The sequence below is a fragment of the Dicentrarchus labrax genome, unplaced genomic scaffold (genome assembly GCF_905237075.1).
Source record: "Dicentrarchus labrax unplaced genomic scaffold, dlabrax2021, whole genome shotgun sequence".
Lineage (NCBI taxonomy): Eukaryota > Metazoa > Chordata > Actinopteri > Moronidae > Dicentrarchus > Dicentrarchus labrax.
This window is the reverse complement of record NW_026136715.1, coordinates 14,848,416-14,970,311: the sequence shown is the minus strand read 5'-3', so window position 1 is coordinate 14,970,311 and position 121,896 is coordinate 14,848,416. Positions and strand designations below refer to the sequence as shown.

The 121,896-nt window shown below is 40.9% G+C and overlaps 10 protein-coding genes and 1 long non-coding RNA gene across 13 annotated transcripts; 10 read left to right on the top strand and 1 right to left on the bottom strand.

The window, feature by feature from the left end:
• The first annotated feature begins 502 nt into the window (after positions 1 to 502).
• Positions 503 to 4,495, top strand: hoxc12a (homeobox C12a). The gene is made up of 2 exons (XM_051425814.1): positions 503 to 1,176; positions 2,324 to 4,495. Exons 1-2 carry the CDS (start codon positions 588 to 590, stop codon positions 2,560 to 2,562), a joined length of 828 nt encoding a protein of 275 aa, XP_051281774.1. The 5' UTR covers positions 503 to 587; the 3' UTR covers positions 2,563 to 4,495.
• Positions 4,496 to 14,010: 9,515 nt separating this feature from the next.
• hoxc11a (homeobox C11a) lies at positions 14,011 to 17,266 on the top strand. The gene is made up of 2 exons (XM_051425811.1): positions 14,011 to 14,841; positions 16,232 to 17,266. Exons 1-2 carry the CDS (start codon positions 14,121 to 14,123, stop codon positions 16,462 to 16,464), a joined length of 954 nt encoding a protein of 317 aa, XP_051281771.1. The 5' UTR covers positions 14,011 to 14,120; the 3' UTR covers positions 16,465 to 17,266.
• Positions 17,267 to 25,538: 8,272 nt separating this feature from the next.
• LOC127377700 (homeobox protein Hox-C10a-like) lies at positions 25,539 to 82,082 on the top strand. The gene is made up of 6 exons (XM_051425810.1): positions 25,539 to 26,353; positions 28,514 to 29,872; positions 50,253 to 50,548; positions 66,241 to 66,283; positions 81,478 to 81,625; positions 81,960 to 82,082. Exons 1-2 carry the CDS (start codon positions 25,627 to 25,629, stop codon positions 28,789 to 28,791), a joined length of 1,005 nt encoding a protein of 334 aa, XP_051281770.1. The 5' UTR covers positions 25,539 to 25,626; the 3' UTR covers positions 28,792 to 29,872; positions 50,253 to 50,548; positions 66,241 to 66,283; positions 81,478 to 81,625; positions 81,960 to 82,082.
• On the top strand, positions 34,179 to 39,506 carry hoxc9a (homeobox C9a). Its single transcript, XM_051425816.1, has 2 exons — positions 34,179 to 37,550; positions 38,666 to 39,506. The coding sequence occupies exons 1-2, from the start codon at positions 37,007 to 37,009 to the stop codon at positions 38,908 to 38,910; spliced, it is 789 nt and encodes a 262-aa protein (XP_051281776.1). The 5' UTR covers positions 34,179 to 37,006; the 3' UTR covers positions 38,911 to 39,506.
• hoxc8a (homeobox C8a) lies at positions 42,877 to 46,676 on the top strand. The gene is made up of 2 exons (XM_051425817.1): positions 42,877 to 43,650; positions 45,080 to 46,676. The coding sequence occupies exons 1-2, from the start codon at positions 43,215 to 43,217 to the stop codon at positions 45,394 to 45,396; spliced, it is 753 nt and encodes a 250-aa protein (XP_051281777.1). The 5' UTR covers positions 42,877 to 43,214; the 3' UTR covers positions 45,397 to 46,676.
• hoxc6a (homeobox C6a) lies at positions 50,571 to 58,569 on the top strand. Of its 3 annotated transcripts, XM_051425820.1 has the most exons (3): positions 50,571 to 51,329; positions 56,791 to 56,990; positions 57,455 to 58,569. In XM_051425820.1, the coding sequence occupies exons 1-3, from the start codon at positions 51,262 to 51,264 to the stop codon at positions 57,769 to 57,771; spliced, it is 585 nt and encodes a 194-aa protein (XP_051281780.1). In that variant the 5' UTR covers positions 50,571 to 51,261; the 3' UTR covers positions 57,772 to 58,569. The 3 variants fall into 3 exon arrangements, with proteins under 3 accessions (XP_051281780.1, XP_051281779.1, XP_051281778.1); XM_051425819.1 differs by lacking the exon at positions 50,571 to 51,329 and having other exon boundaries at positions 56,231 to 56,990; positions 57,458 to 58,569; XM_051425818.1 differs by lacking the exon at positions 50,571 to 51,329 and having other exon boundaries at positions 56,232 to 56,990.
• On the top strand, positions 59,105 to 62,268 carry hoxc5a (homeobox C5a). The gene is made up of 2 exons (XM_051425822.1): positions 59,105 to 60,007; positions 61,198 to 62,268. The coding sequence occupies exons 1-2, from the start codon at positions 59,530 to 59,532 to the stop codon at positions 61,404 to 61,406; spliced, it is 687 nt and encodes a 228-aa protein (XP_051281782.1). The 5' UTR covers positions 59,105 to 59,529; the 3' UTR covers positions 61,407 to 62,268.
• hoxc4a (homeobox C4a) lies at positions 67,988 to 73,213 on the top strand. The gene is made up of 2 exons (XM_051425815.1): positions 67,988 to 71,727; positions 72,237 to 73,213. Exons 1-2 carry the CDS (start codon positions 71,292 to 71,294, stop codon positions 72,596 to 72,598), a joined length of 798 nt encoding a protein of 265 aa, XP_051281775.1. The 5' UTR covers positions 67,988 to 71,291; the 3' UTR covers positions 72,599 to 73,213.
• Positions 81,642 to 84,624, top strand: LOC127377703 (homeobox protein HOX3-like). The gene is made up of 2 exons (XM_051425813.1): positions 81,642 to 82,132; positions 83,436 to 84,624. The coding sequence occupies exons 1-2, from the start codon at positions 81,793 to 81,795 to the stop codon at positions 83,975 to 83,977; spliced, it is 882 nt and encodes a 293-aa protein (XP_051281773.1). The 5' UTR covers positions 81,642 to 81,792; the 3' UTR covers positions 83,978 to 84,624.
• Positions 84,625 to 89,237: 4,613 nt separating this feature from the next.
• On the bottom strand, positions 89,238 to 91,569 carry LOC127377685 (uncharacterized). Its single transcript, XR_007887737.1, has 2 exons — positions 91,486 to 91,569; positions 89,238 to 90,848 (listed from the first exon to the last, which is right to left on the bottom strand). It is a non-coding gene; the product is annotated as an uncharacterized LOC127377685 (long non-coding RNA).
• A 1,970-nt stretch (positions 91,570 to 93,539) lies between these two features.
• On the top strand, positions 93,540 to 103,186 carry hoxc1a (homeobox C1a). Its single transcript, XM_051425793.1, has 2 exons — positions 93,540 to 94,204; positions 97,866 to 103,186. Exons 1-2 carry the CDS (start codon positions 93,640 to 93,642, stop codon positions 98,270 to 98,272), a joined length of 972 nt encoding a protein of 323 aa, XP_051281753.1. The 5' UTR covers positions 93,540 to 93,639; the 3' UTR covers positions 98,273 to 103,186.
• The last annotated feature ends 18,710 nt before the right edge of the window (positions 103,187 to 121,896 follow it).

Below are 121,896 nucleotides of genomic sequence, written 5' to 3'. Positions count from 1 at the left end.
TTGTAGAATATCGTCCTCTTTTACAGAGCCAGTGGCTTCAACCTGCTGACCCCGTTACTGTAAATATGAGTAGAGTGCGGCAATGAGCATCAGTCTTTTCTTAAAACAAGCTTGTAAAATTGGGACATCACAGCTTTATATGACATGGAATTCAACCATAATTTGCTAGAAAACAAGATGTCATATGCACCCTCTCCTTCAAGAAAAATAGTTTTCATAAGAAATAGCATTTAAAAAAACTTTTGCCAGCTTATAAATATATTAAACGAGGCCATGGACAGTTCCACGAGTGTAAAAGGAGAAGCAGCCTGGGCTCCTTTTGGACTCAGCATGTCTCAAGTGAAGAAAAACAGGATTCTACATTTTTAATAAAAGGTTTATAGTATTTTTAAAAAGCATATAAACCTCTGTAATACAGAAGTTAATGTTTTGTTTTGTCTGAGATGGACCGAGTGGGTGGTACCATGTGTATCAGAAGTTAGCCTGGACACGTGGTTTGGGGATGACCAATCAGGCGCCCCTCCAGGTTTAACTATGTTAAATGTCAGATTGCAATAAACTAGAAGCTGTTGGTCGGGCCCGCGGAAATGGGCGAGCATAATCTCCTTAATCCAGGGTTTGTGGGACCTTTGGTAAACATCCACACTGGAGACACATTTTACTTTCCGAATTTTAGAGCCTCAGGGGGACAACTGGCGGGGCTACCGTCTCTCTCCTACCCGAGAAGGGACAATGTTTGCTCCCTCCCGTGGAATCCTTCGGAGCCGTGCAATGGATACTCTCAATCCTACTTTAGCAGCCCCGTGTCTATTAACCCTTCTTTCAATCGGTCGTGTGAGATTACCAGACCAGAAGAGGGTAAATGTTATTATAATAACGGCAACGGGAACAGGGAGACCTGTTCAGGTGGCAGCAGCCTCAAAAGAGAGGATAGGGCGAGAGACACATCATCATTAACATCTGACCACGGGATGCACAGTGGAATAGGCAGCACTGTCGCCTTTTCCAAATATGATTATGGGACCGAGCAGCTAACGCAAGACCCGCCGTCCTGTCAGTCAATGGAGTCCGACTCCAGCTCCTCTCTGCTCAACGAGGGCAGCAAGCCTTCATCCAGCGACACACAGACCCTGGTGTCACCGGGAAGCCATTCAAGCAACATAGCTGCAGGCGGAGGTGGGTGCTATTATTTTACAAAAAACACAATTGTTATAAATGCACGTTCACATTATTAATAAGAAGGTTGCACGTAGTGTACACTTGTGGTATTACACTGTCATTAGAGCTCGTTATCTTGATGCACAACGTGCAGCCTGCATTAGCCTGCAGGGTACTTGCGTGGTGTGCAAACGCCGCTAGGGGTTGCCCTAAAATACCTCACGCGCCATGTGGTTGTGTACAGTTACAGATAACCCCACTAAACCATATTGTCAGGCAGCTTTTGAATAGAAGTTAAGCCCTGTCATTGATTTTTCCATACACTAAACTAGAAAGTGCGATTTAGGCACACCAGTGGTTGATTTTGGTGTATTGTTGCACTTTGTGCCACAAATTAGCGCAGTGATTTAAAGAGGTGAGGCGCTTTGGTTGACTGCATCGAATAGAGTGAGTTTTCTTTTTAATGACTCGTAAACAGAATTAATATCTGTCGCTGTGTACTCAAGAGTCATTTAATATGCTCTGAAACTCGCAAATAAGTAGGGGTATTTGCAAGCATGGCTTAATTATCACGTTAATGCTACTTTAACTGCAACAATAAAACTTCCTGTGTCACAAACCGCTGTATACTGGTGGTCTTTATAGGGCCGTTGAAAAATAGAAAATATGATTAAAAATTGCGCAAAATTTGACAAGTTATTGTGCTTCTGAAATTGGATTTGAGATGAGATATGCCCATGCAGTCCAGGCAGAGACCAAAACAAATCCAGTTTTGCTGTGTGTGTGTGTGTCTCTGTGTGTGTGAAGTGACAGCTTCCAGGGGCGTCAGTTCTCTTAATTCTAATATAAAGCAGAATCACTACATCTTGGATCTTTTGCAAAACATAGAAACATCCTCTAGATTTGCAGAGCGGCTACCATATTTTGGAAAACTAAGTGCCTTATCATTGTAATGTAATTTCACTTCTGGTTCCTCTCCGGAATAAAGCTTAAATGTATGTCAAATCAACTTAGAGTACAGTAGGGCAATTACCCAAGCTTGCCTTGGACAACTGATGCCCCTATAGGCTCCTCATAACCTTGGAGGTGACCGTGATTTTGCAACTGTGGTGACTAATCCGTTGTATGCCCCCTCCTCCTCCTCCTCCTCCCCCCTCTCCTCCAGCTGCCCCGTGGTACCCGATGCACACTCGGACCAGAAAGAAGCGTAAACCGTATTCCAAACTTCAGCTGGCTGAGCTAGAAGGTGAATTCATGATGAATGAGTTCATCACCAGGCAGCGGCGGAGGGAGCTCTCCGACCGCCTGAACCTCAGCGACCAACAAGTCAAGATCTGGTTCCAGAACCGCAGGATGAAGAAGAAGAGACTCATGCTGAGGGAGCAAGCTTTGGCCTACTTTTAAAGATGCGGCAGAAGGTGAATCGATAGGCAGTAAAAGCCAAGCCTTCTACGTTCCCCTTGGTCTTCTTTTCAATGCATGCACTCATCTGTCCATCTTTTACACTGCAGGCGATTATTACAACATTTTCTGATATTTTTATTTCTCAAAGGTGCAGGCTAAACGAGCCCAAAAACAAGCCACTACCTGGCATACAAAGCTATATTCTACATGTCAATAAGACTGTCTTCATGTTTGGTGTTGTCGCACAAAAAAGCTGTGAGGATATGTTTTTCTGTGTAGGCTGCATCTCTTGTTTTTCCTGATTTGTCAGGAGATCAGTCTACGCCCTAAATGTCAGCCACGCGAAGGGTGTCGTCAGGGCAATAGCTCAGTTTTGGGATGACACATAATAACATCCTTTTTGTTCCATTTTTAGTCAGAGAGAACGAGGAGTGATCGGGGTCACTTGGTAAAATCTCAAAAAATAGGCCTAAAAATAACAGTGGAGTCAGGAAGGACAGCAAAGACTGACTGGCAGGCTTCATACGCGCAATAATTTCTCTGAGGTTATGAACTGATAAAGAAGCATCTCCCTCCCGGTTGCTCAAAAACTTCCAACAGCCATAATGTGTGGGTAAGAGGAACATCACCTTATCTTCCTTTCTTTTAGTTTTTTCACCAGGCGTTTGTGGGCACGTTCACGGTCACGGGCAGGAAGTCTGGAAGTCTGCATGAGGAGAGGGGGGACTAAAACCGCAATGTAATCCATATCGATATCCCTATCTTTGTTCATGTGCTAACGAGTTTCTAAAGGTTTTTTTTTTTTAAATTACTTTTCTTACCTTTCAACTTGTCTTAACAACAACCACAGGATCCTGCATGGGTTGCAATTCTTTAGTTGAGTGAGATCACCGTTTGAATACGGGTTTGAGCTGCTATTAAAAGTCCACGTCCAGATAGTGCCAGTTTTAAAGAAAATTAATTTAAAAAAAATCGTGTATTCTACAATAAACTCGCTTGGATCTGTAGTGGAACATTTAAACCAGTACAAGTAGATTTTTTTTAGGCCAACTTGGTTAAACAAGGGAGCCGCCTAAAGTTGCAACTGGGGGGGGATAAGTTTTTAGGCCTACACGAGCATTTCTGAAACTTGGTGCTCATAATGAAAATAAATATGTAGAAATTTAGATAAGTTAATCATAGGCCTACGTGTGTGCTCCCTTAATTCGAGGGGGGAGTGCAGTGCATCATCTGTCATGTATAACGAGTAAGCTATAGCAGTGAAATGTATTTGCAGCATGTTATTGATGTGAAATAGCTATAAGTCATGTTTTGCGGGCCACTTTTTATGTAAGTGACTTTTTTATACATTGTTTTTCCTGAATAAATCAAAAGGAATCTCCACCTAAACATTTTTGACACAAACGTCTACAAAGAATGTATTATTATTATTATTATTATTATTATTATTATTATTATTATTTTATTATTATTAGGATTGACGGACGAAGGGCCTACTTAATGTACTTGCTAATTGCAATGTGCTCAGTGTTGTCCCTTTCCTTACCTTGTACTCGTGTATAACTTTGTAAAATGAAATTACATATGTTACTATTTGAGGATCCCTTATCGCTATGTAATAGTGCTTTATGTTATTGATCGTCTTGTACAATATCGCATTCCATATAGCCTATTTGTGGTTGTGAGGGTTGGAAATGTAGGCCTATTATACTGCCAAGAATGGATATAAGAAATGATATGCAAGAAATTTTTACCATACATGACGTTTAAAGAAACCCTGTTTCAGTGTAATAGTTGTTTGTTATCGTCCTTTTTTTCCCCTCATTGCATTCCCTTCTTTGCGCTTGTAAGGATTGCTACGTTGTCTTGTAAAAGTAATAATGATATGAATGTATATGCGTAAGGTCTTCAATAAACAGAATATTGAAACGTTTATGGGTGTTACCTCAGTCTGTCATTAGGTTGGCTCTCTGAATGTTCTGCTTTAAAATCAGGTTTTCTCAGTGCTGACTGGTTGGGATTATTTTATTAGACGTGACCTGTAACACAGTTTAAAAATACATGTGTCCACCACCGCAGTGAAATAAAGATCTGAACATTAATGGGACATTTGGAAGCATTTGAGAGGGTGTTTTGTTGGCGCATAATTGTACATGCTGTGAACTATAATCAATAGGAGCCCACACAGGATGGCCTATGTTTTATTATGGCCGCTCAGATACAAAGGTATGGCTATAGGTAGGTATGATAGCATTCTATGCAAAATGGCGGCCAGATTATACTCTAAACTCCATTTTACATAGAATATTATACCTATTTTGTAGTAGCATGGTACACTACAAATGCTATACAACTATATTAGTTCAAGGCACAAAAAATAAATAACCCTTTCACATTTTTTCTGGAGCTTTGTGGTTTCCCTTGAAGTTCGACCTAATCAATGTCACTGCTATGCTACAAGCCTATAAGGGCGCAGCTAAACACGCAATAGCTCTGTAAAGCAGTAATAGGGTTACACCCCAGTGCTCCATATAGTCAAGCCTCTTGGCCAGTCCTTTTCCCTGTGCGCATCCCATCTTCTGGTTTGCATTATGGATTTAAATGCTCGATAATTACATATCAAAACATGGTTTTTGGAGAGCTACATGCACTCAGATCAGAAAAAAAATCTTTCTCAAATGGGATACAAACGACAGTGACGGTTGTATCATAAACCCATATCTAAAAATCCACAAGGCTCTCCCTACTGGCAAGGAAGTGTAAAGCAATGCAGGACTGTGCAGTGTTTTCTAACTAACCAAGCATTAATGCTTCTGTCCTCAACAGCTTCCAGTCTCAGCTGGGTGAAGTAGGTCCAATGGAAACTGTTTCTGTTGTGCTGTCTCAGTGTTGAGATCAGATGTTGCCATTTCGGTGAACTGTGAACGGACGCTGGTTGCAGGAGCGGCCTTCCTGTGTTAGTCTGTCCATGATCACAACACAAATACACACGTGTAAGATGACGTGGGCTCATTAATAAACGCAATCCTCTTGGTGCTGGTACTAACTGCAAGCTTGAACATTTATAAATTAAGATTTAGTGTAATTATAACAAGACATATGTAGCTTTGAGCTGATAAAAGCCTCGCTGCAGTACTAAACTCTTCTATTGCATTGTAGCTATACTGTAATGATTCCTCAGCAGCTCACAAAGCCTCTGATATTTGTCCCTGTTCACCTCACTACAAACTTCCAATTTCCACAGTTAAGCTACAAATACCCATGTTATGTATTCATCAACATTAATGCATAATATATATTTTTATGTATTGTATGCATACATACATGTAAAGAGAGAAAAGGGCCGTCTGGACGCGCTATGACACAATGCGTCAGTTTGCAGATATTAAGAAGAATAATTATGAAAATGCTGGTTTCCAAAATTACCCCTGTAAATATTTTAAGTTAATCATTTAATTAACTAAAATGGTAATGTTTGAATATATAATGAGACTAGATATAATTATATGGAATCCGCTGGTTTTATGTTTTGGAAAAATGCTCTCCATGTACATTTGCGCTTCCGATTAAAGGTGGTTTTACGAATAATTTCAATTAAATGACTTCCTAGAATTTGAACATGGAGTTTGTAAGACTGACTGGTATCTAAATTTGAATTGTTTTCTCCGTGTAATAAGAGAGATACAGGCGTACTGTTTTGATATGCACTCTTTTACGCACTGACATCATCCATATGTCCATGTATGTTTTAAGAAATGAGTATTAGTTTTGAAGTGGCGCCAGTCTAATGCAAAACATAATCAGTAAGTGTACCAAGTGTTTGCTGCAATGTGATAATAACTAAGACCACGAAATAATACTGGGCAGATCTGCAATAGCGTGTATTGAATTTGATAACCCAGAGGACATCATTCATAACAGCTCCAATCTTTTTAGCCTATCAAACGCGCCGTTGACCATGAAAGGAGATTAGACTAGACTAGTGTCTTATGTTTGTGTGTTGCCTTGTTAAATGGGTTAGAGGAGAATAATAGATGCAAAATGCACCATGACGCCCCTGACAGTCCTGTAGTACCTCAGCCATTATTTGTTAAAAAAAAAATCTTCAAGGTCAATTATGTTACAAATATTGTCTATATCCCTTAAAAGGCTCCAGGAAACCATGTCCATGTACGCTCTGTTGAAATTTAAACATCAACAATTGTAAGAAGTTAATTGGGTTCCATTATTTATATTTCTGGTTTTATATGCCTTTGAGCTTGTAAAAATACGCAAAACAATCTGGTGATATGGAAAAGAGAGCAGGAGAAAATAGATCTTAACCAGGATCGGTGATTTGTAACAAAAAGAAATGCAGTAGATTGGTGTTCAGTTAACTGAGGAAAATGCAAAACTGAAAATTACAGCAGTGACATTTTGCATAATATGTTAATACAAATGCATTTTGTCAAAGAGAACATTGGTGTAAACATCAAAATGACTCTCAACACTGAGCACAGCGCGAATCCTGTTTGTTTCTTACCAAGATTAAATGATGTAAACAGTGGTTTGTGTTTCCTGTGTAAAACGTTGGGATTATTTGGACTGAATAGCAGAGAGCAGTCAGCTCCTTAAACGGATATCTGAACATGTAGTTTTAACTTGAACTTCAAACCAGACGTATCTGTTGCTGTTATGTGTCTGTTGTCTGTGTAGCCTATTTATTCAGGTGTTTCTACCCTTAATTTAGCTTTTCCTTGTGACAAATAAAATTGTCCTAGAAACCTTTTTAAGAGCTTTCCACGTCCAACAAAACACCAAACATTGCACTTCGTCCTTTACCTGCCATCCATTCTCCTCAAAACCTAAAAATGATCACTGCATAGCAGCTAATATTAGTTTGCACTTATTTGCCTTGGCTTCATTCTAATTTAGTATAATTCCATCTCTGCAGGATATAATTAGGAATCAAAAAGAAAAGAAAGAAAACGTCGCCATTGCGGAGAACCTCAAGATATTTGCATTGTAAAACAGGATGAAATCTCAGTTGGCTTTGCAGGTCTTTACAATAGGTCTTTCACTGCTCTTGAGCACGTTTGACTTTGAGACTGGCTAAATCTGTTTATGGCGGCCTGTCTCCGCGTCCCAAAGGTCAGTGAGCTTCACAGTGCCCTTCGCAGAGAACTTGTATGGCATGTGGTCTGCGTCCCCCGCCACCCCTCTGCCGTTTATGGTACGAAGCTGGCTGGAGAAATAGAAAGCAATGTTATTCCTACTGAAGTGTATGTGGGGGAGTGTAGAGTGTGTGTGAGTGTGTGAGTGTGTTTTCAAGGAGAGTGTTAATGTGATAGAGAAAAGAGAGGATAGATAGAATGCTTAACATAAAAGATCCATATCGTTTTCACTCCTTTCAGAACTGTTATATATTGATTTTGACATGATCTGAAATGAGTTCTTTATGAGCTCAATTTTTCTGGAATGTACTGTCTTATCAATTTGTTTTTCAATAGCATCGCGTGTCCAACAACCCTTAATGCGGGGTGTGAAGGTTTCATTGCTGCCTTGAAGAGTCGGAATCCTCTTAGACCAGTTGTCTCTGATGGAAAGAAAGGAGAAACATCTTAGAATTTCAAAATTGATAGAGGTCGAGATTGGAAGTCAGTAGGCAATTGTTTTCATTTTGTTGTTCTTGTTTAGGTTACCATCATTGGTTTTTCATCTTATATTTTCGAAATCGCGCGATAACATAGAAGCAATGTAAAGAATATGTACATCTGTCAGCGCCTGACCTGATATTTTGCTCAGTAATAGTTGCACACTATTATTTAATCTCACTTTCCCATTCGCATTTTTCAATGTTTGGCTGGGTTGATTCATCTCTCTTTTTTTTTTTTGCTTCCTACCTCATATAGTGTATTCTTCTTAAATGTTTAGTATTTTGGAGATGGACTATCCTTTCGAGGCCGACGCTTGGGCCCTAATGCATTCACTGAAGGTCAAGTATGTAGCATAGAGCTGCACATCCTGCGATGTCTGCTTAAGGCACTTACAATTATATACAAGATGGGAAAATGATATGTCACCTGTTCAGGTTAGTCCAGTATCGGTTCAGAGCACTTGGAGTATACCCTGGGCTATACTTGTTTTTCTATATGGATATCAATATTTTTCTGTGCAGTTTTTGATGTATTTAAAGGTCTGGTTCTGAAGAAAAGCATGGAAAACTCTGCAGCTCAGACGGCAAAGTAAACATTAGTCCTAAGTGTTTGAGCAGGCTTTTCAACGATATCTGACTCTATAGCGTAAAGCTCAGAGCTTCTATTTTGGGTCCACATACCGAACCACTCCTGTGCAAGGCCAGCGCAAACTAAAATAATGCATTTTGACCCCCCGCTGCGAGAAGAACCAGCTAGTGCGCGCTTCGTCTCAGTTGAAATAAATGTTTTAAATACACGCTGAATTCGGACTTATCGTAGTTATAACCACAAATCAATTTTAATATTTTTTTTAGAAACTTAAGGACGATTACGTCCGTCACCTGATTGTCCCCCGGCATGCACATAGCCTAACACTTTTTCCGACAAGACTAGAGTTACAGCAGACAAGATTTGACCAAATAAGGAAAAAATACCATCAAAGGGAAACGCTTGCGTATAACGTCTGACAAAATATCGAATTACTCCACATAAGAAATTCAGATTGTGTTATCATTTATCATGTTATGGTCATCAGAGTACGTATATTATCTGTATGTCAACAAATTACAAAACAAACCATTCCATATTGGTTTGCAAGTCGTGCGTAATTTTGTGCATTCTTGTGCGTAATTTCCGAAACCTGACAAAAAACAGTTTATTTAAGATAGTTAATCAGCCCTGAATTGTTTTCCAAACACTGGGCGTATTATCCTCGCTGATTTTTAAAGGTGATAAGCAGATTTTAGAAGATTAACTGTGCAGTTAATAGAGGACCAATACAGGCCGTGCCTAAAAATATCTTTTTAAATATACCGGCATGTGACAGGCCATAGCCTCAAGTACCTTCTGCACATAAAATGCTCTTTATTTTGACTTTTGTAGAATTGTATTAACCGTGAAGCTAAGAACCCCTCCAGCAAAATATCAAACACAAGCTTACTTTTAGCTTATCTGGAATTTGTTCAAAGATAGATACACTTCAGTGTTTACTGTTTCTCTGCTCAGAGGACTTCCAGGTTTTTCCAGGACATCTAAATAACACATGGGAGCTGGAGCCAGCAGTCACTATTGGGCGATTTCTTGAGATGTGAAATCATTTAATACTTCTAATAAAAAAAAGTTAACACATTGTTGTGAAAGCTTTATATCCTAGTGGTTGAAAGAGAAATACACTCTGGAGATTGCTCTAAATGTAACAGCAACACACATCCTTATCTTGTAAGCTATTGTTGCCACCACAAACGCTTCACGCTAGGTGCATTCACTGAGACCTCAGTAAAAAAAAAACAAGGCTCTTTAGTGTTGCTTGAAACTGTTCGCAGCTCATACAGCCAAGTTTAACTGCCCGACTTACATCCAATTAAACTTATCTAGGCCATGAGGGGACAGTAATATGATTACACAGGCTTCCCACATTTAGCCTTGACTTCAGCTAACTGTGCAGCAGTGTCTTGGTGAACTGCACCCATTGTGTGTGTTTCTGTGTTTGTGTGTGTCGTGAGTGTTGTATCATTTGGCACAGGATTTATCGACGCAGAGGCAAAACCCTCGGCAATATTTAGGAGCGCCATTTTTTGAACTGAGAGTTCTTCTAAACAAGAGGGTTACACCTAGGTTAACCATTATAATTATAGTGCGAGGTAGCAATACATAACTTAAATTCCACAGACACAGTCGTAAAGTTAGTGCTCCGAGAGTGATATTTAAGCGAAGAATGGCAAATGTTTACAACACCTTCTCTGTGCAACACTCCACTCAATATTTTGACTGTTGCTTCGAATAGTTGGGACACGCTTTTACAATATTGTTTACCATTGTATGAGTCCTTATAAGATAGAATAAGCAGCGGGCTGATAACTCAGATACAGACCCTTTGCGTGCAAACTCTGCATATACTATACTCATTTGGTGCAACCAAATCAAACTTTCCTGGGTCCTACTGCTAGTGGAATATCAGCTGCTGTGAGTCGTCCATCCAGGGGAATAAACACATGGTAAACCTTATTCTTTGACTGATGGCCTGAGCGCACCAAGGCGAGAATAGCCGGTGTTTAAACCCTCAGAAGGCGGATATTGCCATGTGATGGACGGTGAATGGTCATATTTTGCCACATTATGACAAATACTGCGACTTAAACACAGCCAGGAGTACTATTCCCCATTCGTTTAAACGCCTTAATTCCTCTTGTGTACTATGTAGTCTTTTAAACTCCTCTTTCACATTCTTCCGATGTCTCGATCAGAAGCCCTAACTTTTGAATTTTATTAGTGCATCACTTATTCATACATTCACATTACTTATTTATACCGCGCTAATACGCATCATTGAAATGATTATGATGAGGACATGATTTGACAATGTTGTTTTGGACTGTCTGCTTTGGTTCTGTTATTGCCTGCTGAAAGAAAAGTTTGTAGTTTTTATTTATTGCCATTGAACATTTTTTTTAAATTCTACAGATGATATTATAATCAGAGTAATGTTGACATACGGGTTCATTTTAAATGTCGTATTTCAGAACCTTTATTATAGACCAATTAGTATGGCAGATTTTCAGTTTCTAGAATTTCAACTTCAGTTTTAAGCCATGCGTTTTATCTTTTTAATTATACAATGTACCATATATTTCACACTCTTAAAATAGGCAATGACATTTTGATGTGCGAATTATTATTGTTATGCAACTGCACAACACTGATGCTGCAGCATGTGTCGAGCATGTGTCCATACAGGCCACAGGCCAATATGTTTACACAAATATTTCCATAGCTGCCGTTGTACCAAAAATCACATCACATCGTAGCTGTGCTTCACGGGGCACAGATTAACTTCTATATTCTTGTTTCTCCTATTGTTTGTCACTTTCACAATCTCTGTTATTAATTTGACTGAAATATTTAGCTTTACAAAAATTTCCAAACACAGAACTTGAAGCTTTAATTTCATTATTAGTGGCCTATGTTGATACATAAATGCACACTCAAAACCATGTTGCGGAAAATGCGTTATTGTGTTCGGTGTGAAAATTCAGCGCATTGGTGTTTTTTTTTCCAGAAGTTGCAGAATATCTAGTTGCTGAAATCCAAATTCCTCTCATTCTCAACGTTTATGGTTTTCTATAGAACAAAGGGATTTAGCGTTACTACAGCCATTCGGACTTTTATGGTGGACGTAGAGAGGATTTTAGTGGTCAAATTCAAGTGCTGTGTCTGGACAGCTGTCTGCTTTCTTTGTACTTGGATGCAGGATGCATCATGTGAGACAACCTTTTGTCTGTAAGGGTAGTAAACAAGCTAATGCCAATGCCACCTTTTTCACAAATACGCCTGCACTGGACTCTCTTTTCCAATGCTGAGGTCTGATGATGTTGCTTGTTCTTTCCCTTGCTGCTGGAAATCAACAAAGACACTAACTTTGTTTTCAATTATTTTTAAACAACACAGGTGTCTCATAAGTGATTGTAATAGTGTTATTGGAATATTGGATAATAATTCAAGAGTCTTTTGCAACATTTAGGAAGTAGCCCATAATCATAAACAATGGGCCATCATATTAATTTCACCTTGTGATAGTATCAGTTAGTCTATAAAGATTCGGAGATGGCCCTCAACAGTACAATTAAAAGTTTTACAATGACGCAGGAAAGAACACGCAGGCGCATCTTTTCTCCAAACCATTCATTTATTACAATTTATTAAGAAAAAAAAAAAAGTCCGCAGGACATGTCTATCTCTTTAACAGTCACACACAGATAAATGTCGACATTCCGGTAGGAAAAAAAAACGATCACAGCAGCTTGCAATATCAGCTGGGACTTATTTAATTTTAGAGGGAAATGTCGGAAACATTCATAGTGCTTGGTCAATTGGCCCCTTTCTGAGTGGCCTATAAGTAGCCGTTTACAGTAGGACTAATTGTTTATATGCTTTGAAGCTTATAGACAAAAGCTGCAATCCAAAACGTTTGATTTGATCGACCAGTGAGTCCAAGGAGGACATTATATCCCAAAATATCAATTTGAGTATTTTCAGAGTAAGAGGCTCACACATTGCGGTGATATTCTGGGCGGTGTTGTCAATAACCACTCCAACGTGGAATAATGCTGAATCCAGCAATTTGAGGGGAGTAATTGCTTTTTTTCTGTGAGTTTGTGTTTATGTCATCAGGGCACGTTTTCCCACTGGGAGGGAGATGCAAGGTCCCAGGGCTTCACTGGTAGTACTCCTGCAGGAGCTCCAGGACCTTGGGTCTTGAATTGCGAAGTTGTCCTCCATGGACTCTGTCATGATCCAAAGTTAAAGGGAATAATAAGTGTGAGCCGATTACTTCAGCTTGCACTGTCAACATGCATGCTGTGTATTCTGCACCGCTGGTTCAACTTCATTTTACAGCATAATTGTAGTAGTCCACCACTGGTCCAGTGTAGGTTTTCTTCATTTGGTGAAAGAGAGAAAAAACTAAATAAAGTGGTTCATTAATATGTTGCGTAATTTTAAATGGATGTACCCGGCTCATCCACAACTCTTGTTTAACAGTCATGTGTGCAACCGACTCGTGCAGCCACTATGAAAGAATAAAAAGGGATCAAAACAAATAATATGACCCTTATGAAAAGATCTCTTGCTTATTCACAGACCACAGTGTAAATGTCCTGGGGAGTGTCAGAGGTTTGTAGGAGAACGCGAGTCATTCACTGTTTGTTTAACTTTTTGTAAATAGTGAAACGACTAGGCTCATGGAATAGTTTTTTAACGGGTTTACTGGCGTATAGTACTTTCTCAATGCAGACTTGGTGCTGTGTGTAATGTTGTCATTGATAGTAATTCCTGCTCATATGATCAAAATATTAAAATCACCGGCCGTCCAATAGCGTTCGTGGTAGGGACAGTAATTCTCTTATAATAGTAATAGTAAAATAATAATAAATATTATTCTGATAAAAAATAATATTAATCATATTCTTACCTGTAAAATTCCATAACACTATGAAAAGCATGTCATTGAGTGTAGTTTGTGCTATGCCTGTTTAAGGAGCTGTAGCTGTTTAGCTAGCCTACCACCAGCCCATAAACATAAACACACACAGCACATATCTCTCTAATTGTCATAAGCCTACAAACAGGAATCTGTTACTGGTTTTCTCAGTGCGCCTGTGGTGTTTGAAAATTATTCGTTTGAACCACGGAGATCTTACCTAAAGCCAACCACTCCTACACAACCAACTCTTCCAAATTGATATATGACAATATCTACTTTCGATCACGTGTCTGCGGGGCGACTTAGACGGATTGCGCGTCATCTCGCCTTCCCAAATTTTTCCCTTCTGCTGCAGCTCGTATCCAAAACATCTATCTATAGTACGGAGTACGAGAGAGAGAAAGATGTTTAACTCGGTGAATCTGGGCAACTTCTGCTCCCAGACGCGCAAAGACCGGACATCCGAGTTTGGGGACAGGACGGGCTGCGCGTCCAACATCTACCTCCCCAGCTGCACCTACTACGTCCCCGAGTTTTCTGCCGTCTCCTCGTTTCTTCCACAGGCCCCGTCCCGGCAAATCAGCTACCCTTATTCCACAAATCTGTCTCAGCCGGTACGGGAAGTTTCATACGGCTTGGACCCTGCTAGTAAATGGCACCACAGAGGCAATTATGCATCGTGCTACTCGGGAGAGGATCTGGTGCATAGGGACTGTCTTCCACCATCCACCATGACAGAAATGCTTATGAAGAACGACAGTGTGTACAGCCACCACCATCACCATCACACCCATCCGGGCTCCAATCACCCCTCCACAGGTTTTTACTCCGGCGTGGGGAAAAACAACGTCCTCCCCCAAGGTTTCGACCGCTTTTTTGAGACCGCATACTGCAGCAGCACGGACAATCAGTCAGACAATTGTTTACAAAAGGGCGAGGGGGGAAAGCTGGAAAGCGACTCCCAGCAGCAGCAGCAACAACAGCAGCAACCCACAGCCTCTGTACCCGGAGCCCCGGAGCAGGAAAAAGACCCAGAAGATGAGGAGGAACATACAAATTCAGGCTCATGTACTTCTTCCTCCGCAACAACCAAGGACGGCAACGCCAGCAAGAGCAGCCACTCGAGTAGGTATACCGAAGCTGTAAAATGGGGGAAGGTTAAGGGGACTAGCCCGGTGTTTTGTCGGTCAGATTTTATGTGGAGTTTTATAAGCATTCAAAGGATTTTATTATAACCCTACAAAGCTCTTTCTTGCAACGAGAAGAATTTTTACGATGGGAAAGCGCTTTGAAAAAAGGGGGATGTTATACACAGACGCCTCTATGGTGAGAGTCTGTGAAATTTTTAAGAGAGAGCTATTGTGACAAATGTTAACTTTGATCATGAACTTGCGTTGGGCATTTTAAGGGATTTTCTCGTTGGGCTGTCGAGAGTAAAAACCAATTGGGCAGAACATTGCTTTTGGCGTCTTGTGAATTTTCTTTTAGCACTGGGTTTGCCCGCAAAAAGACATGCTGCACAGAGTATTACACAGTTTACGGTTAAACGCGTTCTTATCTATCTGTATCTGTCTATCTAATGACAGATTAGAACCGTTTCCTCCATTTATGAGCAGCCAGTAAATGAATCAGTGGTAGAGAATCGAGTGTTTTGCCTCGTCCAAATATGAGAGGAATGCATAGGTCTGCAAATTATGCTATTGCCCCAGTAGCCGCTGGAAGAAAGTCCAGATCCTTTTAGGTTTTTTCTTTTGCATTTCACCTCTCTGCTAGTGATCTGAACGCATGCTGGCATTACTGATAACTTGCATGATTAGCATGAAGTAAAATTACTCTTGGTTATGATTTTAAGTGCCGAAATTATTGCTATTGCTATTATTGCTTTTCCTATTGGTGTTTAGCCTCATGTATTAGCCCCAGTCAGGCTGCAGGACACAAGCTAACTGAGGCTGGAGGTTTGCCCCCTCTTCCACACAAAAAAACTATAAAAAAAATTCTATTTCCCAAGTCACCTGTTTGATAAGAAGTTATAGGGCCACAGAGGTTTGCACAGGCCATTGCAAACATGGGCAATGCATTTCCACTCACTGCCAAAAGATTGTGTAAATTGTTAGTTTAGCTCCAGAGGAATGTGACGCACATAATGCGCTGAAATACTTTTGTTGTTATATATTTATAACAGATAAACACGTACTTAGAGGCTGTAAGTTGATATTATTTCATCCAAACGATTCGGATATTTAACACTCTTTATGGCTGGTTTATCTGATAGCCTCAGCTACTTTGCTTGATGAATGTTGACTGAAATGTTATCATTACTAAAGCCACTGAAACGGAATTCTTAGCATCTTGCAAGTCCATAGTCACCTCAGCACTAAAGCCTATTTCCCTCCCTTTTTTGTATATATTATAATAATAATAATTATTATTGTTTTTTTAATATGAAGTTGTAGCTGTTTCCCGTGATTCTCTAATTTTTTTTTTTTAATTGATTTTATTTTTTTCTTCCATCCAGGCGCTCCTCGTACAAGGAAGAAGAGGTGTCCATATTCCAAGTTTCAGATTCGAGAGCTGGAGCGGGAATTCTTCTTTAACGTTTACATCAACAAAGAGAAAAGGCTTCAGCTATCCCGAATGTTAAACCTCACCGACCGCCAGGTTAAAATTTGGTTTCAGAATAGAAGAATGAAAGAGAAGAAGCTGAGCAGAGATCGCCTCCAGTACTTCTCTGGAAACCCCCTATTGTGAGCACTAGCAGAAAGTGTCACAGTCTTGGTCAGTGACATTAAGGCCTACTCTTATCTCATTGAATTGTAACCGTGGGCATAACCATTTTCTAAAGGAGCCCATATCACCAACAGTGCAATGTTTAAAGTGGACAGTGGGAGTAATGGGCCTGCATGGGATAAAGTCGCCATTTTCTTATTGCCCCACGGGCGGCAGTGAATTTCTAGCTGGTGCCCAGAAAAGGCCTACATGGTTAGAATAATCATTTATACCTATGCTGTTCTTGAATATGTCCCTCTATTTATCACGATTCTCCATTGTGTTTATTCTATTGTTCATATAGACATATTTGTTGTTAAAATATCAAATGTAACAGACAATTTGAATCCTTATTGCGCAGACAACTTTTAGCTCTTTCCCCTTCCGTCTGGTCTATGTATATAGCATATCCATATCTAATTATTTCTCGACCAGAGTATGAACAAGTTATAGCAAATCTCCAGGCTGCATTTTTTTCGCCATTGAGAACTGTGACGTCCAATCTGTGAAAGTATATCCCCCCCCCCCCCTGTACAGAGTAGCCTATGCAATGTGCATTCGTGACTGTAAATAGGCGTATGTTGAATTTCCTTTCCCCTTATCCCAGCTGCTATTTTTCAGTACACTGCCCATACAACTTTAACAGCTTTAACGCCAACACTCGTTAAATTATTTGCTTAAAACATCGGTGCTTTGGATTCCAGGGAGGAGTAACAGATTGTTGGCCTGTGTATCATTAATATAATACCTATGAAATAAACAGAAACGTATAGGAAAAACTCAACGACTTTGTGCTTTTTGTGCTATCATTATCACAATTACCATTACAGATATGACTATGCATTTATTCCTGACAGCCGCAATGTTTGCTTGGTCGTGATTTAGAGCCATTTTGGAAATAGCAAATGCTCATAACTGTGTGTAAAACCTAAAACTGCTGCCCTATATGCATAAAATTAGCCCACGTTTAACTTGTGTCATTGGCCAGTTCATGGTGATACACACTTTTGCTGTGGTAGATTTGGTGTCGGCGGGCCTACACTTGTCAGATTTTTAAGGCTATTTTAAGGTTACACCACTTTTGAAAGATCATGTTTGAATTTTAGCAAGCGTGTCAAACGAAGATAGAGTCCAGATCTTAGAAATGTAGAGAAAGAGAGTGGAATGATAACCTCTTTTAGTGCCCACTAAATGGAATCGCCACTCTTGTAGTCTAGACACTGCCATAAAGACAGAGGCACTAAATGGCTATTTTTTTCCTCTTAATTGCACCGTCTGTTCGGGGGAATGGCGTTCACTTCCGCAGTAAATAGTAAACAAGCAAGACTGGATGTCCGAAAGGGGAAAACAACTTGCTAGAGGTTTCGACATGAACTCGGCATGTGTAGTCTGCAACGTCAAAGCAAACCCCAACCCCCCTTCAGCACACAACCATCATGTCCACCATTCTTCTCATCTGAAGATTGGGAACCCGCTGCAAACCCAGTATTTCTACAGTGCAGAATTTTACGCCATGTAAGTTTAATTTTAATATATTTTTTCCTTTAAAAGATTCGGCCTATGAAAGACCCAGGGGAAATTCTAATGTGTTGCTTGCAGATATCGCCAGCATTTAAAATAATAGTCTATTTGTCTGAGTTGACCCCAAACCTCGGCCTATTTCAACACATCAGTTATGAATAAATAATTGCTGACTAATTGGCCCATGTGTTTGGAGTTATAACAAGAGATAGCTAGGGGAAAGGAAATCATAATTGGCATGTTATTTTTTAAGTGTGTGTATGTGTGTGTGTGTGTGTGTGTGTGTGTGTGTGTGTGTGTGTGTGTGTGTGTGTGTGTGTGTGTGTGTGTGTGCGCCTTATGTGAGCGCATGTGTATTTCGAATGTGCGTTCTCGTGCACCCAACATATGTGCATGATGATTGCACGTGTGCATTAACTACAATTTATAATTAAATGTAGTCTTTGAACTTCAATAATGTCAAGGCCTTCACCTTTAACCCTCTGCAATAAAGTGGAATCAAGGAGCCCCTTTAGCCCGGAAATGTGTGCAGCGGCGGAGTGAGCCAATGAGAGTGAGTGGGAACAGAAAATGGAATGTGTACAGGGACCAACTTTGACCCCTCGCATTAAACTACAGCAGGTAACTTTGCCAGCTTTAGCACGCCCAGTAAATACACTTTATTGTCCTTGTAAAATGTATACGTTTTCACGCATGAGACGTTTTAAACCATGTTGGTATAAACTGTAGGCCTATATTTGTATTCTCAAAAAAAAAAAAAAAAAAGAACTTGTTGGTGTGTGGCTGTCGCAGTGTGCTTGTCATAATGGGTGGTTCTTTAAAGTGCAAACATGACGGTTTGGGCGTGCGTGGGTGTGAGTCAGTGCATCCTTTTTGATTTCTCACTTTATATGTGACTCCTGCTCCGGCGGCTGTGCGTGGATCAAAGACATTTTTTTTACACTGCAGACTCTTGCATGGTTATGCATTTACTTCAGAGTGTTTAGTTTAGGCTGGGGTTTATTTTGGGTTGAACTGATAAAGGTTAAGCTTGTAGTCAGGGTATGTATTATTTCCAGGAACAGAAAGAAAAAAAGAAAGAAAGAGAAAGACAGGGAGGAAAACTCGCCACGGTTGCATCCACGTGATACACTGTGGTGCATATATTAACGGAAGCAAAAAGGGTTTTCTCCACACGATTTGAGACCATGGTGAAATCTGCATATGTCAGTGTAATATCAGGAAGGACAGGGGTCGTACTGACAAAAGAAAAGGCGATGCACACTAGCGGAGATCAAGGCTATAGGAGCCCCTCTCTTGCCACACCCACCAACCTTGGCCCTGGGACGGTGACGTGGGTAATTTGTAGGTTTCTCCAACACACAACGTCACTAACGGAGAGCGCTGCAGAGGCTTCTGCAAATGTTGTCTATCAACCACACGGGGGCCATGAGCCTCCCGGCCTCTGCACTGTTTTGTTTCCTCGTCGGGATCTTGAAAACTTTTCCTTAGACGGATGCCTCGGTGACATCAGAGTATATTATTAGTTGTAGAGACAAGCTCTGATGTGTTGTGTGACAGAAGGACAGGCCAGTCTGTTGGAATGCGGGCTACTGCCATGTCTCAGTCTGGATTGTGCACTTGGGTGTTGTGGTGAAGGAAAATGGCGGTGTGTTTTATGTAGATGAGGCGAACAAGGAGGGAGAGGATATAGTCTGCTGCCATTAAAATGTAAAAGGCAAATTAATTAATTTGGCTGCATAAAATCTAAGGAATTATTTTAATCCTTATTTATAATTCTCAGTCTTTCGATCTGAGGCTGTAAACTATCATTAAGACTTTATTTTACTTATATTTTGGCAATATATCCTAAAAATAAATAATATTTGCTTCTTAAATTCAGGGAAGAGTGTGTATTTATGTTGATTCTTTTGTACGATTATTCCCGCAGGTCCATAACCTAAACTAAAATGGCAACATAAGGAATTACAGCGTACTTGTACTTACTAAATAAAACGCAATACACCTTTTTTCTTGCCAAAAATTAACAGCTATATGTTTAAATAAAATCTAATAAAACATACAAAACGTAGGGGGAAAAAATCCGCTTCAGGTTTAGTGCTCCCATCAATGGAGTTTTTTTTCCGTTATTGTGTTTGTAACATTTCAAATATTTTGCTGCTAATTTAATGCAACTATTCGTCAGTTATAATTTAATTGTCATTGTTTTCAATTGTGAAGTCAATGTAGGGGTTTTCCTGTTTTTTCTCTGCAAATACTAATCAAGTGGTTATAGGCTATTGAATGGTTTTATACTACAGTGTACTACTCACATCTCAGCACCTATCCTATTCTATAGGGCCATAAAACAGTTCGACGCTGTAAAACGAGCTCCTGCTATTGCTGCAACAAAATAACTCTCAAAACGTTTGAATTTACATTAGTGCATTTGTACGGTGCTATTTATTTATTGTTGCCACCAAGCTTAGTCTGACTGTAATTTATTGCAAGTTTTTAAGTCAGATATGGCGGCTGGTGTGCGTATTTGGTGTGGTCGTCAGTGGTAATAATATAACGCTGCTGTACTTTGATGGCGGTTACCACTCTGGTTTTTAATTAAAAACTTACATGATTCTGACACCACAAATTTACAGTTGTGCATTGAGTGGACAGCAGCATGAAAGAGGACACAAAGCAGAACCTCCTCACATCCAACTGGAAAGATATTTCAAAGTGGCTGCCAGGAGCAAATTAGCTGTGTCGCCCCAGTGGCTCCTGATTAGTACAATAAGGAAACCCGCTACCATGCCTTCTGTCCCGCAGCATTCAACACTCATACCTGTTTGCAATATAATAACAGCCTCCAGGTTTGCAATCAATTGGACGACAATTTAGTGGCGAAAGTGCTGGCTGTAGTTTAGACAAGTGTAAAGACCGTGGTAAAATACAGTCGCAGTCAAATCCTTGTGTGTGTGTGTGTGTGTGTGTGTGTGTGTGTGTGTGTGTGTGTGTGTGTGTGTGTGTGTGTGTGTGTGTGTGTGTGTGTGTGTGTGTGTGTGTGTGTGGTAGCCCAGTGTAGGGTACACATTAGCGAGCAGTGTTTGAGTGTGTGTGAGGAAATTCTTGAAGGTTTAATGCACAGAAAAATACTGCGAGCACACACTGAAAACATTATTTTTATTTTTTATTTTTTGCATGAAAACTATCCTCATTGTAATTTTAATAATTAATTACGTTTTTTTTCTTGAAATTGTTTGGTTAAATGACAATGTAGGCTGTGAACATCAACAGAAGGAAAATCCCAGAATTCCTAGAAATGTCTTATTGAAAACAACAATGTTGCGTTCGTGTTTCCATGAGCGGAACAGTAAACAGCATCAAAGTGCGCATTTGGTTATGAAAGCAGAAAGGTATGCATGCCTAATGAAGGCTTTCTTACATTATTGAATAGCCCTTTTGTTCTTAATACTCATGATATACAAATGTAGGCCTAATGATACCATGTATTTATTTTATTTCAAATGTCATTAACCAGGAAACGGCCTCAGTGAGATTAAAAATCTCCTTTATTAGAGTGTCCTGACCAATACAGACAGCAGCGCATTAAACAAAGTTTCAGACATACAACATATAACAGTTACAGACAATAGGATTTCAGATCACAGCATGAGTACAAAAGGAGCAAATAACTCAGTCAAAGCATCTACAGCCGGATGTGTCTACCACTAACTGCTTCAATATGTTTTTGAAAACACCAGAAGTTATTTAGCTCCTGCAGAAACGCCATTACATATTCTGTAATTGTGTAAAGTGAGTTAATGTTCAGCTACCTTTTGCTACTTTCGCTTCTTTGTCATAATCCTGTATGTACTATACAGTTGCGTGGGATGGATACAGGCTCAGATCAGTGAACAATGGTAATGCCCTTTATAATACTGGCAGAGGTGTCAAATTCAAAATCTCATGTTACTTAAATCTCTGTCATCGAGATACACATTTTTCCATCATGTGGCATCACAATAGTCTGTCTATGGCGCTTCCAGGTCCGTAATAACACAATACTGACGGTCACATCTGTAACATCACAAAAGGCATTCCAGCTGACACTGTTCCCATTATCATTTCAGGTCTATGACATCATAACACACATTTTGCTGCCCTGCCAGGTCTATGAGATCATAATACCGGTTCTAAGGTATCACAATGTGATAATGCTTAAATGTGTGCATTATTTAGAGTCTCAGCGCTTCTTGCAAAGTTGTACACATATAATTTGTTTTTATGTGCAAGACGTTTTTTGAGTTGGAGGTAGCCTGCAGGCTAGGTGTGAATGTGTCATAAAGCTGTGTCTGTGTGTGTGTGTGTGTGTGTGTGTGTGTGTGTGTGTGTGTGTGTGTGTGTGTGTGTGTGTGTGTGTGTGTGTCTATGTCTGTAGTTTGAGTTTGTGAAGTTAGCTGTACGTTAGGTGTGGTTATTAATGTGTCCCTACATGAAGCAGAATGTGTGTGTAGATTAAAGAAAGATGGAGTGTGAATAAAATATCTGCAATTATCCTTAATTCTTGGGTGAAAAACGCAATTCTTCAAAATGTAACATTTTCAGGAAACTACATTTAACATTTAACTCACTGGCGTAAAACTCATAATATAAACCTATTATGAGGGTTCTATAGATGTTCTACACACGCAAGGTATTGCGTGTATCCTCAATTAAAATGAAAGTCACAAAACCTGAAGAGGCGAGTTTCTTTCAGCCAACATCAAGGATCTCTAGCTATGACTGGTCACATTTCCTGCATAAATGTGGGGAATGAATGACCACAAAGACTTTGGTTACTGGTTATTTAGAATATTTATTTCACTCAGATTGAGTCAAGCAATGATTCTGTCTCATTCTGAAACATCACTGTACATATGCAAACTCAGGCAAATATCCAAAAGACATGCATTGATAATATATCTTGCCCTTGCATTTGAAAATGAGTCTGAACTGAACACACAGACACACACAGACACAGACAGACAGACAGACAGACAGACAAACATACGGACAGACATACGGACAGACGGACGCGAGATGCGCGTGCACGTCTCGCTCAAACCAAGCTAGAGGACTCAAGCACACACGCATAGTTGTGGTTAACGATTTTAACGAATATTTTGAACATGGCTGAAGGTATGCCATCACAATCTGTGGTAGGAGTTTAGAAATGTTTGCTAGAGATCTGTTGGTGAGTTGCTAAACTAATAACACAACTAATTCATTTTCTGTTCAAGATAATCCAATTATTTAAAGAGCAAAATGCTGATGGCAGATAGCCGGGGCAGTCCTAAAACGTTAAACGCATTTGGTATCTTGCATTACTGTAGCCTCAGTGAATTTGTTGCTTTGAGAAATTATAGAAATAGCGCGTCTAGAAAATATGACATTTGCTGTATTGTGCCTTACGTACGAAAATAAACCCAGCAGTGTTAAGGTTGTGTGCAGTTAATTTAGTATTAAACCTCATGCGGTTGATTCTATACAGCATGTTGAGTTAGAACTATTGCGAGGGTCAGGAGCTTGTGGAGTGTCTGCAGTACTGTTTTAGTATTTGTGTTATTTTGTGTAACTGTGGCTTTGTTGGCCTGGATGAATGTCCTAAAGCGCCCTGACTGCAGCACAGAAAACACAAGGCGTATAACACAACACATGACACGAAAGGGGATTTTTTAACTGAACACAACCTAAGTAGTGAGAAAATAAATGTAGCCTATCATGTGGGGTAGAAACTAACGTCACTGTATTAATAAAAACAAATCTCGAAAACAGATTAACAAGTCACACTGGGCTATTCAATTCACAACAATATTATATATCTGTCCAGTACGAGATATCACAATAACGTTAGTGTTCCTATGTGTTTTTAAATGTAGTTATTTTAAATCACGTCTATTCGAAAACAGTTTGAGTTACTATTAGGAACACATCCTGCTCATTTATTCATATTCACTGTATCCATGTTTAATAGTAGCCTTTCTTTTAAATAGCCTATTATTGGATGGTTTCGGCTGCAGCGCACTACGTGTTTACGCTGTTTGCTACTGAGTTATAATTCAGGTGAAGAAAGTTTTCACTTGAACGTGGCAAATTTAAATTCTTATTATAATGTTAAAAACATCACAACACTTTTGAGGAAAGAAGAATTAAGACTATACAACCTTTTCATTTTTTTGGTTAAACAAAGTCTAAATACGCACACAACCCACATCCATTTGGACGAGGGAGCCTTAATTCACATACCAGCTCTTCTGGCCCACACCTAGTCTGAGAATTAAAACATTAACAAAAAGAAAAACGCCAGTAAGACTGTTCATTGCAGATTTATAACAAATTGAACCCAAATTTGAAGATGTGAAGCCACCAGAAACATCCTGAAAATAATATAGGAGTGTGTGTAATAATAGTTCAGGTAGTGAATTATATTTTATTAGGCTGTAAGATTTTTTTGTGTACAAAAAAAAAGAAGAGACATTAAGCTTGACGTTATTTTGTATTGCTTTTCTTTTTCACCACAATAATTAATTACAGGCCCACCATCCACTAGCGTACAAATTCCACCGTCTAGTTAATATTTTGTAGCGCATTAACAGAACCAGTTAAGGCTTTCATGAGTTTGTCCAATCTAGTTAAAGGTAACTAACTGGTCTAATAAGCTCTAATAGGTTCGCTTTTTAACGAGTTCTGGTGTTATTCTGTTAGAGTAGTAGTCATATGAAAAAATAAATAATCTGGGGGTCAAAATAAAAGACCAGGCCGAGATATGAGGTTTTCGTAATTAATGCATGAAATGTGTCATTATAAATCTACGAAAGGATGTCAGTAAAGCGCATTTTGAAATATATCAGTCTTAAATTTAGCAGGACAAATGCAAAAGCAGAATGTTTAATTCTTAGGCTACTTCACAACGTAAAGGGTTAAACCCCTAGTCTGCAGTTAGACGATTTCATTTTAAATTCAAAATTCATAAATAAATGAGCATTTCTGTTTGGGTTCCCTTTTACATAACACATCTGCATCCGTCTTACCTTGCTAAATCGGTGGCAACAACAGAGCAAAATCGATGAAAACAAACAAAAACAACTGACACAAAATGCACTCATGTGACAAATCCTCGATGGTTTCATCCCCACAGCACTCTCTCCAGGACGAAAAGGGAAAAATCACACGTTGATTAATTCAATTTTCTGTAAAGTTCTCAACTTAAATAGATCTTAAAATACTCGAAAGCCACGTAAGTGCCTTCAAAAAAAAAAAAAAATCCCTGCTGCAGAAGCCGTCCTTTGTTCCCCCTCTGCTGTGGGCCTGCTGTCCTGACCAGCGGATGGTCGCTAGGTGGCGCTCTTGCTCCACCAAAAAGCCTCCAGGTTTCCCAACTTGACCGAGCTGACGTCACGTCAGTCTGGAGCATCAAGGCCACTTCCACTCCGCGATTGGTCTGAAAATCACATGACATGTCTCCCAGCATCCATAATTGTGTTACTGATATTTTTGCACCCCCTCCAAAAGATGTCAGCATCATACTGTCCTTATTCTCCTGGAGAAATCCCGTAGTTCAGAGCAGTGGAACACACCAAGCGATTAACCGTGTTGCCAAATGCAAAAATGTCATGTCCGAATAACATAGCGCCCGGTAACTTCCTGATGGATTCCTTAATGGGAGGATCATCTTCCTTCAGGGGTGAGGGTTATTCCAGCAACCCCGGAATGTACATCCACACAGCTGCAGAGTACGGATATTCAGTGATGAGAAACATTGGGAAGGTTGGACCATCTTCACTCTCCAAAAGAGACGATGTTCCTCCGGGCGGTCTGCCGCTCACCGGCTTCCAGGATGCGCCCTACCTGTCAACACAGCTGGCCACATGGACCCCAGGCTCCAAAACCAGTGGGGACGAACAACCTGTTGCCCAGTGTTTACAACCCTGCTCGTTTCCAGCGGGCAACGTCAAAGAGGAGGCGTTTTGTTGCCTCTATCAGGATGACAGCAATAAGGGGAAACAGACAACAGAGTCGGCCACTTACATCCGGCTTGGGGACAATAGCTGCCGGCCTGAGCAAACCGCCGCTTCGTCCAGCGGCTGTTTCCAGGTGTACAACGGAGAGAGGCCCCAGCAGGACGAGCAGCAGCAGCAGCAGCAGTTCCCCTCCGGCTTCTCTCTGACCCACTTGGCGACATCTGTTGAGTCAGCATCAGAATCGACAATAAGTTGCAGCAAATCGGCGCAAGAGACAGCGAGAGAGGTTTCAAAGACAGAAGAGAGTCAGAGCAGGAAGGAAGAGAAGGCCAAGAGTGACAGCTGTTCAGATAACTCGGACGGGGAATTAAAAGGTAGATTACCACTATACCCACCCCTCCCTCCCCCTCCTCCTCCTCCTCCTCCTCCTCCTCCTCCTCCTCCTTCTCCTCCACTACCACCACCTCCCTGACACATGTACACACACACACACTTAAAAACACACACAGAGAGATAATCTGTAGAAAATTTTACTAGATTATTCCACACGTGCATTAATTCTGTTGGCTGTGTGTGTGTGTGTGTGTGTGTGTGTGTGTGTGTGTGTGTGTGTGTGTGTGTGTGTGTGTGTGTGTGTGTGTGTGTGTGTGTGTGTGTGTGTGTGTGTGTGTGTGTCTCTGTGTGTGCACGTTGTGTTGCGTCATGGCCCAGCATAGTGCAGACTTGTGTTTGATAGCAGTCATATGTAGGGCTGTATGGGCATTTGACAGCCTCGCCTAGCAGGGGTTATGGTGCCCGTGGCATTTAACACCTTGCCATTAATGTGAGAATGTGAGATGGGCAGTTATCATTGAAATAAACACGCTCTCTCTCTCTCTCTCTCTCTCTCTCTCTCTCTCTCTCTCTCTCTCTCACACACACACACACGCACGCACGCACGCACACACACACACACACACACACACACACACACACACACACACACACACACACACAGCACTCTCTCACTCTCACTTTCCTCTTTCTCTCTTTTACATGGGTCATTTACATTGTGAGACGTAACCGTTTTAACTGCACCATTTTACGCCTCAAAATTGGTGTATTGAGCCAACATCAAAATTCTACGGTTTTGCTCCACAGTTGAAAACCTTTTGTCATAGTGCCCTGGCTTATTAAAAAGCCTCAGGGAACGATTGTCAGTGTTGCATTTGAGAAACATTTATCATAAATACATTTGCACTTTTCTGCATCGATGCAATGATAATTCAGGATAGTCCAGTCCGGTTTTTACTACATAATTATTTAAACTGAAGGTCCACGTCTCAGCGCTATTTTTCCAGTTTTTCCTTCATGCTAACAGTGATAGCTTCATGGGAATGAACAGAATTATTTTTTTCCCCCGTTTAACAAAACCACAATAGGCTAAATTAATGTTTAAACAGTTGTTTTTATTAAACGGTAACGATCGGTTGATACTATTTTAAACACACACACATACAGGCTATTATTATTATAATTATTATTATTATTATGGCCCTAATAAAATGATGCTAGTTAACTGATGTCATTTAACATCCCTCTGCTATTTTCCGTAGTAAGCTTATTTATAATATTATAATTGGTTTCAGTTTGTTGTGTTATTTATGGATTTAGCTAACAGCTTCATTTATGACGACCAACACGCTCCTTTCATTTTATTTTAATTTAATTGAAGGATATAACCAGGCAATAGGACGGGTGAGTGTGTGTGTGTGTGTGTGTGTGTGTGTGTGTGTGTGTGTGTGTGTGTGTGTGTGTGTGTGTGTGTGTGTCCTGTTAATCCCACATTACTGAATTAAATGTTTTTGTAATGATTAAATGTGGGCCACACACTGAGTGTTCACATTAGGGTAATTATTACTGTAACCTGCGTGGTGTGTGTGTGTGTGTGTGTGTGTGTGTGTGTGTGTGTGTGTGTGTGTGTGTGTGTGTGAATGAGAGGCGTTATTCCCTGGAGTCCCCAACCTAATCAAGGAATTAACTGGATGTGCAGCAGTGCTATCTGACATGCCTTGTTTCTTTGTCTTTATTTTTTCTAATTCTGCTATGATGCTACCGAGACTTCATTTTGTTTTGGGATGAACCTCCGAAAAATTTCATTTGGCTCCGGTGTGCAAAGGTAATAAAATTTTATGAGAGTCTGAGGTCCCAACATAGACAAAAGAAGTGCTTACACACCCCAGTTTTATTTGATCTAATTATAGCTGTACATCACACACAAAAGCAATTTGCAAGCAGTAGGAGTTGAAGCAAAAAGTAGGATGTTCATTTGTTCAAGCGAGAGTCACGGAGAGTGCACAGCCAGGTAAAGCTGCTCTTATAAACTACTCATTTTGATCCAGATGAACGATATTGAATGTGCCTTTGAGATATGGGCGTGTACGTAGCATCCAGTGTATTGATGGAGGTTATAAAGCTGCATATGATCTCTGCACAAAATTACTGCCCGGATTTGGCCACAGTTGCTCATTGTTGTATTTCTCTTGCTCCGGTAGATGATTTATCAGCGGAAAAGACAACGGGAAGCTGGTTGAAAGCCAAAAGTGGAAGGAAGAAGCGGTGTCCCTACACAAAGCACCAGACGCTGGAGCTGGAGAAGGAGTTCTTGTTCAACATGTATCTGTCTCGGGAGCGCCGCCTGGAGATCAGCCGGAGTATCAACCTGACCGACAGACAGGTCAAGATCTGGTTCCAAAACAGACGCATGAAGCTCAAGAAGCTCAACAGGGAGAGCCGAGAAAGGGAGCACGGTGCAGTTTACAACTACTCCTGAAAATAATATTACCTGAGCATACATTTACACTCACACATACACTCATACACACACACACACACACACACACACACACACACACACACACACACACAGACATGACAGGCACAGATATAGACAGACCATGCATGTGTCATCTTATAATGCATTCAATTATCATTAATCAAATTTCCTCTTTATGTGCACACACACACACACACACACACACACACACACACACACACCGCCGTGCCTTCCTATATGAACTATAAAACGCTGCGACCTGCAGACTAGACTTTCCAGGTGAACACTTGCAGCAGCATTGGAACAGTGAGGTGTTATTACCTTGCGATGATAATTTTAATATAACCTGAACCAAACGAAAGGAGGAACAGTCTATAAATAACTCGTGGCATGTAAGCAGTTTCACTTTGCTGAGCTATAATGACTGTTAAGCCACTTGTGCATCTTCTTCGTTGGTGTCTGTTGCTGGTGGCATATCCGTGCAGTGTAATGTGCATGCACAAGACGATATTAAGCTATGTCATGGCAAACGATTCCAAAACAATCAAAGGAGGGGGAAACGGAAAGGTATTACCAACTTTGTCCTTCCCCTGGTATAGTGGTGCAAATGAGAGGGAGGGAGAGACACTGCGGATGAGAGAAGGAGATTATGGCACTTTTAATAGAAGTGAGAGACCATAACGTTGATTTAAATATTATCCAGGTGACCACAGTAAGTCAAGGTCATAAAATTCTAATGTCAGGTTCGCCCTGGAAAGCGTTGGGGGTGGATTTTATGATCTGCAAATATAATGTGCTGCAGCAGTAAAAGATGCGTTTAAAGGTGTGTGTGGAGGAGGGCTAATCCACACAGCAGAGACTGCAATGTGCAGGATCCAGCCGAGGCGCTGGGCTGGAGGGAGCAGCCGCCTCCACCCGGGGATAATGGGAGCTTCATGCGAGCAGGAGATAAGAAAGATGGTGGATAAAAGGGACAGCGACCGCGACGGCTGCGGGAACAATAATAACAACACGCCTCAAGGCAAACACGTGGATAACTAAACGCACCGGGGAAGGCGTCCGCAGCAGGCAAGAGAAGGTAGGACTTCAATTTTACGTAATATTTTTATTTCCTGTTGTGGAAAGTATGCCACATCTGTCAGTGGAGCTGGGTTGACAGCTCTCGTGGCACGCATGGTGCACGCCTGCACACGTCGATAGTTTATATGAAGCTGTTGATATTAATCAGCCTGCTGCTGATTTCTGCTGAATATTTTGCATTACTGTGATTGATTTTTACTTATTTAAGTTGTCTTATTTGGAACAGCTGAATAAATGTCTGTGCTGCTGCAGTGTTATTTGTGGAATTATAAAAATAGCAATTTGAGACTGTCGCGGTTTTTTATGAGTAAACAAGTTAAGACATGCGTTGCTATAGGCCTGTGTGAGTGTTAACAAAGTAGTTTTAAGGCAGTGTTAAGAAAGTAGTTTGATTGCAGCTTCAGTAGACCATAGTGTGTTTTATTGTGTCGGTACTCGCCTTTTCTCTTTGTGCTGGATAGTGTTAATCCTCACTTGGCTTTTGCATGCATTGTTCTTTCCATGGATTTTAACCCCGTTTGCGCGAAGCTGAAGCGTGGTTTAGGTAGTTTCATGTTGTTGGGGTTGGCTTCCTGGCTCGGCAACAAGAAACTGCCTTGATTACGTCAGTTCGTCTTCATCAAGGGCACAATTTCCGCTGAATTACCCCCTATAGTCACCCAGGTCCCCGCAAATGGCATTGTAAATGAACTGAGCTGCAATACCTTGGACAGAGACGTTTTCTTTCTTTGCTGTTATTTTGTGGTGGGCTGTAAAACCTTCTGAGGCTCTCAGAAGGAGAATAGGTTGTAAACAACATGGGGTAAAGTTTTAGACTGCGTTGTATTGCATCTGTCAGCTGCTTTATGATGATCTGAATAGATAGATGGAGAGATAGACGGATGGAGAGATCTCACATAATTTGACTCATTAATGTATCTGAGGAATGAATCTAGGTCTACAACAGTAAAAGGATGCGTGTTGACATTTCCATGATATTATGTGGGCATGCTAATGCTCGGCTGCTTGAAATGTTTTATTCCAAAATGTGCAATTCCAATTTGTAATTTTGCAGTTGTATACTGGGAAGTATGTGAAAACATATTTGACTCTATAAGATCTGAAATAATTCTTACTTTGAAGGTAAATGTTATCCACAAACTTCCACACATAAGAACATCGACACTACTTTCAACAATCTTAAACTCACATTAGCTAATTGCCTATTAATATTTTTTTTTCACTGAAATTACTGCAAACATAGTTGTTTTGCATTAACTTAATTTTATACATTCATCTTATACATCGATTGTTTCTTAATCTTGTATTACTGCCAAGTTTGAAGTTACATTTCCCGGCCCGTTAACGAGCTGAAGGTATTTGCGTATCTTAGGCCACTATGTAAACATCTTATATTGCTCTAATTTGATTAAGACCCAGTTTTTAAGACCTGGACCTTGTTTACAGATAAGAATACTTTTCTCTTCTTTAGATTCAGCCAACAATAGCCTCACTATTTAATGATATTTGATAGTGAGGCTAATAGAACGGAATTATTTTACTAATTGCTGCACATATGTGCTAATTTATTGATGTCGGAAACTATTACAGCATTGACCATCCTACTATAGACCTAACTTTATTTAAGTTTCGTCATTCATTTATACATTTTATTACTAACATTACTGGTTAATTATAACGATTTTAAATTAAATTAAATCAACAAATTGTGATTCAGCAAAATAAAAGTCTTCAGGAAAGTGATGAGCTTATCTGAAAGAAATACAAACACTTATTTATAGAACAGTCTGTTCTTGTGACGCAGTCAGCATCTTCCCTGCAAGAGTGTCCAGTGTTTATACTGGTCACTATTTCCCCTTGTTTTCTCAGCCCCCCTCCCTTTGGCGGTAGTGCAACTGGAAGAGACAGTCTGGAATCCAAAGTCACTTTCATTCAGCTCAGTGAATGAGTGTCTCCCTTGGAATGCATCACTGACAAAGACTTTACAGCGGTGGAAACAGCCCCGAGAGCTGCACAGATTCACCCTAAAACCATATACACATAAAGCAATTTATTTTACTTTGTAGTGGCGCACAGGAACTGAAGGCTTTAGACAGCCACTTCCTTGGGACAGCTCAAAATGTGTTACTGCCACTGGCATGATCAGACATGAACCAAATATGCTAACGGTTTTTCTTCTTCTTTTGACACACATCAAGTTTTTGTGAAATATTAGCGCCTCGTACTTTATTTGTGATTTTCTTTTTAAAGATAAAGTTAGTGGATGATTACATTCAGAAGAGGAAGGATATTAACTTACTTTCTTTCCCCGGAAGTGTTTTATTATTATTTCAAACAGTGTTGGCGAAATGAAACTCAAAAAGTGGCTTTTTATTTTTATTTTTTAATGTGAATTAATAATTGTGAATGGTTTCTATCCTCTTTGCATGGTTTGGAGCTGGCGATCAACTAAGATGTGTAAACGGAAACAACATTGAGGCTACAGAAATGTCCCATTTTTAAATGCAAGATATATTATCATTATCCCACACCACTCGCCTGTTTTAAAACCTGCTCTGTAGGGCGAGAATGCAAATGTCACTGCGGCAGGCCTAGTCACCATGTGAAAGTCAATATTGATCAGCAATTGGCGTCAGAACTTGTTATGCTGAGTGTTTTGATAAAGGCAAATGCTTTTGAAACAGTCTTAAAGGAGAACTTATAATTAATTGTTTTGATTTTCTGAAACAGTAATATGCGGCGGTCTGTCCTGGATGGAGAACTCTGTACTACAGTTTGGGTAATACGGATCATTTTGTGGCCTTTCAGCTGATCTCATACACAATAACTCTTGCATGTGGGGTGTTTTCTGTTCAGCACATGGGACGTTATATATAACCTGATATCCACTTGGATTTTTCCATCTGCAGAGTTTAAGCACGGATGCTATGGTCCAAATGTTGCCTATAGATAAACCACCAGTTTGGTTAAACTGCACTGTGTGTGAGAGAAAATTAAGTATTATCTGGAGGCTCGTGGGTTGATTTAATCTGCTTATTTGTTGTGACTATTTTTCGGAGAAAATTCCACTTATTTACCGCCATTACTGAAAGAATATTTGATGTGCCTTCACTCTGACATTACACAGAAGCCGGCAAATGTTACCGTTGATGTCTCATAAAAGAAAGTCATGTTACAACGTATAGTTTAAATCGTTCGTTCATTATTCATCCCCCCCAGCAATGACACAGTCTGGATGTGCAAATGGAAATAAAAACAAACAAAGGTTAGACTCCCTTGACAATGAAGATGAATCATCTTTACCTTATCATACACAGGATATTATGTGAGCTTGATAATACGTCTGCCGAGCTCTTTCTTTCTATTTGCTTTACGGTTATAAGGATGCAAGTAAATAGGCATCTGCAGTCTGGTATAATCTACCATTCATAAATATTTACTGTGCTTTTTGCCAGCCTGAAGGTTTAGCTCTTTTGTTTAACCGGCGGACAAATTCATGATCATTCATGATGTTACTTTCTTTGCATTTTTACCCTTAAAATTGCATTAAGGCGAAGCAGACACTTAAACAAAAGTGATCTGTAGGTATAGGTTTAAAAGCGTGGGCCCATAAACAATTGTTTTGGCCAATAATTTCTAATTAACATGAAGCGTCGGTGCACTGCGGCGGCGAGAATACACCCTGTGACTCAGTGTAATGTTTTTGTCTGTTAGCTTTAATCTGAAATGTAACTGCTCAAGGCTGTATAGCCTACATAAAATGCCTTATAACACTGTCCTCTACAATTAAGCTGTGGCCATGTGAATATTAGCCTACAGGCCGATGTTTTGCGTCATGCTGCACAAGTGTAGCTGTCTAATGAGCATTTGTTCATTTTTTATGAATGGAAAACTTAATTGTGTAATTGAGAAATGTCAGCCGGGCTTGTACTGTGGCCAAATGATTGCATCAGTTTAAAGTATTGTCATAACCATCATTGATTAGGGAAGTTGTTATAAATGGCTTCGCATTTTAGGACAAATCCAAATGTTCTCTGAATGTACTCAGATGAAAACACAGAATAGACTCCATATAGTCTTAGATAGTGTAATGATGGAGGGTGTCTATGTTGTACCCGCTGTAACGACTTCAGAAGCAAATTTGTGATTTTGGACTATAATTGACTTAAATATAGACGAACAAAGAGCCCACCAGTTTTTGTATCATTTGTCTCCTTCTAAACTTTTAAGCCTGTACTACTTGCTTTAATTATCAATTTAAGTCTTTATTTTCATATAGACCTATTGTTGATCCATATAGCCTAATGTTGTATCATCTAAACAAAATTGACAAATCTCTACTTTCTCGTTTTGTTTAGCATAGCAATGATGTGTTTCTATGTTAAATGTTAAAAGAGAAGAGCAAACATGAAATACGAAAAGGTTTAGCGGTGCAACAAAGAGCCATTACTTCGGTAGTATAATCTTAAATGGTTTAGTTGCAACTGCAGCTGTGTCAAGTAAAAGACAAATGACAGAAATAAGAAACAACAACAACAAAGCAATATGTAATGATGTCATCTTTATTATTATTATTATTAAAGTACAACAAACATGGTCAAACAAGTGGAATAGATAATAAAAAATAAATCCTCTCTTCTCATTTATGGAATCACATACACATACACACACCCACCCACCCACACACACACACACACACACACACACACACAAACTAGCACACGCACACATGTACACACAACACGCGCACATCCAAAACAGTAAAAAGGATTATTCACTAGATTACCTTTAGACATAGATACAAGCTATATAATGTATTTATATGGCCATATGTTAAGGTAATAAATGCTCATTGAGCACTTTTTCATTCTGCTTTAATGGCAGCAGTAGAATAAACGGACTTAGACCTTTAACCTGTATAAAACACACAACTTTCAAAAGATCTAATTCAAGATCTGGGAAATTTAGCTAATGGCTTTATTTATGTAAACATGTGGGGGAATATTTGACTGGCCACAGACTTGCGCATTCATCAGCACACTCCGGGATGCCGTTTGGCGTTATCCGGGTTAAGGTCTGGCGTCTGGCCTTTTAAATTTCATGGTTGAATCTGAACTCAGCAGCCATGACAAACATCGCACTTCCTAATGCGTATACCGGTTACATTTAGTTTTACGTCATACAGTCCAAACATTGAGTATTATATAATTTAATTCCCACGTGTGGGAATTTATTTAAACCAAAGTTCAGGTCAGTCTAAGCTTATTAGTGACGTCATTTGGCGATGACAAAGGCGAGATTTGTTTTAAAATCTCAACACTTTTACAGTTTTTATGGTGCAGACGCACATTGCACGCATACTTATCACTTGGGATTTATTTTGAAATGTGTCTTTGTAGTCTCTCTGGTTAAACTGTCATTTCGTATTTGGCAATTTATGGAAGACAGTGCACGCAGTTTGGGTTAATTTCAGCAAAAGTGTGGTTTGTTGGGCTGCACTACTATAATTTTACTTTTGCACACAACGACTGTCAAGTCTACACAACCTCATATTTAGCCCCCTAAAGAATTCATTTAAATTAGCCTTTTTTCTTTTTCAAACCACTGCTTCAAAATAAAAGGGGGAAAAAAATAAATTTCAAACATCCAATTACGCACATCATCATACATATCACACAAAACAAATTGCACTACAACGCACCAAAAACAGAAACATGCATACACATACGATTAAAACTCATCCCAATAACACTCCTCAGCCTCACCGTTTTTCAAAATGTACAAATATACTCCTGCACCAAAGTCACCACATGATAGAAAGCTATAGGATTTACTAATGCACCAGATATGTTGTTCTCTACCTCAATCAGTCTGCAAATATGCATTAAACATTCAGTATTTATGACACAATTAGTCTAATTTGTGTTCCCTGTGACATTGCTGACTTCTTCGGTTACTCTTTCTCCATCGTATATTAATATTGCATTATTTTCTGTGTCGCTGCAACCCTGCAGGGGAGTTAGGGGTTGTTTCACAGCCTACTAACTGACAAGCTACATTAGTATATTGCAGGGCAAACTCCTGCCATTAGATACAACAGTAACATTATCCCTGTTATTAAAGCTTGCATCTAGTTAGCCCTTTAACGAACCTTTTTACCTCCTCTGCAGTCTCCTCTTTCCTGTCTTCGGCCTCTCTGTTTGATATGAATTGTTTCACATGCATACATACAGTGGTGGTGGTTTTATGTTGGGCGAGGAACTCGGATGCAGTCTTATTAACGACACGTTTATGAACAATCAAATGGTCCTCGTTAAAATTTATTGATGGGCATAAAATCATGAACGGTCACTAGCCGAATATAGCCCGCTGTAGTGGGCTGCTTGTCAAGAATCCGAATCCCCTCCTCTCCTATCTCCACAGATCCCATTTAGGAAATGTTTGGTTTGTTGCGCCCTCGTTAAAACAGTGCAAACTTTATTGTTGGTGTATCCTGCGTCCCGTATTTTGATCCCCCCCCCCCCCCTCTGTCTAGTCTGTGTGTAGCTACTGAAGGCTTCTCTGTGTGTTGAAATGAAAAGCATTGCACAGGAAGTTATAAACCTTTCACTTTATCAAATGTGCCGTTGGTTTGTTAAAGCTAAAAGGCGTCAACGATCCAATAAACACTTTAATGAAGTAATACTATCCATTGCAATAACACGGGACTACGGTATTCGCCAGACAGAGATTGATTACACCATCAAATAGTGCCTTGCTCGGTTTTAGACGTGCGCAGGTCTGTACTGCGACTAGAGAAAGATCCACCCTGAGCACTACAAATGCATATTTCCTTTATAAAAAAAAACATGGTTGTTGACGTTACCTCTAATACGTCCAAGAAAGAGAGCAAAGGAGCACATTCTTTAATCCCATTTATGTGCATTGGTATCCCAGGATAAGTGGCGCATTGATCCACTGTACAATTTTTGTGGGGGTAAATATAATCACGTGTCGGCGAGGCAGCCAATAGCAGCAAGGGAAGCGTTGAGAAATAATTACCTGCCTTGATTGTTCTATGGCTAGATAAAAAAGTACACATACACTCCATATAATAATCGGATGCATGTAAAAGAGTCGGGGAAGCTTCGACATGTCGACCACGGGTCCCATAAGTAATTATTATGTGGACTCCTTGATCAACCATGAAAACGAGGATGTCCTTGCTGCAACTCGGTTTTCCGCTCCCGGTTCGCACCCAGCCGGCCCTCGTCCGACGTCCCTAGTACCGGAGTGTGCTGACTATCCTTCCTGCAGCTTCGCACCCAAGCCACCCGTCTTCTCCACCTCCTGGGCCCCCGTACACTCCCAGTCATCAGTGGTTTACCATCCATACAGTCACCAACCTCACTTAGGCACAGACTCGAGGTATATGCGGTCATGGCTGGAGCCGATATCAGGCGCCGTGCCTTTCCATGGCTATCCGGGGAACAGCAGGCACTATGGGCTGAAGCCCGACGCCTTTCAGGAGCACAGAGCCGGCGAGTGTCTCGGCTCCAGCGGACGGACCTACACGGATTATCTGTACTGCTCATCCACTGACATCCGAGACAAGACGCAGCAGAATATCCCCTCTCCCGAGTCGGAGATCCTGGCTTCAGGGAAACATAAAGACGAGAAGCCGGAGCTAGATCCTAGTAAGTTCAAGCTCCTACAGTCTTTTACAACCTGGTGGGAGTTTTGCTTTTGGGGATTGTGTAAAACTGCGTTTGCTTAAAGGCATTTTAACGTCCTCCTTAAAATGAAATTATAAGCTGTTTCATCCTCCCTTTTCAGCTAAGCTCTGAATCGCCTCTGCTAGGGGGGAAAGCTTTAGGAACTATAAAAGACAAACGCTACTAGGCTAATATTGGGGCTATAAAACCAGACGGGGTTGTAAACATGGACTCAAACCTACAGGAAGACGTTGAATTTGGAAGGGAGTCGCATAATGTGAAAAACATGCAAGGTGTTCTTTTTAAGTGAAGAACCTAAACCGATATATGGATCAATATTCATCAGTAAATGTCTCATGATGCATTTTTACGACCATGTTTTCAACCCGTGGCTGTGCTTGCGGCACATGAAGCACTATAAGCCGACTTTCAGTCCTACAGTTTTTTTCTTCTTCTTCTTCTTCTTCTTTTTTTTTTTGCTTTAATGTAAGCCCATGTTGGGAGTAAAATCCACATTTTGTGTTCTCTTTTTGATCCCCAGTGACAAAACTATATTATCCACCCACATAATAATGAGAGCATGATATGCATATTGTTACATATGAGAATTTGCACTCCTCTCTGGGTCCAAAACAAATTCACATGACTCTTGCAGCCAACTTGAGGAATGTAGGGACATACTGGAGGACTTTCACCACGGACCTGTAAAGGCTTGAACCACGGGCCATTTTATGGGCCAATAAAGTGAATAAGCGCATTGAGTATTTTACGACGGTGTTACTCACAAGTTAAAGGGACAAGGAAGCAAATCAGTGTAGGGTTGGATAGTCTGAGGCCGAGAATCTTCCCTCAAAATGTTTACTATCAGCATTGCTTTAATGGTAAACACCAAACATGTGTGTGATTTGACATAGCTTTCAATTGTAGTTCTTTCTGATGAGCCCACAGAATTGCTGTGAACCCAGAAGCACATTTTCTAAATGCTTAACACGTATGTAGTAGTCATGTGTCATCGTTTCTGTTTTAAAAATGTCTGTGGTGATCCAATATATTCTGTTATATTCTGTATTCACTATAATTGTGTTTTTTATTTACAGATAACCCAGTGGCAAATTGGATACATGCCCGCTCCACAAGGAAGAAGCGATGCCCTTACACAAAGTACCAGACTCTCGAACTGGAAAAGGAGTTTTTGTTCAATATGTACCTTACTAGAGACCGCCGATTCGAGGTCGCTAGGGTCCTGAATCTGACCGAGAGGCAGGTCAAAATCTGGTTTCAGAACCGACGAATGAAGATGAAGAAAATGAACAAAGAAAAGACCGACAGCAAAGAACAATAAAGTGGACTGCAGTCAGAAAACAACCATAATAACCACTAGTCACATGGACAGCACAGATGTACCAAAACACACAATGAAACCCCCTCTCCTTCTCTTCATATTTATCACTTTGTTGGATTTTGTATTAACCTTAACTTCGAGACTGTTTGATGCTGATTATGTTATTTTCCAGTGCACATTTATGTGTCAAGCGTTAAAGAAAAGAAGAAAAAAAAAATAAACTTTTAAGGAGATAATTACAATCTGCTTTCACTCCGAAATACCTTTATGTTTTTTTGTAAGAGAAATTATTACAAGTGCAGTTTGGACACGTTAAAACTGTACGGAGAAAGAGAATACTTGAATTCTTTTGAATTTCACAAACCCATAATTTATGATGTGAATGTTATTTCTTTCATGTTTATTTCCTTTGTACGTTTTTGTGCAGGTGTAGTATTTTGTACAGAAACCGAAACATCTGCGATCGGACTTGTCTGTCTTGTATTTTTGTGATAGTTGTTGCTGTATTTGACTGTGTTTTTCTTTTTGACTGTAGCCTACGAGTTTAACTATAGAGTGTAGATATAGATCTCTGCAAATATAAACATAATCACTAAGTGCTTGTATTCTGTATTCATTGTGGCTCGGTGTGGATATCGTATTTGCGACCAAACGCATTTAGACTGCAGACAGGGCCTAACAAACAGAATCAGTCAATATCAGCCAAACTAATTTTGTTGATTTAAAAACCGCACGAAAATGGAGTTACCTAATCACAATTGGCAGAGCTGTGTTGCAAACAGATGAGGGCTTTCTAAATAATTATGCCTCCACAATTGTTTGTCTAATATGTTTTGGCCGACGAGCATTCCTCCAAGTACAGCTAAGGCCTAAATGAGCTCTGCCACTGCAAATAATGGCGAGGTCACAAAAATCAACGCTGTCGGCGCAGTTTGCCAAGACAACGTTCGTTTTAATTTAGTTTTGCATTGCTTTCAAATTTGAGCCTTCCTTATGTCTCAGCTGCCTTCATTTGCAGTTATGTATTTAAGGATACCTGCAGACACAATCTAAGAAACACACAAACTGCCTCGTTTGGTCTATAAGGGGAAAGAGAGGACATTTCTGAAAAAGCAATAAGCACCGGTTTTGCAGCTAATATTTAATTCCTCTGTTGTGTTGACTGTTTAATATGGGTGAGCTATAGAAGGATACTCCATTTAAATTGTACACAAAGCATTTTTTTAAAAGAGCAAAAATAAATGCACAATGAATGTGCGATATTTTTTTTGGGTGAGTGTCCTTTATGCAGAAAGTACCCCCCAAAAATATACGTGCAGTTGTCACATTTCCAAGAACCTATTCGTTTGTCCGTATTAACCACCGCTACTATTTATTTATTTTCTAAATGAACTAAAACCTCCTAAATAAACTTATAGATTGCTAGTTTTATACAGGCCCAGAGGCGGTCAGAAAACCTGACACTAAATTTAAACATTTGAGTTTTAAGTGAGAGACGATTTCCCATGTCTCGCGTTTGTTTCCTGGGATAGGCCTAAATTGCCTTTTTGTGGTGGCAAACAATACGGACAGGATGCTGTAATTTAAAAGCTCAATCCCGTGCATTTCCGCTCTGCTCGGACAAAAATGCCAGTTTTACAGCCCCTGTTGGAGCTCGGCTGTTTGTCTCAAATGCAGACGAACAAAGCAAACTCGACTAACTGGCTAGACGTCTGGGCTAAATTACTTTATGGTTTTAATGGACGCTGGTGGTGGACGCGTTCAAAGGAGAGTCATGCGCACCGTTCAGGGGACTTTTGCCTGATGGGCCAGCCGCAACCCCCCCCCGCACTTCATCACATGAGTGGTCTATTAGCCTACAATTAGATCGGGGGGAAAGTCAATAGTTATTGTGCATAAATATGAGTGCTGCAGAACACTGATATCTCTTATATAATAGCAGGTAGAGGCAACGACATAAAATGGCACAGTACAACAACTGGTTCAAGCTTTCGAGGATAAACGGTTATAGATAATGGATGGATGGATGTAAAACAGAGGGGACTGGAGCCATGTAGTTACAGATTTTGTGGTGTAAGGATTCTTTAACTCTGGTTTATTTAAGGAACAGGTCGGGATACATAGGCCTACAAGGTTTTGGGCAAATGGGGAGAACCTTTTCTGTCCACATCACAGTTGTTTCTGATTGGTGGATTCATTCAGGTTGAGGGACACATCTCAACACTAGATGACGCTGTCGGTTCATGTTTTGAGCAGAGTCCGTGTGTTCAATGGGTCTTTTACAGCTCTGTGGCTTGGCTGAAAAATGAAGAGTAACCTATCGATGACAAAATGACAGATATGGTCACCCACCGCATTTTGTGTAATAGGCCACAGAGCAGCACTCCGGTATGCAGCGAGCTGGTTGTTGTGTTGGCCAGAGAATGTGTGCATAAATAGGATTTTTTATTTGATATTTTATTTTATTAGTAGTATTATTTATTTACTTCTGTCTTGTGAGGAATATTGTATTTTAGTTTTTGTCACTTTTTCGGTTTAAAAATCCCCTCAAATGTCCATGAATTTAGGAGTTAATTGTGATTTTTAATTGCAACCCATTGTGTGTGCATTAAAAATAGTATAATTCTGTTCGGACAGACTTTAGTTTTTAACAAAGTCTGCATTTCAATGGGGTAAATGGCCATTATGCGTTTGTATTCTGTGTCTGGATAAAAAAAAAAATGTTTTTATTTTTCATTATGTAAATTAAAAATCATAACTCTTAAAATACTTGGGGAAAATAAAAGAACAACAAATAATTAACAAACAGCCAGAAACAATATTTATATATAAAAATCAGACTTTAATACCAGTTCGTAAACAATTGCATCAGTAAAATCAATACCATAAATAGCAACACTGACAGCAGAAATAACAGCAACAATAACAAAACCTGGCCCAATAATAATCATCACCATCATAATAATTTTATTGACACCGTACACTTGATTAAAAAACAGCTACCTGGTCATTTAAATCCTTAAATATTTGACGTCTGTAGCAGCATTTCAAAGTCCCCAAGAACTGTGCAACAATGATTGGCAATCTGCATATTTATAGAGTGTGAAAGGTCTATAAATTCGCCCAGTGCGCCTTTCATATTTTACGATGATGTGTATAAAACGTCAGTAGCCTCACAAAAACCACACTGGCATATTTGGAGAGGGAGCCCATACAACTATTGAGCTGGGAATTGTGCGCACGCTCATTGTAGCTAAACATCCAATGTAAAATTTTATGAACTCCTCCACGAGGGAGATTTACTGCTTATCCTCGTCGGTTTTACGGGGTCAGTAAGTGGCACCTAGTATTCACAGGTCGTGTTTATATTTGCGTGTGTCGTGTTTTACTGCGCACGGTGCAAGTGTGTTGCCCTGGCCTTTACTCGATTATTACACGATGAGGATGTTTTGTCTTATTTTACCTCTGCGTGTCATAGCTTCATTTTTGTCTTGCTTTTATGTAACATTTTGGTTTTCATGAACTTCTGAAATGCTGTGTTGACCTCCTGGAGCCCATAAAAGGTCAACTATTTTCCAGAAATTAGTGTATAACCTTCAGTAGAGCCTCTTTATACAGAGGAAACCTCCTCTGCTTTATACACCCCATAACCTCCATGCAAAGACAACAAGTTAAACTATAAATTCAGATTACAGTGGAAATGTTCCATGTGTCATAGTCTTTATATTTTAACCGTTCCTTATCTCCACTGATCAGCTTATAACAAAGCTTTTGTGATAAGCATAACATTGATCATATTTAAAGCCTCTTTGGTTGTTGGTTATGATTAGTGCAGCTCCTCTCAAGGTGGATATACGTAGGGCCCATGTCTGACCGGTCGTAGAAAGATGAAGGGGTGGGGGGTGGAGGAGGGTTGGGGGGGGGCGCTTGTGGTGGGGGTGGTTGGGTGGGAAGCTTAAAAAAAAGGAAAAAGAAAGAAAAGAGCAGCGTCTGTGACTGTGCCGGTCGAGCCAGCCCAGCTTTAACCTTAGCTAACGCACATCCAAAGCACATGCCATGAGCCGGGTTTGAGCCTGCAAAAAGCTGGGGGAAAAAACACTCACGACTGCGAGAGAAATCCGATGAGAGGAACGGCTCAGAGAGAGTGAGCTGCCGTAGATTGTCCAAAGGGGCAGCGTTTCTCCTAGTTCCGGTTTGTCTGCCTGTGTGCGCTGTGCGAGTTGGGACCCTAAACAAAAGGCTGCCATCATCCTAAAGGAGATATTCTACAGCGAGAGATTCCGTCTGCTTGATGCTAACTAAACATGAGCTCCTATTTTGTTAACCCTCTTTTTTCTAAGTACAAAGGCGGCGAGTCACTGGAGCCAACTTACTACGACTGCAGGTTTCCACAAAGCGTTGCCCGCAGCCACACGCTGGTTTACGGACCCGGAGCAGCCGCACCGGGCTTTCAGCACCCGTCCCATCATGTGCAGGACTTTTTCCACCACGGGACCACGGGGATCTCCAACCCCGGATACCAGCAAAACCCTTGCGCTTTGGCTTGCCACGGAGACGCAACGAAATTTTATGGATATGAAGCCCTTCCGAGGCAAACGCTTTATGGTACCCAGCAAGACGCAAGCCTAGCGCAATACCCAGACTGTAAATCGTCGAGCAGCTCTAACCCCGGAGAAGGACAAGGCCACTTAAATCAAAACTCCTCTCCCAGTCTTATGTTTCCTTGGATGAGACCCCACGGTCAGAATCATACAATTATTTCCTATTCTTTCTATGTTACTCTGTGTGTGTGCGCGCGCGTGTGTGCGTGTGTGTGTGTGTGCGTCAGCGCGTGTTTCTGTCTGTGTGTATGTGTTTGCGTGCATGTGTGCTAAATATGCTTGAGTATACATGAGTGTGACTCTTAACTATAAAACGAAATAAGTCAGGGAACATGATGGGGCACATACAACCTGTACTGCAGGCTGCTGTAACTCTGCAGCACATGTCCATACAGGGCTGAATTGTTGTTTTCAAAAGTACCTTTTAACACAGAATTGCATATCACATCTAATGACACCAGCTCTTCTGAAGTCAATTATCGTTGACATAAGATATTTCACAATTTCAAGTCTAAACGCACAAAGAGGGGGAAGGATGAGTAAGTCCTAGTTTTTTAAAATATTGTGGTGCCACACACACACACCAGTAGCATGCAGAGTGACAGGAGGGTTAGCTGAAACACAACATGCACCGATTATCCAGAATCGGGGGTTTTAGGGGGTAATTTGACCCACAGGCCCAATGTGGCTCAGACACATACTGCCATAATCATAAGGGCTTTGTGGATATTACCTCTTCCATCCATGGATCATTCTGTTCAGGCTATCAGCCTACATTAACTCCACACAGGTGTAAGCTTCATTTTTATCTGTCATTTATCATTAGCTTGTCCCCATCTGCTGTTACAGTGCAGCTTTATCTCATCTCTCTTTTCTCATACTTTTCCATCTCTGTTTTTCCTACGTGTGTGTCACTAATGTGTGTGTGACTGAAAATCTCCACCAGGCGTGCACAGGCCCTGTTGCTAGTGAGGAAAACCATACTAATTACATGTAGTTTAGATATGGATTTTTGTTTGTGGGCATCAATAAACTGGTGGGAATTTGTCTAGATTTATAGATGTATGAATTAGAAATAGCTAACATTACTATTTATGTATACATATAAATACAGTATATTCTCAGTACAGTCCATACCAGTGACTCTCTAGTGAAGTAGGTGTAAAAGTCAGACAGCTGATCACTCCAGCAGACAAAATTGTAAATGGTACAAACATAAGTGGAAAATGTAATTACTTAGAAGGCTGTTGTTTATAAATTCCACTCTTTATATGAACCCTATTTGTTATACGTGTAGACCAATAGATATTACTGTTAATAGAAAACCCAATGTAGCCATCTTACTCTTTAAATAAGGGCTCTCCCCGCTCTTTATGAGTGAATGTGAATTGAATGGGGTGAATGTTGAATTAGGGAGCTGAACGATGAGTTTTCATGCTGAATGGGGGAAAAGTAAAAATGCAGAATTAATTATAAGTCATCTGAATGTTTTTTTTTTTTTTTTTTTTTTTTTTTTAATGGGGGGACCGTGGTGAGTCCAGCTAACCTCTGGCTTTATTTCATTCAAGCCCCAGGAAGACGGAATGGGAGGCAAACCTACAGTCGCTACCAAACTCTTGAACTGGAGAAGGAGTTTCTCTTCAACCCTTACCTGACCCGCAAGAGAAGAATCGAGGTGTCCCACGCCCTGAGCCTCACCGAGCGGCAGGTGAAGATATGGTTTCAGAACAGGAGGATGAAGTGGAAAAAAGAGAACAACAAAGACAAGTTTCCGGGTCAGAGAGGAGAGGCTGAAGCCGAGGCCGAAGAAGAGGGCAACGAGGACGGTGAAGGGGAAGAGGCAGAAGAGAAAGAAGCGGAAGAGAAAGAAGAGACCAAGGAGTGATTTTATGGTCGTTTTTATGGTTATATGGCTGAAAAAGAGAAAAAAAGAGAGGTCCCATAAACAGACGAAGAGTCACAAGGAGGCAGAGAGCGTCAACTTTATGACCACCCTTTCATTTTGTCAAGAGGGAACAGGAATCCCTCCAATGTTGCTGTCATAAATAGACAAAATTCTCCCTTCTCACGATTATCCTAACATGATTCGCATTTGGATTTTTTTCTGTAGAAGCTACACACGCTTGTAGCACATTTTACTTTGATAGAACTGTCGCCCTTGCGGAGAAAAAAAAGGGGGAGTTAAATTAAAACGCATGTTAGATGGAAAATGGCTTAGCTATTTTTTACAAATTTGCTTTTAATAATAACTGTATCAAAAGCATAGCCAAATAAGATCAAAAACATGACCAACGCCGACTTGTGTTGTAAATAGATTATAGCCTACATTTAAAAAGAACATCATTTCAGAGTATCCTTTCCGAACTTGTAAGCGAAATGTAGGCCTATAACTTAGTAGTGAGTGTTCAGACATCATCGCAGCAGTTACATTGGCTAACGGCCCATGTATAAACCACAAGTTTTATTATTCTAATTGTTACTGTTACTGTTTTACTCGTTTTCATGTGAATGGCCTAGACAAAGATAGCCATTAGCTCCTCAGACATCTTTTTCTAGGATTACCAGGGAAATGCAATCGTTTGAAATCCTTTGATGCTACCTAAACCTGGGGAAATTGCAATAGAGATTTCTGAATATAGAGATTTCATATGGTTTTAATTTTTAAAGTGTTCTATATCATCCTTATATTATTAAGTTATGTATGTAGCATTTACCCAATATACAATATACACTTGTTGAAGACAATTTGTGAGTCTTGGGAAGACAATTAGCTCAAAGCCAAGCAAACAATTTTGAGATTGTACCACGGCACTACCTAAACTCAGAGCCTTGCCTTTGCTGAATTTATATTCCTCACTTGTGGCATCGCTCTGATTTGATTGCAAGCTATTTCCCCAACAACTAAAACTGCCTATAACGCACATTTACTGTGTATGATAATACCTGCTACAATTACAACGATTTTAAAGTAAAGGGAGTTTTTATTTTAATGTGCTGGTGATATAGCGTAGTTGTTTTGCACTGAATATAATCTTTATGTACGTCTTGTTATATTGATGTTAACAATATGCTCGTTTCCTGGTGTTTTCTCCTGTGAAAGACGGAATTGTGTGTCCCCGCCATTGTTGATGTAAAATCACAAATAAACAAGATGGCTCACAATCATTTCTGTTTTTTTATTGATGTTACAGCCTCGGTTGCTAAAATGACTCCCTCTTCACCCCCCCAACCCAAACACACACACACACACACACACACACACACACACACACACACACACACACACACACACACACACACACATACAGATACAGAAGAATGAGGCGCACATACAGACAAGTGTAACAGATTCATCTTACTATTACCTTTTTGCCACTTGCCACTGCTTTTCTCTGTAACGAGTTTTACACTTTGGGATGCTGTGGTAGCGTTCAGAGCTCACCCTTCAGTTTTCATATCGGAACGCCTCCAGAAGTAATTTCATACAAATAACCAAAACAATTCAATGAGGAAATGGATAAACAAGCATCCATGTTGATGTTTTGATGATGCTTTGATTTTCAGCCCATATGCCCAAAAATATTTCCTGGCAGCGGCAGGAGGGGAGAGGAGGAGGAGGAGGAGGAGGAGGAGGAGGAGGAGGAGGCGTAAAAGCATATTGAATAGCCTCTTGACTAAACTTTGCCTAATTTAAACTTTCCAACTTGTTCGATTAACATAAAAACGCCAGCCACGCGTTTGCAGACGTATCCTTTTACCTTTTAAGGAAAGGTTGCGCATCCCTTTCACAGCGTGCGTACTCTCCAAAGCCTGAGTCGTATTTGATTCATCCTCTTAATAAGAAACTTCCTCTCTTCAGGGAGGACGCGAAGCTTTTCTTAATGAATCTTGGGATGAATAATGGCTGTTTGAGATGAGATGAACAAACATCTGGCGTGATGTTAATAATCAGACGAAATAATGCCAAAGCATGAGGGAGGCGTTTGTCTGTCTATACCATGCAAGGTGATGTGTGAAACCTGGTGTCCAGACAAACCTCCGGAAACCAGCAGAGCGTTGAAATCAAAGCGAATAAGAGGCCAAGTGCAGGTAACACCTTGTGTCTCCTCTTCCCCGTGTCCTGCTGCTGTTTTTATGATGATGGTTTGGAATAAATGGAGGGTATAAGCAGTCCGCATCTGAGTATCACTGAAGTAGCACAAACACTACAATATTACTCAAACGACATGGCAGTGTAAGTCAATTGAAGTGCTGCTACAATTTATAAAAACACCAGTTCTCGTTCGATTATAAGAACAGAACAGAAATCTGATCCTTCTTTTCCAACACATGTAATTTGACCTGCTCCTTTTCCACCTACTGTTTACAACAGAATTTCACCCGCATTTCTACTGAAAGACTCTCTGTGTTTTTAATTTGAAGGCCAATAACAGACTGCGTTTCCGGTGTTTCTTTAACATTTTATTATATTTTTTACAACTCATTGGAAGCACACAGATAGTTAACAGTGCCGTGTAGTTGTTTCATTGTCATGCAGCTAAATTATTCAAAACTCCTGGTGCGTCTAGCCTGTCTGCTTTTTATCCGCTCAGTTATAGACTATTTGAATAAGCTGAAGGGATCTCTATTCGATGTGTATATGAGACACTGTTGATGCAAATACTTTACCGTGGAGGCTACTGTAAGGTGTGAGTGTTAGGAGACTATTCATTCTCAAAGGATTTGTTGTTGTTGTTGTTTGTTTGTTATTGGGCTTGTCTTGAATTTTTTTTTTGTAGCTTTAAGGGAGATTGTGGGATTTGGTAAATAAAGGCCTAAATGTAATCATGCATTTTCTGGGACACAGGAAAAAAAATAAAGTCGCACGACTTTCTCCAATTGATAGCTGTTTCTTAATATACATTTTTTATTTTATTCAATAAAACAAACTTGTGAAGATAAACAATAACAGTGCAGCATGTATTCAGTGTGACTGGGGAAGTTGTATAGTGGAGCCTAACGAATGAAACTGATCGAAAGCACAGTGTTAAATTTTATCTTTGTAACAAAAAGGTGGATTTGTCTGCATTGCTTTTTAAATTCACTGTATATTTTTAAAATCCAAGTCCAGGCTGATTCCACAAAACCAAATTAGTGTCAACTTTTGCAATAGTGCCTTATATTTTTCTGAATGAAACAATGTTGCGTCAGAGCGCAGCCCTTTCATCCAGGGTGTTTATTTCTCTCTTTGCGTGCGTGTAGTCTTTAGAAAATTCCGGATGTGTCTCCAAGTCACAGCTATTGTGCACCACGAATGGGTCAATTGTGTGTGTGTGTGTGTACTTTTAGCAGAGGGTTGACATTACCAATAAAGTTTAGTGTACCTGCTGTAAACTTTATTGGCGGTGTAAAGGCACGGCTGGGATGGGTCTGCATCTTTTGTGTCTGTGTGCCGAGGCTCAGTGTGGAGATCACGGCCTGCAAGAACAAGATGCACCTCTCATCCAAGTATGTAGCACAAAATTCTTTAATTATTTGGTTGTGAGGGAATTTATTTTATTTGTACCCGAGACTGCATGCGATAATTCCTTATTTATTTATTTTTTTTAAAGCGAGAGCTCTTGCTTTAGTGGGATTTACGAGAAAAAAAACATGCGTGTTGGGCTCAAATTCACTGATTTCTCTTCTATTGTATTGTTACATCTAAATTTATATATTAGCTGTAATTCGATGCAATACATTTGTTGAAGGTGAAGCAACAACCCAGTGGTTGCAGCATGTTTTTTCTATAGATGTACAGATACATTTATGTCCGTATTTTCCAACGCGCCATCTTTTCCTTCTCTGTGTCATAGATCCTAGTTGAAAGTTTGAACCAGATTTACAGTGTATGTTGGTGCCTTGTCATAAGGTTGTTGGATAGCTGCTGTGGTGTGTATGTTCTCTGTGTTCTCAAACCCCACCTTCCCTGCTTTTCAAGTTTAAAAAAAAACAAACAAACGAAGATACCCTGAAGCCAGTTAGTTAATTTTGACATCATATTCGTATTATACATGCACCTGGAACATCTAGTTGTGGTTGGGTGTGAACAGTGAAACCTGACAAGTGCTTACTGCCATGTAATCCTGAGAATTAGCCAGTGAGACAGGCCCTGATATCAAAGTGTAGTTTGGCCTAATTGAAGTTTATTAGACGTCTCTCCCTCTCTCTCGCACCATGTCTCTCCTATTCTCCTCTCTCCCTGTCTCTTTTCCTGTCTACCCTCCCTCTCTTTTTTCACTCACACTTTTTTTATTTCCCATTTCCCGTTGGCTCTGAGTACATCATGGCATACAGCTTGTCCACCAGGGGAAGTGTCATATTTTTTTTGACGCACGTCTAATTTGTGACATATGGGGAAATTTCAGCATCGCTCTCCACGTCGTGTGGCCATTTTTAGTTTTGTGCAATCGAAAAAAAGAAAGGGAAAAGATGGGTGCAAACATTCCTGGTTGTTAAAGGGAGAAATTTACAGCTGAGTAATAAAAGTTTACGACTGAATCCTTTCTGCGATTGGCTGCAGCGAGCCACGTGGCACACGCTCTATGAACATGAACTTTATGCTGTTGTCTATTCTCTGGTCCTTCCCTTGTATCAGCAGCAGACTACGCTGGGGCGTAGAAACGTCTTTTTTACCATTTTTTTCCCTAATATAAAAAACACTGCACAGTCGTGTTGGCGCTGCTTTGTGTGATATTCATCCGATCTCCGACTTCCTGACAGAGGGATCTTCGGGACAGTCGCCGCCTCTACCAGCCGCTGCCTGCGTTTATCCCTACCGGAGGCAATAAAGCCGCGTCTGGATAGGGGGGGGAAAGGGAGCAAGCAAGCCTGCTTAGAAAAGACTTCTCCCGGCAAACATACAAGCCTCTGCTTCCACAAGCTACTTGTCGACAGGATGTGAAGACAGCCAGCAGTAAACGGGAGAGACGTGCGCTGTGTTGATATTTCCCACTCGTGACCCCTCAGCTGCTGTGTTGGACCACAGTGAAGCTACAAACTACGGAGAGCCCGCTGGGGTAAGATTACATACATCTCAATCCCTCTTTCTCTGTGTTTTTTTGTTGTGTTTGGCCATCAGCCGGTGGTTGCTGGATTGAAATGATGAATGATGCAGAGGAGTGTGTGTGTGTGTGTGTGTGTGTATGTGTGTGTGAGTGAGATCATGAGAAGGTTGATGCGTGTATTCTCTGTAGTTGTGACCTGACCTGTAGCCTGGGAAGCTGCTGATGCCCAGAGCGACATTCATTACATAGCCATTATACCTTCCTGGCTGGTGTAGCAGCACCTGTGTGCACACTGGCCGCTTTAGCCGACATTAGCTGAGCATTTCAGAGCTGCTGTGCCAGTCTGTTGCAATAAATTGCCCACTGATAGTAAACTTTGTCATCACTCATAGGCCCTTCTGACCAGGCAGTGACAAATTGCATTCAAAGCTGGTTGATGTGCTCTAATTATTTCTTGTTTCCATACTTGTTGTCACTTGTTATATTCAGTCTGTGCCAAGAGCTTGAATAACATAAGCAGTTTCAACACACGCGCACGCACAAACACACACACACACACACACACACACACACACACACACACACACACACACACACACACACACACACACAGACGACATACGAAACACAGGCTTCAGTATGTACACATTGTGGATCCCGGCACTGCCCCCTAGCGATCAGAAGGGTTGCATGTGGAAGTGGGCGGGTGTTGAGGCTGGTTGTTTATGGCTGCTGGTTTGTCGGCGGCGGTTCACTGCGGATGTCAGCTGACCCAGCTGATACACTGCTGCCAGTGAGTAACCGCACGAGCTGACACCGAGGAGTGTTTCTGAGTGTCTGATGTGTTGTTGTCACCCTCTCGGAGAATGAGGCATTTGTCTGTGTCATTGTTGTTTCCAGTTTTTTTTTTTTCTTTTTCTTCCAGATATAATGAGATGCAGTGATTTGTTATGAGATGTTGCTCTGTGACATAATCACTGACGACACTGTGAGAAGTGGCATTAGATTTTATTTACACCATGAGCAAAACAAATCATTACAGACCTCATTATCATCGAATCCAGCAGCAATAACAGTGTTAATTTTGACATTATGAACAGGATGTTGTGAATTGGGCAGCACAAGTGAACTGCGTATAGTGAATCATACATGAATGGTAACAATGTGTGAGCAAATACACTCCAGTTCAATTTCATTCAAAAAAAAGAGTGGGAAAAATCCATGTAATCCATATTAATATCGAAATATTTGCAGGATTTTGAACATTTCATAGATGGGCTGAAAACCAGCTTTATACGTCTGTGTGGCTCTCTCTCTCTCTCTCTCCCTCTCTCTCTCTCTCTCTCTCTCTCTCTCTGTGTGTGTGTGTGTGTGTGTGTGTGTGTGTGTCTGTGTGTGTCTGTGTTTGTGAGAGAGAGAAACCAAAAATGAAATCTAAATTGAAAGCTAAATTGGTAACTAAACTGGCTTTTGCACTCCAAAACGAAGTAGTTTACCTATTCAAAGGCATTTTAAGTAGTGTTTATGTGTGTGTGTGTGTGTGTGTGTGTGTGTGTGTGTGTGTGTGTGTGTGTGTGAGAGAGAGAAACCAAAAATGAAATCTAAATTGAAAGCTAAATTGGTAACTAAATTGGCTTTTGCACTCCAAAACGAAGTAGTTTACCTATTCAAAGGCATCTTAAGTAGTGTTTATGTGTGTTGTGTGTGTGTGTGTGTGTGTGTGTGTGTGTGTGTGTGTGAGAGAGAGAGAGAGAGAGAGAGAGAGAGATAGAGAGAGAGAGACTCTGACAGCAGTAGTTTTTGTGTGCCTGTAAAGTTGAAAGCGTTTGTTTTTATCAAAGCTCAGCTTGGTGAAAAGCTCCCTCTGTGTTTTATTATTGTCTGTTCAGAGACAATAACATATTTTATTTAGTTATAAAGTGATTTCATGTGTTTCTGTCTCCCCGCTGAAACACAGCCGTCCTGCGTTTCAATCTTGTAAAATACAATTATTAGCAAAGCCTCGTTGTGGAAGCCTTTAAAGTCTTATAACCTACTGTTACACACGTTGTTTGCTTTTCCCTTATGAAACATTGGTGTTGCAATGGATCGTGTCCGCTGCAGCCCAATATGCCTGCAAAGAGAGAGAGAGAGAGAGGGAGGGAAAAAGAAAAGGGAAAGAGGGAGAGAGTCCATTTAATACATGCCATTTGGGTTGTTAGGTAAATCTTGGTTTAAAATAAGAGGGGAAAACCACAGTCTATTGTTTTGCCCTGCAGTGTTTTTAAAACCAGAGATGGGTTCGCATAAAACTCCATGAAGTCATGAATCTGTCCGCATCACCACATTTAGAACCTCACTTACAAATCCCGACAGGGCAAAAATTTTGCCTACTAATGGTCATAATTTATGATGTGTGGATCAACATGCGCTCATTGGGCAACAGCTTCCTGAGTGCTTAACGAGCATAAAGTCGAACACTTCCGGACATTAATTGGGCTAGCCAGCGATGGTAAAGTGCTTATAGAGGGCTTTACATTGTTAGTATGTGAATTACTCCTTATTAGTAAGGTTAGAAGCGGGGGAGAGGAAAAAGCATCAGGGACTGACCAGACTTTTCCTCCCTCGCTGTGTTTTTAATCATGGCTGATAATGTAGAAATTTTACAGATCCCATATAACTAATACTGAGCGATGTTGTGGTGTTGGATATTGATGATGCATCTATAGGCATGCAGAAGAGAAGCCATGGACGTGCATGGGCCCTGGTTGTGTCGCAGGAGAGCAGGTTGTCAAAGTTAGGCCCTCAGCAGAATAACAAATTAAAGTGTGAATTTAAAACCGATCCGGCATGATAATCTTATAAACCCGACAAACATAATAAAAATAATAATAATGATAATATAATAATAATGATAATAATCATGTTACGCATGATCTATCCCCATCACGCTCAGCCTCCAATGCGCATTCACCGTAGATAACTAACTACAAATTAAGAGCATATACTATTCATTAATTAATTATTAATGCTAGGTATTAATATCCACGGTTAGTATTTGGTACCAGGCTTTTGTTAATAATTTAGTGTTTTCGTCTTAGATCTTCCTGGTTCTCAATCGTTCATCGCTGGACACAATTTCCTTTTAAAGATTGTAGAAACGTGCACCAAACGGCTTCTTTCCTCCCTGCATCAAAAGCCGCGCATGTGATTTGCCTCACGGGCCGCAATAAAACACTAAAACACAGGGGAAAGAATGACCTTTCTAATTCTGCACACTGACTCAGCCTCTGCTGCATTCCAGCCTCTCCAGTCCACACATTGCCTTTAGTGTTCAGCCTTTATTTACAACCTAAACTTTATGGACCAGCCTGTTTTTTAGGGGGGTGGGTGGGTGGGTTGTGAATAACAATTAAGGGAAAATATGTGTTTTGAAACCCAAATAATTTTCATATAATTTTAGTTCATATAAAGCCATTAAAAGTTCTATTAAATCCAAAAGCTTTTTTTAAAAGGACTAAATTATAACAACTGCCCGGTGACAACAACAGAAATTGTTATAAATGAAAACAAAGACTTGAAACAAATGAAACACACCGTGTACACATGCTGTCTCTGACACCGTGAGCATGACAAATGAAGGAAGTATTACGGACTATCAAACAGCACATTTATTACATTTTGGGCTTCTATTATTTGAATTTAAATTTCATGTTATAGTTACAGTGTTGAAAACACTTTTTATGTTTTCTGTAATTCCTTATGTTTGCTCTTCATCAACAATAACCCCTCTGTCGGTTGAAAATGATATAAATTGTTCCTCTCTTGCTGCTTTATGTTTGTTCAATCCCATCGTCAACTGATTCGTTACTTAATATCAAAGTGAGGAGGAAAAATAATCCCAGGACAGCATTTGCGAGACATTACAGTCTCCAACTTTTGCCCTTTTTTTGCCTCAAATTTGTGCTACGCGGATGTCACATATGGCCACGAATAAGGTGAAGGGGAACTTTTATTGCACCAGCTACTTCCTTCTCTTTGTTCTTGTCTCTTTTATGGGCTATTCAGGACCCCAAACAACAGACCAAACAGTGTTGCACGTTTAGTCTGCAAGTATTCACCCTATTGAAGAAATCAATGAGGTGGACCAATAGGCTGCTGCAGCCAGAGCGACTGCGCTTGAACAGACATTTTCAATAACTGTATTGATTATTTTATTGGTATCTATTATGGCCTGTTGCGAAAAAGCCAAGATAATGTGAATTATATTGTTTCAAATTAATGTGTGGAGTTTTATTCTGTTCAAACGCGCTTGATTTTTGATAATAAAATGCCGGTGGTACATAAACATGCGCTTCCATCGTCTATACAAAAAAGTAATTTTATTATGTTGATTACAGAAAGCTGAGAGTGAGAGAAACTGGTCACTTCTATATCATTATAGTTGATTTTACGCATTCAGGGGCAGCACACTTCACCCAGACAGGCAGTTAAGTTTTGCTAGATTTTTGCAGAACACCTCTAAAGTAATTTCCAAACCCATAATTTGCTGCTGAGATAATTATCGGTTCCTCTTTCCTCCATGTGTGTCTGAGGAATGTCGAAGTATGATCAGAACAGGAAAAAAAAAAACTGGAACATCTGCATAAGCATTTTACACATTGCATTTTACTGTAATTCAGCTGTAACTTTTGTGCGTAAAATGTAAAAAGCATACTCTTTATTGCTATGAGTGAAAGAGACTGTACCTGAGAGCAATCAGCTCCTAGAGAACACCGGGCACAGTTGGCCTGTGGAGGATTTTGTCTGACGTGTGCTGGACAGTCGCATAACTGATTGGATTTTTCAGAGAGTGGTAGAAATGTTCTTCTTAGACGCAGTTCTTTACTAGTCGGCCGGACCTAGACAAGCTATTTCCCTTTGCTTTGTGCCTCCACATGCTGTGCAGTGCTTTCATTTCTGAGCCTGGGAGACTGCTGCTCGTGTTGCAGGGCTTTGCTGCAGAGATAGTTGTTGGTGAGCTGGGGAACGTCACTTGTTTTATTGCCCTCGCAGAAGAGAGACCATAAACGCATTCTTACCACCTACACCCTCCCCCAGTTCACTGCAAACGCATAGAAATTGCTCACACGCCAGATAATTCATACACAATGGAAACATTAACAGTATGTTGGAAACTCGCCGACATGGCTCAGATTAACAATATAATGCAGATATTCATTGTAGTCTTTATACAAAGGCTGTGCGTCCTGCGGGGTGAGAGTATGTAGATATTGTTGTCCATCTCTGCAGTGTGTTGTGAAATTAAAACTGAGTTTTGGAAGCACACACACACACGCACGCACGCACACACACACACACACACACACACACACACACACACACACACACATACACACACACACAACCCACCACAAACACACACACACCACCACAAGAACTCAGTATCACAGGAAATGTTTTCCCCTCATATCTCAGTAAATTAAATTAATAGGCAATTTCCTGAATTGCACTCTTTAAGACACATTTAGAGTTGAGTTCACGTGTATTTGTATGCAGATTTCCGCCTTTCTTTGACTGTATCACTGTACTGACTGACATTGTCCACATTTTGTATCATACTTCCTCTCTAAAAACCGCATTCTCTTAAACTTCAAGTCAAAAATGTCTCATCCAGCCAAGCTGTACAGTGTGCCACTCCAACTCTACGTTGTGTTTATCGGCATTTAGCACTAATGTTCAAGCTCTGAGCTAAAAGCTACAGTTTCTCTTCAACTCCTGCCTCTCAATTGGTGGAGAATGGTCAGCTGACATTGTCATATTGTCTCTCACCGAGCCAAGCCTCGGCTATAACACTCGGGTTTGTGCGTCTTAACCGGAGATTGGAAATTAATAATATTGAATCCTCAAAGTAGCCCACGTCCAGTTAGAGAGGCAGAAAGTCGAGAAAAAAAGAGAAGACCTTGGAGAAAGGTGTGGTTGGTTGACACAGACGGGGAAGGAGATTTACTGAGAAGGAGATTGAAAAGAGACCGATAAAGAAGTGGGGAGAGTTGGAGAGAGGGTTACAAGCAAGGTATGAATTCTTATTTCGCAAACCCGTCGCTCTCCTGCCATTTATCCGGTGGTCAAGATGTTTTGCCTAACGTACCCCTAAACTCCACCACCTATGACACAGTCAGACATTTTTCGTCGTACGGTGCTGCTGTGACCCAGAATCGGATATATGCACCTTTCTACTCTCCTCAAGATAATGTCGTTTTTGGGTCTGGCAGGGCACAGTATGAATATGGATCAAACGTGTTTCTTCAAGACAAGGACGTGCTCCCCAGTTGCAGACAAACAAACATGGGACTCAATACACAAAGCCACATTGCTCAAGAGTACAGTTTGGATCAAGGAAGAGCAGGAGCGCAGGATCAGAAAAGCAACATCCCGATCTACCCGTGGATGCAGCGAATGAACTCACACAGCGGTGAGTTTTACTACGACAAATAAATTAAGGAAATGGGCCAGTTTTACGATATGTCTTACCAAGAGAGTAAGTTACTTTTTATGGCCCCATAAAACATTACTGTATCCCCTCGACCTGTAGATGGGCCTTTGCATGTGCAAACAAACAGCTTTCATTTTAAGACAGATATAGTAGCCATAATCAGTAGTGTGAGGCAAAGAGAATATATTATGATGCTTTCATTATTTTAGATAACAGATGCAAAGATGCCCTCTGAGATGGGATTTGTCTTGCAGTTAAAATGTGTTTATTTTTCTTTGTGGATTTGGATTACAATAATCATTCATAGCAAAGAGGTGAAACTTATGCTCAACTGCCTCAAAGTATTACTAGACCACAGACAGAAGCATGTTTTTTAATTTTTAATGTCAAATGTGACTTCGCCTTACAAATGATTAAATTAGTGTCTTCACTTTGTATCTCAGCAGGAGTGGGCTACGGGACAGACAGACGCAGGGGACGTCAGATATACTCTCGTTATCAAACACTTGAGCTGGAGAAGGAGTTTCATTTCAACCGCTACCTGACCAGGCGCAGACGCATTGAAATCGCAAATGCGCTTTGTTTAACAGAGCGGCAGATCAAAATCTGGTTTCAGAACCGACGCATGAAATGGAAGAAAGAGAGCAACCTGACCTCCACGGTGACTGGAAGTGAACAGACAGGAGCCTCTCAAGAGGGACAGGAGGAACGCAATGGCGCATTGGAAGAAGAGAAGGATGAGGACAAGAAGAAAGAATAGTTTTAAAAAGAGGAAGAGGAGGGAAACAAACACCTGACGACCATTAAAAACCCAACATAACTACCTAAAAAAATCTACATGGACTTGAGAGCGACTTCACTGCATGATGGCTACCCCGCAGCTCTCCCACTTATATCCCATGTTGACCACAGGAGTGTTAAGCCTTAGAAATCCAAATTATTTCAGCCACAGAATGGCCCCTGTGACATTTGGAGCGCTGATTTTTTTATTGCAATGTCACACATGTATTGTGAAAATAAAAAGAAGTATTAATTTCTATGTTATTTCCCACGCCAGTAAAAAATCTATGTATTTATCCCCACACACCCCATGCATCACTGTGAACCCTTTGATCACCTCACAAAATACAGTGTTGGTCAGACTTAACTCAGTATTGTAAATGCACATTCCACGGAAGGAAAGAAACGGACGGACACTTCGTTTGATCTCAGTATAATCTACTTGAATCGTCCGCAGAAAAAGTGTCCTGCATAATCATGAAAGTTGCACGGATAATAGACTACAGTCCACAAACACACACGACTGAAATGCCTGTATATAATCAAAGTAACAGTATATATTATGTCAATCTTGTGAGGACTTATGTGCATTTAGCCGCTTTGATAGACGCTGCATAACATAATATTGCGCTTAGCCCCCTTTTTTGATCATTTGACACAATAGGCTTCCCTTGTGAGATAGATTTGTACACTAGTAATTCTTCACATTTGTTTGGGAGTTACGAATTCATGTTTTGTCATAATTGTGTATCATGGAATAAAATATTTGTAAAACTTTCACCCTCGTATTGTGTTTTTGGGAGCTTTGTATGCTTCTTTCTGATGAGTCAGAAAACCGTACAAAGAAAGGTTTCCTAAAATACGCACCAAACTTAGTGCGTGATTGTAGAGGCTTATTATTGCATTAAGATTTTTATTATCATGACCTTTATGGTCAGCAGGGGCTGTAAAGGCAGGTGGGCAACAAACAGGCTAATTAGGTCATTTTAAAGCTAATTTTGGCTTCTTAAATATTAAAATTCAAACTAAATTTCAACTTTGTGATTGACATCATAGGAGCACGGGAATGAGCTATTGTCCAATATCCTGTTAAACACTATAACATTCCCGTAGCTGTATTACTATAACATAACATAACCAGCGAAGTCCATATGCGTAAATGTATTTTAATCAAGTGGGCACTTTAAATCCTCACTTTTATATAATAATATTGTTATTATATATTATATTATTATTTTTGTTGTTATTATTATTATTATATGGGACTGTTTGTGGACTCGCTGTGTGTCAGGGGCAGAGAGCTCTGGCCGGTCTTGACCGTCCTGCCCCATACCAGACACCAGATGACGCTCTTGTCTTACTGTCCTGCCCTTTTTGCGCTAAAGATCTCTGCCTGGTCCTCAACAACCAACAGCTCAAAGTTTACCGGACACGTTTCTCCTATTCATCAATATCCCCATTGAGTATCAAAGCCAATTTATGACTGGCCAACATGTGCACGTGATCCCATACAAATACCCCATATTTGGGCAGCGCACGTCGGATCAAGAATTAAAAAAAAGATACCAAAGCCTACTCCACCTATAAATCCTGGATTATTTTTTTAGGGCAGACAGCTCAGAATTTTCCAAAAGCGGCTACAAAGAAAAGCAATGATCAACAAAAACAAGGAAATAGCCGCAACATACGCCCCGCAGCCCTCTCTACTTTGAAAAGAAAGTGTCGGTGATAGTTAAAAATGAGCTCTTATGTTGACAGCTCCAATCTCAGGCAAACAAGCGAGACAACTTCTCCTAACACTATGTTTAGTTTCGATCTATCTGGGCGCAGGTCCAACCGTTATGAGGGTGTTAATGTGAACGGGATATTCACTTGTCCCGTCCCCACGACCTCTGTTGAACGGGAGGAGATGAAAACTAGCCTGCGTGGCAATACGGATACTCCTCTCCCGTCAGGACCACAGATAACGATGGTCTCCAGTAGCTCGTCCGTGGATGCCAGCGGGCTCAACTACGGCAGCAGCACGCTGCTGGGACTAGGGGCAGACATAGACCCGGAGAGGAGCACAAAACCCGGCGGCAACAAGAGCCAGGAGGGCGAGAGAAACGCGGAGAACACGCAAACGATGAAACGAAACACAAAAGTGAGCCAGCGGCAGGACAGTGAGCAGCGGCCACAGATTTATCCATGGATGACAAAACTGCACATGAGCCACGGTAAAGTTTGCCTATTTTCTAAAGTGCGACTGAGATGCTTTCCCTTATTCACTCTTTACGCTGCAACACTTCTTTTCGCCCGTTCCAGTTTCCCTCTTGAGTTTTATAGGCCAAACGCAGGAAATAATAAAAACTCGCGGTCATAAATTTTATGACAAAGGCATCCATTGCTCGTAAACCTGCTCTGTTACGGTGAAGAGGTGATCTGTGGGGTGATTTATGGAGGTATAATTGGATAAAAGAACCAAACTGTGATACAACTATGAAATAATATTTACAAATTCAGCTCAAAGTATTAGTGTTTTGCCTTTGCTTCGTTTATAGTCTTAGTCAAGCTACATGCTTTACATGATCAGACTATGTGTGGGAGAAGCTTTAGCCTTAAATTGAACTCTGGGAAACACCAATGCCCTGACCCAATCATGAACTTTTCACCTCTAAAAGATCTGAATAGGCGTGCTCCTTCTCTATGCCCTGGAACCACTGGCTGCAGATGGACAGTGAGCAACATTTGCTGCAAAAAAAGAAGCTATTCTTGTTTTGTGGTATGCAAATAGCCAGGAGCACACAGTGGAGATGATAAAAAATATATTTTTGTCCAATAGCAAAGGCCTGTTGCTTTACTTAGCACGCCCGTGCACGAGCAAGTCTATAAATAGGGAAATATATCTGGAAAACATCAGTTTCCATTTTCTAATCCCACTTCTTTCGATTTTACACATCTGTTTTTCCTCCCACGATATTATCACTCCTGTGCAGCGGTATTAGGCCGAGGCCAGTGTTTACAGGGAGGCCATAGCATTATTAGTTATGCCATTTTTACATATTACAACAAGATAAGATTCCTTTAGTAATAGTCTTGTGTATTTTTTATGTTTTAATGTGAATGGGTGTAGAGGGCCCTCCTAGTATATTTATTAGATCTAGTTAACCATCCTTATCAGGCTGACATAAAATTTTATTACACAAATCCACAGTAAGTAATATCAGGTTAAATTAGGTTATATAAAGATATTTGATCTTTTAAACGAGAATGTAAGGGGACATAAATTCATAGATTTGTGCTTTTAATGCTTATTTTTATGGCTAACCAGGATTTTTTCATAGTGTAATAATATTATTAGCCTATTATTCTATTTATTTACCTCTATAATGCTGCTGAAAGCTAACTGATTTTAATACCACTTCAGAATCGGAGGGTAAGCGGTCCAGGACCAGTTACACCCGCTACCAGACTCTGGAGCTGGAGAAAGAGTTTCACTTCAACCGGTACCTGAGCCGCCGCAGGCGCGTAGAGATCGCCCACACCCTGTGTCTAAACGAGAGGCAGATCAAAATCTGGTTCCAGAACAGACGAATGAAGTGGAAGAAGGACTCAAAGATCAAAGTGAAGGAGTAAAAGTGCACCAGTGAACGGGGTGCATGCAGCACGTTTTCAGCCCCACACTGCACAGTGCAGGAGTGCCGCCTGACCTCCGGATGAACTGCTAGGAGCAATGACATCATGACACCGCTCTGTGTGCTTCATCACCAATTATGTGTCACTTGCTGCAGTTTGGGACCTAATGTATTGAATATCACTCACTTTGATCAATCGGTTTACATTTCTAAATTAATTTGCTGCCCATGCGATGATAACCTCACTTTACTGCACGAAGGGGACACGAGGTTGAGGGGAGCTGGGGTCCTTCACGCTGCAAAGCTTTGCTCTGCAGTGCACTGAAAGGCTGCACAATGCTACTAATAATCTATGTTTTTTAATTAGGATAAAAGTAGTGGAGGCTGGGTGACAGCCTGCATCATGTCCAACTCTATATCATCGTCATGTGATAAAACTTCAAGGTCGGAATCAAATAAAGGCTGAACTATTTCTAACTCCTTTGGAAATCAGTTGAATAGTTTTTTTTTCCACTTGTAAAAACTACCTTTCCCACCTCTTTCCTTTTCTTTTTCAAATTAATGTCGCAGTGCAAAAACGTTAGGCCGTGGTCGGATGTGTGATGTGTCCAGTGAGCTAATATGTTTGTGAGTGGATTTCTGTCAAAGGCATCGTCCATGTTGTCTGTCATATGTGAATCTAAATCATTGTGTATAATTCAGCGACTGTATGTGATAATATTGTGATGTGCAATGAAGCCATTTCTATTGCCCCTTTGTAAACTTTAAGGTGCCTGGTTTACACAAGGTCTGGGATAACTGAAAGGATGGCTTAATTGTTGATTGTAACCAATAAAGTCTCATCATTAAAAGTAAGGAAAATACTACACTATGAACATTTCTGTTATTTTTCTGACATATAAGGGGTTTGTTGCGGACTCACACAGCTCACGCATATTTAATTACTTTTGTGCTTTAAGTCTAATGAATTAAACCACTATAGAAATTGTATTCCACCCCCCACCCCCCTACTTCTCCTTTGTTTTGTCCTCCTGATCACGTTTTAAGTCTGGCTCGGAATCCACAGAATTTCATTGACTGACAAATGCGCTCTGAAGTTTAAGGCCCTCATAAAACTTTATTGCCCCTTTTCCACCACTCCACCACAGGCAGACTCCGTTTCCTGTTTGGTCAGGGAAGGAAGGGACACACTAGCCTGTGATAACACTCGCCCACAACACAACGTGGATGCAAAACTTTGGCTTCCTGTGGCCACAGACTGACGCGCCATCACTGTCGAGGCCATATGGCGACTTTATGATATCGCCCTGCTCTTTAATCCTGGCATCATTACACTGTAGTTAAATCAACACTATCTGCTACTATAGAGGACATAAAACCATGCCAGTTGCTGGGTGTCTGTATTCGGCAGCAGCTTTTGTAGAAGTAGTAGTATGACGCAGTATAGCCCAAGGTTAGGAGGTAATTTCTCTATAGCACTACTTAAAGAAAATAAAAATCAACTCACCTCTCAAACTAATAGCTTCCTATTCAACTTCCTTGACGGTTTTGAGAACCGGTCAGCGCAGCGTCCACTTTCTCTGCGCTCTGTTAGGCCTATCCTATACATGGACAATGTATTGAATCCCTTTTTGTATGTCTTTCTTTTAGGGTATTTTAAAGTTTACAAGGTTACATATGCCAATTGCCCCAAGCAGGGCCTGTGAATGGTGCATAGGAAGCACGTGGTGTCATTTAAGTGGGTTTTATGGCCTGGAAGAGCTGACAAACCTTCGATATATACACATCATATATAATCTTAACTGTCCGGAATCGCAGCTGCTGGCTTCCCCTTATCTGAGGAAGAAAGGGCTTTGTGGCAGTGAGGATGCAGTACCTTTCTCCGGACTGTGTAGTCGGGTGGTGCGGAGCTGAGAGCTGCTGCAGTAAGTTGCTTTTTAACTTTGCCTTTACAGGCCTGCGACTGTGCCGTTATTTCACCGTGAAAGAATATAGTTTATATTAGTGTGACTTAAAATGCATGGTTGTTCAAATTATTAACTTCAGAATTAACGGTATTAATTGATAGTGAATGTGCGTTTTATAATTATAAAACAATTACATTTTTTTTTAAATAATCGGGAACCTGTTCGTTTTGAGATGTTTTAGAGGATATTTGGTGTTGTACATTTAGTCCGACAGGAATGGGATTATACGGAAATACCGCTCATGGTTATTGTGTTGTCATTAGGATTTTTTTTTTCGCAGCATCATCTTCATATTTGTACCAGATTTTGATCGTAGGGAATAAAAGCAAAAAGTGGATGTTTTAATGCCTCTCAACAGATTTGAGACACAGTGGCATGCAGTCCGTTTGATTCAACAGTTTGTTTTGCATGTTAGTCCTGTCAGTAAGAGCACAGAAAAAAAATATTTTAAAGGTGACTGTGACGAAAATGAAAAGTCAGCCAGAACTATCAAAAATCATCTGGCGTCCAGCTTCACCATTCAACCCACCTTCTCCCTCTCCCTCTCTCTCTCTCTCTCTCTCTCTCTCTCTCTCTCTCTCTCTCAGACATAGACATAGTCCTAATGACTACCTGTATGTATTGTGAAGTACAATTTTGTGTTTAATTCATAAAGTCTTTTTGCTTGGTTCAGTGGCGCAGATTCGAGAGAATGTGTTAGTGGAACAAATGTGCTAAAAATAAAATGTGACTTTTGTTTTGTGTGATGCAAAAATGTAGTCTTATGGGTTAAAATACTGCACCATAAAAAAGCTATAAAATACAAAACCTCCTGATTAAAATGCTTCATCACACTGTTTCACCTTGACATAAGGTCAGTGTTTGTGCTCATGAGCTACTGTTGTTTTAGGGTCATGTCTGGGCCAAGGGACAGGTTTGATTCAAAGGCACTTCGCAGTGTAATTATTGTATCTTCCAGGCTCAAAGCCTGTGATAAACACACTGTGGATGGGAGCTGGAGGCATGGCTGTTGCATGTATTACAAAATTGTACCTTTCTTGCACAAAGCATATTTGTTTCTCTCCCTCATAGCCCTCCCAGCTTGTCCTCACTGCAGTGGCAGATATTACTGAATTGATCAGTTTGGAGACTGATGAGGCGATGTTATCTTATAAGCTCAATAATTTTCTGTTTTTGTGTAGTGCACATCATTTAATCGCCCATATGTCTTAGAAAGGAGTTCGGTGTAGAAATACTGGTCTTCTCTTAATCAATGTGTGGAATTGCAAATGTCTCATTTTGATATTAGCCTAAGTGTTGTGTCTGTGTTCAGCTGACAGAGCAAAGGTGCAGCAGTGCTGTATGCTGACTGTGATGCAGCATTAACTGCATTAACCCACTTGTATATATGTCACACTGTGTGATGGCATGCAGCCTTTGCTGTATTGTTTGAATTTTAAAAGAAAATCAGAATTACTCTTTCTGGTGTGCAGCATGATCAATTATACACTTCCAATAGGGGGCACTGTGTAACACACTCCTGTGTGGGTAATACAGTGTGTGTCCACGTAAGGGCATGGATTACAGCTCTTTCCTAACATTTTATTTTATTTTATTTTGCCATGTTGTTTAAGCAGTGGTACTGTCTTGTGTTGTACTGTATATTTAATATTACCAGAGGGAGAAAATATATCCTCCTAAAACTCCCAAAATACAATAAAAAACCATCCCCAAATTCAAAAAGATGTTTTCCTCTTTTCCTATAAATTAGAAACGAATTAGATCTGTCATATATATCATCAAAGAGGTTACAGGACCCTTATTATAATCGAAATTATTTTATTTCCTGAGTTTTCAGTATTTGCGTCCTGGGATAAGTGTGAATCAAATATTAATTTAACTTGGGGCAGAGACACTGCAGCTCAAAACAGTCTAATATCACTCCAGTAAAAGTGAAACAGTCTAAACATCCGTTTTGTCTGCCATGTTCTGTGCTGTTGTATTCCTTTCTCTGACCTGTGGAGCTGACACTGTCATCATTCAATCCACAGAGGTCATTTCCGGTTGAGCACAGACTTCCTTTTGTCTGAGCCCAAATAAGAACCATAAAGTCCCATTACATCGTTTTCGAACACAGACAGAATTTATTTACAATGTGAAGACAAAGTCGTAATTTTTTTATTGACTGTTCGCCATAATTCAGCTGCGCTGAAGTCCAGGGATTTCTATTCATAGAACATTTGCCCAAGGAAATACCAAAATGCTTGTAAATTTAGTTTTACTGTCTGAAAATGACCCGTCCTAAATTTCTGTCCTCGGTCCCAGTTCTGCAAGAGCCCGATACATGTCAAAGCTTTTCTAGGGCAGCTTCCCTTCAATTAGGCTGGATAACAGAGGAGATCAGAGGCAAAGGGACAGACTGAAGGATCATTAAGATGAAATAATAACGCAAACGGTTCGTTGCTGTATTGAAAATGAACTTTTAGGGAAATGATTTAGTATGAAATAAATATGTGTGGCTTTTCGATTATTTTGTATCATTTGTTTCTCTTATTTTCCTTTGATTTATTTTTATTTATTACTATTTTTTATTATATGGGAGCAATTTTAAATGGAGCGAAAACGAAACTGCATCCCTTAATTTCAAACGCCTGATGTCTATGACTTTACAAATACTTGCTCAGTTAATTTAGGGAATGGCCAGTGGATAACTTATTGATCTAAGATGTTTTTATTTTTTTATTTTAAATGTAAATATTAATTTAACAATTTGTATACTTTGGGCATTATTTGTCAAGCGTTTTAATTTTCCAGCTTGTTGCAAAAAGTCATTTTTTAACTTAAAGAAGTATTCTTGATCTAATTTTTCGTTTCCCTTTTATTTTTCAGACAGTTCATCGGGTTCAAAATGAGTGGGACCGTGGATTTATCAGTAAGTGTTATCCTTCGCCTATCCACCTGGCTATAGTCAAGAGGAGTGACACTTCATGGAGCTTGTTATTTGGCTGTAGGCAAACAGCTGGCTCCACATCAAGGGTACTGATCACTTATCAAATTTGTTTAAGGGATTCTGGTGTTGATATAAGGACTGCGGTTTAACAATGGGTGGTTTTACTTCCAAATAAATGTAGATTTCAATTTTGCATTTTCAAATATTAAATGCTTGAACAGAGACTACAAATAAGTTCGAGGTAGTGTCTTTCTGCAGACTGCAGTAGCCCAAAAAAAAGTTGCAGTATGAGTCTAATGAACCACAGCATTGCTAGAATGAACTGCAAACCAACCAATGGTTTCGGTGGGGGCATCTAGTATCTAAAACCACCTCTGCTCCCCTGGCTGCTGCTTTTAGAGAGTATTCATATCCAACTAGTCTCCAGTCTGTCTGCACTTCATTAAAACTTTTTATTTTAACTGGACGATCCAGCTTAACGTTATTACACCTGGGGAGAGTAAACGTGTAAAGGCTATTAGGTTAAGGGTTTGATTAAACGCGCATCGTAACCATTTTCATCAGGGAGCGGAATATTGCTCCTCTGTCTGCATCCAGGTCAGGTGCTGTTGGGCCACCAAATTAAAAAACAGCCAGGCATGGACAGAACAACAACCTCACATAGTTTTGCACAGATTTATTCTGTTTACATATGTACATGTGTGAACATGCTTGTACGGCTGTTATTTTGCAGGGAGGGGAAAAAAAGAAAAAAAAGAAAGCTTAACAATTTCTCAAATGAACAAATGAAACATCAAATTAGTCCGCCTGAGGGCCTCATTTTTTGTACTTCTACATTATAACTAGTTATTGAACTAGGTGCACGATCTGAAAGCCATTTGTGGGAAGAAAGAATTCATTGCTGTCTCTCCATCAATAATCCTTGGCAGTGAACTATTGGAACCAGTCAAACGCGAGGGGTGAAACGCGGGTCAGGCTGTCTAACTAATATTAAAATGCGTCCGCCAGAGCGCACGGGGGAGAGAGGGAGTCTGTGGTGTGTGTGCAGCTCTGTCACACTGCTTTGGTGCACAACAAACAGCGTGTATTTAGATGAGCATATGACAAAGCCAAATGAACATGAGTTAGATTTTATTTGTGACTATTTCCTCGTAAGTTCGCCGTGTGTTGGCTCAGGATGCTTTGTTCTTCAATAAAAAAAAATCTATCGAATTGATACACAGAATGCACGCGGAGAAATATGTAGATTAAGATGTTTTTTGACAGTGTTTGAAGTCCCCTGTGCCTCTCCACTGTAATCAATTCCATTGATTCACAATCTGAGCATGTTTGCTGTTTTTAATAACCCCGAAACAGGTCACATGTCTGGTATTGCATTTTTCATCCGAGGCTTTTCTCATTAGCTTCCAGAGTGGCAGGAAGAAAGGTTACCGAGCGGTCAGTATGGTAATAGCAAGCAGAAGAAATGATGGGGAACAATAGAAACTTATTTTTCATCTGTGCTGTCACGCCGTCCCTTTGTATCCGCCGTGTTTGTGACTGAATATTCATATATGAGCTACCTCAAAGGCAGAGGTTGAATGTTAAGAAAAGAGACCCTCTTGTCCTTTGCACACGACGTGATTGTGTGTGTGTGTGTGTGTGTGTGTGTGTGTGTGTGTGTGTGTGTGTGTGAGGCATATTTGGGTAAGCGAATTGGAGAAAAGATGTTAAAGTGGTAGTTTCTGTCATTGTGTAAAATGTATTAAGGGCAGAGCAGATTTAGTTTGTGTTTGTGGCTTCAGCAACCCTGATAAACAGCCTCCGCTTTGGCGCAAGCGTTGTGCAGTATTTCTCCTCTATTGCAGCCTTAATATTTGTTATGACACTGCTCTCAAATGCATGCCAGTCCCATTTCAGCGTAGGGATTTGTTCGAGAGGATCACCTTTGCAGACTCTAACCTAAAACACATTAGTTGTCTATATGTACCCTGTAGAACCGAATTTGTGTGAAGTACAAACAGTCGCAAATACGTCTCTACAGGAATACATGGGCAACTGAAATACTACGCCAGCCAAGGGATGCTTCTGCTTCTGCTCCTGCTTCTGCTCGTCTGCATGTCTCTCTGCCTTGTCCCTGCTTTTGCATACACAAGCATCGGTGATATACACATGCATCCTACATTCAGGCTCTAGCAATGCAATAACATTGTCACAAAATGTATTCATAGTCCAGACAGCCATAGATTGTGTAGATAGGCCACAGAGAGCAAAGCCATGTGTGCAGTGTGCGGCTACTACTGTGTCAGACCCTGTAAAACACGTTAGGAACCAGGGGTCGTTTAAAAGTGACTGATTTACGGCTTTTATTGCTCTATAAAACGCCTCTAACATCCTCGCTAGGGGTAATAGAAATGTCGTGCGCATTCTGTACAAACAGGACAGCCAGAAATACCTTTTTCACGTCGTTTTTTAAACCAATATTATGTAATTATTGCAGTGAAAATAGATACATCCGGTAACTTTCAATTTGGTGCTGTTGTGGATTGACTTGTGTGCTGCTTCTGTTCAGGCTTTATATGTCTTCAAGAGGGAACCCACGACGTTTGTGAAACGTGTTGTTGTTATTGTTATTATTATTATTATTATTAACAACAATAATAATATTATTGGATTTTTTTGTACTTGTAATTTAGGCTGTTGGTGACCCTACACCTATTATAACAATGAAAAAAAAAGAAGAATACAATTATATGGATGTTGTTGAGAGGTTGCTAAGCTATAAGGGAGTCAACCTTTCTCTCTGTCTCTTTGACCCGAGCTGACTCTGCTGGGATAAGAATGGGAAGCACACAGCACATGACAAGTTTATACAGCCAGGCAGGATCAGTTTACAGTGGAGCAGTAGACCTCCAGTAATGTGGCTGATGGTCACTGCTTCAGCCATGATTAGCATGTAACATTTGTAGGCTGTATATCCAAAAGGCAGCAAGACAGCAAGTGTCATTGACATATTATTATTATTATTATTTTCTGTATTATATTTGTATATATATTTAGGATAAGTGGAACTATAGTTGAAAGCAAAATATAGCTTGTAGACTTGTTTGTACACAAATCAGTTGCAATTTATTTCTATACATTGCAATATTCATATTCTTACTCTCAGCATTTTCTTTCATAACATTTGGTTTGTAGCTTGTCCACACACAGATTCAGTTGATGTACATACATGCTTTTATTTAGGCCATAACAAAGCTTTCAAGTAAAAAAAAAGACAAGGACTTTTCAATGTTGTAAAAACAGACAGCCATGAGGAGATGGAAAGAATACAACCAAGATATGTATTTTTGTCAGAAAAAGCCCCAGCAGAATCAAAGGATTTGTATTTGGCCTTATTTTGCAAATCTGCAAGCATGCCATCTCTGAGCAGGACTGCCCTGGATGTGGGAGGGCTCTTTTATCTGATGTGAAGGAGTACAGCTGTTCCTAAACGCTCTTACTCTCTCTGGTCTGCAACAACCAAATGTAACTTAACTTCTCTGTGACACGGTGCAGCTCCTCTGCACTTCATGATTTTTTGAGACCCTCTGGTCTGCGACACCATCGTGATAGTGGTCCCCTTTCTTTTGGATATGTGACATCATAATGGTTGTGTCCCACTGCTGACTGGTCGGTGACATCATGATGATGCTGCTCTGCACAGTTGTCAGGTTTGTGACTCCACAGTGGTGCTGTTTTATATTGGCTGGTCTGTGAAGTCACACTGGTATTATTGAGTTGGATCTCCCGGCTGCTGTTTCACTCCTCTGTGGTCTATGATATCCTCTCTGCTTGTTCTCTACTGTTTTGTTGGTGCTCATAATGATATTTGAATATATGTACTGAGGCTTTTGTTGAATGATTGCTGTATCTTTCAGAAATAGAGCTTATTAATAAAGGTGAAAGGCATGTTTTACATTTTGACTTTTCTCTTTTATATACTTTTAACCATTTTGTACCATAGACCAGGACCCCCATGACTTTTCTTTATTCTTATCATCTTATTTACTTCAAAACTTCCTCCACCTTTGCTTCCAGCTGATTTTTGCTGCTGTGACATTCAAAACTGCTTCAAAAAGTATACTCCTGTCAGACTCCTCACTTCAATCAGACACATTTTTGATGTTATCCTTACCAATTTTAATTAAAAGTTGAAAGCAGAGCTTTTTAATGAATACCCTGGAAGAAAAATGGTATCACTTCAAAATAGACAAATCTCTCATCATTGAATGAAGGCTTTTGTTTGGGCAGCCAGACTCTTCCTGTCCACCTTTCTCCAACATTATAAATTATCAGACCTATTTTCAAACATCAACCACACCTCCAGAGCATCACAACACTCCAGCCCTCGCTGACATTTAGATTCAAAGTAAACCTATTAAATATTAGTGCTGAAATGCATTTAGGAATATCATCAAAATGCAGCTCTAGTTCTTAAGTGTATTAATGAAGTGCAATCTGTTTCACAGCTGAAGTGCTGTTTGTAATGACGGTGCCTTCATTAATTAGCAGATAACCTTTATATAAGGCGTGCAGGCTAACAAAATGATTGGTTTGCTATTGTTGTATCTTATCCTTGGCGAATCACCTATTGTCCCTTTGAATAATTGAGACCAGTGGATTTTGCCTGTTTTATTTTTTCCTTGGTCAGCAACTAGCTACTAGTTTTGTCCCCAAGATCAATTGCCTTGCTAACACAACCAGAGAGAGAGAGAGTGAGAGAGAGGGGAGAGAGATAGAGAGAGAAAGAGAGAGAGAGAGAGAGAGAGAGAGAGATTTGTGCCCACAATGGCGACTGTAGGTATGCTAAATACCTCTGGTTCCTTATCCGGGAACTACCTCTTACGCTGCTATTGGGCCATTGGGTCACGTGGTAAAAGTAACTTTACAGGGCTGCTCGCAAGTAGGAGGGCTTTATGGAGCAGAAAAACGACAAAGCTAGAAAAATTATTTTCCACTCCAGAAATTAATGATCATGAGCTCGTATTTGATGGAGTCTAACTACATTGATCCGAAATTTCCTCCATGCGAGGAATATTCGCAAAATAACTACATCCCAGAGCATAGTCCAGAATATTACAGCCGCGCAAGGGACTCTGGCTACCAGCATCACCATCAGGAGTTATATCCTCCGCGGGCGAGCTACCAAGAGCGCCAGTATAACTGTGCAAGCATCCCTGAACCTGACACGCCAAGGGGACATGGAATACCCCAATCTGCGCACCTGCTGACAGGGAAAGGGCAACCTGCTTCATGTGAAACCCCACAGTTGTCCATGTCCCCCGCCACCCCACCGGCCGCAACCTCCGCCTGCAACCAAGCTACCCCGGAGCATCCAAACAGCACAGCCTCCTCCAAGCAGCCCGTGGTGTACCCATGGATGAAGAAAATTCACGTCAGCACTGGTAGGCAACTTGTGTGTTTATGTTCCCTGCACTCCTCATGCTCCTCTCTCCCTTTCCCTCCCTTTATCAGTCCCTCTGACTCCCATCTCGTTGCCAGCCCCTGCTCCGATAGCAGGGAAGCCTTTGAAATGGCACAATTGAGGCGGATTTACGACTCGGCATTGGTAATTACACCCACCATAAATTTTATAGCCGAGGTATACTCAGGGCAGCCGTATCACCATGTGGCTTCTGCTGTTATGTATTGCGCGATAGAGAGAGGGGGAGAAATGAATAAGAAAAAAAAAATTGAGCTTTGTAATCTTGCATTAATAATTTAGCTCATAGTTGGATGTGAGTGTCCTCTCATTACGCTGAGAAGTTCTTAACTTCCCATTTAAATTTCTCAAACAGCTAAACATTCATATCCAATAAATCTTTCTAGCCATATCTCAGTTGAGGCCATTCTTGTTTACCCCTCCTTTCCTCCCTTCTCTGTCTCCCTTTCTCTCCACTTATCCTTTCTCCAGTGAACTCGGCTTACAATGGGACGGAGCCCAAGCGGTCTAGGACAGCATACACCCGGCAGCAAGTCTTAGAATTGGAGAAGGAATTCCACTATAACCGATATTTAACTCGGCGGAGGCGCATCGAGATCGCCCACACCCTGGTTCTCTCCGAGCGACAGATTAAAATCTGGTTTCAAAACCGCAGGATGAAATGGAAAAAGGATCACAGGCTCCCGAACACCAAAGTGAGATCCTCTTCCTCCTCCTCCGGGTCCAACACAAGCTCAGCAGCCGGCGCTGTTGCCGCTGCTTCGGCCACTAACACTGGGGCCCCCGACGAACTCACCGGAGCACAGCATGGCGAGGATATTACCAGGTTATAAAACCACGAACCAAGATCGGGGGTAGAAAAAGAACTGGTTATTTATAGAACAATTATATATTTTGTTTTCGTAGCTATCTTGTGCGGTTTCCTTTAAGTCCAAAGTTATATAAAATGCATGTTATATAGCATGGATTACTGCGAATACCGATGAATTATTTTTACGTGACACAGGGTTTAATTTATTTGAAGCTCAATTAAAATGATGTTTTTTATTAAAAAATGTTTTGAATGAAGGAAAAAAAAAGTAGAAAAAATATACATTTTATCAAAATGTTATTGTGGGCCATTCTTTTGCCCTGCTGCCCAAGGTGAAATGCACAATCTATTTATTTCAAACAACACTGGAAGGAAATCAATATAATAATAGTTATTTTTGGTATAAAAAAGCTGGAACACACCATTGATCTTGAACTTGTATGTTTTGGATAATAACAATGTGTGAATTACCTCGTGTATTTCAGAAACAGGATTTTGATTTACAATTTAGTTTTGTGGTGTTGATGTTGTGTTTAGACCGTTAAAAAGCAGATTATTGTGAAATGCAATAAACGGAGTGTAGTGTACTTGTGCTAATCATATTGGTCAATAAAACAGTGAGTGTCTACTAGTTTTATATACGTTTGGTCGAACTTCATTTTAGGCAAGATGAGGTCTGCTATTGTTATGGCTATTTGGACAGATCACCTTAAAAGTGTACAGTGTATGAACATTTCATAAGAGGGAAAGAAGAATCACTGTGTTTTCAAACTGTGTTTGTAAGTCCTGCAGCTCATTCTCGCGTCTTTAAATTAGCAATGTGTACAGACAGGGTGAGTGTGTGGTTGTGTGTGTATGTTTGTGTGAGTGAGTGTGTGTGTGTGTGTGTGTTAAAGCCCGACTCATAATGGACTGAAGTTATTTCTAAAATCTGAAAATGAAATAGTTTGCGCTATGCATTATGTGCAACCTCATCAGTCTGAAGGGCATTCAATTAACGCTAAAGACAAGCCACTGAGGCCCTCCACTCCACACTGCACTGCCTCTAGACTGAAGCTCTCTTGCTTCCTTCGTCTTGACTTGAACACAAAGCTGCATGCGATTAATTTAGAGGACATTTGCAATGTGTTAGAGATTATAAATTGTTGTGAAATTATTCTTATTCATTTTGTAACATCAGTAGTTGCCCTGCTTTTTCTATAGTCCACTACGCCATGCGACTGAGTTTTCAAATGTAAAAAAAAACAACAAAAAAAACAAATAAAAAAATTTTAATAAAGAGTGAATTGCAGATAGATTCAATATACTGCGTCATGTGGTGTTCGTTAAATATCCCATGGAGGATGGTGATGGGTAAACTAGCTGACCTTTGTTATCAGGCTCTGCAGCAGTGTCCTGGAGCAAAGAAGCTTTGCTGATATATTTCCTTGTGTGTTCACTTTTAGATTTTTATTTTATTTATTTTTTTTTTGCTTTCCCATGAACACTTTCCCACATTTACCTGCTGTCAGTCTCCCCCAGCAGACAGAGTCGCCTCCAGAGTGTGCAGCAGCTCGCGAGAATACAAAAAAAAAAAAGAAAACTACAATTTCAAAAACAGGCGCTCACTGCAACGTCATCGCCCGCTTTTCATCTGGCAAGAGGACCAACACACTGCAGGACTGTTTACGACTGTAGATCTGCTGGACTGATACAACAATTTGACGAAATATCACTCAAACTGAACTGTCTTAAGATTTTTTTTTTTCCTTCTCACAAAGATGCATTCATTTGTTTTTGTTTTTTGAACAGATCTGTGCAGAAGGATTTCAGTTTAACCATGACTTAAGCCCAAAGACGCGCAAGAATTTGATAGATTATTGAAATTGTGACATGAATAGGCCTTATAAAATGCCTCGCGTAGTGGGGGGCAAAAGAGCACAAAAGGAAGAGGTATTCTCCGTCATCAATCTCTCTACTACACAGCTTTGTGTTATGTTCTGGAAAACAGCTCTGACAACAGCCAGTTTTGCTCCTACCAAATATCATGTACCAGGCCGTATCCTTTACCATTATTCCCCAAATGTGAGAGTTTAAATGGACTTTAAAATAACTCACTTTAACTGGACCTAGGCGGTTAAAAGTCTGCCTTTTGGCTTTGGAAAGGCACTAGAATAGTGGTGAGACGGCGCTGAAAAATGAATCCAGAAGCCTTTATGTTGCTGGACAGATTAGAGAAATTAATGTGCTCGCCACAGTCGCAGCATCCCTCCAATCCCTTTCTAGGCCCTGTCGCCTCCATGTCGCGAGGCTGAAAAGGTACTTTATTGAAGTTTGGGGGCGAAGTGAGAGAAGGCCGAGTTCACCTCGAGGACACATTTTCTGTCCCATTAGGCTCATTTCAGTCTGGATGGCCGACCTCTCCAACCCTGTGACCTGACTCACTCTCTATACGTGTACCTTCTGTGTGCGCCCTCACTGGTCCCCCTTGGCCTCGGCTTTCTTTGTGGATTTTTCTACGTTGTGCCTATAGAGAGGCCTGCGGCGGGGCATCACTGAATATGTTGCTCCCCTTTTGTTAATCAGAGTGATCGAGGACAAGTCTCGGACAGTCCTCTTCTCTGCATCCAACAGGACCTGCAGAACTTCCAAACATGCGCCTTCTTTGGAGCATCTGAAATCGTTTCCCAAACCGAGCTGGCAACAATTTGTGGTAACTTGTGGAGAAAATGCAGTGACAACATAGAGTATGAAAGATATTTATCTTATTCTCTGTGTTTAAGCTTTTCCGAGCCTGTATGTGAGAGAAAATAAGAATATTGTAGCTACATTTATTGAGCAGGCTTTTTTTTTTTTTTCTCTTGAATTGATGAGATTATAAATGAACTAAAATTAGCATCGAGGTTTAAAAATGTGAACATTTCCAGGGATTAATTATATTCCCAAAAGTGTCCAAAAAACAGGAGGCAGTAAAAATAGTTGGTGCGGTCACATGACTGGCCTCAGGTCAGCACTTCCGTTCAAAAGTGAGCTGCCAATTATAGCTAGGTGTTTGTGACAGTACTGGGACAGTTGGTCATTGTGATTAGACCTTTAACGTCTGTAGACACACAAACCTTGCAAACTTTCTGCAACTCTTCTCTAAAACTTTTTTAGAAAAACTTTTTAATCCCAATGCAAATTTTCCTGATATGAGACAGAATGTAACCTATATACTCCTGACAAATTATTCTCCAGAAATCATAATGATTATAACAAAAACACACTAAATGAGAGCTGTTTTCTGAGATTTGTTGCATAGATATATGTCTGAACTGATTCATTTCTGATACATTTCTTAGTTTTCTGCTTATTTGGGATATCTCAGTGTCGTGGTTGCAAGCAGCTTTGAAGTTATATTATAATATTCTCACTTGAGAACCACGTTTGGTCTCTCGTGTGCGTTACCAGGACCAAATATTCAGCGCTGATGGAAAAATATTCGACAGCATGCCTTCCAAGATAAACAGCTGCCAGTGAAAACCAAACAGCTAATCTCGGTGATGTGTGAGCGATCATTCAGCCTCCTGTCCTACGGGCTACAGGTGTAGCTCAAGTTACACTCTGAACAATGGCTGGATGTTCGCTTTTTGTTTGAGCTCTTGTAATTGAAGATTTGTGTAAAGTAGAGTACACGAGGCATAATTTGCAGATATTTTCTTTTTTTGACTTTTTGTTGATTTAGCTTCACCAAAGATTTAATTAATACGCCCATATAAGGCCTTGTTAGATTTATTATGAGAATAAACAGAATGTGTGATTTGAAACAATTATTTAAACAGAGAGCTCATGTCGTTTGTCAGTCATAAATCAGTCTGGTCTTTTTTGTTATTTAACTTTGGGGTTAATGCGCACAGACTTCTACTCCACACAACGGAAATTTTTGTACTTAATATTTACACAGATATTTATCATCATAATATTTAAGTATAAAAAGCGCTCGTCGCGTACTTTACATGTTTACTTCTCACATCATCTAAGCAAGCAAATAATTCCTTAAAACTATTAACTTCAAAGTTAAGTTGAGTGGTCTTACCTGTCAGAAGATCAACATAAATTAAATAAGAGAACATATCCGTGACTAATAACTTCATATGTTGCCTTGTTTTATGAATGAGAGCCATTTTTAAAGTTTCAAATACATTTTTGATTTCAATTCTCATCCTTAAGCAGCCCTTTGCTCCCAGCTGAAGCTGTAGAATAACTTTGAGCGGCTGTTAGTTATTCTTAACCTCAGCACCTTGCAGGAATAAGGTGTATTTTATGTGTTTGAAGTTCAGTGTTTAAATTCCTCAACACTTACTCAGCCCCTAACTGGTTTCTTTTTCTGACTTGAGACTGTTGAATCACACGCATGATTTTCAGCTCACATTGCACCGCTGCAGGCTGCCTGTGATTTATGAGCACCTCAGGCGAGGAGTCTCTCTCCCTCTCTCTCTCTCTTGCAAGATATAAAAACTTTACACAAACAGCCATCGAAATATTTGAACAAGCGCAAACTGGAAACAAAAATGACCAGCTGTTCTGGCGGTGGCGTGGTTTATTACCTGCTTTTTTGTGTCTTCACCGGGTTAAGTACTAACATTATTTATTTTTTTTTCACTCGTCTCAGGTGAGTGTCTTCTTCGACCACTTTGGTTTGCAAAGAAAGGTCCGGGGCCGGTGTATTGTTATGGTGTAGTGTGTTTAAACGGCAGCCATGGCAGTTGTATAAAGGCTGAAAGTTGAAACTGGGGTCACGCTGCTATTTTCCAGGGACAGAGAGGCTCTCTCGCATTGACCAGCAGTGGGTGTGTCATAAATCCGTAAATCTCTCTCCCATCCGTTCACTCTAGGGAGCAGATGCACCATGTCTTTTCTTTCTTTCTTTTTTTTTTTCTCTTTTTGTGTGTCTCTCTCTCTCTCTCTCTCTCTCTCTCTCTCTCTCTCTCTCTCTCTCTCTGTGTGTGTGTGTGATAGAGGGAGAGTTAAATGATTTTACATAAAACTAGATTTTAAAACTCCATCAGACATGTTAAAGTGATTTACTGACAGTGCTGGCAAACATTTCAAACAGGGGACGACAAAGCAGCTTGGATCAACAGTCTGATAGACTTCAGCATCACATCACATTGGAGATGATGGCCTGGGTAAACTTGCCAGTAATACTTTATGTCATCATAACGCCTCGCTGGGAAATTTTTCATTAGCCTATTTGCTGCATCGTTGAGGACCTTAGAAATTACAGTCATTTCCCCTCAGTTCAAGGTGTCACTGGGGGCCCAGACAGTCGCTAGATTGAGTTATGATTATGTTATTCACTTTTCATTAGCAAAAGTGATCTGAATATGGGATCCTGAGACTATAGATCCACAATTATGTATAGGTTAAGTGAAAACGCGCTTTTTTATTGGATTTGTTCCCTGAAAATGATTCTCGGGTGTATTTGTGTGGCCACCAGTTGCATTTCCACTGCAATAGTCTCATAGTCTGAGCCCTCTGAGGACAGCTGCTGCAGCATTAGGAGATCCATTTTTACACGTCAGCCACATATTGATGCACAAGATGGAACAGATAATTAAATGTTAAATGTAACATACATAATCTAAACAAAAGGGTCACAATTTTAAAACACAGGGTTGAGACCTTCTATCATCCCCAGATTGATTGACTGGTCAACTGATGAAATGATGCTATAAAAGTAACATATTCATGTTTTCCTATTATGTTAAGGTTTCTATTTTTTTGTAATAAACGGCCTATATTTTCAACTATTATCAGTTGACAAATAAACAATATTAGGTCCTTTATAGTCAATATGCATACAAGATGTCAACACTTATTGCACATCAGATTTCAGAGGAAAAATATTTTATAAAATGTTTTTGCTGCAGCATTATTTTATTTTAAGAGTAGCCTATAGACATCTGAAAAACACATTTCTCCTGAATAAAAACACAAAACCAAGTTATTCCCAAAAAGTACATTTAGTCAGTGGCTCAGAGCTGCAGGATTTATCTTTGTCTGCACTCTCCACAGACAGGCCAGGATTTACAGTGGTTTGTACTATAAGCAGGCCCAAATTAATACTCTATGTTAATGCACATGCTTATGCAAAAGTCGGGACTTGTTTGGGAAATTGACAATGTGTGTCTTTTCCTCACTTATGAAGTGCAGTCTGCAAACTCTAGTCCTTTCATTTCACTCTGCATTGTTTACAGCAATATAGGGCACCGGGCCCATAAATCTTCTCCTTGCTCTGCCAAGACAGCGCCATTTGTATGCACCGTTTTAACCGACAGCATCCTCTGCCCATTAACGTCTTCTCCCCAGCTCTCTCTCTCAGTCTCCTCTTATCTGCCCAGCTCTGTCCCCTGGAAATACATTAACTGATCCGTGCATTCGTTGAGCTCTGAAAACCAATTATGTTTTTTTTTTGTGTGTGTATGTGTAAAGGAATATATAATTTATGGAAAAAGAAGATACAAATATAAGAATTGTGGTACATTCTGCAGATTTCCCCGCTGCGTGTGCTCGGCTGCAGATATTTCCCGTTCTCCGGTACCGTTTTCTCTGTAAGTTATTGGTATGAAAAATAAAAGTTTATCGACGATTTCCTTGGTTGTTTGTGTCAGCAGGCGAGAGAGCGCAGAAGGTAAGGAGGAATTGTAAAAGGGTTGACACCCAGAGCGACCGGCGCGCTTTTGTGTGAGAGAGAAAAATGATTTATTGCCACTGAGGCGGTTCAAACAGAGTTCACGGAGAATTGTGGTGGAGGCGCGGAGGAGCTAAATTATGGTCTTGCTGAGCTAGTATATCATAGATTCTATCTCCAATTCAGAGAGTGTGTTCAAGGGTGTGAGGCAAGGAAAACAAAACGAATTTAATTACTTTCCCCCATTTCAGTCAGTGCTGATGGATACTGCCTAATTCTCCAGTTAATAATAATAATAATAATAATAATAATAATAATAATAATAATAGTTCGATTTTTAAATAAAAGCAGATACAAGGAGATAAAGTCGATTTTGTATTATTCATTTTGCTCTGTTGGCCTATACTCAGACTATACTGAGATTAACTGCCATTTTAATGGACAGACTGAAAGGATTAAACCTGGTCACAGTCAGCATTACTTCCGAATTAAAATCAGATCTCTTAGCTAAACGTTTAGCATTTTTACAGTTTCAAATTGAACTATGATCAATAATAACATAATTAATTGTCATTTTGATGCTGATTACCAATAGTGTATGGAGGCGATAGTAGTTGTACTGTGTCCTTGATCTGAACTCAACTGAATTCACAAGTAAAATATTTCATTTGTTTAAAATAAAAAATCCAAGGACGTGACTCCACTCTGGAGGTTCAGGTGAAGCCTCAGTGATGGTGGCAGCAGGGGTGAGGCGGAAAAGGGGGAAGGCTCCTCTTCTTCCAAGCTATGCAACCCTGAGTGCATAATCCATCACCGCTGAGAGACATCTAAAGAGGGTTTTCTCGACAGCTTTGTTGTAGTGAAACACCAGAAAGAACTTATATCTAAAGCCTGGTTCAACTAAGATTGATACTGGCACAGAATATGCTAATATCATAGCCTGCAAAAACCCTCTCGTTTGGGAAGATGCTTTTGGGTGCACTATTTTAAAATTGTGTGATAGCTTCATTATTCTAGTTATTTATCCACTTTGCATACATTTGTGCATTGTTGAAATTAAGCAATCGTGTTTTATGAGATTTTTTTTCAAAGTGTAACTCAGTTAGGCCACACTTGATGGAGCGTTTAGCTTTTAAAATAATTTCCCCCAAAAATATTTATTATGGGGGTTTTAAATGAAGTTGCAAAATTCATATATTTATTTAAGTGCTTTGCACCTTCATGGTAATTTTTCTACCTTCTTAATGTCTTGTGTGCTCTTCATTGTAACTGCAAACTGGCGCATATAAATAAGGGCTCTGCTGAACATCTCCTTCTACTCTTTGTCCATGCAGCCGTGCAGCAAGCGGGATGTTTACCATCAAAAGTCACCACAGTGTTTGACTGTTGCCTCACAGAGCCACAGACAGGAACACTTGATACTGTACAGTGATGCCTGATTAATGCAAATGCGTTGAATCATCCTATAGAAAAAAATCTCTAATGATTGCCTCCTTTGTCTTTGTGTGGCAATGACTGTCAAGCCTTTGTTTGACCACTCCCAGTGAATCCTATTAAGCCAAAGCTACACTTCCACTCCGACAGTTATAAGCATATGCTGTTATTTAAAGGAAAGCCCGCCGATTTATGATGGGCAGTTAAATTAGTTGCAAACTAAGTTATCCAGTATAATCGGAATAATTTCTTTTACAGGCAGAAAGCAGCCTTATTGCATGATGTCCATAGATAGAGCCGCTAATAGCATGGAAATGTGGGAATAAATAATATTTATCATTATGTTTAATTGGGAAAAAATACCCAGGAACACAATTTATTTTCAAGCATTTTACGCAGAAAAAAAGGCTTCAGCAAAAATAATGAGTTGTGGTCGCTAACCCGTTATTATCCAGCTATTATCCAGTATATTATTCCAGCTCATAGACATAGCCTACTGTAGCAGGAACTCCTCGCGTTGTGTCTGATTAAAAAAAAACCTACCACAAAAAGTTCAGGATGTGCAGCTGCAAGCGACGGCTCCTTCTAACAAACGCGTCCTGTCAAAAGATTTTACAATATTACAAGAACTGAACCCTTCAGTTTCTAATGAGACGTTCCTCCTCACCACACATTGTAATCTCTCTCTGTCTCCCCCCTCCTCTGCCATTTTTTCCCCCTCACCGTATAAACACATCTCCCCTCTTTCTCTCACACTGGTTACACAGTTGTTGGCGTCTACTCATATTCCGTTATATGTTTTTTTTCATCCCTAGGTAAAGAAACGCAGGCTGCTCATAGAAATGTTGTCTGAAGAAATATCGCAGGAGCTTCTTCGGGCACCCCAAGTTGCCAGCGGATTACTTTGCAACTCCAGAGCTCTGTCATTGGAGGACCACCACACGTGACTACGGCACCCTTCTGGTAAATATTATTCAAATGCTCCACATGGTTACTCCAAGTGCTCTTCCCTGCATGCCTTTATACTTTCAGGTTAATTGTGATCGGATATTAGACAGACAGAAGTCATAGTCTTTAGTACTGTTGAGGGATTCCTGGTTTTATTTGAGACAGTTTGATGAGCTGGGTCCATGGACCCCCAACAGTCTGCCCTTCCATTGCAGCTGCATGACAACAGTTTTGCTGTGAGCTCTGGACAAGTGCCAAAACTAAGCGGGTACAATGAAGGAGGAGGAGGTGGAGAAGGCCAAGAAGCAGAAGTTGATCAGCAACACATGACCTCCTTTGCTCCTGTCAGTTCCAGGTTGAACCCAGGTGAACAGTTTCAGTGCCCACTGGAACCTCTGGTTCACTGCCATGCCAAGGGCAAGCTGGACATCAAGAGCAGGAGCTGCAATCTACTCACCATCTGCCGCTCAGGAGTAATGTTTCCCTGGATGAATCTACGGACAACTGACTCTGAACAATCTGGTAACTCCGGTTTTGTTTATTATCTTTTACGTTTTAAAGCCATTACAGAGTGTGCAAAAATACTGTTGACGCAGTCTTCATTAAGTGGTCTAACGGGGTGAATCCATACATCCAAATTAATGAGCATCTCCCTCATTTGTGCATTGAATGTTTGACTATAACATTGATATCAGTTAGGCATTTCGTTGCATGAAGACACTGAATGTATATGCTGCAGCGAGTCATCCCCAGAGTCAAATTTACAAATTTACAAACAGAACAAGCAAAAGTCTCACTTGTCAAATGTGTCACCTGCATCGTTTATCATGAACAAAAGTCCATTCATCAGATGTGAAGGCTCTTTCTTCTCTAGTTAGGTTAGTCTATGAATGAGTGTTAATGTTGCAGCACAGTTAAACAAATGTCAGTGTCTTGTTTTTCCAGTCCTGCAGGCAATGTCATATTCAAAACACAAAAGCTGCAGTGAGAAGACCGCACAAAAACTTCTTGTATGCTGCTCTTTTGCCACTGAGGATATAAATATAATAACTTTATCATCTTGTTTCCTATCTTAATCATTAAATAAATACAGTCAGTCAGTTGATTATAACATCAGTCCTAATAGGTAAGTGTGTAGGTTTATTTTGTGTGTAAAATCACATTGTGTGAGGTTAATAACATTCTGAAGTAAATATAATATAATTATTTAAATTCTAATAATGCTTGTTATTTTTCACAGGAAGAGATAACCAGTATTGACATAAACAAACTAGCAATAAGAAGGAAGCTACAGGCTCCCATTACTGTTAAGTGCAGTTATCCCTCTAAGGTCGCTGTAGGCCTTATTAAGTATCCATTAACCCCTGCATGTTATATTGTTATCAACAGGGCCCTTGTATCGCTCATATACACGTCAAATAGAATCTCTAATGGTGGTTATTTTCAGTGGTGGTCCCAAGGTACCTTTTAAGTGACTGAGATGGGGATTTGACAGGTCTGCTTCCGTGTGTAGCTGTGATTAATGTGGCCTGTCAGGCAGCCATAGTGGCGTCAGATGTTTCCCCCAGACTGTTTCTTCGGGAGGTAACTTTCCCTGAACACATGACACAGTAGACAGCCAGTCTTGTATAGTGTCTCAAGCATGACTGAATACACGGGAAGAGCTGAGGGCCCTACTTTGTCCCAGGTTGACTGCCAGAGGATTAACATGGGCCTTACTGGCACTTGAAGTCCTTTTGTGGAGGTTATACATTTCAGGATAAACTTGTTAGATATGTGGCAATTGCTTTTAACAACCTTCTTTATGTGCTTCCTCCTGCATCAGTCAGCAGTGGTGTGGCAGCAGGTCTCTCAGGCAAAGGAAGACTCCGTGTCAGGAGGGAGAGAACGGCCTTCACCAACAGCCAGCTGCTGGAGCTGGAGAAGGAGTTCCACTTCAGCCCTTACCTGTGTCGTCCCCGAAGGCTGGAGATGGCTGCCGGGCTGAAGCTCACCGATCGGCAGGTCAAGATCTGGTTTCAGAACCGCAGGATGAGGCACAAAAAAGAGCAAAAGTACGGAAAGTTGGCTGGTTCGTCCAGGTGGTCTCCCTGCAATCCCTCCCCAAGCTCGAGCTCATGTGAGGACCTTCTGAGGTTTCCAGGGGCATGTGTTGTCAGAGCTTCCTCTTCCTCAGAGATGCACTTCATGGATTATGCCCCTATGTCTGTCTTTGGCTCTCACAGTGACGCCAGCAGTGGTCAGTATATTCACCCTGCAGACCTGCCCCATCTGAGCTGCGTACTTCCATCTGTTGCAAATGGCCCACTGCCCTCCTGTACGGGCATAGATAGTCATCACCATGCTGGCATTTCAAACTGGCCCTAGGGCCCCATAATGGCCATCCCTCCTGTGCTCATCAAAATCTCAATGATACATCCACTTTCACTTTCTTATGAAAGACTGGAGGATGTCTGATTAGCATTCCTGCGTTGAAATCCCCTGAACACACCCTGTTCACCACTCATGAAACATTTTAATTATGTGAACATATCTTAATTAAAGGAGAGCTACAGTGATATCATTTATGTTTCTCAGGCACGGTGACTGAAGACTACAAGTCTCTAAACTTGCTGCTCATTGTACTTACAAAGCATGCACATTGACATTTGAGCAATTAATAATTACACGTTGTTTTGCTGTAATTTTGTGTCTGTTACATTTGTATTGTTGTTGCATGTTTACTGCATGTGGGAATCATACCATGAGTGAATTTTCTATTTCCCTCTGTTGTCATATAATAGCTAAGTGGTTGTCATATTTTCTAAGGCCTCTTTTTCATTGTGTACTTTAAATAGAAGGTCATTTGTGTAAAATGTTTTAACTATGAAATGGGCAGAATAATGTTCATATTGAATGATGTTATATTTTTGTTAAAGCCATTAAAGGATACAGTGAGTCTTTGATACTGTTCTTGATTAATTGAGATGTCATATACTATACATGCTTAATAAATGCATTTGGGAAAACTGTAACTCTTGTGCCATGTTTACCCTATTCATCGCTGATTAGAACTAAATTTTTTCCTGTGGTATTTCATGATTAAGGGTTCCTGGATCAGATCCCAAATGGGAAAAAATGAGAAAGATTCTGTAATCAAATTAAGGCATGCTTTAGAATCATTGTAAACTCTACAGTATTGTGCATTCAAGTTGCACAATCTTGCCACATGAGCCTTTCCCTCGCTCCTGCCTCCGAGTTCCCCACCATTAATCACTGAGACAAGGCAGTCTTTCCAGCACTCCAACCACAAGCTCTGAACCCACTGGGCACCATGACAAGATCTCTTGCCTCCTCCTTCCCAACCCTTGCCTTTTCAATAGCCAAATTGTAGTGCTGCAAGTTGGGGCTCGCCTACGTCTCAGGGGGCATGTTAGCTGTGTAGTTTAGAAGCCCTTCCAGCAGCCCATAGGCCACAACAGACCAATGAGGTTCAATCACTAATGACAACATATTATCTTAAAAAACAATGAGGACACTTTGTTTTTTAACAGCATCCCCTGTGCCATTGTGACATGTGGATTCTCTAATGTAATTGACGTCATGGAAACATTATTTTCCTCTTGCTATTTTTGATTTCAAAATTTAAATTGCGCACACGGGGGCATTATGCGTTGATTTGACAGAAGTGGGTCGCAGTTTCTCTTGGGTCTCAACAAAGATAGACAACAACTTTCATGATGAAGGAGTGAACCTCCTCATACACTTGATAGCTGCAGTATCAATATTCCTAACAAAACTGCACACAATTTCTGGACATGCTGACAGTTTTATATCAGCGGCCTTACTGTAAATGAGCTGTCACAGAGGACTACTGACAGCTATGAAATGGGGGAAGTAATGAGGAAGCTGATCCCCTAGTGGTCCTGGATAGAATTACTTCCTTCTCCTAATTTATTAGCTAATCAGTCCGGGGATCAGCTGTCATTTGGTAAATATTTGACACCATTTTCAGCAGGCCTTAGTAGGTGTCAGGGGAGCTGTATAGCAGCTATAACTCCGGAAATTTTTGAATAAAATAAAAAGGTCTACACCACATCTGTATCAAAGAGGTGGTGACAGCTGGGTAATTTAAGAGAAAAGTAATAAAAGCAAGACAGAGAGAAAGAGATGAAGCAGGAAAAAGTTCTCTCCTTCAAATATGTTCGCCTGCAAAGAGACAGAAAGAGGGGGGATTGCAAAGAAGAAGAAGCAGACAGTGTTGGATTCCTGAGATTCTTGCATATGCCGGGTGATTTATGGTGTTAATGGTGCTGAGCCTCAATAGGACCTTTACCTCTGGTTCCTCACCACATTCTCCCTCCAGACGCTAAAAGCCAGGAGGATCCACACACTGGAGTGCAGTAATTCTGTAGATGGGGTCAAGGGGGATCCCCAAGGGTCATAGAAAGCCCCCCCCCAAGGGCCCCACTGCAAGGGAGAACATTTCAACATTAAGTTAGCCAGTTGTTCTCACTCCTAGTTAGAAACTAAAGTCATTATTTCCTTTTTGCTCACTTGACCCCCCTCATGATGACATCTGTTTTCAGAGGGAAGATCTGCAAAGCCAAAAATCCTCGATGTTTTTTTAAATTCTGGGCTTTGATCAGACTGGAGCGATGCATTAAGTGGATCTTTGAAGTGATAAATGATGCCAGCCGTGATGCCATGAAACCAGCTTTGGTTACGGTCCATCATTAATTTGAACATTTTTGCGTTATGTCCTTTACAGTGACTGATGTACCACTGTCCCATTTGCAGCTGTTGTGAAACTGATTTTGGGGTTAGATTTGAAAAATGCTCTATGCATCAAGACTTTCCTTAAGCTGCCATGAAAACAAAACTGCTGTGTCCTTAACAAAGACATGCTGCTCTAAGTGTCTTACAAGGCATTTGCCTCTGCACTTGACAAACGTAAAGCCTGACGCTCATCATATTACCATCACAGTAAGCTGCTGGTGTCTGCTGGAGTCTTATGTTCTGATGTGGTAATTCTGTTCATTATATGGGGATCACCATCAGAGGAAATAAATAATAATAATAATAAATGTCTATGTGACAGCCCCAGCTATTATTGGCGAGTGCCTGTTTATTGTGTGCCTGGTTGGTAGGTGAACTAAAACAAAAACTCCTAAGCCCCCAAAATAATCTACACACCATTGAGGACCCCTCTCTCTCACTAACTATACAATACTTTCAGGTTTGTTTAGCTTTTGTCTTCGTCAGCTGTTTTTGTTTGTACATCTTACACCACAATCTATGCATGTACTTATTTACACCACTAACTGATGACAGTTACTGACACACTTCACAAAATTGTATAAACTGGGATAAACACACTCCAAAAGAACAAAAAACTCTTTCAATACTGTGGCCTTGGTTTGACATCTATTTATTTACTATTTATTCATTCATTAAAGGACCAGTGTGTATCGGATTCAGTGGCATCTATAGCAGTAATATTACAGACTGCAACCATTTAAATATAGCTCACCTTCCAAGCCTGTAGGAGAAACTACAGTGGCTGCAAACAACACGAAAGGCCCTGTCTACAGCCAGTACGTGCATTAATCAAATTATAGATTATAAACCAATTTACATTGTTCTGCAATGGGTCATTTTGCATGATAATTCCACTTCCATCACTGTGTTTACTGTATCTTGTAGTCACTGTTGAGATTCAATTTGGGTTGATTCAGTCATGAAGCTGTGTTGACATAACATACTTGCAAAATTATGTTTATGTACAATACATACATAGGCATAAATATAAAATATACAGTACAAATACCACAAAACCACACTCAAGTCACACAACTCTTTTCCAGAGCATCATCGTTTATACACGTTTTGGCTAAAAACGTTGAATCTCTATTTTTAATACAAAGCAGCAAATGTATCAAAAGTTGGAAATTCAACTCTTTCAACCATGGAATATGTTTGCTAAAGACTATTTTGAAAGGTTGGTAAAACATTGTTTTGTAATAGTATGTATTGTGGTGTAGTATGTAATAGTAGTATTTTATAATATCTTGTAAATGACCATATCCGGTTTGTCTTGGATACTTGGTGATATTATGGTGATTCATAGGTCACATAGCTGATCAATAGACTGTATATAAGAAAACCATAAAAAAAACAGCTCAGACACCGCTCTGTCAAAGACCATTTTGGTGAATAAAGCACTGGAAAAGGGTGCCACGATTACAGGCTGGATTTAGTGAAATATTCATGGTAAGAGGATGGCATGGAGACTTAAACAGAAAAAAATTGGAAAAGCTCCCAAATTAACTAAAAAACATTAGGTTACATTATTGCAGCACATTAGTAAAGCATTGAATAGAAACTGGGGTGAACGTAGTATTAAAGATTGTTGGGACTTGTTTTCAGTTTTTCTTTAAAACCATTGAGTTTGAGATTTGGATGTTTTATGTGATGGAAGTAATAGAAGTAAAACCTTCCCATAGTGTGACTGTCACATGCAATACTTTGGTCCACTGTTGAGCAAAATCCTGAACTTTTATGCCTGGCCTTTAGGAGGTTTTGTTCTTTTTATGACCTATTAACCTTCTCAGCCTTTTCCCTCCACAGTAGTAACTGCTGCCCACCAGTCTCTCCAGGTGCTTGTTGCTCAAGATGATTGTTAAGTATCAATTTCCTGTGTCACCTTTATGGGTTTTATTTATTTGTCTGCTCCTTCATGTGGAACAGAGCCTGAGCATTACTCAGGTGGATGGATTATAACTCAACTGCTACGACTCATCAATCTTGGAAATTTGACTTCCTGAATCTCATACAACTGTTACTGTCATATTACGGCACGGCATTATCAAGATCAATGACATTTTAAATGCTTCCCAGTTAAGGATGATCGGTGACAATAAAAAGGTAAGTTGGTGATGAAACTGTCTCAGCTGTGGTGAGCGGCACTGTGCACAGGGAGCAAGTCACCTGCTGGAGCTCACTTTTCCCCCTGAAGAGCACCAGTTAAATGAATGAACTCGTAATCACAACAGCCACCTAGCTAAATGTCACATGTTGACCATTATTGATCACTCAAGAAGTATTTAACACCCAATGGCTTTATCACACCGAATCTAATCAATACACACTTTCTTTTGGTTGTGTGGAAAAATCTCACAGGCAACAAAGGACATAAAGATAATAAGATCAGCAAAATGAAATATATTGGAAATATACAATGGAATATCCAGCCCATGCTGTTGTTTGGTCCACTCTAAGCTCAAATAAAATATATCTCTAACGATTCATGGTCATTTCCATATTTTGTCACATTCATCACTTGTGCAAGCCCATTTTGTGGCCACTGGAACCACTTCAATACTTTTCTACATATTGTGTTTTAGGAGAAAATCCAAAAAGTATTTAAAGAAAACAACATTTAGTTAGTTTAGCAAATTGTTGGTTCTGTTTATGTGTCTGGGACTCCAAACAATTAGGAAGAAAGGCCAATGTGAACAAAATATAAGGGTTAAAACTGGAACACACGATTCACATTTTTATTTTATTGACTGTATGAATCATCCTTGTTGAAAACTAAACATTTCTGAAACAGTAATAACTCTGCTGCTGTGCAGCCACACGTTGATCTAAGCCAGTTAACTTTATTTTGAATTCTACTAGAGAGACCAAAGTTTCCAAAGATACAAAATATGTCAGCCTGCATTTTCGGGAAATGCGTATAAAATGATGCACGAGACACCTAGAATATTTCCATTTGATGGAATATGCAGCCATAAATTTCATGGAGCCGATGGTTGGAATTGGAATTCTTCACATCATATAGCTTCAATAGAGAACAGGAACGAGCTGACACAGATTATATTTTAATATCAGACAGTGAGAAAAAAGATAATTAAACATACTTAATTGGAAATAAATGACATTAAACTAATATATAGATGTCGTCATTATCCAATACCTTGATTATCTAGACTTTTAACTCTCAAACGTCACCATGGTTGACATTTTTCCTTTTTTGACTGCAGTAATAATCCTTCCTGAATCTCAACAGAAGATTAGTGCTTTCTTAATACAGTGTCATTTTTCTATCAGCATTTTGCTATTAACCATGATTAGCATGCACAGTAGAGTACTGATCTGCATTGTGAACAAGCAGGGGATGTTTAAGCAAAAAAAAAAATTAAAAACCACTCCTTCTCTTTCCCTGCAGCGAAAACAATGCCGTATGAGGGGGAATAATGCAGACTGTGCTGCAATGATGAACATTTCCTCCTGTTTCATGTTTAACCCTGCTCATTTCCCACAGTAAGAACTCCGGAAACACACAAGTGTGCACAGCAGCTTGGGGGGAAGATGACTGATGGCTTGTTGTCATGATGTTTGGGATTCTGCCGACTCGAAGCCTCTTGGCTCACTGAAGCTGTGAAGCGCTGCAGTACATACTACAGGCTATTGTTGAAAAGTCCTGGTATTAGCAAGGTATTGCTTCATTGTCACACTGTTGAGCCTGTGCAGAATGCAGTTATCTGTAATGTCCCTGGCCATTTGCACAGTAGTTGCATTGGATTTATGATTATGGTTCATGTACTGTGACAGATTTCATACCATTCAACAATGAAGCGAGGACAATTATTAGAATTTCACACTGTGAGTGGATGGGTTTTTTTTGTTTTTAAGAGGTATTCCCTGGATTGTGTGTGGGCTGGGTATACACTAAGCTAAACCTTACTTCTGACATCACTATTTTTCAAAAATGTCAATACTTGAGAAACACAGACATGCTCTATCAATCATATAAAATAGCCATCTTTCAACCGGTCAATGTGCCACGCTTGAATATCTGTGTCTGTGTCTCTGACCCTTTATTTCTTTTTCTCTTACTTTATTTCTCTTTGTCCGTCTCTACATTACAGCTCTATCATGATCCCACGTTGATGGGCCTGGGCTCCATAAACACGGCATAGATGGCTGTCATCTTCCCGTCCTGGAACTGCATTAACGGCAGTGACCTCCCTGGCCGGTGGTGACAGTCGTCTGTCAGCACTGGTTAATTTCCAGTCTTGTGAGGGTCAAGAGCTGACGTATAATGAGGCTTGACAATGTTGGAGGGTTAAACAAGGGTCTGGTGTCAACAGCGGCCGTACAGCGTCATGTCACAAGCAGCAGGATGAGAGTTCAATTCAAACCACGGAGGTAATCCGAGCACGGACAGCACTGATCCCAGGCCCTCGACTGCCTATTGACACACATCAGAGCATGGACGCAAAACAAATTAGCATCAGTCAATATTCTTTCCCTCTTTCCCTGCCTCCTGACACAGCCACCCAAGTGCTGCCATGTTTGCCTCACCTCCAGTCAAAACAACAGAGACAATATGATCATAATGGGAAATGTCTGAAGAGAAGAGGATTTTTTTTTGGGGGGGCAAAATATTGTTTTTTCTGCTCTATGTGGGGTGCAGAATTTGGTTTGAGGTAAATCAAATTCAGATTTGTAGAATCCATTTCACCAAAATTGTGAGATTTTTCTCTTTCTTATTCCTGAAGCCACCTTATTCAGAATTTGTGGTTTAGGGGGGAACAAGCTGTCCAGAGGAAGGAGCCTCAGCTAAAGATCACTTGTGTGTTTTTTCTCTTTTATGCGATAATATAACTTCTGTTGCATAAAAGGTGCTGGGCAGGGATGTGGAACAACACTTCAAATATGCTAATCAAACATATGGCACAAACATGGATTGCTGTTCTTGTCCTACAAGATAAAAAGGTTACTTGGTTTTAAATGTAATTTGAATATGTCTGAAGGCTGTAATAGGCTGAGGCTGCTGCATTTTTAAAAATTCGTTTGCATATGAAGAAAGCAGAGATTGCTCACACCTGTTTTTTCTCTTCTTCTTCTTCTTCTTCTTCTTCTTCTTTTCCCCTCTCTGCAACCTCCTCCCCCTCCGTCCCTCCCTCCCTCTGCTGAAAGCCATTACAGAAATACAATTTCTAATACCTCCGCACAGGTCTTCGATCGACTGCAAACAAATTTATATTCAGGCGGTAAACAGAAAGCTGCAGAGATTTATTTATTGAGTGTGGAGGAGAGAAACAAGCTAGCGCGTGAACCCTGAGTAACCTCCGAGCTGACATGAAGATGGATCAGTGCACCCTGCAAATGCATGGAGAGAAGGGATATATTGCACTCAGTCATTCAGCACATCGCTGCCTGTAGAATCCCATTAACTCCCACAGCTGGGACCATATTTCTGTGTTGTAAGAATGCAGTTAGAAGTTGTTCATTACGCTGAATTATTTTGTAATTACTGCAGACTTAAAAGACATAGGAAATATTGTTCAAATAAAACGACGAGAACAGTAACAGATTGTTGTTTTAAGTTCAGGTTTTTGTCAAACGTTATGGGTGGTAGTTTTGTACAGTTATCTGAAAATATAATAATAATAATAACTAAAACCCGCCTGCATATTTAATCAACATATTAAATATTAATATTAATTATTATATTATACAGGGGCAGGACAAATAAATAATTCCAAGGAATTCTAAATAATTTAATTTAATTTAAATGTAACATAATTTCAGCACCACTGCTCGTCTTCAGTGATCTTTTGTGCGTCAGTCAATCACATGAAACATGGCTGAAGTTCGGAGAAAATAAAACTAGTTTTCTTGAACACATGACGCCATCTCTTTACTTTTAAATTTAAAACAACACAATTAAAGTGTTTGAAGATCAGACATTAACATACATAACATTAGAATATTATTAGCTTTATTCATTCCTGTTATTTAGAATGGATGCGAGCACGTTCAGCGACACTGTGTGTATTTGGAAGTGGGTCACCCAGACTTCAGGAAAAACTCCTTCTGCTCTGAAGCTTCTTGACATTTTCACTTCTGTGTTGGAGGTGAAAATACTGGGCTGAGTTCCTGTGTATGTACCGTAGCACTGAAGCTCAAGCCAGCTGCATTGTCTGCATGTTTTTTTTTTTAAGGCAGTGTGGACTCAACAGCCCTGGACTTGTATCTATTGTCTCCAACTCATCCTGTGCATGCAGTTTGGGAGTGACTTTCTGTTTGTTTTTGTCACTCAAGTTTAAATAGCGGCATGTAGCTTTGTTTGCACATGCGTGAATAGTATCACACGATCATTCATTCCTGGGTAAACACACAGATGCGTTGCACGGAGCTAAAAGCAGTTTCTGGGCCCTCTATAGCAAACATAAATGAACACGCTCTCTTTTTTTGGGCGGAGGGAGCCGAGGAGCTACTAAACATGTCCTCTCTGTCAGTTACAACTTTTTGATCTCCGCCATTTTTTCTTTCTTTTTTTGGTATTTGTTCGAGGCTAATTACAAATCTGCTGCCACTGAACTTCTAAATACCAGCTGTCACGACCTCTGAACCCATTAAGTGTGCCTTTCACATGACCTAAGCCCTTTGCTAAAGAGGGCCTTGGGGTTTTCAAGAAGCCTTTGCAGATTTGCATAATCCATTAGCTCCATCAATGTAGGTCTAGATTATGCTAATTTTGCTTTTTTTGGGGGAAAAAAGTTTTCATTGTTGTCGTGAAAAATAACCAAAATACCAGAATTTGACCCACAGCACATTTCTCTTGACACACTAACATGTCTGACATCACAGCCTACCTGTCTGCATAGGTGAGCGGCCCGGCAAGGCCCTCACTCTGGTGAGGATGATGATGTACTTCATTGCTGCCTTTAAGGATGTTTGTAGTTTTTTTTTTCTTTTTGCAACGGCCTGCCCTAAAATGTTGACCTGAAGTGAGTTTCTCAACTTGCTCGCACGGCTTAATCAGTGTTGTCCTCTCTCCTGATGACAGAGATGTCCAGCTATTGGCCGAGACCAGGAGGGCACGTCATCTCCATCAATCAGGGACTGCTGTTTCTCCTCTGAGGAATGTCCCCACGGTCGTCCAGCCGCCTGACCATGCGTTACTGGATGCTCGAGAGGCCGGGCGTGAAGTGAACCCCCCGTCCAATGATTATGCAGGGGGAGAGGTGATAATGACTTCCTATCAAGAGTTAACGGCCGAAGGGGAGAGTAGCCCTCTGTTCACGGGCTGCTGCCGAGCGAAAGAGGTCATAAACCGGGACCTGGATGGCAGGACTCATCCTGAACTCGGCAGTCGAGATGAGGAGGGGAAACAGGAGGCTGAAGTAGCCTCAGGATTTAACACACCGCATCCCCGGTACTTAACTCTCTCCAACAGTTTGACTCTGTGCACCTCTTTGGACAGCCCTCCTCCTCCTCCTCCTCCTCCTCCACCGTGTGAGACTCTCGAGGGCTTCTCGACACCGGCCTGCCCCCACTCGTCCCGTGTCCCCTGGCGGTGCAGGGCGCAGGGGCAGAGCTCTCCAGGACGCGGATACTCTGCGTCAAATAACGACGAGACGCCACAGTCCCGTTTTGGGTCACTTACAGAACAAATTCAAATCTACTCCCACAATGGCCCCGAGATTCACGTCGCCGTGGGGAGTTCAGCCAGCTCGGACTGCAGCGTAGCTGATATGGACGTAAACAGTCAAACTTTTGAGTGGATGAGAGTGAAGAGGAGTCAGCACCGGGCGGGTAAGTCGGAGCTGGAGAAGGGGGTGGTGGTAGGGGGGGTAAAGCAACCTTGAGACGTAAATGTACACAGGATAAAATAGTTCATGTTTAATTTGAAGCTTTGGTTAACTCCAGTTACAGTTGGGAAAGTTTGGTTGAAGTTTTGTCTTCAAGTTGGAAAAAAAGAGGAAAAAAATAGCTGACGTGTTTGGTGCGTCACCGTGCACAATTTCCTCCGTCAGCAACAAACTGAAGTTGAATTTAAATTTTTTTTTAATTTCCTTCATTTTTAAATAGCATATCAACACGCTCGGAAGCCAACAATAACTGTTTACGCGACTCCACATTTGAATAAGCACATGAGGACTCAGTTACTATTTCCTTAACGGTGCCATGTTAGTGGCTGTTGGCTCATTTAACATTCGCTCCACCTACTGTTGCAAGCAGGATTTAGACTGTAAACACAAGGAAGGTGGCGTAACAGTGAAAGGGCCTGCTCATGGCCACAGTGTAGCCTATATTCAACCCAGAAAATGATCAATTATTTACCCTTGCCCTTACTAACCAGTAGTCTTTGAATAATGCAACAGACCACTGGCTGTCGAGACTCACAGGAAGTTGAGTAAAACTTACTCCTGTAAGCTGGAGTGCTCCCTGAGTATTGATTAGTTGTCTGTTTGTAATGAAAGCCCTTGTGTATTGATTTCAGTTTGCAGCACCTTTACATGTGTCCACCTTTTTAACATAATTGCTGTCACAGATCATCATTTCCCTGAGTGATGAGTCCTGGGCAGAGAGCCCACAGAAGAATACACATCCCAGACTTTAAAAAAAAATACAGATAGCCTACTAATGTGAAAAATGCCTATCAATCCTCAATTTTATGTGATTTATAGTATCTTATATAGATCCTTCATTTGATCAATAATGTCAGCTGACTGACTGGCCACTGTACTTGGGTTGGGTTTCATAAATTTTACATGGACGAAGATTTACTACAGTGGTGGTCCAGTCTTGTTTTTTTTGGTACAGCACTGTCCCTGTCTGCTGTAAGCGTGCTGCTGACCCAAATGTTCAGTGACCAAAGATGCAAGTTGGTCATTACCACAGACAGTTTGCTGTAGGCCTGAGTTTCTCTGCAAGGAATGCAAACAAACACAGAAGTGCTGCAAGATTCACATCAGTGTGTAAAATGATGTGAATCATCAAACCCAACACATGATTCCTGGTGAGGCTGTATAATGGATTCAGTTTGCACAAAATGTAACATCAACACCTTTGATTCCACTGCTGTGTCTCATGATGCAACAAACACAAAACTACAATGTCTAGCTTTACCCCCCTAATTTCTCATTTACTTGCTCAAAATTCAAATTAGGGAGTAAATGGCATTTACGCATCACGCAACACAAAGGGTAAAGAGGCCAAAGGTGACACAACACATTTGATTTTCAAGCACAAACTGACAAAAAGATGAAGGTTTCATTAAAGGTCAGATTAAAGGATAATGAAGTGTGCTTTCACACACCTTGAGAAACATTTTCCTTGTGATATTTGTTGTAAGATTGCAATATTCTAAGATACAACAAACACAGAACTACAATTTCTAGCTTTTGCTCACTTGCACCTACTTCGGCATTTAGATTAGTGGGTAAACATTTCTCTGATGATGCCACTCTGAGGGAAACAGAAGGTGGTAACAACACCTTTGACTTCTGTAGGATTCATTTTATTCATAAAACACATTAGCCACTCATCTGATCCAAATCCGTGCACTTGAGAAAGCCATTTGCTCACACCCACCCACGCACACAAAGACATCTCCTCGCAGTACTGTTAGTATCTTTGTAACCTCTTTCTGTATCTCTCTGAAGGGGATCATCTGTAGGAGTAACTCATTAGCGCTACTGTGTAACTTGTAAAAGAGTCATTAGTGAAAGTATGCTTTCCTCTGGAGGTTGTATTGGTTTTGGCACAAAACAAAGTCCCGCGTATTCTTCGGTGCTGAAAGGCCTCCACAGACCTGCAGTAACCTGATCTCCTGGCTCAGTGTATATACTCCCAGTGCGTCATTCTTCAATTATGCTTTGACAGCACCTGAATTACTGTGGGCTGGATGCCCAGATGACTGAGGCAATGTGTATCGATCTATCCCTTTTCTTCTTCCCTCTCCTTGGCTTGGAAGGCCCTTCCATTCCCTTTGCTGGCTGGCTATTTTTAAGCGTGCAAGTCATTCCTCAAATATTTAGTTTGATTCTTTTATGCCTTCTGGCCGGCATCAATTCTATTATCTTTGGAGCCATTAATCAGAATGTGCATGTGATTTGCACTCCTGAAAGCTGAAGTTCATAATTACGTACAGTTCCTCTGTATTGGTTCTTCATATTCGCTGCCCTCTAATTCACAGGCTTGCCTACCTTGACATTCATTTCCTTAAAACACAGATGTCGACATTTATCCTATAACTGACCTTTCCATCTGCTATGCTTTTCCAAGTGGCTAGAGGCCTGTTAACCTTCCTCCCTATGAATTGTTGTGGGAGACATTGCACTACACCTGGCACACTGACTCCATTATGCAGCAGCAGCACATTTTCTCACCAGCAAAGACTCACTGACGACTTACCCACAAAGTCAGGGATGAAAAATCAAGATATAGCTGCGGTTCCTGTCATTCATTGCACATAAGTAGCACAGATGATACTTTAATGTGTGACCCAGAAACCTCAGAGGAAAAAATGGAGACATTTGTCATTAATGCAATGTTTGAAAGGATTTGTAAACTGTTAAACTGTCATTGACACAGAAAGGCCTAAAGGCAAATTATTAATGATTCTGATGTTAATGGACTGTAAACGCCACCAAGTTGTTTTGAATCGCCAAACATTTCTCTGACTACTTTTCTATACATCTGCAATATGCATGGGCACATTTTGTACTACTATTTGCTGAACTTAGTCTAGTACACACTTCCAAAGTAACACATTTACAATAAAGATGTGAAACACTACAATCTTTGAGAGTCAGATGTGTGGATTCAAATCTCCTTTCATTTTTCATGCTGTAGTTTGTGATGCTGTTGCATGAGATTGCATTAAACTGTACAGGTGTTTCTGTTATTATGTCCACACCAGATAACACATAATTCCCCATCCACCTGTTTTACAGCACCAAAGAATTTGCAAAGTGCCTATAGGCTATTGCTAGAGTTGATACCACAGTGAAATACATCTTTGATATGCAAACAGAAAAATGGCTCCCAGGTGAAGACTTTAAATCAACATACTGGCTCGGGGCCAATTCCTTGGAAATCATTATACTGAATGCTTGAATATTTGTTTAAATCATTGCTTCTGTATCAAACAAACCTGTGATTATTTATTTATTTATATCCCTCCTTATCACACAATTTACCAGGTCAGCATTATATAGATCTGTAATAGATCTATAATAAATATTTGATTTCATTTCTGAGCATTTATACAAAAGTTATAACTACAGAAAATTACATTGACCAAAGTTTATTATATTAGATTTTCTTTCCTGTTTCAACTCTGGAATAATTTTTCATGTTATTTCCTGTTTATAGGCGTGGATAATTTTATGCAGAAGGGTTTTGTGCTTCTTTTGTGGATAACCTCATTGATCTTGCTGACGACTGTTTTCATGTCCTCTGTTCCCAGCCAGGATGCACATGACCTGTGGGTTCAGTATTGTTGGCTCGGGCCTCGGTGCTGTGGAGGCTGGAAGCAGCAGCAGCAGCAGCATCTGCACGGATGGCCATCCCACGGTGAACGGGGCCCCGAGGACCAGCTTCAGCACCAAGCAGCTGACCGAGCTGGAGAAGGAGTTCCACTTCAACAAGTACTTGACGCGGGCCAGGCGGGTGGAGGTCGCCAGCGCCCTGCAGCTCAGCGAGACGCAGGTGAAAGTTTGGTTTCAGAACAGACGCATGAAGCAGAAGAAATTACAGAGAGACGGGCTGCTCTCAGACCCGGGGCCCGCGGCACCGCACTCACACGCCGACACTCTGGACACCTGCCCCTCTTCTGGACCGTCCTCGCCAAAACACCTGACCCTGAACTCCTGAGCCGCAGGAGCTGCGCCATGCGTTACGCAGCGAGGGCGTCTGCCTGCAGATGTTTTGATTCCCGTTTGCATCGGTTTCAATCAGGCTTCACCATTATTTGCTTACCACGATGGATGCTTATCGCAAGAAGCGCAATGGCAAGTTTCTTCATGCAAGAACGGGTCAAAACAATTTGTCATCCTGCCCGGCTTCAGACTGGCGCACTGATTTGAATATTAAAATTCAAGTCATTCCATTGCGCTCCTATCTACACAATGTAAACGAAGAAACAAAATTATATTAATTGCCCATAGAAACTATGGCAGACTATTTGTTTATTTATTTTGAACAATTCATTCAGGAAATGGCTTTACTTGAATATATTTATTCAGCAGGACACGTGCTTCCTAGGTTTGTTTAAAATAACACGAAATAATTATTTTTATTTATTTAAGGTCTACATCGGACCGTGTTTATTTTATTGACACAGAAAAAAAAATATATATTAGAGTGAGTCTGGCTAATTATTCACACTGTTGCTCTTAATCTTAATTCAAGATCCAACATTACAGAGATGTCTTTTATTATTATATCCATTAAAAGGCTGTTCATGTCTGACAGCCCACATTTGAGGAAAAAGTCAGCTGCACCTTTTGTAGACAGACATCTTTAACGTGATCATCATCAGGCTCATTTTGCAGAGCTCTCATGCTGCTTTAATGTTGTGTATTTTGTCCGGTTTTGGGGTTTTTCATTATCCGTCGTCCATGGAGAGATTAAAATACCGTAATTGACTGATAGATTTATTGACCGCCCGTATTAGGAGTATTGATCCGTGGTGATCCATCTATTTGAGGCACAAATCTGGGAGCGTTTGCATGCATCTGTAACTGCACGTTAATGGCATGTAGAAACATCACGATCGGGAGTTGTTGCGTCTTTTATTACCCCTATACATGCATCAGAAAATGATAATTTAGCTTGAACACTCATGCGGGAGAGAAGACAATAAAACGCTGTCTGGGCTGTTTTGCAGATCAACCAATAAATTGTGTGGTCCCCAGCAGTTCGAGCAGCTAAATATTCCTTCCAGATTCACATCTCATCTCGTATAAAGTAAATGATTGTAAACTCGGCCCTTAAACACTGTTATGTTCCCCGTATCGCAATGCCTTTCTGTCACGTTAATGTCTGTTCTAATATCAAGATATGAGCCATCAGCTGCATTAATTCTCTGTGAGGGAATATTTTTGTTTAGCTTTCAATTAGCGTGTGTTTGCACTGGATATGAAAAGGTTACCACATCCAAAGCGGATATTAATGACAACAAAGGAATTAAAGTTAAAGCAGCTGGGGGTTGTCGCTTAGAAATACATTTTTTAAAAAAGCCAGAATTATAATGAATGAATTAGGTCCGTTTCAAACCTTTAACAGGTGTCCTCATTGGAATTTGTCGTGTAAATAAAATACTGTTTATAATATAATAATTAGACAGTGGAGTGGACATGAAGGCTGCAAGGCCAAGCTAATGCATGCAGTTACACCAGAGTTCACCTCTCACCTCTTGACCTTTGTCTTGCCTCGGGACAACGATGACCCGGTCAGCGGCTCAGAGAGAGAGAGATGCACAATTCATTTGGGTGACCTCGGAGTCTAAGCTTTTTCTTTTCTTTCTTTCTTTCATTCTTTCCGTTTTCTCTTTTTTTCCAACAACTCCAAATGCTTTTGTTGTGGTTGTGGGTCTCCATGTCCACAAAATAATATTTCATCCAGCTGAATAGAGGGGCGACCAGGCCATATGATAATTGTTCATATTATAATTCCATACCAGGCCTCATAATGCATTTTTTTCTACACCTAGAGCTAACCTAATTTTTGCCCTATCTCTTATTTTAATAAGCAAAAAAATATGGTACTGGCTCACTTTATAAACTGGATGAAAGAGTCTTTTTCGCCCAATAGGTTTTTTGGATATAAACTACAGACCTATTTTTAATAGCAAAGTTGAAAAATTAAAGTTACTGGAGCATACTTAACACTTAATATGATTCCATGTCAGAGCCAGTATAAACAAAATTTAGAACAACTATTCATTACATGCCGCTGTTTATATATTTCATGCATATCTTGCTTGAATAATTTTTAAAGAATTTAGAAATGAATCCCCTCCAAACAATATCTTTTATGATGTTCATCTCATTAATATTAACTGAAAGCTAGGAAGGAATTCAAGTTCAAACATAAAGGTCTGCAGAGGAGCTTTTGACAGAGCAAACATTTAAAAGTTTTATTTGTAATTGATATGAATGATTTTACTTGCAAGCTAGACTTAAAATGTGTACAGCCTAATTTATTTAAAATTTGCATTTATACAAAGTACAGACCATTAAGGCCGTCTTTCTCTAAACAAAATAGTGCAAAGTGGAATGTTTAACAAAACCATCAAATGTGTCTGTCTTTTTTTAATGCAAATCAGAGTGCACTTGTGAAGGTTAGGAGGATGATGATGAGGACAATGATGATAAAATGCGATGATGAAGTTGGTGAATATAAAAATGGCCTCTCATGTCCACTGTTCCTACTGAGAAGTGTGTTAGGTTGACCTTATTAGAAACTCTTTTATCATCTTGTGCAAATATGTTCCCTTGCCACAGGGCTTCAAGTTACAGGTTGTAATGTGCACAGAGGATGCTTGCAGCAGGTGTGCACACTTTTTAAAAAAAATCCAAACTTACTTCATCACAGTTTCTAGTGTGTAATTGATTCACTTAGAAATACACAATTTGAAATAGTAAATGTGTGGAAGAAAAAAAACAACTTAATGTGAATTATAGGGATGAAAAAGAAGAGTTGATTTATTTTGGGTGAACTATCACTTTAATTTCATCCTGTGGCAGCTTCAGCATTTGCCTCTCAATTGATGAAAGGCGAACCACATTGTTTGTTCAGACCTGACATTTAGTTCGAAAGCATTTGAGTGTGACTCTACTCTGATGAATTTGTGCTCTTCTGTAATTCCTTCCTGAAGATGTACGGCCAGTTCACGAGACTGACAGCTGTGCTGTGCTTATACACAAGCAAACACATGGTGAATGGAAGGTAAATAAAACACCCCAAAAAAAACGCATAATGTATTGCTGCCACAGGTAGTAACAGTCGTGATGCTGAACAAGTTAGAATTGCTTTCACAATATTTTTTTTAATTTCCTTTAATTTTCTGAGAATGAAATTCCCTCCAAAATCTACTTTATTTAACTCATTCATTTAACTCAATAAGAAACATATTTATAATAAAGTGCAATAGCTCAAACATATTTTGTAAAAGTGAAGTTACCTGCTTTTTTTAAAAATAAAACACTCAAATTGAGATTTCAAACTAAAACCAGTGATGTATCCGTTCATGATGAATGATGCCATTGACAGTCTCTGTTTTCTTCTGCATTGTCTTCTATTGCAAGTAAGCTGATGTGGGCAGCTGTTGCAGTTCTCTTGAGGAGCGATGCGCGGCATGAGCAATGAGAGAGCATATGCAACTTACAGATTATCTTACATTACATTTTAAATTAATACATATAAGTGGGTTCCTCACAAGCTCATTGTAATTAATGCTAAGTTGACCTAAAATTAACTTAATGCATAATATGCATGTAATATCCTTACCGGTGCTCAGGGGAATGAAATCAATTGATCAACTTAAGCTCTTTCTAATTCTATGTGAAGCACTTATAGATAGCTCAGTTGTTGTTGTAATTACAGATCATTTGAATGTTCTCCTCCCTTTGAGTTTTTCTGTTCGTCTGATTTTACTGTTTTTCTTTATTTGCAAGGCTTTCATGGACTATTAGTCTTTTTGATCGTGCTCATTCACATATTTGACTACCAAACAATTTGTACATCAAGAAAGTTGAAATGAAGTGCACCTGTTTTTTGTGTGAGTGTGTGTACCTATGTATATTTGGATGCCCTGTGTACAATTACACAAATATGTGTTTTGTTTCCTAGGTGCTACTAATAAAGCGCTCAAAAAGATACAAAGCACCTATTTGAATAATTGTTCACTCACACGCGCATGCACACGAACACATACAAATCCATACATAACACATTCTGACAGAGCTACACTGAACAACATGTACACCAATCCAGCCCTTGCCTCTCCTCTCCTGCTCCACTCCAGGGAGCAGATGTTTGGGGACAGCTTACAGCCTCAGCGAATTTCTGTGTACAAAGCAAACAGCAGCACTCAGCACTTCTGGCTGCAAAGGGAAATTTGCTCTTGAAAGGGGGGGAGGGGTGGCCTTTGAGTCAATGTAAGGTATCATGAGGATGGGAGGAGAGGGGGAAAAAGAGTGAGAAGGGGAGCATGCAGAGGTGAAACTGTGTCAAGGTTGCAAGTCTGTTGCATAGGAAAATTCCCTGTTTCCTTAGACATCTGGTACTGTGTGGGACTGGATCATGTACAGCACATACAGTATCTCCCTGTGGCATCATGCAGCATCAGTGCAATCAACCAAGGTGGCCCTGCTACATATCTGATTGTGTGGAGTCTCTCTGACCTCTCCCATGCAGCTCTGTCAACTCACCAGTTCAGATTGCCCTTTCAAAAGTTGCAAACAAGCATAAAGTGAAGGGAAAAAAGGGAAAACAATGGAATGAGCCTTTACTCAGTTTGCTGATACTGCATCTGATACATAACCTCGAACCAGCTATGCTAACGATGCCATTGATATAATCCACTGATTTAATGGCACTGGTCCTGTTTTGGTATGCTGCATGTGCTCTCTTCTTGTGTGTGTCTTGAGGAAAATTTAAAATATTACTTTAAAAAAGAATCATTGAAAAATCATCTTCTGGCTGACAAGATTTGTGGAAACATTTCATGAAACTTAAGTGTATAATATGAAAAGAGTTAAATAATAAATACATGTTTTGTTATTCTTTTTTTCCTTGCAAAATGTTTACAGTGCAGCAGTTAACCACATATGCTCTGCAAGATGCTGCACACAGTCTCGTGAATAGACTCCAAAATAGACATACACGCTTATTTCCAAAGATGTGTGCAAGTACACACGTTTTGACCTCTCATCAGTGCATTATAATCCCTAAACAAACCATCATAAATGAGCCCTGCGATGCTTATTTGTCTGAACGAAGGCAACCCCCTCCTCCTCTGCCCCTGGGGTGAGGTTGCCATAGTGACAGATTCATAGACATATGGAGAGGAGAGGAGAAGGGGAGCTGGGTTGAAGGGGTGGGGCTTTGGGGGGGGCAGAGGAGAAGGGGATGGGTACTGGTTTGAGGACGTTGCCGCTCTGTCTTTCAGATGTCTCTTTGTGTTTCATCTGTCAATCAGCCATCCGTGTCAGTCTGTGTTCAGTGAAGGAACAGTTCATGAACTTTTCTCAATCAAGTCTCTGTCAAGCGCCATCTTGGCTGTATTTCATGAGGGAAAGGATTGATTCTTGTGTCGGCTTCACAGCCCAAAAAACCTAGTATGTGCAGGGGCGCCGTGGGCAAATATTTCACTGGAAATGTGCATTATTAAATTGATTTGGAAGGCTGTGCTCACATTTTGCAATCTCTGGCCATTTTGTTGCTTACACTAATGACCAATCAACATTAGAAAAACAAACATACAGATGTTTTTGCTCCTCGCTAATTAGATTCAGATGATGTAATCAACCTTTCAGCCAACCTGAGGACAGCTTGACAATGGACAGGGAGAAAGGGAGCAAGGGAAAGGAAGAGAGAGTGAGAGGAGGGAGGGGGGTACGGGTGAAGCGGCCATCAGGACTGGCCTTGCTGCTATAAAAACACATTTTTTCATCAGCCATTTTATGCAAAAGGGGAAGACCAGGTGCTCAATCAAACCTCACGCCTACTGTTTTATTTTTCATCTTCACCCCTCCCAGTGCTTCTCCGCACAAACCTTCTCTGTGCCTTCCCTCTACCCTCGCGCCATTCTTCTCCTCTTCTTCCCTCTCTACATATCATTCGTCTTCCCTCCTGCCTCTTCACTGCCTGCTCTCCAACTGATATGAGAGACTGACCCTTGGGCCCTCAGGGGTCAAGTGATACAAGGTCATTGGCAGGTCATCTCTGCTGACTGGCTGACCTCTAAAAGGACTTCTGGAAGGAGCCAATCAGGTGTTGCTCCTTCCCCCCTAAGGCGGATCCCCCTCCCTAGCTCATCAGCAGCCTGTGTCACATGACCAGGGCAAGGCGTCAGAGGGAGGATGATTAATGATGCTTTTAGTACCTGTTTAGAATGAAGCTGTCCACACCGCACTGTAATTACCCACTCCCAGGCGGCAGCTGCCCAACATAATTGCTTTTTGTTTGTTGACCTGGTTTATTGAGGAGAAAGATGGCTTTGGCTGGGTAAGACGGTGCTATGTACAGTATACAGAGGTGAGGATGTATGTATGTTCAAAATTTGGATGACAGTGTGTGTTTGAGATCCATGTAAGCCACAAAAGTGTGAGGGAAATGATGTGTACCTCAGCTGTGTGTGCAGATATGGGAAATACAAAGTGACACAAGACATAAAGGTGCATCAGGCTCTATGCTACAAATCCATGTCTTAAAACAAAATCAAACTATATATGGAGTTATGGTGTGTAGCCACAAACTGACAGTCAGGAAACACTGAGATATGCAACCCTCCCACTTAAGGTCAAAGACAGCTACACACCACTTGTGCAAGGTTACTGCATACCACTGGAATACACAAGTATTCAACATCTCCAGTTAAGGAGGGGTGTGTTCTGCCATGCATAATTTATGTCAACATCTCAAAAGCAGGAGCACTGTGTTGCTCTAAAAATTCAAAACTAAGTTCAGAAGGTCAATGGAAAACTGCACCTAGAGATCCCCCCTCCCCCTCCCTCTTTGGCTACATGCCTAAGGCAAATATGAAAATTTCAGTACCTGCGGCGCATGCCACGAGGACAGTGACAATGAAACCCAGATAAACAGCCCCTCGTTTGACCTATGGAGAGCATAAATTTACCACCCATAAATCCTTGAGTGTTTCAGCACCGTTTGGCGCATTTGCCGTGCGTCTCTACCCAGAAAGAGAGAGGCAAGTGTCGGGTATCAGTGCTGCTGTATGAGCAGCTTTCATCCTGCTCTTGGTTCTCACATAACTCAGTCCTGCAGCCTTTATCACCGCCTCATAAATAACTAGGCTATCGCCTGATAATGTCCGCTTAATGCTTAGTCAATAAAGCCCACAGTAAGAGGGGCCTTTTTTAGCCTCTCTCCTGTACATAAATATAAACAGTGCAGTAGATTGATGTGATGGGCAGGCTCTTTCTACACTGGGACAAAAAGAGGCAGCGTGTGGGCCCAGGAGCTGAAGGTAGGCTGTGGGGCTGCAGGTGTTTAGAGGAGATAGTGGGCTGTAATGAGGGGGCTGCAAGAGAAGGGCTGAGTGGATAGCCTTGACTGATCACCTGTGAAAGGCGCATACACACATATACACACAAATGATAGGACACAGACACTAACGTGCAAAGGCACATGCACACGTAGGCACACTCATTCACACACCCACACTCACACTAATGCCATCATTAGTTAACCCATTGGTGTCGATGCCTGCTGCACAAAAGCTCATCCTCCCTATTTGAAGGGCATTAGAGCATTATGATAAAGACACTCACAAATGAACTGCTTTTGTATCTTGTTAGCATCTTTTCTTAATCTATTGACACATTTGCAAAACCAACCATACGCTGCTACCACAGATTTATATCCAGGGATGTAAGTTTCATTGTCTTGTGCACATTGCAGGGACAGTTATCGACCATTTGCACTAGTCATCAGACCATCCAATTCCAGTGCGGCGCCAGGGGCAGCTGTAGTCAGTGTGATGGCTGGAATGGGATCAGACTGAGCCCTGGGGAGACAAAAGAGACTGACAGGGATGTTGCTGGGTTGAACGAGGGGGCTGATTGTGATCCATGAGTTAGTCAGTGCAGCAGCACCTGGGCTTGGAGCAGCAGCTGGGAGAGATGGGCAGGGTGACGCACAGTGGGTTCAAAATGAGAGAGATGAACCAATCAGCTTATATTGACATGCTTGGTGGGGTGCAGTTGGTGGTTTGGTTGTTATATGAGTGTTTACTCTACACGCATTCTGTCAGGCCAGGTTCTGGTAATTCACCAAAAAGAGCAGAAATTACTTTAATTGCTAATTTATTTCCCCATTTCAAATCCTGAAGTGATCGGAATATGGATTTGTTTCATCAGAGGCATATTTTTTAATTTTTTTTTTTTAAGTATATTTTTTGGGCTTTTATTGCCTTTATTATAGAGACAACTGACAATAGACAGGAAAGGGGGTCAGAGAGAGGGGATGACACGGAGTAAGGGGCCGCAGTTTGGATTCAAACCCTGGGCCGCTGCAGCAAGGACTCAGCCTCGGTACATGGGTCGCCAGCTCTACCCACTGAGCTATCCGGGCGCCCAGAGGTATATTTTTTCTGTTTGACTTGAGCTTTCATTTTCACTAGATAAACATAATGTAGCTATTGAAAGAGACCTTTGTATCACTTCACTTTAGCTAAGCTTGCCAAAACCACATTGGTTCGCTGTCAGCTCAACTATGACTTTGCCTTTGAGGCACATTGTCTTCCAGATAATTCCAAGATGTCATCCAAGGCGAGTGTCAACTACAAAGAAATTCAGATTAAAAATAAACTGACAATAGTTGGGTAAACACGTGTTACCAATGATACTAATTAAGGTTACCTTTGGTGGAGCCTTGCCAGTGAGCCATTCTATTCATGTCAGATACTGTACATGTTCATGTTGGCTCTTACACCAAATGGAACTGAACCTTAATTAATATCATTGATAACACATGTGTTTACCCTACTATTTCATGTCAAAATTGCTGCTGTGAAAAGGTCTATTGTATTTGCCAAAACATGACATTAGCAAGCTATCATGATATTGAAGTTGTAACTAATATTCCTCCAACATCTGCGAGAAAGTTTACCTCAAAACAAGGAATGTTGGCCATTAAAGCTTCTGAGATCACAACTGGTTTACATTAAACTACATGAGTTTATTACAAGAACAAGCTGAAAAGATCAAACTACATATTATATTTTAGTAATTAGCATATGCTGGAATTCTTTGTCATCAAGCAGAAGATATCTTTAATATCAACCTAATATACAACAAAGCCAAACAGCAAAAAAACAAGACCGTGGTGCGCTCTAAGAATCACTCTCAAGGAAAAAATAATTAAATCATAATTAATGCATAACATGTAAAGCCATGTAATAGAAATTAATGACTGACCACCCAACCTTGAAGTTGCTGGAAGGACTATTTCCTCACAATAGAGATGCTAGTTGCTCTTAGGTCCCCCCTTAATATGCTAGAGAGTTAGCAGCAGTGCAACAACTATTTTTCAACAGAATGCAAAGAGATGGGATTATTACGGATGAGTTTGTCTGACTCTGGGTAAGTAATACAATAAACTTATTTGATAAAATGTTGTGTGTACTTAAACGCATTATACCCAGTGTGTCTGCAGAAGCATCACTGTCATCCACTGCTCGCACTGGACCTCATTTGTCAATATTTGCCTCAGTGAATAAAAGCACAAGATTTTGAAACGATTTTTTTAAAACACTAAATGTGTTTGTGCAACATTTCAAGACTCAATTTTTCTTGTTGTTTGTGGATTCTGTAACCATTTTGATAGCATATTGCTTGATTAATAATTGTAGTGATCCCCAAGGATATTTCAGGTGCTAGTCAAACTACACACACAAATATCTGTAGTTTGCCTTTCCCCTATCCTCTATATAGTTTGCAAATTTGCAGGGAAAAAGTACAGCAGAGTAGGTAGCTATCTCTCATGTAAGATCCCCCCACAACCTCAGGCCCCTGATTTTATTCCTGGCAGCTGCTGTACTAACATAGGAGGTGGATCCCAGAGTGAGGTGGGGCAGGGGCCAGATTTAGGAGGAAGGTGAGCTAGGAGGTTCCCACAAACTAGTGGAGGCACTGCTCCTAACACTGCGGCAAATGAATCTCCTGGGTAATGGAGACAGAACTATTGCAAAATTAGGAGAGACATTAACTGGGGTATCAATAAATAAACCTCTAATTAGGAAAAAAGAAGCAGAGCGGAGCAGGAGCAGCAGCACAGGGGGAGAATATCAATGGCACACTCACATCTGTATGCAGGCACAGCTCTCTGGTGAGGGGCTGGGCCTCACGGGGGCTTCACCAATGGTATTGGCTCACCCATCCATTCCCGACCCTCCCTGGCGGAGAGTGTGCCCACTCTTTGACTGTGCAGTGAACCCAGCGCCCCCTCCCCCTCCCCCTCCCCCTCCCTCCAAGTGCAGCCCCCAGTTTCTCCAACTCTCCTTCTCTTCTCTTTTCTTCTCTTCCTCTCTCTAACCAGCTTATCTGCACAGTGCCCTGAGTGTGCTGCTGTGCTCTGTGACTTCACCATGATTGATTGTGGTGGGGGTCCTCCACTCCCTCGGTGAGAGAGAAAATGGAGGAGGGAAAACAGGAGAGAGGGGAATGGGCAAAGCAGAGAAGCCTGGAGAGAGAGAGCCTATGATGGGTAAAATGAAGTAGAGGCAGTATTTGTGTATGTACATGTCTGCACACATGTATGTGTCTCCATCTATTGGTATGGAGTGTACTTATGTAAAATGTGTTCATGCTGGTAGGAATGAAGATAAACTACCGTCTGTGCATGCCCTGAGTCGACATGTAGGTATGTATCCAGATATAATGTGTCAGGATTAGTTTGATGTCTGGCCAGCAGGGGGATGTGGAGGTGCAACCTAGGTGTTGGTGGAGGCTGAGGGTGGAGGGGTGCGTGGCGCTGACCGCTCCCTGTCTCTCCCCCTCTGTTCCCTGGAGGGTAATAAAGACTGATGACAGTGATGCTGTGCCATCCGGCTCCACAGTCTCCACTGCACAACCATTTGCGCCATCATTTATCCCGCTCCCCCCCTCCCCGCTCTAATTCTGCTTTAATAACCGCCAGCTCCATTCATCAGTGTATTGACGGGCATGACAGGCGGTGCGGCACACACTAACTCCCTGCCCTTTACTCGCTCACAGCCGGGGTCAGCGTGAGGTCACACAGTCAATAATCACAACACACCTCACTGTCACCTTGGAGCGACTGCATGCCCTGCATATCTATCCTCACGGATGCCCGAGCTCCTCATTGACTTTACTGCTTAGTACCCAGCCCCGTGCACATTTGTTACAGTCTCTGAAGCTATGGGCAGAGTTAGAGCAGCACCACAGGAGACATGCAGAGCAGAGGAAGTGTTGATGTTGCTCCACTGGTGATCCAAATATGTGAACATGAACTTTGGTCCACAAAACTGAGTTTGTTTGTTCCAGTCTTGCAATGTCAAAACCATTTACTGTATTAAAACTGAGAGTAAGTCTGACATACACAACATCATATTTACACTTTGCTCTCACACTTTGTGTTTTGAAGGGGAAGGTTTTGGAGGGGGGGCTACAGTCATTTGTTACAGGTGCAGCTTCTCCCTCTCTCTCCTTGGGCATTCACCTCTTCATATGCAAAACATGTCCTGCTGTCCTCCAACTCCAGCACAGTTTGCTGCTGTGACACATTTTTTCTTCATTTCAGTTTGACAGTGACATTTATGTTCATTTGCTCAGTGCAATTGTGAGGCATCTGGAGAGGCTGTTTCCCACTTTCCCCCCTCCTCCCTCACCTCTTTCCTTTTTTCTCTCCTGACAAAAATATTAATGCAGATTTGCATGCCAGAGTGACTAAGCCCTTGATGAACAGTTGGATTTTTGGGAACTCACAGAGGAAAAACACCTCGGCAATTATACATGGCAAGAAGACTGAAGAGTGGGATGGGGTCTACTGTTTTTAGATAGATTACACTGTGCGTGGTAACTCAGAACATAGCCAGGATCAGTGGCACTGGGAACCTGCATCAGTCCATGAATCTTGTGATGCTGCTGAGTATGGTGGTGCTGGGAGTTGTGGTGCACTGGGGAGCTGAACATGCTGCACACTGTGCTGGGCCAGGTGGCACCCACCCTTCTTCCTCCTCCATGGTCACATGATTTATCCGCGGGCTCTCGTACACACCACAGTCCCCTTCCTGACCCCTTCCACTCACATATGCAAACATACAAACATTACAGAGGGACAAACAACAGGCCCTGTAGGGCAGACTCATGCAGATAAAAAGGATAAAACAATGGCATTTTATATTCATTGTACAACACATACTGTTCCTGAGAACACACACATATGCACATACACGTCCCAACCCCCACTCCAACCCAGCTTCACCTACCCTGGCCAGGCAGCAGCAGCAGCCAGGGGTGCGGGTGCTGAGGGCTCTAATCCACGGTGCAGGTCCCGTCGGCAAGGATCATTGAGCTAATTAATAATGTGGCACAGAGAGGGATGGCAGTCATTAAGGAGCCACGGCTGTGTGTGTTGAGATGCTGTGGGCTTCTGCATGGGAGTTTGCGTGTGTGTGTATATGGGGGAGTGTATGGAAGGGCGGGTAGGTGTAGGGAGGGGGCACTGCAGACACAGGGACTCACTCCGGCATGCAACCCTTTGATACATAATTCACAGAGGCCAAGCAAACATGAAAGAACACCATTATACAGCCAAACACACACACACACACACACACACACACACACACACACACACACACACACACACATATCTAAACACACATATGGCACAGGCATAAATGCATGCACACAACGCCCACATGTAGACTTAATTTCATGTAGTGAAACTTCAAATAGACTCAGTTGAATTTGTGTAAGGGTCAGCCAGAGTGCAGCTGAGCAGGATTTCCCTTTTCTCTTTGTATCAATGAGGGCAACTCTGTGTGTTACTCCAGTTAGACCACACTGTAACTCAGACACAACCACAGCGGCACAGTGCTCCATGGGGCTCTGTATAAAACACTCTACTGCACCAGCAGAGCCTATCATTTCCAGTCTGCAGCCATATGTTAGGAGGCGCTGTATACATGGCCAATATTTACTATAGGCTAGGGGACCAGAAGGCTAAGAGCACTTAGTTGTGTGAGGCAGCCCAATAGCTCAGCCTGGGCTAATGAAAGGAAACAACAGGAGCAATTAGCAGTGTAAACAAACAGCTCGCTGAGGCCCCAGTCTCCAGCCTCCCCCCTGACAGCAAAGGGACTGGCAGCCTGGAGTAGGAGGTAATTGGGGGAGCTAGGAGCCGAGACAAAATCAATGGCAACGCATGCACAGACACAGCACGATTACTCACCACCCTGCGTCGCAGCCCCGGGGACTCAAACACGACAAGGTATTGTAGCAGGTTTGACCCTGTAGAGCTTACACTCACCTCAGGAAATGCAGCTTTACTGTACCCAGTGGTGTTCAAATGTGTACATACTCATGCAGCCACAAAAACATTAATTTCAGCACATGGACAGAAAGACTCAGAGACAGACTCCGAGACCGACACACTCACACTGACAGCTGACACAACACAGCTTACAAGCATCGCACTTTGACCACTGGCCATAGAGGGGCCTAACGACCTTCCTCTCAGTCTAATTGATCTCATCTTGGTGCCATTTATGTGTCTGCCTGTACACTAATGTCTCCTACTCACTTTCATTGGGAAGCATCAGCGTCTACACTGCGACCATGTGGCTGCGGCCTGCAGACAGCCGCGCAGAAGCCACGGCCATGTATGTCTCCTCCCTTTCCCTGAGTGGAGCTGCAGGGCAGAGGGGCATCACTAATGCAGGAGGCTGGCTGGGTCTTCCACTCTGCAGGGCACATTCTGCTGCAGGCATGGGACTTCTGCTGTCTGAGTGCTGGCCAAGACAATAATCAGCAAGAGAGACTTTCCTGCAGAGTTTTACAAAAGTCTGCTATACATCCATTATGGGATGTTTTGGGAAGTACAGGTTTAATCTGAATCAGGACTTGCTGGCGCTTGTCTTGGGCAGCAAGATGACATAATGGAAAGAGTACACTAGTGGATTCAGAACCTTTATATATTTACAAATTCAAATACCTCATTATAAAAATGCTCATTTACAAGTACATTTACATTTATATGGGAAGAGGTACATAAGTATTTACCTTAAATGTTCTTAAATGTTCAGTGTATAACATTTAGGAGACTCTATGGGCAGATATATAATGTAAAATATTCATAGGTATGTTTTTTCATTAGGGTATAATCACCTGACTATAAGAATTGTGTTTTCATTGTCTTAGAACCCAGTGGGTCAACTTCCATGGAGTCTGCCATGTTGAGCCACCATGTTTCTACAGTAGCCAGAATGGACAAACCAAACACTGGCTGTATTTAGGGACTTTCAAGGCCACTGTAGTTCCTCCTATATGCTTCACAGCCTGCTCATTCGTAGGTCGCGTTGCTAGTTGCATTCTGAAACTTCTCTAAATGCCACTAAATGCTACACTATGGTCCTTTAAGTAGCATACCATGTCATAGCTTGAGGTGAAGCTAATATATTTTTTTTAAATTTTACATGATGTCCAGTAGTTCATTTTATAGTAATTTGTATCATATTTAATTAGATGTTTATGTTTTTATGTAAAATCTGAATCTGCAAAGCAACAAATTTGTATATCTGTCAAATAAATGTTGTGCAGTAAACATATAAAGTGGGACAAAATAGTAAGTAAATTACAAAGACCTCAAAATTGTGCAAAAACAGTGGAGCTGAAAGGATTTAGTCGATCGACAGAAAAATAATTGGCAACTATTTTGATAATCGGTACATTTTTTTATTTTTCAAGCAAAAATACCAAACACTTCCTAATTAAACCTGCCTTACTATGATAATTTGATGCCTTTGTCTGTTTTATATCATTGCAAATGTACCGTTTTTAGGTTTTGGACTGACAAACTATTTGAAGGCATCACCTTGGGCTTTAAGAAATTGTGTTGGACATTTGTTACTGTTTTATGCCATTGTATTGACCGAAGGATTAGCTGATAAATCAAGAGATTAATCAGTAATGAAAATAATCATTAGCTGCAGCCCTGGAGCGCACAGCAGAGTGCATGGATTCAAGCTTTGTGTCAATAAGCATCAGCACCACTGAAGTGTCCTTGAGCAGGGCACTGAACCCCTACCATCTCAAGGGATGCTACAATGTGAGTGTGTGCCCTCCCCTGTCAGCGAAAAGAGAATTTTTCTAAAATATGACTTTACATGTATCACATTTTTATCATCATTTTTCCTTCTTTATTGTCAGTTATGGTAGGATTCAGGATATTGGCTTATTCTGCTCTTAGCACTTACAGGTTGCACTACTTAACAGCATCAGCAAAATGCCAAAACTGTGAGGCAAACTGAATGAATCAAGACTGTATTTCAAAAGGGATTCCACATGGACATGAATTTTGAGCTCACAGTGGAGCTTAATCTGGATCTAAGAGACTTATTCCATCATTTATGATTCAGAAAATTGGGGGGGAACACTACATTCATCACCTACTTCAGCAACATTTCTGATTTAGTGGTCAAATGGATGGATATTGCCTCTATTAGTCCTCATTATTACTGTAAATTCGGCAATACCGCCAGGTCGGCTCGGTAGGGATTATGGACCATTAGGAGGAAAGTGGAGACAGAGACAGAGATACCTTCTCCACCAGATGCAGAGCAGGCAAAGTGGAGGGGCAGGAAAGAGGAATGTGACCAGGCACCATATAATGTTAATACAGGAGACAGAGCTCTGAATGGGGCGCAACACAGTCCCATTCAGCTACACTTAACAGCATCCTCCATAACAGCATCCCTCGGCTCTGAGAGCCAAATGTCTGGATGCTGGACAATACACATGCACTCACACACACCGCTTGCCTTCCAAATACCAGTGCATTACTGCCTTGGCGCTCATTGACAGAGCTGCCACTCACCACGAAGATGGATGCTCCTCTTGGGACAATTCCAAACCTCCTTCATTGACTCATTTGTTTTGCTGATCTAACTACCTTTGAAAACAACGCTGAGGTGTGTGTGTGTGCGCTCTTGAAGAATGTTTTGTGTGTGCATTTTTGTGCCAAACAGTGACCACAGTTTAAACTCCCTTGGTACTGGTAAAATACCCTCATGGGGACTGCTAACAGTTAGTACAGAATTAGAAGGTCTGCAACCAATCTTTTCTTTCCTCTAGCTTTAAACTACAAGTGATGCTCTCCCTCATGAGATGCTGCAAAAATAAGCCCTGTTGCTCATTTATGCACATTTCCCTCCAAGTTCCTTGATTAAAAACATGTAAATGACTGGTCTAAGATCCCAGCTTCCCTGAGCATTATATTAACCTAAACAAGCCTTAAAGATTTGCATTTTCATTCAATTCAAGGAGGCTCAAGGATTCTACAGCCACCAGTCTTTATTCCACTTCACACCTCCAAAAACATCTTCATCTCCTATCGGTTGGAGCGTGTCATCACACACTCCCAGCCATGTCGATAGTCGCCAGGCTGAGCAGGCTCATAATGAATTTGAAGAGTTGCACACCTATAGCAAAGTAATTTACTTTATCAGTCTGATAAAAGGAAGTGATAAGATAGTGGCTCAGCACTGTAAGAGTATCAGCCTCACTCCGCTATTCATCTCACCAAGATCTACAAATAGCAAAGCTCATCCCTCAAGGCAGCCACAGTGAGCCTTTATCTATGGAATTTGAAGAAGGGCTAATACCTCATAAGAATGTGTGCTTATGAAAACCATAATTTCCATATCATTATCAGCCTGAATATCTGCCATACCAAGAGGCTTCTCTGGCCTCTCTGTATCTATTCTGCTTCTGGTTCAGGAACTGCTGGGAGAATACAGGTGCAAATATGATTTGGGCCTATTCCTCTTATGAAGTTGACCCCCTGTAATTGACACAGACACACTAGCAATTTGATTAGCTCTTCCTGCTGCTTGAGGGCATTTGACCATGGCAACCTCATCGTCTGTTTCATGTACATAGCTCCACCTATTGGTGAAGTCCGGGAACAGCATACAGAGCAGAATCAGCCTGAGTTGCCTAACTCACATTGTGTTTGGAATTAAGCCACTGGGCCAAATCCAAGAGTATTTAACAAGCCAGACCATGGCATAACCACACACCTAAACCAATTAATGATACAAGATCATCCCTGCAGGAGCAAGGCTGCATAATACAGTTGGACATTACTTAAGTGTGTTTCATTTATATCATGTGTTGCATTATCAAACAATTAATATTAATTCTATATAAATTTTTAGACATTTCTTCTTTCTCGCTTCTCTAGATGCATGCAGATTTGTGTATATATACTTATTTATTTATTTTATTTAACCCTTATTTAACTAATAAGTCCTTTGAGATTAAAATCTCTTTTCCGAAGGAAGACCTTGCCAAGACAGCACACCAGTTACAATTTAAATAGAAATAAAAACACAATTGACAGGCAAAACAAACATCACCCACACAAGGTGGGTACTATAACCAGGCAGTTGCATTTCTCAGTTTTGACATGGCCTTAAATCCTTCCAATGGGACTAGAGTATTAAAATGTGGTAGGTTTTGCAAATGGTATTGTTGTTTACACATGTACTATATGTGCACACATGCACATACTTTGCGTTTGCATGCAGATTTGGATTTGTGGGTGAGCAAATGCGTGTGTCCACAGTCACTGTTAACAAGAGTGTATGTGCCACTTAAAGTAGTTCATCCCGTTATTACAAAGAGAACTGATATGAGCCTCTTGAAACACTTGAGATAAGCATGCCGGCTTAAGTGCATGACATTGTCACCAAACATGGAAGGCGTAGGAATGAAAGTCAAGAAAAATGAGGAAAACACACACACACACACACACACACACACACACACACACACACACACACACACACACACACACACACACACACACACACACACACACACACACACACACACACACACACACACACACACACACACACACACACACACACACACACGTCAATAGCAGTGGCATTCACAGCACCAAAAAAAAGAATGTGCTCAATAGCAAAACAGTGTGTCACATGAAGTGAAAATTACTGTACATCGATTCATCAAGATACATCATTAAAGCTGTCAAACATCAAAGGCTCTCTGATCACAGCTCATTCTTGAGACACCAATAGCCTCATTTATCATATTTGTTTGAACAACGAGAGACAGAGTTAGGCAAGAAGAGCAAGAGAGAGGAAAAAGCCGAAGAGAGCGCTGGGAGTAAAAGTGAAGAAACGAATGACAAAGAAAGAAATGAATGTTTAAAGAAATGAAAATAGAAAAATGAAAGAGAGTGGAATACATGAAACAACAGCAAGGTGAACAGAAAAAACAGAAAAGAAATTTAGAATGGGTGTGATTAAAAAAAGGGTAGTAGTGTCATATGGGACGTAATTAATAGCAAGCAGCAACAGAGTTCCCTAACACCTCTGTTTGTAGTAGGGCGCCACCTGGACTGAGCCTTAACCCCTGAGGCTCTCCAAGCTAAGCATGCTGGTTCAGAGCTTCACACACCTGCAAACACCAAAAATGTGCACATAACACTATCTCTCCCTCCATTATTTTTATTATCTGCATCACTCACTCTCACCTTTATTTGACCTCAGTAGACTTCCTGCACATCACTCACTTTAGTCCAGATTTATTATCATTTATCATTTTATTAACATGGGAAACATTTTGGGGGTAGATTGTATTGCTAATTTCTGTCCAAATAATGCTTGTAAGAGGACATCTTTAAAGTTTATGCGGCTTGTGATCAAATGGTTTTTATATATCCCCAGGCTCTTGTATTCTCCAAATTGCTTCAATAAATAACTTGTAAGTCTAATTATGCAGCAATTAATTGCAGCCAACATGGAATGCCCATCAATCTTGGAACTTGAAAAAGTCTTTTCCAGCACAGCCTGGCAGTCCAAATAAGAAATTTGATTAGATTTTGCAAGCACGTATGGGATTGTGTGTGTGCCAGTTTGTCATTATGTGTGCATGTGAGTGTGACTGTGTGTGTGTGTGTTTGTGTGTGTGTGTGTGTGTGTGTGTGTGTTTGTGTGCATGCGTAAACATGTATGAGTGCCCATGGAGGTTACAGCCAGATCACAGAAGAGAGAGCTCCATCCCAGCAGCTCTCTGCAGTCTGCTCTCTCTGCCGTCTCGTCCAGTTGCTATGGCAGCAGCAGTGAAGGCTGTATCCATGGCCAAAGGAGGAAGCTGGCATCCCCCAATAACAGACCTTCAACCCCTCCTCTCTCCCTGTCTCCCCCCGCCAGGCTCCTGACCCGCTGGTGAACCTGCCTGGGGGTCGGAGGTCAATGGCTCAGAGCTGCCGAGTGACAGTGAGGGATGATGAGGGAGAGAATGAGAAAGAGAGGAGTTACACCACACAGATGGGGAGGAGAGATGAGAAAATGAAAAGATGAGACCAAATTTGATTACTATCAAGTGGTGGGGGTGTTGGTGGCCATTCCACATTTTAGAAAATGGCTGCTGTCTTTGAAATGGAGGTGGAATACAGATTGTGTTGACTTTTTTTTTTGCCACGTTTAGTATTTGTTTATTGTTTCTTTTCTTATTTGCACATGCTGAGCTGTGGTGGTGTAAGGGGCAGGGGACAAAGGACAAGGGAAGGAGACAGGCAGTTTGCGGGTGGGGGTTCTCAATCACTTCCATTTTTTTGTTTATTGATTCTGTGTGTGTTGGGGCCATAAGAGAAAGTGTTTCTCTCCTTGACTGTGCACAACCCGTCAGGGGAGGGTAAAGGTATGTGTGAAGGGAGTTATCTCTATGTTTAGTATGTAGTCAAATGGCTTGATATGGTCGAGGGGGGGTCAAGTGAGTTGACCCATGACCTCTCTGCCTCTGAGAGGTCAGACAGTCTTAGGTTAGCTCAAAACACAACTTCCTCACCTTAGAGATTTGTGTGCTTTCATACCTAGGGGCCTCTAAAAGTATGCAGTTGTTCATCTGCGTTTGTCAGCCGCAATTTCCCAAAGCAAAGATTTGACATCCTTCTGCATTTTTCTGCACAACAATGAAATGTGGCTTTAATTTAGTTGAGCTTACCTGAATGTGCATGTGGTAAAATGATTTTCAAATATTCCATTTCAGCGTGCTACACAATTGGTTTGGTAAAGTCTTTAACAGAGTGATCAAGAAAGAAAAAGGATCCATAGGGAGTGTGGAGCCAGGGAGGAGGGGAAGAGGAGACACATCCCACCACCACCTGCAATGTTACAACCTTGTGATAATACATTATCATCAACCCTGCTGCCAATATGAACCAGGAAATCACCCACTACTGCACAGTTTCATTGGAGAGCACAGTGGCTCCTGTGAATTACACTGTGAGGCTAACATTACCCCCTAGTGGCTAATATTTGTAACTGCACCCTGAAACTCATGGGTATGAGTGAATGTCAACAGCCAACCATACAATCAATCTCCATCCATAACACTTTGTGGTCCATACAGTAGCTATGGAAGAGAGCCTCAAACATTCTGCCTTTTCCATCTGATGCATGCAATATGTCAGCACTATCAGACCTAACTATATAATTTTCGTCTATCTTTGTCATTACCATTGGCTGGTGTGGAGTGCAGGAGCCAGTCAGTTAGGACTGTCAGCCAGAGACCCACACAGTAGCTGAGAGGGCAGTGCAGAGGGGTGTATGTTTGCTTTCTACACACACACAGACGCACAGATGCTCAGGGCGCTATGCCGACACTTGATGCAGTCCTTCTCTCTGCTGCATTCTTTATTTTTTTTTTCTGTGTGTTCTCCAGATGTCGTGTCCTCTTCGTCACCCCGTTTCTTCGCTCCGCTCCGCTCGGTTCCCCCCGCCCGGAGACTTGTCACAGCCCCTAACCGCATCAGGAGCACTGCTAGATTGGATATACATGATCTGTCCATCCATCAATGGAGAGAGGGAGAGAAGGAGAGAGAGAGAGAGAGAGAGAGAGAGAGAGAGAGAGAGAGAGAAAGAAATGGTTGTCTATCTGTGAAGAGTGAGATAGAGACGAGAGGAGAAGGAGAAAAATTGGGATGGAAAGTCATTTGCAAGCATAAACAACACAGGGAAAAAAATATTTAAAGTCAGACATGTTCGGAAACAAACATGGCTATTAAAAAGGTTATTCTCACACAACACATGCAAAGGAAAGATGAATGTACATTTAATTAGGGATATACAGTAGGCTACTCTCTATTCAGTGATCATTGAATGGATCCATGTTTCTCATCACCGCTCAGTAATGTTATTAGTGATAATTTACTTCTGTGGACAAGTGGACTGGCTGGTAGGTGTTACCACCTGATGCTGTGCACACACCTTCCTGAAAAGTGAAAGACAGTTTCCGACTTCATCTGTGTGTCTCTGTCCCACATCATCTGTCTCACACTGAAGATTTAGCTGGTGATGCTGAATCACCTCCTCTCCATTTCCACCCCCCTTTCCATTTTGTGAACTGAATGAGTTGGAACACGTGTGTTATGGGCCCTGTAAAATGTGTTACAATGTGGGAACACATAAGCGAAACCTCTGGGAGCTGAGCTAACACTTGGCTCTATACACATTTTTATCTGCAGGTGTTCCAGTCTGGCAAGATTATTCCCTGTTGCAGACCACGTTAATCAAGCAGGGTCAGATTCTGTGCAGAAATGTAATCATGTCTGACATATTACATCTTGATGATTTAATTCAAAATGTGAAGTTAGATGTGATTATAGACTATTAAGGGTTTTCACCAGTTAATAGGCAACAATCACAAGAACAACAAAGATACTACAGAGTCATCTGTAAGAGTGGTTTCAAATGACAGCCATTGTTTTCTTCAACTGTCCAATAAATAAATATAAATGCAAACATCAGACTGCAATAAAAACAGTGCGGCTCCTAACATTTCTACTTGCGGTATTACTTCTTACAGCTACAGACAGTGTGTATAGGCCTACTGTCATATCTTTGTTTGATGTTGAATATACAGTATGAGGAGGGTTCAATCTGAGGTTGCCCTAACACTCCATCGTTTTATCTTGTGATATTCATCTATGTCTGCTCCTCTATCTTTTCCATACATTTCCAGGTGATGCGGTATCACAAGCACATCTGTACATCTCCTCCTTCTCCCCTCTGTCTCCATCTTGCTCTCCTTATTCTCTCAATCTCCTTCCCCCTCTCCTCTCCCTCTGTTTTTCCTCCCACCTGCCCGCTCCTATCTTTCCTTCCATTTTCATACTGACTCCCCCCACGCCTCTCTCTCCCTCCATCCCTCTCTCCCTTTCTCTCTGTCCCCTCTCCTCTCTCTCTCTCTCTGCTGTGCTCTGATGAATTGCCTTCCCCTCCCGGTGAACTCGACCGATAATCCTGGGGAAGCAGTAAAAGATCATCGATCAGGCCTGCAGACAGGCCCACAAGCCACAGCACAGGAACAACACGCTAACAACAAGCCTCTGCACTTGGCTTCTAGTGTGTATATATATGTGCATGTATGCATGTGTGTATGTGTGTGTGTGTGTGTGTGTGTATGTGTGTGTGTGTGTGTGTGTGTGTGGGTGTGTGTGTGTGTGTGTGTGTATGAGCATGTGTTTGTATATATGCAAACCTGTATATATTTGCACACTTAATGCATGCAGATGACATGCATTATTGTCTACCTTGAGAGGGGGGATGGTCCCATATTAGTATGTTTGTTAGTATGTTAATTTACACATGAGAACCACATGCATAAGTTGCAGAGAGTGCGCCGAGTATGTCGCTGCTAGTCGTGTTTCATGTGCTATGTTTAGCTGCATGTGTCAACGGCATGCTTAGCATACACTGAAGTGTTCCCTCTGTGCTCATCCTGCTTCCTCACGTGACCCGCCCCCTGCTGTGTGTCATCCACATGGAATGTGTGCATATATGTGCTAACATGCATGTCTATGTGCATATGTGTGTGTGTGTGTGTGTGTGTGTGTGTGTGTGTATGCTTCTCAGCATGTGTGTATAGTATTTGTATATGTATGCAGCACACACAGAGGCCATAAATCATGTGGCATTCTCCAGGCCCATCCTGAAGGAGAAGGGTAGAGAATGCACATGATCTTGGGCAAAGCTTGATGGCTATGAAATTGACCAATTGATTGATTGAAACAATTAATTTTGCACCATGCTTTTATGGCTGAGAAGCCAAGCGATCATCAGTTTGCAACAACCAAGTGAAGACAGCTGGATTGTTTTATAATTTCCACTGAAACATAGCAAAGGAAGGCTGGTGCTCCAGGCTTATGATAATGATAAGCTACCAGCTATTGGTTTAAGTTATATGACATGATATGATAGCTTGGACTGTACAAAGTCATGTATGAAGTCCATTTATCTTCATCCTCCATTTTGCACACAAAAATAAGCCAGCTTGAGCGATTCAAGCACGAGGCAGCCAATGGTCATTATTCTATCCCCTTAAATATGACAAATGGAGGACTGCTTCTATTGAATCCCATTCTTTACATGCCATATTACAACACACTGCTGTTCGCCAGTGTGGAGGAGCTTGACCATAAAAAGCCAGTTGCTTGGAAAATAAATCTCCACTTTGACAACCGGTGAA

Bases quoted from the DNA above. Each gene is read 5' to 3' on its own strand.
- hoxc12a (XM_051425814.1), top strand. From the start codon at position 588: ATGGGCGAGCATAATCTCCTTAATCCAGGGTTTGTGGGACCTTTGGTA. The intron at 1,177-2,323 runs GTGGGTGCTATT...CCTCTCCTCCAG, and splicing joins CAACATAGCTGCAGGCGGAG to CTGCCCCGTGGTACCCGATG.
- hoxc11a (XM_051425811.1), top strand. From the start codon at position 14,121: ATGTTTAACTCGGTGAATCTGGGCAACTTCTGCTCCCAGACGCGCAAA. The intron at 14,842-16,231 runs GTAGGTATACCG...TCTTCCATCCAG, and splicing joins CAGCAAGAGCAGCCACTCGA to GCGCTCCTCGTACAAGGAAG.
- LOC127377700 (XM_051425810.1), top strand. From the start codon at position 25,627: ATGTCATGTCCGAATAACATAGCGCCCGGTAACTTCCTGATGGATTCC. The intron at 26,354-28,513 runs GTAGATTACCAC...TTGCTCCGGTAG, and splicing joins CTCGGACGGGGAATTAAAAG to ATGATTTATCAGCGGAAAAG.
- hoxc9a (XM_051425816.1), top strand. From the start codon at position 37,007: ATGTCGACCACGGGTCCCATAAGTAATTATTATGTGGACTCCTTGATC. The intron at 37,551-38,665 runs GTAAGTTCAAGC...TTTTATTTACAG, and splicing joins GAAGCCGGAGCTAGATCCTA to ATAACCCAGTGGCAAATTGG.
- hoxc8a (XM_051425817.1), top strand. From the start codon at position 43,215: ATGAGCTCCTATTTTGTTAACCCTCTTTTTTCTAAGTACAAAGGCGGC. The intron at 43,651-45,079 runs GTCAGAATCATA...ATTTCATTCAAG, and splicing joins TCCTTGGATGAGACCCCACG to CCCCAGGAAGACGGAATGGG.
- hoxc6a (XM_051425818.1), top strand. From the start codon at position 56,594: ATGAATTCTTATTTCGCAAACCCGTCGCTCTCCTGCCATTTATCCGGT. The intron at 56,991-57,454 runs GTGAGTTTTACT...TTTGTATCTCAG, and splicing joins GCGAATGAACTCACACAGCG to CAGGAGTGGGCTACGGGACA.
- hoxc5a (XM_051425822.1), top strand. From the start codon at position 59,530: ATGAGCTCTTATGTTGACAGCTCCAATCTCAGGCAAACAAGCGAGACA. The intron at 60,008-61,197 runs GTAAAGTTTGCC...ATACCACTTCAG, and splicing joins AAAACTGCACATGAGCCACG to AATCGGAGGGTAAGCGGTCC.
- hoxc4a (XM_051425815.1), top strand. From the start codon at position 71,292: ATGATCATGAGCTCGTATTTGATGGAGTCTAACTACATTGATCCGAAA. The intron at 71,728-72,236 runs GTAGGCAACTTG...TCCTTTCTCCAG, and splicing joins GAAAATTCACGTCAGCACTG to TGAACTCGGCTTACAATGGG.
- LOC127377703 (XM_051425813.1), top strand. From the start codon at position 81,793: ATGGACCCCCAACAGTCTGCCCTTCCATTGCAGCTGCATGACAACAGT. The intron at 82,133-83,435 runs GTAACTCCGGTT...CTCCTGCATCAG, and splicing joins AACTGACTCTGAACAATCTG to TCAGCAGTGGTGTGGCAGCA.
- hoxc1a (XM_051425793.1), top strand. From the start codon at position 93,640: ATGACTTCCTATCAAGAGTTAACGGCCGAAGGGGAGAGTAGCCCTCTG. The intron at 94,205-97,865 runs GTAAGTCGGAGC...CTCTGTTCCCAG, and splicing joins GAGGAGTCAGCACCGGGCGG to CCAGGATGCACATGACCTGT.